Source organism: Myxine glutinosa, chromosome 10, assembly GCF_964187855.1.
Source record: "Myxine glutinosa chromosome 10, kmMyxGlut1.1, whole genome shotgun sequence".
Classification (NCBI taxonomy): domain Eukaryota; kingdom Metazoa; phylum Chordata; class Myxini; order Myxiniformes; family Myxinidae; genus Myxine; species Myxine glutinosa.
The window spans coordinates 116,038,628-116,182,806 of NC_136270.1; positions in this window are offsets into that span (position 1 = coordinate 116,038,628).

The window sequence follows — 144,179 nt, forward strand, 5'->3', positions numbered from 1 at the left end:
AATTAAATATATATTTCATGTTAGAAATGCCAAACTGAACCGCTTCCTTCGGACATCGGTGTGATTTGTTTTTTACTCTGTTTGCCTGTCTTGCAGTCAAACAAAAATGAATATCATTCAAAACAGGAAGCTTACTGTTTTTAGGGATGTTATAAAAGACACAAACAACAGGCACGAATAACTAATGTAATGTGGTAAATAAGGTGGCGTAAAAGACGTTCCATCAACGGTGGGAAATTCCGGAATTTATTTATTTGTACGACTTTTACTATTTATATTTTATTTCAATTAAATAATATACTTCAACACTGGAGAACACAAATCACATTTTTAGTACTTTCAAAAACCTTCCGCTTTGCAGTACTTGACCACGTTAAATAAGACGTTGTATAAGATGCAGCATCAATGGCGGTAAACTTCCGGATTTTTTTCCTATGGCCTATAAAATCATTATTTTATTTCAATTGACTTTTATACTTCAACACTACAACACAAATTGTCTTTTTAACACTTTCAAAACCCTTCCGTTTTGCAGTACTTTTACAAAATATTACTGCATTTACGTCATCCTTGCTGGATCCAAATCCTGCAACATCCTTCCATGTAACATCAAAGGTAGACCATCCTTACAGGCACTGCAGAAGTTTACAGGGAAGATCCACCATCTCAGGGCAACTTGGGATGGGCATTAAATGCTGCCAATAAGTCGCAACACACAAATCCACCGGAAAATTAAAAAAAAATTGCAACTTAAACAAACAATAATCCTTGGAAAGAATGAAGCAACTTTTGATTTTAGACTTTTGAACACGATGACTGCTTTTAACAATCCGGGCGCTGTGTGGCTGCCAGATTTGGTGCCTCCTTTCACTACGACAGCCCACCAGGTTTGCTCCACAGCAGGGATTCAACCTGGACAATCCCAGTAATTATCCAACATGATCAACAAGGTCTACTGCTAGGTAATGTGGGATGTGAAATCACACACACACACACACACACACACACACACACACATGAAGATAGATACATCGAGACCTGGGAGGGCTCCGTTGCACCTTCGGAAACCTGCACTTGGAGATAACAACCAACGACACACAGTTACATAAATACAGGCTGAGTTTGTCATCAATGATCAATTCAATGACATTTGCCTTTGAGATTTTGACCGACAGAACTGCAGTACACCTCCAAATTAGTCAATGTGCCTGCAGCCGCTGATACTACTTGTCTAAGCAAGCTATCAGAATGAAGTAGCTTACTGTTTGTACACTGTTGTACACCGCTCCTTTCCTATGCCATCTCCAGGCATTGCAAATCGTCATTGCCGGGCACCGAAGGGGGCTCGGCAGTGACGCACGCTGAAAGAGAGTACTCAGTTTTCACTCTGGTTGTTTGTTTGTTTGTTTGTTTGTTTTCTTGTTGTACACCGCTCCTTTCCTATGCCACCTCCAGGCATTGCAAATCGTCATTGCCGGGCACCGAAGGGGGCTTGGCAGTGACGCACGCTGAAAGAGAGTACTCAGTTTTCACTCTGGTTTCTTGTTGTACACCGCTCCTTTCCTATGCCATCTCCAGGCATTGCAAATCGTCATTGCTGGGCACCGAAGGGGGCTCGGCAGTGACGCACGCTGAAAGAGAGTACTCAGTTTTCACTCTGGTTTCTTGTTGTACACCGCTCCTTTCCTATGCCATCTCCAGGCATTGCAAATCGTCATTGCCGGGCACCAAAGGGGGCTCGGCAGTGACGCACGCTGAAAGAGAGTACTCAGTTTTCACTCTGGTTTCTTGTTTTCTTTCTTGGTTGTCCGGACGATATCTCAGCCATCCTTTGAGCTAGGAAGCTGAAATTTCGGCACAGTAGTGAGCAAGTCCTTTGTCAAATACGGTATTTTTTGTTTTTTGAATAATCAATTAATTGAGGAGTTATTTAATTATTAGCGTTTAATTAAGTACTTATTTAATTAATTAAATTTCATTTATCTTCTGACCATTATTAACTCAGGCACCTTTTGAGTTAGGAAGCTGATATTTGGACATGCCAATGACCAGGTGATTTGGCTGCAAAGGATATTTTTGATTTATTAATTAATCAATTAATCGATTAATTATTTAATTATTCGATTAATGACAAAAAAAATTTTTTTTTTTTAGTTACAGATTCTGATGAAATAGTGGTAGTTTATGTGTTCTCTGACCAAATTGATTAATAATTTAATTTTTTTATGATTATTATTTATTTATTTTCATTATTAATCATTTATTTATTTTCTTTCTCATTTGGCCAATATCTCAGGCACCTTTTGAGCTGGGAAGCTAATATTTGGACATGAGTGACCAAGTGATGTGGCTATCAAGGATATTTTTGATTTATTGATTAATCATTTCATCTATTAAGTATTTATTGATTAATCGATTAATTATTTATTGAGTAATCAATTAATTATTTAATTTTTTATAAATGACTTATTTAATTAAATTTCTAAAAGATACATCTTCGGATGAAGCACTACTGGTTTAGTTATGCGATTAGCCAATTGATTATGAAAATATTTTGTGATAATCTTTTATTGATTTTAATTATACAATTAATCAATCAATTAGTGTACACCTCTCCCTCCCAATGCAGCCTCAATGAGCTGCACTGCGGTATTGCCGGGCGCCGGAGGCGCCCCGGCAATGCCGCGCTGCAGCATATTTAATTATTTGGCATGGGGCGGTGTACTTTGAATGTATGTGTACTTGTTTGTTTGTTTTCTTGGTTGTTTTCTTGTTTGTTTTCTTTCTTGGTTGTCCGGACGATATCTCAGCCATCCTTTGAGCTAGGAAGCTGAAATTTCGGCACAGTAGTGAGCAAGTCCTTTGTCAAATACGGTATTTTTTGTTTTTTGAATAATCAATTAATTGAGGAGTTATTTAATTATTAGCGTTTAATTAAGTACTTATTTAATTAATTAAATTTCATTTCTCTTCTGACCATTATTAACTCAGGCACCTTTTGAGTTAGGAAGCTGATATTTGGACATGCCAATGACCAGGTGATTTGGCTGCAAAGGATATTTTTGATTTATTAATTAATCAATTAATCGATTAATTATTTAATTATTCGATTAATGACAAAAAAATTTTTTTTTTTAAAGTTACAGATTCTGATGAAATAGTGGTAGTTTATGTGTTCTCTGACCAAATTGATTAATAATTTCATTTTTTTATGATTATTATTTATTTATTTTCATTATTAATCATTTATTTATTTTCTTTCTCATTTGGCCAATATCTCAGGCACCTTTTGAGCTGGGAAGCTAATATTTGGACATGAGTGACCAAGTGATGTGGCTATCAAGGATATTTTTGATTTATTTATTTTCTTTCTCATTTGGCCAATATCTCAGGCACCTTTTGAGCTGGGAAGCTAATATTTGGACATGAGTGACCAAGTGATGTGGCTATCAAGGATATTGTACACCGCTCCTTTCCTATGCCATCTCCAGGCATTGCAAATCGTCATTGCCGGGCACCAAAGGGGGCTCGGCAGTGACGCACGCTGAAAGAGAGTACTCAGTTTTCACTCTGGTTTCTTGTTGTACACCGCTCCTTTCCTATGCCATCTCCAGGCATTGCAAATCGTCATTGCCGGGCACCAAAGGGGGCTCGGCAGTGACGCACGCTGAAAGAGAGTACTCAGTTTTCACTCTGGTTTCTTGTTGTACACCGCACCTTTCCTATGCCATCTCCAGGCATTGCAAATCGTCATTGCTGGGCACCGAAGGGGGCTCGGCAGTGACGCACGCTGAAAGAGAGTACTCAGTTTTCACTCTGGTTGTTTTCTTGTTTTCTTGCTTTCTTTCTTGGTTGTCCGGACGATATCTCAGCCATCCTTTGAGCTAGGAAGCTGAAATTTCGGCACAGTCGTGAGCAAGTCCTTTGTCAAATACGGTATTTTTTGTTTTTTGAATAATCAATTAATTGAGGAGTTATTTAATTATTAGCGTTTAATTAAGTACTTATTTAATTAATTAAATTTCATTTCTCTTCTGACCATTATTAACTCAGGCACCTTTTGAGTTAGGAAGCTGATATTTGGACATGCCAATGACCAGGTGATTTGGCTGCAAAGGATATTTTTGATTTATTAATTAATCAATTAATCGATTAATTATTTAATTATTCGATTAATGACAAAAAAAAATTTTTTTTTTAAGTTACAGATTCTGATGAAATAGTGGTAGTTTATGTGTTCTCTGACCAAATTGATTAATAATTTAATTTTTTTATGATTATTATTTATTTATTTTCATTATTAATCATTTATTTATTTTCTTTCTCATTTGGCCAATATCTCAGGCACCTTTTGAGCTGGGAAGCTAATATTTGGACATGAGTGACCAAGTGATGTGGCTATCAAGGATATTTTTGATTTATTGATTAATCATTTCATCTATTAAGTATTTATTGATTAATCGATTAATTATTTATTGAGTAATCAATTAATTATTTAATTTTTTATAAATGACTTATTTAATTAAATTTCTAAAAGATACATCTTCGGATGAAGCACTAGTGGTTTAGTTATGCGATTAGCCAATTGATTATGAAAATATTTTGTGATAATCTTTTATTGATTTTAATTATACAATTAATCAATCAATTAGTGTACACCTCTCCCTCCCAATGCAGCCTCAATGAGCTGCACTGCGGTATTGCCGGGCGCCGGAGGCGCCCCGGCAATGCCGCGCTGTAGGATATTTAATTATTTGGCATGGCGGCGGTGTACTTTGAATGTATGTGTACTTGTTTTCTTTCTTGGTTGTCCGGACGATATCTCAGCCATCCTTTGAGCTAGGAAGCTGAAATTTCGGCACAGTAGTGAGCAAGTCCTTTGTCAAATACGGTATTTTTTGTTTTTTGAATAATCAATTAATTGAGGAGTTATTTAATTATTAGCGTTTAATTAAGTACTTATTTAATTAATTAAATTTCATTTCTCTTCTGACCATTATTAACTCAGGCACCTTTTGAGTTAGGAAGCTGATATTTGGACATGCCAATGACCAGGTGATTTGGCTGCAAAGGATATTTTTGATTTATTAATTAATCAATTAATCGATTAATTATTTAATTATTCGATTAATGACAAAAAAATTTTTTTTTTTAAAGTTACAGATTCTGATGAAATAGTGGTAGTTTATGTGTTCTCTGACCAAATTGATTAATAATTTAATTTTTTTATGATTATTATTTATTTATTTTCATTATTAATCATTTATTTATTTTCTTTCTCATTTGGCCAATATCTCAGGCACCTTTTGAGCTGGGAAGCTAATATTTGGACATGAGTGACCAAGTGATGTGGCTATCAAGGATATTTTTGATTTATTGATTAATCATTTCATCTATTAAGTATTTATTGATTAATCGATTAATTATTTATTGAGTAATCAATTAATTATTTAATTTTTTATAAATGACTTATTTTTGATTTATTGATTAATCATTTCATCTATTAATTATTTATTGATTAATCGATTAATTATTTATTGAGTAATCAATTAATTATTTAATTTTTTATAAATGACTTATTTAATTAAATTTCTAAAAGATACATCTTCGGATGAAGCACTAGTGGTTTAGTTATGCGATTAGCCAATTGATTATGAAAATATTTTGTGATAATCTTTTATTGATTTTAATTATACAATTAATCAATCAATTAGTGTACACCTCTCCCTCCCAATGCAGCCTTAATGAGCTGCACTGCGGTATTGCCGGGCGCCCGAGGCGCCCCGGCAATGCCGCGCTGCAGCATATTTAATTATTTGGCATGGGGCGGTGTACTTTGAATGTATGTGTACTTGTTGTACACCGCTCCTTTCCTATGCCACCTCCAGGCATTGCAAATCGTCATTGCCGGGCACCGAAGGGGGCTCGGCAGTGACGCACGCTGAAAGAGAGTACTCAGTTGTACACCGCACCTTTCCTATGCCATCTCCAGGCATTGCAAATCGTCATTGCTGGGCACCGAAGGGGGCTCGGCAGTGACGCACGCTGAAAGAGAGTACTCAGTTTTCACTCTGGTTGTTTTCTTGTTTTCTTTCTTTCTTGGTTGTCCGGACGATATCTCAGCCATCCTTTGAGCTAGGAAGCTGAAATTTCGGCACAGTAGTGAGCAAGTCCTTTGTCAAATACGGTATTTTTTGTTTTTTGAATAATCAATTAATTGAGGAGTTATTTAATTATTAGCGTTTAATTAAGTACTTATTTAATTAATTAAATTTCATTTATCTTCTGACCATTATTAACTCAGGCACCTTTTGAGTTAGGAAGCTGATATTTGGACATGCCAATGACCAGGTGATTTGGCTGCAAAGGATATTTTTGATTTATTAATTAATCAATTAATCGATTAATTATTTAATTATTCGATTAATGACAAAAAAAATTTTTTTTTTTAAGTTACAGATTCTGATGAAATAGTGGTAGTTTATGTGTTCTCTGACCAAATTGATTAATAATTTAATTTTTTTATGATTATTATTTATTTATTTTCATTATTAATCATTTATTTATTTTCTTTCTCATTTGGCCAATATCTCAGGCACCTTTTGAGCTGGGAAGCTAATATTTGGACATGAGTGACCAAGTGATGTGGCTATCAAGGATATTTTTGATTTATTGATTAATCATTTCATCTATTAAGTATTTATTGATTAATCGATTAATTATTTATTGAGTAATCAATTAATTATTTAATTTTTTATAAATGACTTATTTAATTAAATTTCTAAAAGATACATCTTCGGATGAAGCACTACTGGTTTAGTTATGCGATTAGCCAATTGATTATGAAAATATTTTGTGATAATCTTTTATTGATTTTAATTATACAATTAATCAATCAATTAGTGTACACCTCTCCCTCCCAATGCAGCCTCAATGAGCTGCACTGCGGTATTGCCGGGCGCCGGAGGCGCCCCGGCAATGCCGCGCTGCAGCATATTTAATTATTTGGCATGGGGCGGTGTACTTTGAATGTATGTGTACTTGTTTTCACTCTGGTTTCTTGTTTGTTTTCTTGGTTGTCCGGACGATATCTCAGCCATCCTTTGAGCTAGGAAGCTGAAATTTCGGCACAGTAGTGAGCAAGTCCTTTGTCAAATACGGTATTTTTTGTTTTTTGAATAATCAATTAATTGAGGAGTTATTTAATTATTAGCGTTTAATTAAGTACTTATTTAATTAATTAAATTTCATTTATCTTCTGACCATTATTAACTCAGGCACCTTTTGAGTTAGGAAGCTGATATTTGGACATGCCAATGACCAGGTGATTTGGCTGCAAAGGATATTTTTGATTTATTAATTAATCAATTAATCGATTAATTATTTAATTATTCGATTAATGACAAAAAAATTTTTTATTTTTTAAGTTACAGATTCTGATGAAATAGTGGTAGTTTATGTGTTCTCTGACCAAATTGATTAATAATTTAATTTTTTTATGATTATTATTTATTTATTTTCATTATTAATCATTTATTTATTTTCTTTCTCATTTGGCCAATATCTCAGGCACCTTTTGAGCTGGGAAGCTAATATTTGGACATGAGTGACCAAGTGATGTGGCTATCAAGGATATTTTTGATTTATTGATTAATCATTTCATCTATTAAGTATTTATTGATTAATCGATTAATTATTTATTGAGTAATCAATTAATTATTTAATTTTTTATAAATGACTTATTTAATTAAATTTCTAAAAGATACATCTTCGGATGAAGCACTACTGGTTTAGTTATGCGATTAGCCAATTGATTATGAAAATATTTTGTGATAATCTTTTATTGATTTTAATTATACAATTAATCAATCAATTAGTGTACACCTCTCCCTCCCAATGCAGCCTCAATGAGCTGCACTGCGGTATTGCCGGGCGCCGGAGGCGCCCCGGCAATGCCGCGCTGCAGCATATTTAATTATTTGGCATGGGGCGGTGTACTTTGAATGTATGTGTACTTGTTTGTTTTCTTGTTTGTTGTACACCGCTCCTTTCCTATGCCATCTCCAGGCATTGCAAATCGTCATTGCCGGGCACCAAAGGGGGCTCGGCAGTGACGCACGCTGAAAGAGAGTACTCAGTTTTCACTCTGGTTTCTTGTTTGTTTGTTGTACACCGCTCCTTTCCTATGCCATCTCCAGGCATTGCAAATCGTCATTGCCGGGCACCAAAGGGGGCTCGGCAGTGACGCACGCTGAAAGAGAGTACTCAGTTTTCACTCTGGTTTCTTGTTTGTTTGTTGTACACCGCTCCTTTCCTATGCCATCTCCAGGCATTGCAAATCGTCATTGCCGGGCACCAAAGGGGGCTCGGCAGTGACGCACGCTGAAAGAGAGTACTCAGTTTTCACTCTGGTTTCTTGTTTGTTTTCTTGTTTTCTTGTTTGTTTGTTTTCTTTCTTGGTTGTCCGGACGATATCTCAGCCATCCTTTGAGCTAGGAAGCTGAAATTTCGGCACAGTAGTGAGCAAGTCCTTTGTCAAATACGGTATTTTTTGTTTTTTGAATAATCAATTAATTGAGGAGTTATTTAATTATTAGCGTTTAATTAAGTACTTATTTAATTAATTAAATTTCATTTCTCTTCTGACCATTATTAACTCAGGCACCTTTTGAGTTAGGAAGCTGATATTTGGACATGCCAATGACCAGGTGATTTGGCTGCAAAGGATATTTTTGATTTATTAATTAATCAATTAATCGATTAATTATTTAATTATTCGATTAATGACAAAAATTTTTTTTTTTTTAAAGTTACAGATTCTGATGAAATAGTGGTAGTTTATGTGTTCTCTGACCAAATTGATTAATAATTTAATTTTTTTATGATTATTATTTATTTATTTTCATTATTAATCATTTATTTATTTTCTTTCTCATTTGGCCAATATCTCAGGCACCTTTTGAGCTGGGAAGCTAATATTTGGACATGAGTGACCAAGTGATGTGGCTATCAAGGATATTTTTGATTTATTGATTAATCATTTCATCTATTAATTATTTATTGATTAATCGATTAATTATTTATTGAGTAATCAATTAATTATTTAATTTTTTATAAATGACTTATTTAATTAAATTTCTAAAAGATACATCTTCGGATGAAGCACTAGTGGTTTAGTTATGCGATTAGCCAATTGATTATGAAAATATTTTGTGATAATCTTTTATTGATTTTAATTATACAATTAATCAATCAATTAGTGTACACCTCTCCCTCCCAATGCAGCCTCAATGAGCTGCACTGCGGTATTGCCGGGCGCCAGAGGCGCCCCGGCAATGCCGCGCTGCAGCATATTTAATTATTTGGCATGGGGCGGTGTACTTTGAATGTATTTGTACTTGTTTTCTTTCTTGTTTGTTTTCTTTCTTGGTTGTCCGGACGATATCTCAGCCATCCTTTGAGCTAGGAAGCTGAAATTTCGGCACAGTCGTGAGCAAGTCCTTTGTCAAATACGGTATTTTTTGTTTTTTGAATAATCAATTAATTGAGGAGTTATTTAATTATTAGCGTTTAATTAAGTACTTATTTAATTAATTAAATTTCATTTCTCTTCTGACCATTATTAACTCAGGCACCTTTTGAGTTAGGAAGCTGATATTTGGACATGCCAATGACCAGGTGATTTGGCTGCAAAGGATATTTTTGATTTATTAATTAATCAATTAATCGATTAATTATTTAATTATTCGATTAATGACCCAAAAAATTTTTTTTTTTAAGTTACAGATTCTGATGAAATAGTGGTAGTTTATGTGTTCTCTGACCAAATTGATTAATAATTTAATTTTTTTATGATTATTATTTATTTATTTTCATTATTAATCATTTATTTATTTTCTTTCTCATTTGGCCAATATCTCAGGCACCTTTTGAGCTGGGAAGCTAATATTTGGACATAAGTGACCAAGTGATGTGGCTATCAAGGATATTTTTGATTTATTGATTAATCATTTCATCTATTAATTATTTATTGATTAATCGATTAATTATTTATTGAGTAATCAATTAATTATTTAATTTTTTATAAATGACTTATTTAATTAAATTTCTAAAAGATACATCTTCGGATGAAGCACTAGTGGTTTAGTTATGCGATTAGCCAATTGATTATGAAAATATTTTGTGATAATCTTTTATTGATTTTAATTATACAATTAATCAATCAATTAGTGTACACCTCTCCCTCCCAATGCAGCCTTAATGAGCTGCACTGCGGTATTGCCGGGCGCCGGAGGCGCCCCGGCAATGCCGCGCTGCAGCATATTTAATTATTTGGCATGGGGCGGTGTACTTTGAATGTATGTGTACTTGTTTGTTTTCTTTCTTGGTTGTCCGGACGATATCTCAGCCATCCTTTGAGCTAGGAAGCTGAAATTTCGGCACAGTAGTGAGCAAGTCCTTTGTCAAATACGGTATTTTTTGTTTTTTGAATAATCAATTAATTGAGGAGTTATTTAATTATTAGCGTTTAATTAAGTACTTATTTGTTTTCTTTCTTGGTTGTCCGGACGATATCTCAGCCATCCTTTGAGCTAGGAAGCTGAAATTTCGGCACAGTCGTGAGCAAGTCCTTTGTCAAATACGGTATTTTTTGTTTTTTGAATAATCAATTAATTGAGGAGTTATTTAATTATTAGCGTTTAATTAAGTACTTATTTAATTAATTAAATTTCATTTCTCTTCTGACCATTATTAACTCAGGCACCTTTTGAGTTAGGAAGCTGATATTTGGACATGCCAATGACCAGGTGATTTGGCTGCAAAGGATATTTTTGATTTATTAATTAATCAATTAATCGATTAATTATTTAATTATTCGATTAATGACCCAAAAAAATTTTTTTTTTAAGTTACAGATTCTGATGAAATAGTGGTAGTTTATGTGTTCTCTGACCAAATTGATTACCAATTTAATTTTTTTATGATTATTATTTATTTATTTTCATTATTAATCATTTATTTATTTTCTTTCTCATTTGGCCAATATCTCAGGCACCTTTTGAGCTGGGAAGCTAATATTTGGACATAAGTGACCAAGTGATGTGGCTATCAAGGATATTTTTGATTTATTGATTAATCATTTCATCTATTAATTATTTATTGATTAATCGATTAATTATTTATTGAGTAATCAATTAATTATTTAATTTTTTATAAATGACTTATTTAATTAAATTTCTAAAAGATACATCTTCGGATGAAGCACTAGTGGTTTAGTTATGCGATTAGCCAATTGATTATGAAAATATTTTGTGATAATCTTTTATTGATTTTAATTATACAATTAATCAATCAATTAGTGTACACCTCTCCCTCCCAATGCAGCCTTAATGAGCTGCACTGCGGTATTGCCGGGCGCCGGAGGCGCCCCGGCAATGCCGCGCTGCAGCATATTTAATTATTTGGCATGGGGCGGTGTACTTTGAATGTATGTGTACTTGTTTTTGATTTATTGATTAATCATTTCATCTATTAATTATTTATTGATTAATCGATTAATTATTTATTGAGTAATCAATTAATTATTTAATTTTTTATAAATGACTTATTTAATTAAATTTCTAAAAGATACATCTTCGGATGAAGCACTAGTGCTTTAGGTATGCTATTAGCCAATTGATTAAGAAAATATTTTGTGATAATCTTTTATTGATTTTAATTATACAATTAATCAATCAATTAGTGTACACCTCTCCCTCCCAATGCAGCCTCAATGAGCTGCACTGCGGTATTGCCGGGCGCCGGAGGCGCCCCGGCAATGCCGCGCTGCAGCATATTTAATTATTTAGCATGGGGCGGTGTACTTTGAATGTATGTGTACTTGTTTGTTTGTTTTCTTGTTTCCTTGGTTGTCCGGACGATATCTCAGCCATCCTTTGAGCTAGGAAGCTGAAATTTCGGCACAATAGTGAGCAAGTCCTTTGTCAAAAACGGTATTTTTTGTTTTTTGATTAATCAATTAATTGAGGAGTTATTTAATTATTAGCGTTTAATTAAGTACTTATTTAATTAATTAAATTTCATTTCTCTTCTGACCATTATTAACTCAGGCACCTTTTGAGTTAGGAAGCTGATATTTGGACATGCCAATGACCAGGTGATTTGGCTGCAAAGGATATTTTTGATTTATTAATTAATCAATTAATCGATTAATTATTTAATTATTCGATTAATGACAAAAAAATTTTTTTTTTTAAAGTTACAGATTCTGATGAAATAGTGGTAGTTTATGTGTTCTCTGACCAAATTGATTAATAATTTAATTTTTTTATGATTATTATTTATTTATTTTCATTATTAATCATTTATTTATTTTCTTTCTCATTTGGCCAATATCTCAGGCACCTTTTGAGCTGGGAAGCTAATATTTGGACATGAGTGACCAAGTGATGTGGCTATCAAGGATATTTTTGATTTATTGATTAATCATTTCATCTATTAAGTATTTATTGATTAATCGATTAATTATTTATTGAGTAATCAATTAATTATTTAATTTTTTATAAATGACTTATTTAATTAAATTTCTAAAAGATACATCTTCGGATGAAGCACTAGTGCTTTAGGTATGCTATTTGTTTTCTTTCTTGGTTGTCCGGACGATATCTCAGCCATCCTTTGAGCTAGGAAGCTGAAATTTCGGCACAGTCGTGAGCAAGTCCTTTGTCAAATACGGTATTTTTTGTTTTTTGAATAATCAATTAATTGAGGAGTTATTTAATTATTAGCGTTTAATTAAGTACTTATTTAATTAATTAAATTTCATTTCTCTTCTGACCATTATTAACTCAGGCACCTTTTGAGTTAGGAAGCTGATATTTGGACATGCCAATGACCAGGTGATTTGGCTGCAAAGAATATTTTTGATTTATTAATTAATCAATTAATCGATTAATTATTTAATTATTCGATTAATGACCCAAAAAAATTTTTTTTTTAAGTTACAGATTCTGATGAAATAGTGGTAGTTTATGTGTTCTCTGACCAAATTGATTACCAATTTAATTTTTTTATGATTATTATTTATTTATTTTCATTATTAATCATTTATTTATTTTCTTTCTCATTTGGCCAATATCTCAGGCACCTTTTGAGCTGGGAAGCTAATATTTGGACATAAGTGACCAAGTGATGTGGCTATCAAGGATATTTTTGATTTATTGATTAATCATTTCATCTATTAATTATTTATTGATTAATCGATTAATTATTTATTGAGTAATCAATTAATTATTTAATTTTTTATAAATGACTTATTTAATTAAATTTCTAAAAGATACATCTTCGGATGAAGCACTAGTGGTTTAGTTATGCGATTAGCCAATTGATTATGAAAATATTTTGTGATAATCTTTTATTGATTTTAATTATACAATTAATCAATCAATTAGTGTACACCTCTCCCTCCCAATGCAGCCTTAATGAGCTGCACTGCGGTATTGCCGGGCGCCGGAGGCGCCCCGGCAATGCCGCGCTGCAGCATATTTAATTATTTGGCATGGGGCGGTGTACTTTGAATGTATGTGTACTTGTTTTTGATTTATTGATTAATCATTTCATCTATTAATTATTTATTGATTAATCGATTAATTATTTATTGAGTAATCAATTAATTATTTAATTTTTTATAAATGACTTATTTAATTAAATTTCTAAAAGATACATCTTCGGATGAAGCACTAGTGCTTTAGGTATGCTATTAGCCAATTGATTAAGAAAATATTTTGTGATAATCTTTTATTGATTTTAATTATACAATTAATCAATCAATTAGTGTACACCTCTCCCTCCCAATGCAGCCTCAATGAGCTGCACTGCGGTATTGCCGGGCGCCGGAGGCGCCCCGGCAATGCCGCGCTGCAGCATATTTAATTATTTAGCATGGGGCGGTGTACTTTGAATGTATGTGTACTTGTTTGTTTGTTTTCTTGTTTCCTTGGTTGTCCGGACGATATCTCAGCCATCCTTTGAGCTAGGAAGCTGAAATTTCGGCACAATAGTGAGCAAGTCCTTTGTCAAAAACGGTATTTTTTGTTTTTTGATTAATCAATTAATTGAGGAGTTATTTAATTATTAGCGTTTAATTAAGTACTTATTTAATTAATTAAATTTCATTTCTCTTCTGACCATTATTAACTCAGGCACCTTTTGAGTTAGGAAGCTGATATTTGGACATGCCAATGACCAGGTGATTTGGCTGCAAAGGATATTTTTGATTTATTAATTAATCAATTAATCGATTAATTATTTAATTATTCGATTAATGACAAAAAAATTTTTTTTTTTAAAGTTACAGATTCTGATGAAATAGTGGTAGTTTATGTGTTCTCTGACCAAATTGATTAATAATTTAATTTTTTTATGATTATTATTTATTTATTTTCATTATTAATCATTTATTTATTTTCTTTCTCATTTGGCCAATATCTCAGGCACCTTTTGAGCTGGGAAGCTAATATTTGGACATGAGTGACCAAGTGATGTGGCTATCAAGGATATTTTTGATTTATTGATTAATCATTTCATCTATTAAGTATTTATTGATTAATCGATTAATTATTTATTGAGTAATCAATTAATTATTTAATTTTTTATAAATGACTTATTTAATTAAATTTCTAAAAGATACATCTTCGGATGAAGCACTAGTGCTTTAGGTATGCTATTTGTTTTCTTTCTTGGTTGTCCGGACGATATCTCAGCCATCCTTTGAGCTAGGAAGCTGAAATTTCGGCACAGTCGTGAGCAAGTCCTTTGTCAAATACGGTATTTTTTGTTTTTTGAATAATCAATTAATTGAGGAGTTATTTAATTATTAGCGTTTAATTAAGTACTTATTTAATTAATTAAATTTCATTTCTCTTCTGACCATTATTAACTCAGGCACCTTTTGAGTTAGGAAGCTGATATTTGGACATGCCAATGACCAGGTGATTTGGCTGCAAAGAATATTTTTGATTTATTAATTAATCAATTAATCGATTAATTATTTAATTATTCGATTAATGACCCAAAAAAATTTTTTTTTTAAGTTACAGATTCTGATGAAATAGTGGTAGTTTATGTGTTCTCTGACCAAATTGATTACCAATTTAATTTTTTTATGATTATTATTTATTTATTTTCATTATTAATCATTTATTTATTTTCTTTCTCATTTGGCCAATATCTCAGGCACCTTTTGAGCTGGGAAGCTAATATTTGGACATAAGTGACCAAGTGATGTGGCTATCAAGGATATTTTTGATTTATTGATTAATCATTTCATCTATTAATTATTTATTGATTAATCGATTAATTATTTATTGAGTAATCAATTAATTATTTAATTTTTTATAAATGACTTATTTAATTAAATTTCTAAAAGATACATCTTCGGATGAAGCACTAGTGGTTTAGTTATGCGATTAGCCAATTGATTATGAAAATATTTTGTGATAATCTTTTATTGATTTTAATTATACAATTAATCAATCAATTAGTGTACACCTCTCCCTCCCAATGCAGCCTCAATGAGCTGCACTGCGGTATTGCCGGGCGCCGGAGGCGCCCCGGCAATGCCGCGCTGCAGCATATTTAATTATTTGGCATGGGGCGGTGTACTTTGAATGTATGTGTACTTGTCTTGTTTTCTTTCTTGTTTGTTTTCTTGTTTTCTTGTTTGTCCGGGCGATATCTCAGCCATCCTTTGAGCTAGGAAGCTGAAATTTCGGCACAATAGTGAGCAAGTCCTTTGTCAAAAACGGTATTATTTTTTTTGATTAATCAATAAATTGAGGAGTTATTTAATTATTAGCGATTAATTAAGTACTTATTTAATTAATCAAATTTCCTTTCTCTTCTGACCATTAACTCAGGCACCTTTTGAGTTAGGAAGCTGATATTTGGACATGCCAATGACCAGGTGATTTGGCTGCAAAGGATATTTTTGCTTTATTAATTAATCAATTAATCGATTAATTACTTAATTATTCGATTAATGACAATTTTTTTTTTTTTTTTTTAAGTTACAGATTCTGATGAAATAGTGGTAGTTTATGTGTTCTCTGACCAAATTGATTAATAATTTAATTTTTTTATGATTATTATTTATTTATTTTCATGATTAATCATTTATTTATTTTCTTTCTCATTTGGCCAATATCTCAGGCACCTTTTGAGCTGGGAAGCTAATATTTGGACATGAGTGACCAAGTGATGTGGCTATCAAGGATATTTTTGATTTATTGATTAATCATTTCATCTATTAATTATTTATTGATTAATCGATTAATTATTTATTGAGTAATCAATTAATTATTTAATTTTTTATAAATGACTTATTTAATTAAATTTCTAAAAGATACATCTTCGGATGAAGCACTAGTGGTTTAGTTATGCTATTAGCCAATTGATTATGAAAATATTTTGTGATAATCTTTTATTGATTTTAATTATACAATTAATCAATCAATTAGTGTACACCTCTCCCTCCCAATGCAGCCTCAATGAGCCGCGCTGTAGGATATTTAATTATTTGGCATGGGGCGGTGTACTTTGAATGTATGTGTACTTGTTTTATTTATTTATTACTTGCAAAATCGAAGATTTTTCAAGTATATATTGACTGGTCTAGTGCGTTATTCTGTCTGTTTGTCTGTCTGTTTGTACGTCAATTGCTTGCAGGTCACAATTTTAAACCGATCTTCACGAAACTTCACCAAATGGTGGGGTTGGTCATAAGGAAACGGCCTATTGATTTTTAGTTCAAAGGTCATCTTGAGGTAGAATTTCTAAACTTTTCATTTTTTTTATCTGATTGACTTGAAAGTTGAACAACATTTGCATATTGAGTCACTACATTTGGAAAGCAACTTTTTTTGAGGTTAACAGGTCAAAGGTCAACTCAAAGTCAAACTTATAAAATCATCAATTTTCATCTGAAAAATCGTCAATTTTCATCCAATTGACTTGAAAATTAAACAGCAATTGCATAGTACATCATGGAATTGGAAAAACCAACTATTTTTGGGGTCAGAAGTCAACTCAAGGTCAAACTTATAAAATCATCAATTTTCATCTGAAAAATAACCAAATTCAATCGGATGAAACCAACCTTTGATTAAAATCGTCAATTTAAATCTTAATGAAATGGACAATTTGATGCACTCATGGCAACCTTTTTTTAGATGGGGGTGGATTTTGCAAGTATCATGCTCTGCACGATGGCTTTCTTGTTAATTAATTTAAATAACTTTTGTTCTAACTATTTTTGCTGTTTCTTCTGCCAATCACCATGCCTTATAATAGTATATTATATGATTTCCCTTTACAAGGAACGTCAATGCTGGAGGAGACTATTCTGTCCATCAAAGCCTACGCTAATAATGCCAACATATGGCAGTATTTCTTCTAAATGCTGAGTGTCAAGCAATGAAGCAGCACATACTATTTTTAAAGACGTTGGTGGCAGAATCACCAGCCTCCCTGTCTTAGAGCAAGCACCACCGAGTCCAGCATAAGATGGGCCCATTATAAAGTCATAATTGACAATTTCCTACTTACAAATGTGCCTTGATTTATGGAATTCGAACCACAAACCCATATAAGGATTCGTTAACCACCCAGCCATTCATTATTAAGGACATACCCAATCCTTTGCCTGGTCTTCTTCCACCACAGCATCCTTGTATCATGAATACCTCTATTTGGATGTATTCTGGATCTGCTGCTGTGGCAAATGCTGCTCTCGTTGTTTCTTTCACTTTTGCTCCAAATCACTCTGTTCTCATGTCTTGTTTCCAGTTTCCTCTGTCTGATTACCTCCTTCACCAAAGGTGGACAGTGGTTAGGTGCTCACTTCTGTTTCTCTGTGAGCAGGATATATTAAAGAGTTATGGACGAACTTAGATGAAACTTGGTGGACATTGAGTTGGGTTGAGTGTGTGACAAGGAAGAATTGATTCGATTTTGATGAAGAGCCGAATCCGTATCCAAATACGAGTGTCTTTTAAATTTTACGTGATTCTTCACCATTGAGAGATGGTGCCAAAAACTATATATGGCATGTTATTTCAAAAACTTGTGAATGAGTGATGTGTATATATATATATTGTCGTGTCCCCGGGGTTAAGATCCCAAGAGGACGAATGGCCAAAACGAGCTTTAACTCCAAGGCGTATCCCCAACTTGGCGATAGTTACATGCGCACGCGGGAAGGTTCGAGGTCTTATCTGATCAGACACACATGCAGGGATTATCCCATCACCACAGACACACAAACGAACCAGGACAATAAAAGTCAAATTCAACAAATAATGATTTAATAAAAATGAATGCAAATAACAATAAAAGGTGAGGTAAAAAGTAAAATTCCTAAATGAGGGACCCTCCACTCAGACTCGTATACAAACACTGGGGAAACGAAAGTAAACATAGGGGCAATACCCCTGGTGCTCACCTGGTAAAATAAACAGTATACTGCACTGAATGAATGAATGATCGTTTTAAGGCCATTTTCCCCGCCAGAGCAGAGGTTAGCCTTGCGGGCCCCAAGACAATCATGGTTCCCTGTTTTGAGGCAATGTTTTTATGGCCGGATGCCCTTCCTGGCATTTTAAACCAGTTTCAATGGTTGCTAGAAAACAGGGCAGCATGTAGAATCATACTAACATAATCATTAGACTTTAAATAAACAAACAAAAAAATACCTATTTTGTGGGACACCCCCCCCCCCCCCCCCATATACCACCTTAGACCCCGATTTTTTTTAAATGCCAGGAACAAACTTTGGTACATCACAGATGGTGAAGGTTGTGGTGAAGTTTCATCTAAATAGTGTGTGTAGTTTCAGAGAAGAAAGCATATATCTATTTTGGGGGGTCAAACCTGGATCCACTTTGACCCCTGGTAGGCCCCCTTAGACCACGATTTTTGTTTTAAATGCCGTGAACAAGCTTTAGTCACAATACAACAAATATAGTTTGTGCCAAATTTGGTCGCAATCCCATCAGCGGTTTCAGAGAAGAAGTTTAATGTGTTTACGGACGGACTGACTGACGGATGGACTAACGGATGGACAACGCGCCATCGCATAAGCTCCCCTGAACTTCATTCCAGGTGAGCTAAAAATAAATGATATTTCGTTTATTGCCAGCCGGCACTTAGCTTTGCGTCCCCAAATGTCTGGTACCAGAGTCGAACCAGAGTACCAGAGTCCAGAGCTGGTCGTCGAACCAGACTACCAGAGTCCAGAGCTGGTCGTCGAACCAGAGTACCAGAGTCCAGAGCTGGTCGTCCAACCAGAGTCATCATGCAGGAAGCGCACATGATGGTGCAGAACCACGCCCGTAGCCAGCCGCCGTTGTGCAGCAAGCAGGCAGGATCCCTCTTTCTTTTGCTCGCGACCCCCTCCTTCTCTGCAGAGCACCACCGTCAACCAACTTCATCAACGTCAACGTCAACAACGTCAATGTCAACGTCCACTTCATCCGATCAAGATGAAATTTATTGAGCATCATCTAGGGATAAATTGGTGGAGAAAAATAATAATGATGACGTCATCAGTCATGTGGTTCGGCCGCCATATTTGTTTTAACACTAAAGCCTTAAAAACAAGTAAAACCACGTCCTGGCGAGGGTCTGCTATCTCTGATTGCTCTTTCTTGTTCAGCTTTTGTAGAAGGACTTTTGCATAAGAACTAAGTACATTCAGACCTCTTATAGCACCGTGGATGTGTTCTAACCTATTAGAGTGCTATAAGAATCAACGCTCTAAGAGGTTATTATAACATGGTTCCGATGGAGATGCGTTCCCAACGTTATCTCTTACCGATGAGCGATATATGAGTGCTTAATTGGGCTCATTGTGATATCGCTAATAGCACTAATAATGACAGTCTATGTGATAAACGTATTAAAGCATTTTATAAATACAGGGAATTATTTTTAATGACAGGTAATGACATAAACAACCAGATGGTATTCATAGAATACTTATCCTGCGCAGACGACTTGGTGCAAGCCAACTCTTCTGTTTTTTTAAGGGTTTTCTTGATCCAATATGGCTGTCCCATGACGTCATAAATTTTTATTTTCCAACATAAGTGTTGCGTAGATCATGCTCAAGAAATTTCAAACTGATTGGACTAAGCATTGTACTTATCGAATTAGGACGTCATAATGAGGGCACCAATGACGCCATCATTAACAACACTTATTCCCCATGTGGAGTGTTCTTTACAATGAGCCATGTTTCAATGTTTTCCATGGAGCGGTTTTGGAGATATAGAGGTGCAACATTTTTAGCTTTTTCCAAGATGGTGCCAATACCACGTTACATATGACTTAATAATTATCACAAAAACAAGTGAATCCTCTTGGATTGCGCTGAGGTTCGGGCATGGAATTTCTAGGAGGAAGTATAATTTGTATGCAATGAAAGTACATGTAATATGGGATCGAGTAAGATCGAGTAAGCTTCACCAGTGCGCGTGCGCGAATTTACGTCACGTCGGCAGCGAGAAGGCGTTCCCCAACACGAACCAATCAGGAACTGCCACGCCCACTTATATGATCTCAGAATTCCTGTGACAGGAATTAGCGTTACACTGGCTGGAAGTCATTCGCTAGAGGCGCTTCCTCAGAGCCAATCACCAGTGCGCGTGCGCGAATTTACGTCACGTCGGCAGCGAGAAGGCGTTCCCCAACACGAACCAATCAGGAACTGCCACGCCCACTTATATGATCTCAGAATTCCTGTGACAGGAATTAGCGTTACACTGGCTGGAAGTCAATCGCTAAAGGCGCTTCCTCAGCGCCAATATACTTGAGTAGATGCATACTAAGGTGAAAATTTCGTGTCAATCGGACCAACAGTTGGCAAGAAAATCAATTTTAAAAATACAGACGTTTAGATACGATGTACGTGTGTGTGACGTACACACGTACTTACACAACCGCTTAACCCCGCTTTTCGCTTCGAGAGCACAGGGTAATAGTCCTGGAGAGTTCATAGAGCACCTTACTTGAGAAAAATGTCTTGTCAAAGAACGTCCGCGAAATCTTGAGAAAAAAAGGACATGGGTGGGGTCTGCGAGCAGCAAATTCGATTGGTTGAGATGATGTAAAATGTCATAATATTTTGTCCAAGTACTGCAAAACGAAAAGGTTTTGAAAGTGCCAAGAAGATGATTATTTTTCTACAGTGTTCACCGATATAATTCAATTCAAACAAAATCCAAATTTACAGGTCGAAGGAATTTTTTTTCCAGAAGTTTATTGCTGTTGATGCACCATCTTTTACACCACCTTATTTAACACATTATATTAGTTATTCATGCTTGTTGTTTATGTCTTTACAGGCATCTATAAAAACAGTAAGATTCCTGTTTGGAATAATTTCCCATTTTCGTTAGCAGCCAGATGGGCAGACAGAGTATAAAAAATTATCTCACTTCTTTGCGCATGCGCGATCGAGACAAATTCAGACCCAAAGTACGGTAAAACTACAGCTTTGTTTTCTGATTTGTGTTCAAAATATTACATTCAATTGAAATCAAGGTGTTCCTCAATCAGAAACTGACTTTTGTGGGCAGACAGACAAAGTGAAACAATTGCTTAACCCCGCTCTTTGCTTCTCATGCGCGGGTCATAAGTTATGGGGGGGGGGGGGGGAGAGGGGGTAGGGAGGGAAGGGGAGCGGAGGAGAAGGGGGGGTAGGGGGAGAGAGAGGAGAGAGGGGGGAAGGTGGAGGGAGAGGGGGGATGGGGGAGGGAGAGGGGGGAGTGGGTTGGGGGAAAGGGGAGGGAGGGGGTGGAAGGGTAATGGAGGGGGGGGGTGGCAGGAGAGGAAGGGGGTTCATTTATATGCTGGTGCATAAATGTGGCATTCATCCCGTTTCTGCGTTAAGTGTGATGCCGAACAGGAAGAAGAAGAAGAAGCAATACTACCAACTTCGTACACTTCCGGAATTGTTTGATTTATTTGTATTCAAATGTCTGGTGATTGTTTTGTATTTATTTATGCGAATGTACACTTGTATATAAGTGTCATTAATTTAAAAAGGCTTAGGCACTATCGAGCGATGAAATTTTTTTTTTCTTACTCCAAAAAAACGATCTTTTTTTTTTTCATAAAAAATCTTTTTGCCCTAAAACACTCCCAGGCACTCACTGATGAACCTCTGAAAGTTTGGCGAAGATCCGTTCAGCCATCTCTGAGAAAAATGGCAACACACAGACAGACACACACACAGACAGACATCTCTCTTATATAGTAGATTAAAACAATCTAGTCTGACATGATGATGAAGAGATAGTGCACTCACCTTTAAGCTTTGATTCCAGACTCTAATACAACCTGTCCGATCGGTGCTTCGCACGCAGGTCGTTGAATCACAAAGTGCGCCGTATCTTGGATGGGCGTTAAGCTGGATGTCCCATATGCTAGCATTAGTTGATGGATGTTAAATATCTCATAATGTCTTTCATGAAGAGTAGACGAGTTGTCATGGGCACTTTGAGCCCAAAGTCAGGCCAGTTCTTGATAGACTCGGGGGAAAAGTTATTGATAGACTTGGGGCAAAAATCTTCCCCTGCTAACCCAACAATAAGTTGGGAAAATGTTTGGTTGTAAAAAGAAGGCGCAGTAGTAGTCTGTCTTATTTAAAGAATCTACATATAATCCGGAGCATTTTCAAGTTATCTGTAGTTAGGCAGCACAGGTGATATTCCTGGAGAAGTTATGGACAATCAGTACCAGCAGATACTGCATCACTGTTTGAAGTTACCAAAAGTCACCCTGCGAAGGACAATTTTTTACGATCTTTTCTTTAGGGTTGGTGCACAATCTAATGCAGTTATCCTGGCTCTGATTATCCAGTGCCAAACCTGTTTCAGCAAAGATTTATGTTCAGCTCTACTGCCAAGGAATTCTCATTCTCTCATGCCTTAAATTACCCCGTTGCCTTCACAAATTCAGCGAAGTATCAGCTATTTGCTGATGTTGTTGCTTCACCGACAGAACATTTCTCCAATCAACATCGGTCTCATGGATGTCATAACTCAGTGTCCGCTCATGTCAGTCAGGAAGTCTGATCCCAAATGTTTGACTAACAATACTATATGACTTTCTTTTGTTGAAAACTTTGAGATAGGCATTATCTTGTTTGTTCTGAACAATAAAGAAAATGCATGTCTGCTCCTTTTATGATTCAGAGTTTATGAAGTTGATTCATTGCAATCTAAGGCCAGCTTTCGAGATTTGAGGATGCAGCACAATTAGGTGAAGGGTCGGCATGGCTTGTTGACTTCTAAGTAAGACCAACCAATTCAAGTGCTATGCCCAACGCTGTCAAACATGTGCGCAAAATGTGTTGGTTTGGCGGTTTGGCTGATTGTCCAATACACCGATGCTGCAAAAAAGGAAATTCCCAATTCTTGTTTCCAGGATGTTTTGAGAGGCGTCTGCAGTGATGCCTTACATACAACAGATTGCTGCCACCTTTCTAGGCCTAGCCAAGTCAGTATTTTGCCTTCTGTTCAAAAACAAAAACAAAATCTTGAAAAAAAAAAAATTAAACTTGTCAACCATGCACAGCTCAGAGGCAATACACCTCTCGGCGGCTTTCCTGCCAGCCCACTAAAAATAATGAAACAGTAATATTCGAAAAAATAAAGACTTCACAGTGTTATAAAATCTTAAAGATGAAGACAGTTGGCCACTGACTGTCACAAATGATCACTAACGTTTTCATTGGCTCCAGCCAAGGATCAAGGATCAAGATGATGCAAGGATCAATAGGATCCTGAGATGTTCCCGGCATGTTTCTTGTTAAATTGCTCTGTCTTAGATCAACTTTCCAGCTCCAGCACAGGTGAATATATTGTTCATGTTCATCTGCATAACAAGGCCTCCATTTTCCATCCTCATCTCTTCTTCTTCTGCGGTAGTTTATCCAACTTAGGTTTTGCAATAAATAACAAGAAAAAGAGCAATCAGAGATTTTAAACCCTCGCCAGGATGTGTTTTCATTGTTTTTTAAGGCTTTTGTGTTAAAACAAATATGGCTGCCAACCACGTGACCGATGACGTCATCTATTTTTTTTTCTAAACAAATTTATTCCTAGATTATGCTCAAGGAATTTCATCTTGATCGGATGAAGTTTTGTACTTGTCGAATTATGATGTCATACTGGAGGCACCTATGACATTATCATTAACATATTTTATTCCCCATGGAGAGTTCTTTACAATGAGCCATGTCTCAATTTTTTCTATTCAGCACTTTAGGAGATATAGAGGTGCAAAGTTTTTCGGTTTTTCCAAGATGGCGGCCGAACCACGTGACCTATGACGTCATAATTATTATAAAAAAATTATACAGGTGGAGTTGCACCTATGGTGAAAATTTCCTGTCAATCGGACCAACGGTTGCAGAGAAAAATATATTTATTCTGTGCGGACAAACAAAGAAACAAACTAGAAATCGGTCAGATACCGAGGACTTGCCGGAATGTACTTTTTTTTCAGGGATGTTGGTTAGAAGGGAATCGGATAATGTTTGACAGTTATTAGTAAAAAAAAACAATTTTTGACCTCAGGTTTGACCATTCAAGGGCACTCAAGGTCAAAGGTCATGGTGCCAAATGAAATGTATGTGACTTCCTATATGTCAGTATAGGAAGCTCAAGTGCGGAGAGTGGTTTTGCAACACCAACACAAGTGAGACAAGTGGTTTTTCAACACTAACACAAGTGCGAAAAGTGGTTTCCTGCACCAACACAAGTGAGACAAGTGGTTTTTCAACACTAACACAAGTGCGAAAAGTGGTTTCCTGCACCAACACAAGTGAGACAAGTGGTTTTTCAACACTAACACAAGTGCGAAAAGTGGTTTCCTCCACCAACACAAGTGCGATAAGTGGTTTTTCAATACCAACACAAGTGTAAAAAGTAGTTTTCCACACTAATACAAGTGCGAAAAGTGGTTTCCTACACCAACACAAGTGCGAAAAGTGGTTTTTGTGGTGGCAAACGTGGCACACGTGGCACAAAAAAGTGGCAAACGAAAAGTTGGCTAACCCCCGCTCTAGCAGGGAAAATGGCCTTTTAAATGCATGTTGTTGTTGTGTTGTTCCTATATGTCAGTAACAGTAAGTGTATGCATATCTCTTGTACTTTTAGAGTTATAGTGTTTTGAAATATATTTTAAATGAAAACTCGACCCCCTGATTTCACGTTTTGGGTGACCTTGAGCTTGACCCTGGGCCTAGAGAGTTAAAAATTGGGCACAGTCTATTCCATGGCAAGGGAAATATGTGTATAAAGTATGGTGATGCTATGTGCAATGATGTAGATGTAGTACTGCACACAAACAACCAGACAGACAGACAAACCAACCAACCAACATACTTGCCGGAATCTATTCTATTCCGGCAAGTAACAAACAAACAGACAGACAAACAAAGACAAGCAAACAGACAGGCAAACAAACAAACAGACAAGCAAACAGACAAACAAACAGACAAACAACCGGACAATCAGACAAAGAGACAAACAATCAGACAAACAAACAGACAGACAAACGGACTCAAATGCAATACCCTCTCCTATGGCGAGGGTGATAATGCAAGCAATTGTACAAAACGAGTATGCTTCACACTATGACTTGTAAAAAGGATTCTGCAAAATGTTTGCTAAATGGGGGGAAAACCCGTAAAAGATTGCACTTGTGCGAAACAAAACTCATCATTTACAAGGCAGCTTATTTCAGACACCGCTTCCAAATTGGCTCTCCGATAAAAAGAGGTACCTCCGGTGGTTTGACCAAAAGACAATACATTAGATCCTTCACATTTCACCACAAAGGATGATCAAACGGTTGTTCTGTACCCCACTTGGGATAAATAAATAAATGAAAACCCTACTTGGGATAATAGGTCGTAAATAGTTTCGCATCTGAAAATGTACCCTGGACAAGTCACTAATTCTTCGCAGGTGCTGTAAAGGATTAGCAACCTCAATCAGGGCAGGAAATAAGAATTTGGTCATGGTATGGGCAAACAATGGCCTACTCTCTTTGAAAGCTCACCTCCATTCATTCCTTCCTCTTTGTTACCCACCTGTGGATCCAACTTCCTCAGTCTCTTCAATTTCATTCTTTCCCTCCAGGTTGTCAAGACAGCTGGTCACCACCATCTCAGATCACCCTCCATCCAAAACCAAGATCATTTCTACCCTCGTTAACCTTCCCCAATCCCATCTCTTTCCAAATTTCCAGTCTTTTCTTCCTGAGAGCATCTGTATCCCTGGGCATCCTCTCATACTCCTCATTCCTCCCCACATCCCTTACTTGTTCTAATGTCCCTCTATTTTGTCCCTCAACCCTGCTATTGGTGTGTTCTCCCCTCTCTGCTGGTCCTTTTGTTCTTTTACGTCCTGATCCATTCTATGTTCCAGCTCCTCCACAAGCCTCGACTTTATATGCAAAAAAGCAACCTTGGGATCGTTACCATCCCTTAAGTGAATACTCGTAGAAGGGACATTCAGTTTGATGTCCCCTCTAAAAGACAGCTTACTCATTAATGAGAATCATACCAGCAAAGCACCAGGACTACAATCTAGCTTGTTTGTACTTCGCACCAAGACGAGACAGCTTAAAGGTGAATGTAACTGCCACGCTTCCTGAGAATGATACAACGAGCAGCCTCAGGCTACATAAGAAACAACATAATAGAGGTTATGTTTGTGGATGGAGGTTATGTTTTCACCCCTATCTGTTTGTCTGTCTGTCTAAAACCACCTTTAGAGGCCATTTTTCCCCGCAAGCGGGGGTTGGCCTTTTTCGGGAACCGTGGTTGTTGTTGTTTTTCGGTCCCCTTTTTGAAGCAATGTTTTACGGCCGGATGCCCTTCCTGACGCCAACCCTTTTTGCCACCTTTAACGACAAACAGGGAATTACCAGTGAACTGGTCCTCAATTAGCCGACCTCGGAAGGATGACAGGCTGAGTCAACCCCCCTGGCGTTAATTCAGCGATCGACCGGGATTCGAACCCAGGATCCTAGGATCCTAAGCTGACACCCTAGCCGCTAGCCCAACACCAGGGTTGTCTGCGGGAAAGATATCTAAAAAAGGTTATGTACGGATTTGGATGAAATTTTGTGGACAAGTTGGGTGTGACAAGAACGAATCGATTCGATTTTGGTGAAGGTCTGGATCCCGATACGAAAAAAAAAATTTTTTTCAAGTGATCCTTCACCATCGAGAGATAGGGCCAAAAACGAGACATAAGACAATATCATGGAGTACAGTAGTACTCCATATGTAGGGATGGCAAGAGAAAAATGGCTGCCTATTCAAGTGTTGACTGTTTTGTGTCATAAGTTTTGAAGTCATCGTCATATTTTGAGTCATAGTCATAAGAGTGAAGTCATAATTTAAAAAGCTATATCATTTATTCTCGAACGTTTTCATAACTAACAAGAATGAAAAAGATGCCAGAATACATCGCTAAAGTTCCAAATCGAGAAATCGCAAAATCGCCGATTTGTTCATTCATTGAGTTTTTCATAAATGTCATCCTGCCTCGCACAATAATGGTTGAAGCAATTACAATGATTCCAATGGAAGGAAGTGGCATTGTCTCCTGGGTATTGCACCCATACTAAACAAAAAAAAATCAGATTAAAAAAATAATACACTACTATAATACATATAAAATAATACAATAATACAAAAATATATATACATACATATAATAAAATATAACTATGTAATAAATATAAAATAAAAGGATATATTTAAACAATGACTCATTAATTATTAGAAGGATTGGAAATGAAATTGGATAAAGCAGATTATTTCATGTAAATAAACTGTGACATCCTTGTAAAGCTCAAGGCAAAGAAACTTCAGGTATAGAATAGAGCAGAACAAGTGGTACTTTCAGATTCAGGATTGTTTGGGATGTTTGGGATTGGCAGGATAGCCTGTATGTACACTATATGTATCGGACGAGCATGTACATCCGTCTCAAAGCTGTCTAACGTGGGTTCAAATCTCAATCCAAATATAAACTTCCATCCTGGTGTTTCACAGACAGAGTTGACGTTAAACTGGATGTCCCATCAGCCAGTATTGGAGGATGTTAAAGATCCATTCAGTCAGAGAGAGTGGTTAATGCATCGGAAGGTCTCACCAGAAAGGTAGTGGCAGTGGACGGGATGTATAAGTTTAAATGGGACTGAGATAAGTACGTATATACCTGGATGTCTTGGAGATAGAGGGGTATGGGGATATTGGCAGTTCTCCGACCCAGTAGCTCATGTGCGGATGAGTGTTGATACTGGGTGTTGGTGCAGTGCAGACATGATGGGTACAGGGACATTGCATCAGCGACACAGCTGCACCCACGGCAAGTGTTGCTGCCCACAGACAGCCATGTGCTGTACTGTATACAAAAGAAGATTCAGCATATGGAGACCATGCAGAAGCAGATTCCACCCTGAAACATGTTAATGAGCCAGATCAGTTATTACTGAGAACCCAAATGAGATGTGGCAATTCTCCTGAGACCAGCTTGATTTTCTGAAGATTAGAATCCAAATCCTTTATACAAATGCATTCAGCTGGATTTGAACCAACACCGTTTTCTCATCAATAGGCCATCCCTCTACCCTTCCTGTTCACATTAATCTTGTTAAATAATTGGTTTTGGGCATCAGTGTGCATGATAATACAGAGCAACTGTAATGAACTTTTGGAAGTGTCTAAACTATCATTCATTCACATCAGAAATGCAATAAAATGTCTCCGGGTTATAAAAGAACTTTCCTTTTGATCAGAGGGTTAGTTGGAATTGGGAATGCTTTAAACCATCGCCCGCCTCCATCCCCCTGATTCCCACTCTATAGTCCAGAAATGTATCATGTGATATCCATCTCTTCAGATCACTCGAGGAGCATCTGGGTGGCATCAAGTTTCAAAGTGATGAGGATATCAAAGCAGATGTCCTGAAATGGCTGTGTACCCGTCCAAGAGATTCATGTCCTTCTGGCTTTCAAGCATCACCACAATGATGGGACAAAAGTGTATGTTGTAGTGGAATACATTGAAAAAATAAGGGTGAAGCTTCATCAACCACACTTTTCCTTCAAATTCGCTTGTATAAAAAGTGAGGATTACCCTTGAACATCCCACATAATGTATGATTCATTCACAACATTATAATAGGAGAAACATCTAGCTGTGATGGAAGAATATTTGATAATGGAAACCTATTCAAAGTCACTCCCATCTTCTGATCACCCACCTCCATTGTGATCCTCTCCGGAACATCCAAACAAACTATTGATTTGGTCAGGGCTTTCCAACATCAATAGTTGGCTCGGAATGGATGACCATTGTTCCAGAAATTTCCTGGAAAAAAACCCAGAAAACTAGAAAGCTTCTGAAAATGCAAAGCCCGTCCGCGTCCATTTGTATCCAGACGTCTTCTTCTACTTCCATATGTTCAAACAACAAAAACAGTTTAAAAAAAATACAAAATGATAATTTATGATTTTATGCAGACTTGACCTTTGACCTTTTAATCTAAAAAAACAACTGGCTTGTAACTTTTGATTGGTGAACAAATTCAGCGACCCAATATGCAAATTCTTTAAATTTCAGGTCAATCGGGTAAAAATTGGACATTTTACACAATCTTGACCTTTTGATCTTAAAAACAATCAGCTTCTAGCTTTTGATTGGTGAACCAATTCAGTGACCTAACATGCAAATTCTTAAAATTTCAGGTCAGTTGGATGATAATGGATGATTTTGTGACATTGACCTTTGACCTTTTGACCAAATTATAAATTTGCCTTCTCCATGTTCTCATGTTAAAGCTTTGGTGAAAATTTGATGACAAAACTCAAATGGTAAAAAAGTTACTGCCTAGACACACACACACACACACACACACACACGCGCGCGCGCGCACACACACACACACACACACACACACACACACACACACACACACACACACACACACACACACACACACACACACACACACACACACACACACACATATGCACATATATACACATATATACATACACACACACACACAAAAAAATTAATACACCCCATGTAAAGTTTTGACTTTTTCAACATATTTCAACATACAGCTATTTCATCTTCATTTCAACAATATTGAAAGATAAAGGTGATATAATATAACAAATATCATGAAACATTTACATTTTGTAGTCCATTGTATAATTTAAATAAACATAAATGCAAATTTCGCATGTGGAAAAAGTAAGTACACCCTTGGCTCTAATCGGTGGTATTGCCCCCTTTGGCAGAAACAGCCTCAAGTAGGCGTTTCTTATAACTGTCTACCAGTCTCTGACATCGACTGGGAGAAATTTTTGCCCACTCTTCCATGCAGAATTCTTTCAGCTATGCGATGTTTGAGGGGTTTCTTGCATGCACAGCTCGTTTCAAATCCCTCCACAACAGCTCGATGGGATTTAGATCCGGGCTTTGACTTGGCCATTCCAGAACCTTCCATTTCTTTCTTTTCAGCCATTCGTTGGTGGATTTACTGGTATGTTTAGGGTCATTGTAATGTTGCAAGGTCCACCTTCAGTTGAGCTTCAACTTTCCGACAGATGGCCTCACATTATCCTCAAGCACCCTCTGGTACAATGAAGAATTCATAGTGGATTATATGATGGTGAGCTGCCCAGGCCCTGATGCAGCAAAGCTGCCACAAACCATAATATTTCCACCATCATGCTTTACAGTTGGTATCAGGTTCTTGTGGTCAAATGCTGTCTTTGGTTTTCTCCAAACATGTCTTCTGGTACTGTGGCCAAATAGCTCTATCTTTGACTCATCTGTCCAGAGCACATTGTTCCAGAAGTGCTGGTCTTTGCCGAGGTGTTCATTGGCAAACTTTAGTCTTGCCCTGATGTTCTTTCTGGACAGCAAAGGTTTCCTCCTGGCACACGTCCCATGTAGATCAAATTTCTGCAGCCTCTTTCTAATGGTAGACTCGTGCACTTTGACATCAACAGTGGCAAGAGCTACCTGTAGGTTCCGGGATGACATTCTGGGGTTCTTAGAGACTTATTTCAGCATCTTGCGGTCTGCTCTCGGGCTGAACTTGCTGGGGCGGCCTGGCCCGAACAAGTTGGCAGTTGTTTGGAATCTTCTCCACTTGTAGATGATCTTCCGGACAGTCAAATGATTGACTTCAATTTGTTTGGATATCTTTTTTAAATCCCTCCCCAGACTCGTCGGCATCTATAACCTTCTTTCTGAAGGCCTCAGAGAGCTATTTTGATCTAGACATGGTGCGCCGCACACTTCAACAACAAAGAGCAAACCAAACGAAATGTCTGAGGTTTAAATAAGACAGGTTCCTCCAAGATCCTCTCTAACGATGTTCTCATCATTTGCACCTGACCTGGTGCACCTGATTCTAATTTTATGTATTTGAAGTAGTGATAAATGTAGGGGTGTACTTACTTTTTCCACAAGCGAAATTTGCATTTATGTTTATTTAAATTATACAATGGACTACAAAATGTAAATGTTTCATGATATTTGTTATATTATATCACCTTTATCAATCAATATTGTTGAAATGAAGATGAAATAGCTGTACGTTGAAATATAATGAAAAAGTCAAAACTTTACATGGGGTGTACTTACTTTATCACGTGACTGTGCGCACGCACACACACACACACACACACACACACACACACACACACACAAATATATATGCACATATACACATATATACATACACACACGCACACATACATATATATATATATATTGTTACGGTTCTCTCGCCGGCCTTCTTCCCCTTATCAAGGGGGGATTAATCCCCTTGTCTTTACTAGCCTGGTGGAACTGAGACTTATTATGTCCTTTCCGGGCGGGCGCAAAATAGGGTTTCGGGACCAAATTCTCGCTCGTACCTAAGTACTCGCGCCGCCACGGAAACGAGGAAACAAGCCTCGCACGAACCACGTGTGATGTTGGTACGCCGAGCGGTTTGCGTACACGTGATCTGCGCAGTTAACTAGTGGAACCCGATTGGAGCGATCTTATTCGTGCCACGCTTAGTCAATTGGAGAAATCACGGGAACGATCGAATTCAGAAGAAAGGAAGAACAGATTGGTTTAATTATTATTACATGTATATACAGCTCAAGGACGAAGAGCCACAGAGCAAGCTTATACAATCTTAACTTATCCCAGGGACAACGGGCCCGTCTCACACACTCACACAGGGGATTGCAGATGGGCAGGTGATCCCCAACGCGTCCAGGGATGGTCCTCGTCCAGCTCTCCATGGCCCACATGCGTCCCGCGAAGGTGGTGATCGGCGAAGACGGGGCTCGTAGCGCGTCTCTCGAACAAAGGCGATATATCAGGCGGAACGGCAAGGGGCGGACTTTTACGGCAAAGGGCGGGCTTTTACACCAAAGGGCGGTTACTCAGCCATGCTCATGCAAGTGCGGCAAGGCGCATCAAGCTCATCCAGCACCGCACGTTCCGGTTGTAAGTTCTCTTGAATCTATTTCTCTCTCCCCGCAAGTCCTTTTATCGCAAGCCCCCCGATGTAAGTCCTTTACAACGCTGCAGTCCTGTCGAGGGCTTTGCGCAGCGGGTTATATCGGCACGCCCCGCGAACCTTCTGGAACTCACCAGACTCTTCTCACCACGCCCTCTGACGCCACCACCTCTGAGCCCTGATTGGCGGCTCATGCTTACCGTCATCGCCTCTGCCACTCCGGCTCGACTCCGCCCCGACCCTCCTCCGCCGCCCTCGTGTTAACTCGCCCAAAATGAACCAACGTTAACAAACTGTATTGAGGTTACGGACGTAGGATGATCGGTGGCAGTAGGGCCTATTTTCCTGGCTTTACACAATGCAGAATTAACACTGGAAGGGGCCTATTCTCACACATACTAAGAAATAACTATACTACAAATGAGGCTTCATGTTGCTTGTGTGACTATCTATGGGGGACAACTTTTAACCTTTATTAGGCTCACTGTACAAATCTCAAAACCGTAGCAATATATATATATATATATATACACATATATACACATATATAGCCTACACACACACACACACACACACACACACACACACACACACACACGATTATAAAACCTGACGGGATAAAAACAATTCGCTCTTATGCAACAAGGTCCTCAACCAACTCAACAAAATGTACTTGTTTTCACACAAGGTAATTCACTTTCAACATCACAAAGTCACAACTAGACATTGTTGAGGATTCCAGCATAAGCAATTAATTGGCTCTCATTGTTAGCGAATACACATTAAATGGACATTAAATTACGAATTTGATCCGTTGGTTGCATCATCGCTTTGCGCCTGATCTCGGGCCTTGTATTTGTAATTTGCCCAGTGTACAGTGCGCAAGCTAGGTCTCAGTGCGGTTCCAGACATCTCATTGACTTTACCAATCAAATGACGTGCCGTAGCCCCGTTGGTCCAAGTTACCTTCTTGTTGTGATTCAATCACGAGGATAGCCGAACGAAAACCTCTGGCAGTTGTCTCCAAATATTTACTTTAGGTAGGCTAGCGCAACCTTCAAGATGGATGCTGGATGCGCTCAAATGAAGCACAGAGATGGAACAACTACAAATATAAATTTATTCATTAAATTACTGCACACATATTTACAATAGTTCTACTAGTACCCGACTGCAAAGCTGCAATGAGCCGGCGAAGCCAAAGCCTCTTGCCACTATTTTACCCATCACGATGGCATCAGTAGGTTAGGTAGTTGGTAGTAGGTAGGTGTAGTAGTTACCGTACCGAGTTCAAAATGTCACCATTTGCATTCTGGATGAGATTAAAATTTATAAAATTTCCTACCTGATTAATTCGGTGAATTCCGTCTCAACTTCGGATATTTCCGGCCGTGAAAAACTATCCCCTACGGCCGCGAGATTTCTAAAAAATAATTCTTCGTCAATTTTAGAATATTTGACGCCGTTTTCAGCGTCCGAAATATGGTTAAAAGCTTATTTGAAATATTTTTTCAAATGCTCGAATCTCATTGGTTCCGGGAATTGGTGACGATTTTCGTTGAAGATAACCAGGGCCCGTGTGGGCCCGGGGAACGAGGTTGGTCTTAAAGTATTTTAATTACAAATTAGAGGTGCATAAGATTTTGAATCAAACAAAGACGGGTGAAACAAACTCCTATTGAACGTTTTCGCAATTTTTTAATGCAAACTTCCGCATCCGGAAGATGGCGGCCTCCATGGAGTGATTTGGTCTTTGAAATATTTTTTCAAATGCTCGAATCTCATTGGTTCCGGTGTTAGGTGACGATTTTCGTTGAAGATAACCAGGCCTGTGTGGGCCGAGGTTGGTCTTAAAGTATTTTAATTACAAATTAGAGGTGCATAAGATTGTGAATCAAAAAAAGACGGGTGAAACAAACTCCTATTGAACTTTTTTCAATTTGTTATGCATACTTCCGCATTCGGAAGATGGTGGCCTCCATTGAGCGATTTGGTGCGTCAAAGCTTCGAAATTCTCAAGGGATCCAGCAAAATCTGGCTTTTCAACATAATACGTACGCGTTCATTCACAACACCGGCTTCGCCGGCTACTAGTACCCGACTGCAAAGCCGCAATGAGCCGGCGAAGCCAAAGCCTCTTGCCACTATTTTACCCATCACTATGGCATCAGTAGGTTAGGTAGTTGGTTGTAGGTAGGTGTAGTAGGTACCGTACCTAGTTCAAAATGACACCATTTGCATTCTGGATGAGATTAAAATATATAAAATTTCCATCTTGATTAATTCAGTGAATTCCGTCTCAACCTGGGATATTTCCGGCCATGAAAAACTATCCCCTACGTCTGCGAGATTTCTAAAAAATAATTCTTCGTCAATTTTAGAATATTTGACGCCGTTTTCAGCGTCCGAAATGTGGTAAAAAGCGTTTTTGAAATATTTTTTCAAATGCTCGAATCTCATTGGTTCCGGTAGTTGGTGACGATTTTCGTTGAAAATAACCAGGGCCCGTGTGGGCCCAGGGAACGAGGTTGGTCTTAAAGTATTTTAATTACAAATTAGAGGTGCATAAGATTGTGAATCAAAAAAAGACGGGTGAAACAAACTCTTATTGAACTTTTTCGCAATTTTTTATGCATACTTCCGCATCCGGAAGATGGCGGCCTCCATTGAGCGATGTGGTGCGCCAAAGCTTCGAAATTCTCAAGGGATCCAGCAAAATCTGGCTTTTCAACATAATACGTACACGTTCATTCACAACACCGGCTTCGCCGGCTACTAGTACCCGACTGCAAAGCCGCAATGAGCCGGCGAAGCCAAAGCCTCTTGCCACTATTTTACCCATCACTATGGCATCAGTAGGTTAGGTAGTTGGTAGTAGGTAGGCGTAGTAGGTACCGTACCTGGTAAGACTTGGTAAAAGAGAAGAGCAGACAGTCCTCCCCAATACCTACATACAATAAATGTCATAAGAAGCTTAAGGAAGTAACTATACGATGTGCTAGCTTAGGGCCTATTTTAAGAAATTTTAACTGGGCTTAATATACGTTTTCACAGTATGTGTGTCGTCTTCTAACTTCAGTCGCTATCAGGACTGGTTCTCTCCGGGCACTGCGGCTTCCTCCACCCGAAGAAGTTAGCTTGCAGTAAGATCAGTGCCGACAGATCAGACGATAGCGCCGTTTCAACGGCAATGTGTGACTGTCGTTAATCAAACCATGTCGATGGCGCTGATTGGCTGACCTAACCTGATCGCTGATTGGTCAGCTCACAAAATTTCGCAAATTCAGACCTAAAATGACACCATTTGCATTCTGGATGAGATTAAAATTGATAAAATTTACTTCTTGATTAATTCGGTGAATTCCGTCTCAACTTCGGATATTTCCGGCCGTGAAAAACTATCCCCTATGACCGCGAGATTTCTAAAAAAACAATTCTTCGTCAATTTTAGAATATTTGATGCCGTTTTCACCATCCGAAACGCGTAATAAGCTTTTTTGAAATATTTTTTCAAATGCTCGAATCTCATTGGTGTTTGGTGACGATTTTCGTTGAAAATAACCAGGCCCGTGTGGGCCGAGGTTGGTCTTAAAGTATTTTAATTACAAATTAGAGGTGCATAAGATTGTGAATCAAACAAAGACGAGTGAAACAAACTCCTATTGAACTTTTTTCAATTTGTTATGCATACTTCCGCATCCGCAAGATGGCGGCCTCTATTGAGCGATTTGGTGCGTCAAAGCTTCGAAATTCTCAAGCCAAGGGATCCAGCAAAATCTGGCTTTTCAATATAATACGTACGCGTTCATTGACAACACTGGCTTCGCCGGCTATAATTATTACAAATCAAATGACAAAAAAGGCAAAGATTATCAAAATCTTTCAACTCAATTAAATTGTTAACATTTCGTCCTTCTTCTTCTTCCTCTTCTCCACCCTTTAGAAGGGGTGTGATGCAATGTTACCAATCCTCTGCCCTGCCTTGATCACGATACTCCGCTACTCCCCTCTGTCCCCAACCAACTCTCTCCATCTCCAACTATCCCACCTTATTGATATTCCTCCTCACACAATCTCCCCATCTCATCCTCGGTCTACCTCTTTTCCTCCTACCTTGCTCCCTCAACCTAGCTGCTCTATTTGCCATTTTCTCTTCCCCCATACGCATCAGGTGACTGGCTCACTTCAGCTGGTTTTTTTTTCTTACCAATCTCCCCATCAAGATAATCGGCACACCAACCTCCTCTTTCAATTCATCCATCCTCCTTCTAGCCACCCTCTTCGCTGCCGCAATCCTCCTGGCCCAATTGTTCACGCAAACCTGCAGCCTCTGTTGTTGTCTCTCTGTCAGTACCACCATCTCCAGACCGACATTACACATGACATCAGAACCTTCCCTTTCAATTTCTGCATAACACAGAAGCTCCAGGTCTAGGTCTGCATGCATCCAGTGCAACAAGCCTGCATCCAGTTGCCCCCTTCTATCAATGATCTTCCCCATCCTCTATCCTTCAAATCAATAAGAATCAAAATGAATATTATGGGATCAGGGGTCACAATCAGTCAACCACCCATAGGATGCACAAAGATGATGAAACCCAAGAGGTGGTGACCACACCCAGATTCTCAGGGCCTGGTGCGGCCAAAATTCTCTGCTGTTGGAGAAAACAGGTCGTTCGACCAAATACGAGTGAAAGAGGACTCGAGCTACAATGATGGCAATGGAAAACCAACTCGTCATCGATAATATAATACCGGTACTTTACCTATATTACCTTAAACCTATCCTTAACTGGATAGCTTAAACCATATTATGTTAAACCCATAAGATAACATATTATTAATTTTTATTATGATCAACGTGACAGCACAGTGAGCAGTAGAGGCAGTTATAAGTAATTGAAAATAAAGCAGTGTATGGTCGACTTGACGACGCAGTGCGCAGCGGTGATTTATTATCGAAACACCCCCCCAAATAAAATGATGAACAATTTGTGTAATTAAGTAAGGTTTTTGTATGTACTTTCAGTTTTCGCCCGAGGTTTTCAAGACTGAATAATGTGAAAATACAAAAGGGCCGCCCGTCATTTTGACAGGCTTTTCTGCAAGTCGAGCATAATTTCTCCAATTGTGGCCCCGGTACCAAACAAAAAATATATATATTTAGAAAAGCACTAAAAGCTAGGACAACTCCCACCCGTCCTCCCAAACATGATTATTAGGAAATATAATCAGTTAAAACTTACCCTTAATAATATAGGTAAATAATATAGGTAATTAAGGTATTATATAGGTGAAGTATTATATTGTTACGGTTTTGAGGTTTGTACAGTGAGTTCAATAAATGTTAAAGGTTTGCCCCCCATAGATAGTCACACAAGCAACATGTAGCCTCATTTGTAGTATAGTTATTTCTTAGTATGTGTGAGAATAGGCCATTTCCTATGTTAGTTCTGCGTTGTGTAAAGACAGGAGAATAGGCCCTACTGCCACCGGTCATCCTACGTCTGTAGCCTCAACCCCTTTTGCGTTAACGTTGGTTCATATTGGGCGAGTTAACACGAGGCAGGCAGAGGAGGATCGGGGCGGAGTCGAGGCGGAGCGGCAGAAGCGATGACGGTAGGCCTGAGCCGCCAATCAGAGCTCAGAGGTGGTGGCGTCAGAGGGCGTGGTGAGAAGAGTCTGGTGAGTTCCAGAAGGTTCGGAGGGCGTAGCTATAAAACCCACTGCGCAAAGCCCTCGACAGGACTCGCAGAGGAGAGAGAAAGATATGGACTTGCACCAGTTACGGGGAAGGACTTGCACCAGTTACGGGAGAAGGACTCGTTGTTGAACTTACAGCCAGAACGCGCGGTGCTTGATGAGCTTGATGAGCGTTGCCACACTTGCATAAGAACGGCTGAGTAACCGCCCTTTGCCGTAAAAGTCCGCCCCTTTGCCGTAAAAGTCCACCCCTTGCCGTTCCGCCCGATATCTCCTTCGTTAGAGAGAAGCGCTACGAGCCCCTGTCTTCGCCTGCCGCCACCTTCGCGGGACGTGCCGGGGGCCGTGGAGAGCTGGACGAGGACCATCCCTGGACGCGTGGGGAACACCTGCCCATCTGCAATACCCTGTGTGAGTGTGAGTGAGACGGGCCCGTTGTCCCAGGGATAAGTTAAGACGGTCTAAGCTTGCTCTGTGTCTCTTCATCCTTGAACTGTATATACGTGTGGGAATCATTAAATCAGTGTTCTTTCTTTCTTCCTGATTCGATCATTCCCGTGATTTCTCCATTTGACTAAGCGTGGCACGAATAGAACCGCTTAAATCGGGGTCCACTAGTTAAGACTGCGCGGATCACGTGCACGCAAACCGCTCGCCGTACTCCAACCTCACGTGGTTCGTGCGAGCCTGCTACCTCGTTTCCGTGGCGGCGCAAGTACTTAGGTACGAGCGAGAATTTGGTCCCAAAACCCTATTTTGCGCTCGCCCGGAAAGGACGTTTCAGGGCTCGGTTCCACCAGGCCAGTAAAGACAAGGGGATTAATCCCCCCTTGATAAGGGGAGAAGGCCGGCGTAGAGAACCGTAACAATATTATCGATGACGAGTTAGTTTGCATAGATATGATCTTCCCTTCAGTGTTAAGAAACAACTAAACCAGATACAGTGTTGATCTTTGGGAAGTCTGCCTGAATGTTGGGAATGACGGCATTGTCTTTCCAATTGCAGACGTCCATTAAATACATCACCAAGCTTGCAATGTTCACGCGAGGTAATCCCGCAACTTTCAAAGTCCACTCACTGGCAGCGATGATCGGAGAGATCGGGGTAAAACACGCCAGGCCTGTGGCCTTGCATGGGCCCTCATGGTCAGGAGTTTTTTTTGCAGTACATGCCACAAGATACACTACATGACCAAAAGTATGTGTACACCCGAACATCGAACATCTCATTCCAAAATCATGGGCATTAATATGGAGTTGGTCCCCCCCCCCCCCCCCCCTTTGCTGCTATAACAGCCTCCAGTCTTCTGGGAAGGCTTTCCACTAGATGTTGGAATATTGCTGCGGGGATTTGCTTCCATTCAGCCACAAGAGCATTAGTGAGGTCGGGCACTGATGTTGGGCGATTAGGCCTGGCTCGCAGTCGGCATTCCAATTCATCCCAAAGGTGTTCGATGAGGCAAGGGCTCTGTGCAGGCCAGTCAAGTTCTTCCACACCGATCTCGAGAAACCATTTCTGTATGGACCCTGCTTTGTGCACGGTGGCATTGTAATGCTGAAACAGGAAAGGGCCTTTCCCAAGCTTTTGCCACAACGTTGGAAGCACACAATCGTCTGGAATGTCATTGTATGCTGTAGCGTTAATATTTCCCTTCACTGGAACTCAGGGGCCCAGACCGAACCATGACAAACAGCCCCAGACCATTATTCCTCTCCCACCAAACTTTACAGTTGGCACTATCGATTTTGGCAGGTAGCATTCTCATGGCATTCGCCAAACGCAGATTCATCCGTCAGACTGCCAAATGCTGAAGCGTGATTCATCACTCCAGAGAACCTGTTTCCACTGCTCCAGAGTCCAATGGTGGCGAGCTATACACCACTCCAGTCGATGCTTGGCATTGCGGATGGTGATCTTAGGCTTGTGTGCGGCTGCTCGGCCATGGAGACCCATTTCATGAAGCTCCCGACGAACAGTTGTTGTGCTGACGTTGCTTTCAGAAGCAGTTTGGAACTTGGCAGTGAGTGTTGCAACCGAGGACAGACAATTTTTATGCGCTATGCGCTTCAGCACTCGGCGGTCCCATTCTGTGAGCTTGTGTGGCCTACCACTTCGCGGCTGAGCTGTTGTTTCTCCTCGACGTTTACACTTCACAATAACAGCACTTACATTTGACTGGGGCAGCTCCAGCATGGCAGAAATTTGACGACCTGACTTGTTGGAAAGGTGGCATCCTATGACAGTGCAATGTTGAAAGTCACTGAGCTCCTCAGTATGGCCCATTCTACTGCCAATGTTTGTCTATGGACATTGCATGGCTGTGTGCTTGATTATATATGCCTGTCAGCAATAGGTGTGGCTGAAACAGATGAATCCACTAATTGGAAGGGGTGTCCGCATACTTTTGGTCATGTAGTGCATCTTGGTCGAGTTGGTCAGAAAGTTGGCACTATATTAGCGTATAGAAAGTTCTCCAACTCTTTCATTGTGCAGAGGCACCGCCCTTTCTATCAGATATTTTTCCAAGTATTTTTGGCTTCTTTTGGAAGCTTTGTGGCCCATTTTACATTACAGTCCTTATCTAGCACACAATATACATTCCTTGACCTGATGGCCGTTCTAGATAAGGGTTTCTGCGCATGCATGCCAAGCATTCTGGAGTGAATGAAGTCATTTTGAAAGTTGCATATTTGCCAAATTCAGAGCCAAAGTACTGCTAAACTGCTGGTTCGTGTTCTGATTCATGTTCTGATTTGTGCTACAGAGTTCAAAATATGAAATTAAATTTAAATGAAGTAGTTCTTCGATCAGGAACTGATGTCTGTAGAAAGACAAAGTAAACCAGATGCTTAACCTCCCTTTGGGCTTCGCACACGGGATAGTTAATTTGTGAAGACACACCATCGACCAACCCCTCCCACTCCCTCTTCCACAACTATCGGGGACGCCTCTGCGTGGTGATTGTACCCCCCAACGCATGCTTGGGGCCAAATCTTTCCCATTTTTCCCCGCTGGCCGGATTCGTCAGGCCAGCGCAGTCATGGTCAGAGTGCTGATCCGTCCCCATGGACCGGCCCTTCCCCTCTTGTTACCTCCGCCACCAAAGGCGGATGGAGGTTATGTTTTCACCCCTGTCTGTCTGTCTGTTTGTTTGTTTGTGAACAAAATATCTCAAAACGTTGTGGACGGATTCGGACGAAATTTCGCAGAGATATAGCATATGTGACTAAATGATTTATATTTTGGGAAAGATCCGGATTCGGATCCGGCTCCTAGAATTATTCAAGTGATTCTTCACCATTGGGAGATAGGGCCAAAACGATACACAGCAGGATATCTCAAAAACATATAGATGGATTTGGACGAAACGTATTAGTTATTGGACAGGTTGTGTGTGACAAGGAAGAATCGATTCAATTTTGCTGAAGATCCGGATCCAGATCCGGCTAGTATATTTTTTAAAGTGATTCTTCACCATTGAGTGATATGGCCAGCCAGGCGGAGGTATGCTCTCTACTGAGTGCCGTTCTCGTCTCTGTCTCTTCTCTTTCTCTCTCGGCCCTAAATTTGTGAAGGCGGTGTTCAACATCCTGGATTTGGGGGATATCTGGGTCGCTCATGGGAGATCAATCAGCTTCCTCCGTGAGGCTAGCTTGTTTGAGAGACCTGTCTGGGACTATACAACAACACCAACAACAACAACTTCTCCTTCTTCCCCTCCCCCACCAGCTCTCAGCTCCAACAGCACACAATTGTGTCGTTTTTGAAAAAGATACCGTGCTATTCTCTATGTTCACTTGCTCAACGGACAGCGTGCTCAGTGGTGCAACCCCCTCCCTGCAAAGCATTAGGATGAACACTGAACAGTTCAGTATTGAATATCGATCTTCCCAACTACAAGCAGTTTGTTGTGAACTTTTCAAAAACATACACTATGAACGTAACAATCCGATTGTAAGTTGATCAGTTTCATGTTAGCAACCTATTTATAAACTTGACTATACTTGACTATTGTATTTGGTGTAGAAAAAGGTTCCAATAAGGCATCATCTATTTATTAAGTATGCAGAAAGGGGGAGATCAGGATTGAGTCGGGTGAGTGCCTGGTGGGTATAGAAAGAAATAAAGGGAAGGGGGAAATCAAAATTCCCGACAAAACTGCATACGTAATAAATAGATAGTTCAAGACCACACAAGGTGAATGCGCAGAATTGGAGTAGAGTAATTAGGTACAGTAAATCTTATTTATAGTGACCCCTCGATTGTGTAACCCACGGTCTGTTGGAAAGGGGTTAAAGGAGTGCCCAAAGCAGGAATTACCTGATTAAGTCTCTCCGGGGATTTACGCGGAAGATCTGAGCTAAGAATGCTGATGGGCGTTCTGAGACCCTTTCAAAGCTGGCAAATTAAGGCAATGGGTAATTACAAGGTGAAATGATCTGTGTAATTACAGATCCTGAGCACATCATCGGGTCACGCCCAGTAAACACCTGCCCAATGGGGACATTCGGTTCATTGCTACAGGACTACTCACAGAGATCTGGACGTGTAGACCGACATCAAAAAACTATCTATCGAATGCTGATTTCACTGGAATTAGATCATGGATTCGGTTCTGCTGGTTGCGTCATGACTGAGGCTCGTCTTGATGGGGAAATAGCTCAGGGTACTGGTAAGCAATGGCACACTCTTGTCTAAGGCACCGTGGGATATTTAACGTCCAACAGCGAAAACATCCCTTTGAAGGATGGCACACACATTGATGCCAACGCCATGCCTACAAAGCAACAGATCAGAGTGGCAGTTTAAATTCGGGTCCAATCTGGAATGAAATTCGGGTCCAACAACCCTAACAATTCGGGCCCAATCTGCTCAAAGGTGAGACCACTACCTATGCACCATTGAGCAGCAGAATAGGTCAAAGTAAGCGTGGTCTCCTCTGGATGCAATTCCCAGTGCAATCATATCCACAGTTTGTTGCAGTGTTAGTTTGACGCATTGCATCACAAAGCATCCCCTCCTTTTGAAAGGGTATTTGAGCTGTTTGTCTGTCTGTCTGTATGTCAGTGTGTTTTTCCGCATTTACATATTTTAGCTTTAAAACGTTTTTCTCTGCAACCGCTTGTCCGATCAATGCAAAACTTTAAACGTACGAGGGAATCCCAATGAAGAATATCTTATTGATAATTCTGACATCATAGGTCACATGGTATGGCAGCCATATTGGATTAAAGGGAAAAAAATTGGACATCTTTTTCTCCGAAACCGCTTAATGAAAAAAATTGAAACTTGGCATATGCCATCAACTACCCAAGGGTGAAGTGAAGTGGTATTCCAGCCATATTTGGTGGAATTGAAATCATTATCCAAAAAACCGGAAACTTCATATATATCTGACCGAAGACCCGATGTGAGTGAATAATTAAATCCATGATGTCATTAGTCATGTGGTGTGACAGCCATAATGGAATGAAAATAAAAATGCAATAAAATCTTCTACAGAATCGAGTTTTTATTGTCGAATCTTTTAGTCGAATCTTTCGAAGTCGAATCTTTTTTGTATACAGAATCGAGGCTCGTGTAAGAGCTAACACGTTGAACATGAAAACATGCACAGACACATAAAACATACAATGAAGGGAGCGGGAGACAAGAGGGGAAGAGAGAGGGAAGCACAAAGCACAACAACAGTAGAGAACAGGGACGTCGGTAGATCTGTGGAAGGGAGAAGATGTCACACTGTATAGGGTTGGCATAGGAGGCTACACTGTATAAAGCAAAGGAACACTTCTATGAATTTCAGGAAAGAAGTTGGAGATTGAAAGAGGCGGATTTGAGGTGTTTTAAGAGGGATAGAAAAGATCAAGATTTTGGATGGGGGAAGAAATGAGATGGTGGTGAATAGCTGTTTTAAAGACCTGGAGGGAGGAGAGGGATTGAATAGAGTGTGGGAGATTGTTCCAGAGGCGGGAGAAAAGATAAATGAAGGAGTGAAGGTGAGAAGAGAGTCTTGATTTTGGCAGTTTCACAAGAAGAGGGTTGCTGGCAGATCTTGCTCGTCCTGCAGGAATATTTGGGGGGGCAGAGCACAGACAGAGCTGGGGGGAGCTAGGCTGCAGAGTAGCCTTTAGAAGACAGAAAGACCACCTCAGAATCTGCTTCATCGTGGGAGATTCCAATGATTCTGAATGTTTTGGTTTCAACTGCGTGAATCCGAGCTAGGTGTGAGGCAGGAATACCAGCCCAAACGGGACAGCAGTATTCCATTGAGCTGCGGATGAAAGCCTTGTATGTGGTGAGGAGTTCAGAAGTGCCCAGAAAGGACTTCGCATGATGGAGGATGCCCATTGCCCATTGCCCAGTCGGCGACTGGCTTTGGAGGCCAGCTTGGAAATGTGGTTTTCCCAGGAAAGATCATGGCAGATAGTGAGACCCAATATCTTGAGTGACAGAACTTCTTTGAGAGGATTGTTGAGAAAGTAGATGGGAGGGTTGTCCAGTCGGTCTTTTTGGAGAGACATAGTAAGACTGTGACATTTGTCAGGAATAAAGGACATGTTCCACTTGTTTGACCAGTTTGTGATGTTATCCAGGTGTGCAGAGAGTGAGGAGGCTGCTGCCTCCCGATTTGAGGGATGAGATATGGAGCGGCAGATAGTGGAGTCATCAGCAAAGAGATGGAGAGGATTTTCCAGAGAGTCGGAGAGATAATTATTAATGAAGACCAAAAAAAGCACAGGGCCCAAAACACTGCCTTGAGGAACTACAGCCTGGACAGGAAGGGGAGATGCGAGAATTCCATTCAGGGCCACACGTTGACTACGACTAGAGAGGAAGTCCGCCAGCCATGCATGTATGTTTCCATGGATACCATAGGAGGAGAGTTTGGTGAGCAGAGCGGGGTGTCAGACCGTATCGATGGCATGAGATATGTCAAGCAAGACCGCTCTGATTTCCTGTTTGGCATTGAGGACCTCCATCCATTGTTGAGACAGCAGAAGCAGCATGTCCAGCGTAGATTGACCTGGTCTGAATCCAAATTGATGATCCGAGATCAAAGCAATTGGAAAAGAGGAAGAATTTCATGTCAGAAGCAATGATGGATTCCATGACCTTGCTGATTAAAGGGAGCAGGCTGATTGGTCTGTAGTTGCAAGGATCTGTTTTTTCACCTTTTTTGTGTAAAGCGGTAATGTTGGCTGATTTCCAAGCTGATGGAAGATGGCAGATGACCTTGAGCAAAAGAGAGGGTGAAAGAACATAGAAAGCAGCAGAGCAGGATTCTAGCAGGAAATGGAGCGGCAGAGCAGGATTTTAGGACTCATGCGGTGATGCCGTCTGGTCCAGTTGCAGAATCAGAGTCGAGGTTAGACAGAAACTTCTCCACCTTGTCAGGAGAGAAGGACACAGAGTCCAAGAGCAGTTGCGTATGACTGGGTAAGGTGGGTACAGCGAGCGATGGGTTTGGAACACAAGATTTTGAGGTGAACACAGGGTTGAGGCATTTGACTTTTTCACATGTGGTGTCGGCTGTGTAGCCGTTTGAGGAAATGGGGGGGGGAGGGGTGGAGGTGGAACATACACCAGAAAGGGATTTGACCAGACGTCACCAGGATTTGGAGGAGGGAGACAGGTTTGAGAGTACAGTCTTGAGAGTGGAGAGAAAGTGTTTCCTGGCTCTCCTGAGGATAGACACACACTTGTTCCGAATTTTGTGAAAAAAAAACTGAGATTGCCTTCAGATGGATTTGCCTTCCATGAGGCGAAGGCAAGTTGTTTCAGGGCAACTGCCTCACCACAAGATTCAGTGTACAATGCGCAGGAGGAAGGGGATGACAACTGAAGATGAGATGCGATAAATCTGTGCATGAGAGAGAGCAGTTTACTTTGGAAGAATTCCCAGGAAGAGTTGATGTCAGAGGCAATAGAGCTGGAAGACCAGTCCAGATGATTGATGGCTGCTTGAAGACCATGCCAGTTGGCCTGAGTGAAATGTCAGACTCGTCGGTGCTGAGGAGGCTCTCTGAGAATTGCCAGAGAGATGTCCACTTTAACGAGCATATAGTCAGATGAGCCGATTGGAGCAGAAGAAGAGCAGCAGACATTTGCAGAGAAGTTTGTCATAACCAAGTCTAAAAGAGGAGATGCTCCATTGACTGATATCCTGGTCGGGAAATTGACAGATTGTGTCAGTCCCAGTGAGTTATAGAAGTCCTTTGCTGCACAGGTGATGGGGGTTGTAGGAGGCAGGGGAAGGGGTGGTAGGAGACAGGGGATGGTGTGGTGGGCGGCAGGGATAGGGGTGGTCGGAGGCAGGGGATGGAGTGGTAGGGGGAAAGGGATCGGGTAGTAGGAGGTAAGGGTGGGGGTGATAGGAGGTAGGGAAGGGGTGGTAGGAGGCAAGGGATGGTGTGGTAGGAGGCAAGGGATGAAGTGGTAGGAGGTAAGGGATGGGTGGTAGGAGGCAGCGGATAGGGTGGTAGGAGGCACGGGAATAGGGTGGTCGGAGGCAAGGGATGGGGTGGTAGGAGGCAAGGAATGGGGTGGTATGAGGCAAGGGAAGGGGTGGTATGAGGCAGCGGATGGGGTGGTAGGAGGCAAGGGATGGGGTGGTAGGAGGCAAGGTATGGGATGGTAGGAGGCAGGGGATGGGGTGGTAGGAGGCAGGGGATGGGGTGGTAGGAGGCAGGGATGGGGTGGTAGGAGGCAGGGGATGGGGTGGTAGGAGGCAAGGGATGGGGTGGTATGAGGCAAGGGAAGGGGTGGTAGGAGGCAAGGGATGGGGTGGTAGGAGGCAAGGGATGGGGTGGTAGGAGGCAAGGTATGGGATGGTAGGAGGCAGGGGATGGGGTGGTAGGAGGCAGGGGATGGGGTGGTAGGAGGCAGGGATGGGGTGGTAGGAGGCAGGGGATGGGGTGGTAGGAGGCAAGGGATGGGGTGGTATGAGGCAAGGGAAGGGGTGGTAGGAGGCAAGGGATGGGGTGGTAGGAGGCAAGGTATAGGGTGGTAGGAGGCAGGGGATGGGGTGGTAGGAGGCAGGGGAAGGGGTGGTAGGAGGCAAGGTATAGGGTGGTAGGAGGCAGGGGAAGGGGTGGTAGGAGGCAAGGGATGGGGTGGTAGGAGGCAGGGGATGGGGTGGTAGGAGGCAGGGGATGGGGTGGTAGGAGGCAGGGGAAGGGGTGGTAGGAGGCAAGGGATGGGGTGGTAGGAGGCAGGGGATGGGGTGATATGAGGCAGGGGAAGGGGTGGTAGGATGCAGGGGAATGCCGGGTGCCTTTGCTTGTAATCAATAAAGCTATGGATAATGGCAAAATGTATGTGACATAATAATGTGCATGGATGATATGGGTATTTTGGCCATAACAACAGTGAATATAAAAGTACCGTGTTCAGTTAATGATGGAATTTTTGTTCCGAATGGACATGTGAGGTGAGGCTATACACTCCACCAGTGCCGTTCTGGGGCCGAGTCGGATTAATTGTCTAACCGTTGCGGTGTATCCCAAAGGGTGGGTATTAAGACAGGAAATCATGTTATTTCAGATTTCCATGTTCAAACCTGGAAAAAACATTTTTCTCTGTTCCAAACCCATTAATCAATGGAAACAGCACAAATAGGGAATGCAATGTTCATGATGCCCAATGATGGAAACTAAATGAGGTTTAAAAAAAGATGTGCTGGACATTGGCCAAAGCAATACCATGTTTTGAACAGCTCACATTTTTTCTTGATCTGTTCTCACTTTGGTTATCATGATGTTTGTTTTCCCTCCATTTTCATATGGAAAGTTTTCCACAACTCCTGCCAGGAGGATGTTTGTGGATTTCACCCACCACCGAGCTCTTCCCAACTCCCTTCCTCCCCCAACCCATATGCCACCCCATCCCCTATACTCCCATATTTTGCATCCAATTGAACCCCAAGCACAATGTCATATAAGCCGGTATATTTTCCCTTCCCTCGCAAAACAGGCTAATATGTCTCAAATTTGAACTCTGAATTTAAAAAGTTAACTTTTTATATCAAAACCGGATGTGACGTCACGCGAGTTGAAGCTGTGTCCTACGGCTAAAGATTTCTCGGGTCTGCTCGCAGCGCCAGAAATCTTAAAACGGGTTAAATAGAGATCACTAGTTTTTTTGCTGTTCGTGCAGGAAATTTAAATAACAAATAAATGACATAATCTGAAAGTGAAAGTGCATTCATGTTTCCCTTTTCACATTTTTTACAATGAACAAGGGTAGTGGAGGCAAGGGATGGCATCCCTTGCAATGTGGTAGGAGGCAAGGGACCCCCTGCCTCCTACCACCCCATCCCCTGCCTCCTACCACCCCATCCCCTGCCTCCTACCACCCCATCCCCTGCCTCCTACCACCCCATCCCCTGCCTCCTACCACCCCATCCCCTGCCTCCTACCACCCCATCCCCTGCCTCCTACCACCCCATCCCCTGCCTCCTACCACCCCTTCCCCTACCTCCTACCACACCATCCCCTGCCTCCTACCACCCCATCCCCTGCCTCCTACCACCCCATCCCCTGCCTCCTACCACCCCATCCCCTGCCTCCTACCACCCCATCCCCTGCCTCCTACCACCCCATCCCTTGCCTCCGACCACCCCATCCCTTGCCTCCTACCAACCCATCCCTTGCCTCCTACCACCCCATCCCCTGCCTCGTACCACCCCATCCCTTGCCTCCTACCAACCCATCCCCTGCCTCCTACCACCCCTTCCCCTACCTCCTACCACACCATCCCTTGCCTCCTACCAACCCATCCCTTGCCTCCTACCACCCCATCCCCTGCCTCCTACCACCCCATCCCCTGCCTCCTACCACCCCATCCCCTGCCTCCTACCACCCCATCCCCTGCCTCCTACCACCCCATCCCCTGCCTCCTACCACCCCATCCCCTGCCTCCTACCACCCCATCCCCTGCCTCCTACCACCCCATCCCTTGCCTCCTACCACCCCATCCCTTGCCTCCTACCACCCCATCCGCTGCCTCTGACCACCCCTTCCCCTGCCTCCTACCACCCCATCCGCTGCCTCCTACCACCCATCCCAACAAATGCTCCCTCCCAGGGGAAGAAGCGTGTACATGTCTAATGGAGGGCAACGCCACTGTATACCTATCCATGAAAGACAAACACAATACCTGCACCTGGAATCAGAATACTCGGATGGGGCCAACAAACAGATCCAAATACAGTACTGTATGTAGGCCTATGCTCCACAACACTATATTTGTTGACAGTTTATTTAAATACCATACTTTCCCAAATTATCCTCGATATTTCTGATGACTTCTTATCTTGGTATGAATTCACAATTAAGTGTACACTGGACTTCAATGAAATGCTCAATGAGAAATCCGAAAAAAAGGTGACAGAGAAGCTCACAGGTGAAGTTGGTATAGTGATTGCAGCAGAGTAGCAGGGTATACAGGTAAAGATCAAGCCACTATCCTCGCAGTTTAGCCAATATCGTTCAACTTCGATTGTGATATGAAGATCACTCTTTATGCCATGTCTCCGCATAGTTCATTCCACGGCAATCGTGCCTGGAGAAATAGTTCAGGGACAGCAATTGATCCGATACTGCTGGAAGAACTGCTGCATGTGCCTGTCAGTTAGGGCCTGGTCATTATCTCACTGGAGCAAATTAGTGGGGCGGCTTAGCCCAAATATTCAAAAGAATTGTGCATTTTGTGATACAAGCACCAAATTTGGCACAAATGTACATTAATATGTTGCGAACATTTTCAGATATTGGGCCACTTGAAATTCCGTAATTTTTTTTTTCAAATTTTTTCAAATTTCGTAATTTCAAATTTTTCGGGTGACACCGTCACAATTTCGGTCTTCGAGGCCGGCCGATAGGCAAAGTGTGACCGGAAGGGACGAGGTTCTCCTGACCACGTGGCCCTCGATCTGGGAAGCGAGAGGCGTTCCATTAGTGGACGCGCCCCTCACGCCCGACTTTTGGGCGGCCCCGGCAGGCCGTTTGTTTTGACGTTCCGTGACAGGCCCCGCACCCCCACCTCCGGGCCGACCGGAAGCTTGTGCTGAGTACATCATACCTGAACAACTCAGTGAGGCAGAACACAGCAGTGCACACCAGGGTGACCCCTTCAGTGCATAAACCAATTAACCTGTCCACTGCAGGGCATATAGAAATGAAGTTATTTTCTGCATATAATAATAATATAAGTTCAGTTCTATATAACAATTTCTGTTATCACCACTACCACTACAACTACCACTACTACAAGCTTTGTCTGGAATTTTGTGGACTAACAGACAAACAGACATACAGACAAGCTGGGATCAAAACATTACCTCCTTCCACCATTGAGTGTAGAGGTAAACATCATGGAAATTATATCATGCCCTAGATTTAATTCATGCTTACCCGTGTATTTGCTTCACTGGTTCACAAGGTCTTTTGCATACATGTAATTCAGACTCTCGTCTTCATTGCTGACCACACAATGTTCGCAACATATTAATGTACATTTGTGCCAAATTTGGTGCTTGTATCACAAAATGCACAATTCTTTTGAATATTTGGGCTAAGCCGCCCCACTATATCGGCCGGCCTCGAAGACCGAAATTGTGACGGTGTCACCCGAAAAATTTGAAATTACGAAATTTGAAAAAAATTTAAAAAAAAAATTACGGAATTTCAAGTGGCCCAATATCTGAAAATGTTCGCAACATATTAATGTACATTTGTGCCAAATTTGGTGCTTGTATCACAAAATGCACAACAGGTTTGCTATGCTGCTACACTAAATGTAAAATTCTGAAACCCCTAAATTACCTCCCCCGACCTCAACTCTCATCACCACCCACCTTGCAGTACATTAAGGCTGCTATCGGTTTGTGCAACAATTCGAATAAGAATCCCCCCACCAGAGACAGAAACTTTCTGCTGTTCCCAAAACTAACCTCCATTTGCACACAAAGGTGGTACGTGAGTGGCATGGCGAGGACTGAGTTATGCAAAGCCGCCACAAATTAGGGATAGGTCAGGACCACAGAACGCTCGATTCACTTCTTGTGTGGGCTTGTGAATCTACACCCAGGACAGGTTTCTTGGTGCTAATAGCAAAGGTTTCCATATACGTATTAGCAAAGGTTTCTGGGTTTCGCTCTCCAGGTCCACCTATTTCCGGGTTTCCAGTTTTTCCATCCACTTCTGTGATTGAGTCTGCTGCTGTATATCCATCTTGTTCACCTTCACCTTGTCCTCATTCTTTACCAGATCCCTTATTTTTCCAAGTCTCCCTCTATTTTGTCCCTCAATCATACAAGCAAGGGAGGGTGGGTTTGGTTGTGGAGCAGGCATGCACAACCTTATGAAAAAAGCATATATTTCTTTTTGTTAAAACGTGCACGAGATGGAAATGTCATTCATCTGAGCTCCAGCCTCAGTGGGACTGACTCATCTGTGCGGAATATTGTTGGGCTTGCACTGTAATGCAAGGCTTATGAGCTAACATCAGGCCATTTGCTCCACGGATACTATAGCGTTCGTTCAACGGACATATACGAGGAGTATATACGACTACTCCTTCATGGGACAACTTGTCAGGTCATCCGCTCTGATCTGATGATGGCCATGGAACCAGAAATGCATCCGTGGATTGATTCCTTTTCACAGGACTAGTGATTTTACCAAAAAAATGGCTTCTAAAGCTAAGTAGGGCGACTGATATTGCAGTCAGCCGTGTGGCAGCTGACACTGCATGAAGCAGTGGGCACTTTTGGGTTTTTCAGAAACACACACACACACACACACACACACACACACACACACACACACACACAAACGGTGCCAAGATACCAGGAGAGGATGCGGGAGAGGCAGGAATGCGGTAGGAGAATGGCTTGAGGAGGTGGATGATGGGGGTGCAGGGGCGGATCCAGGAACTTCAAGACGGGGGGGGGGGGGGGGTGCATGAAACTAAACTAGAGTCCCTGTATAAAGAGAGTTGCGCCATGCGCTGACCCGAGATTTCTGGTCACGTGATTTCGTGGCGCCATTTTGTGTCTAACTTCACCGTGCGTGAACGTCAGCTTGGTACGGGAATGTTGTTTATTGCCAAACAAAATGACTGGTTGTTCTGCTTTTGGTTGTTCAAACCAATCTGGGAAATATAAGATGTATAGATTTCCAAGTGATAAAGTCAGAAGACAAATTTGGGAAGCGAAAGTCAGACGAAAGAGCTGGAAAGCGATCGACTCCTCGAGACTCTGCCAGGTAGGCCCATGCCGCTTGATGATCGATGTTCAAAAGCAATTCTATCTGCTCGGTTTTTTTTTGGTTGTCTGTCCGTTGAAAACCCTTTTAAAGGGAAGTGATTTGTGTTTGTTTATAATCTTCAAGGAGCTGACCAAAAATGCATTTCCGTGGGAAGAACCCTGCTCAATTTTTTTCGGGTAGTCCTAGCGGACCGCTTGTGATTCTTGTGACTTGTGACTTGTCACTTGTGAGGAGTGAACGGAGTAGTGATGGTGTCTCACTTGTGAGGAGTGAACAGAGTAGTGATGAGTCTCACTTGTGAGGAGTGAACGGAGTGGTGATGAGTCTCACTTGTGAGGAGTGAACGGAGTAGTGATGAGTCTCACTTGTGAGGAGTGAACGTAGTGGGATGAAGTGTTGGTCTGGTCAGAGTGTTGTATTACGGGCAGAGTTTTCTTACGGTCTGAATGTATGAATCATGTTCTGTACTGAATGTATGAACCAAGTTTTGTACTGAATGTTTACTGTGTTGGCCTCATCGTGTTCCTGGTGAAATTAAACAAGTTATGGTGAATACGACGTCTTATCTGTGCTTTTCCATATCTGTTCGACTAGACGAACCGTGCACACTGCAGGTATTTTTAAAAGTTTTTTCTCTGTTTAATTACGGCTTGGCGCAGTCGAAAATTTAGTGTTAATTAAGTCGCCAGCTATGAAACATATTAATCGATCAGGCAATATCCATCAGAGTTCTGGGCAAGGGTGTAGTAATAAATGAACGTTTCAATCTTACTAGATGCCGATGACGTTTTCCTTATGTCAGAGACAGAAGCTGACTTGCAGCTTGTTAAATCATTACAATGGAAATTGAATATAAATGTCGATAAAACTAAAGTTGTACACTATAGAAATATGGCAATACCACGTACAGAATTTGTTTTAAGTGTGTTAGACTATATGTCGGCTGGAAGTCCTACACCGGAATTGCTCTCGGCACCCTTTAAAAAATATTGGATATGCCCACACTCCTTTCTAAAAGTTATTAAAATTCAGAGAACGACAGCATTGGTTTGTCTTACTTATAATGTTAGCTCTTATATGCAGTGTTGGCTTGTAATATGCATTGTCATACCACTTTTAATATCACCACACAGCTCTTTTTCACGGCAATAGCTGAGTTTTTGACAAAACAAATATCACCTGTATGTAATAATAAGACTAAATATGTGCAGTAAAATTTTTTTTAGCAGGTTTAGAATATATTGTTGCGGATATGGGATTTGGCCTCCATCCATATCCGCTTGTAAATATTTCCCTATTTCCCCAATACTCCCCAACTATCCCCAATCCCCCATTCCCTAGTCCCATTGTCTGTAAACAACACTCTGTAGAACCGACCTTCCCCTTTTCCCCCCATTAAATGTCGTGCCCAGGTTCACCGCATCTCACGTAGACAACTATAGGACATCTTGCTAGTTATTCTTAGTCTATGTCAGTTAAGGACTCGTTTCCATTAATTCTGACTCTTCGTTGCACCAGAATGTGATTGTATGGCACCAGTAGTGAGTTTAGGACCTCCCCATACCTCCTCCCATCTTCCTCATGAAACAACAACAACAACAACTACAACAACAGTGCGCGGGGAGTGTGCGTCCTCACTCCGGCTTGGTTAGCCGCCATTGCCCATGTGCGCCGACTGGGTTACCACGAAGGGGCTGACTGTCGGCCCCTCGTCAAGGGCGGAGCCCGGTAACCCCCCGCACCCAATAAGAAGCAACGGGCCGATTCCATCTGGGGCGGAGCTAACGAGCCGAGGGCGTGTCACTCCCCGCTGGATATACGCAGCCACTTACCGGACGTGACGTCAGATGCGCCCCCAGCTTGGAAAAGAGAAGTCGCCACCTCCGAGCGCTGAGAGACCTCCCGCATCTCTGGACCGGACCGGGTCGATTCTGCCCCTGAGCCAAGGTGCACCTTGAGCCTCGACTACCTGCCCTTCCTTGCCATCAATCCCTGTGTGAGTCAGTTTTGTCCTGTTTATCTGTGGTCTGTCAGAGCTACTATAAGACCGTAATTAAGTGCCCACCTTCCTATGCTGTCCCTCTTGTCCTTGTAATCTAAACGTTCCGCATATCCCATATTATAACCTCCTCCGGAGGTCTTGAGAACTGTACCCCTGGTGTCGTGTCATCTAACCCAGCCGTTGTGTCCTTTCCTTCATTGATTTAGCGTAGCGCGACTCGGCCAACGTTCGAGTATAATCGGGTAAACTGTGCAGACGCGGTCATACCAAACCGCTCGGTAAACTAACATCCAAAACCGCGTGTGTAACATTTGGTGTCGAGGAGTTGGATTCGGACCTGGGACTAAATTTGTTAGGCCCAAATTTTGGAACACCAATTGTACCATTAGGGTAACATTTGGTTTTGGACGCGGTTTTGCCGCGTTGGTAACGATTCGATCCGGAGCGCGTTTCACGCGCTCAAAATTATAACGGCGAAATTTGATTTTGTTTTACGAAAATAAAAACCCGAATTTTGAAAGTCGCGCTATGGCAGACCAAGACGGCTGGGTTCCGGTAGAAGAGAGTGAGGCAGGGTCGATCCAGGACCAAAATGAGGGACATAAGGAGAGCGAAGCAGTGAGGGTGGCAGGGTCGCAAAATAGCGTCGTCGCGCACGAGATGGCCACGGCGTCCACGCCCGCGACCGTAGTAGCGCCGCCGATGGATTTGAACCTTTTTTTTATACAAATGAAGGCCCATATGGACAAGAATAATGAAGAAATGGAAAACAGAATGAGGAGGGCAATGTCAATGAGGGATGAAGCGAGGGCTCGGAGTGAGCAATTGGGGGTAATGGGAAACCAAATGGGGGTAATGAGGGACGAAGCGAGGGGTACCGGTGAGGGGTTAGACAAGAAATTTGGGAAGTTAGACAATAATTTTGAGGAGTTAGACAAGAAATTTGGGAAGTTAGACAATAATTTTGAGGAGTTAGACAAGAAATTTGGGAAGTTAGACAAAAATTTTGAGGGGTTAGACAACAGGATAAAAGAGGTGAAACATGGGTTAATGGGGGTGGAAAATAGAATGGCTGCCCAGGAGAATCAGATAGAGGGAGTGAAAAATGGGTTAGAGGGGTTAGAAAACAGTATGGAAGGCAAATTGAGGGACATGAGGGACCAAGCGGAAAGGGAAGTTAAACAAATGGGGCAGCAGATAGAGGGGGTCAGAATGGGGGTAGAAACCAAACTGGATGCTCACAGGGAGGAAATGGAGCAGATGAGGGTGGCATCTGGGCAGGAGATGCAAGTGATGGGAGAAGAGATTAGAAGAGGTGTGAGTGAGGAGGTCGGAGGAGTGCGCGAGGAGGTGAGGCACTGTAAGGAGCACATGGAGAAGGAGGTGAGAAAGGGGACTGTAAAGTTACAAGGGGGCATAGAGGACCTGACGCAGGAGGTGGAGCAGCTGACGGTGGGACAGACGGAGTTCGTGGAGCAGGTACAAAGGAACACTGCGGTAATAGGAGGGTTAAAAGCGACACAAAATGACCTAAAAAATGACTTGGTAGCGACGAAGAGGGAATGTCAGATGGTACGTGAGGGATTGACAACGAGGTTGGACGAGGTGATAGAGGTAATGGAGACGAAGGACCGGCAGGTGAGGACGCACATGGAAACGGTCAAGGTAGCCTTAGAGGACGAGCTTGAGGAGACGTACCGGGGAATAAAAGAGGTGAAGCAGAAATTAGAAGAAGTGGAAGAAGGGGTGAGCGAAATTAAGAAGCGACGGAGAGGGGATAAGAAAGAGATAAAAGAGGAGATAAAAGAATTGGTCCAAAGTCTGTGTTTGGATCGTGATGATGTGCTCATTAACCGGATGAGGGATTCGCAGGTGATGGAGGAGAAGCGAAGAGGAAGAGGACCCGGTGGAAGTGGTGACCAATATGGTCGTGCGTATGATGCGCCAGGGGATTTAAGAAGCTTGGGGGTCGAGATGGACCCGGGTGTTCGTGAGAGGCCGTTGGTGAAGTGTGCGACAGGTCTGGTGTGCGAAAAAGGAGGTGTGCGAGGAAGTCCGACTCTGGGGTGTGTGAGGAAAAAGTGCGTGCCAAGGAGTGAAGGTGCTGGCGAGAGTGAGTCGGTCGTAGCGCGTGTGCGAGGGAGCACATGGAAGCGCGGTGTGGTAAGTGTTACAGAGGGTGTGACGGGAGAGTGTGCGCAAGAGTATGCGCGAGAAAGGTGTGTGACGGACAGGTGCATGGGGAAAGAGTGCGCTGTCAAAGGCAAGGAAGAGTGTACACCTGTGGTGAGTGTTACAGAGGGTGTAACGGGAGAATGTGCGCGAGAAAGGTGTGTAACGGACAGGTGCATGGGGAAAGAGTGCGCTGTCAAGAGTAAGGGTGAGTGCGTTGTCAAGAGTGGTGGTGAGAGTAGTGAGAGTGACAAGGAGTGTGAGTTGGTTGCGACAGGTGAGAAAGGAAGCACACCTGGAATGGTAGAGCGTGAGTGGGAATGCACGCTGGAATTGGTAGTGAGGCACGTGGTTGGGTGTGCGAGTGAGGGCACACCTGTGATTGTCACAGAGGAGGTGACCGAGGAGGGGGCGCGAAGAGGTGTGTTGGTGAGGTGTGCGAGCGACGAATGTGTGCCAAGGTGTTCGGTGGTCAGGTGTGTGACCAAGTCGGTAAGTGGAATGAGAGTACCTGGGTGTGTAAGGAAAGGTACGAGGAGCATGGGAACAGCTGGATGTATGAGCACGAAAGGGGTAGCGTATGCTTGTAAGCATCCAGGTGAGGCATCGACAATAACCGGGTTAGAGGTTAGGTCGACTTTTAGCCGAAGCGGGCCCTCGGTGCGTGCCGGGCCTCGCTTTGAACGGCCGCGTCCGTGCTCCACTAGGCGGAGCTGGCAGCCCGATAGGAAGGGTCGTCATGGCGACCACTTTTTGTTGGGGCATTCCGGCAGGTCGAGATCGGGCCATGGGATGGCTCCGTGCCGAGATGGTGTGTGGGATCTCGGCCCGGGTAAACCTCCTTCCCTGCACCGAATGCCGGACGCATCCAGCCGCTGGCACAGAACAACCCGCATTCATGGCTTGGCTTTACGAAGCCGGGCTTTGGACAGGAATTGGCGCACCGAGAGGCATTAGTAAGTAGACTGTAATGACGAGGATAGTGTTTTGGCCCCAAAATTAGAAAGAAACAAAATTTGATGATTGGCAAAGGATTGGCAGTAATGATTGGCAGATGATGGGTAGTGATTGGCAAATTTTTGATTTGTTGAAATTTGATGTGCAAAATTGGTAGTGAGCGATGGGCCCGGTGGGTAAGGGTGGCATCCCTGCCACCCTTCCCATGTGGGGCAAATGCGCTATAGCTTATGGGGTGTATGGCAGTGAAAACTAGCCCGGGTGGGTTAGGATATTGATAGGGATCTAGCGAAGATGACATAAGGTAACGTTAAGGTTTAGATAGTGACTGATACCTGTAGTGGGGACGCAGGTAGATTAGTGTGGATGATAATGACGTGGGAGCGCAATAGTTTAAAGAGACGACTGGGAAGCGCAAGTTTCAGAGGGGAGTAGTTAGATGAGATGATGCTGTGTGAGAGCTGGACAGGTGTGTGGAGCAGTGTGGAGCAGGGTATGAGTAGTGAGTGTGTGGATCAGCGCGAATGCGCTTGGGGAGAGAAGGGTGCAGGTGGCACCAGGTGTGAGAGCACAGGTGTGCAAGTACAGGTGTGTGGAATACATGGAGCAGAGAATGAGTGGTGTGGAGAGAGTTGGAGTAAGTGGTACGGAGTGGTGTGCATGGTGCGAAGGTGTGGATGGGGGAAGAGTGGACCCCTTTCACGAGTACCCGGGGCGGGTAGTGTAAGTGTTAGGTAGAGGGTATAGGTAAATTGTGGTTGGATATTGGCATTTGTGGTGCGGTTGCAGAATGGTATTGTGGATGGGTGCATTAGTGTTGTGGAAATGGCTGGGCGTGTAGCCTGTTAGTGTGTGTAGTTGGTTGGGCACTCCACCACTGTGAGGATGTCGGCCAGGTGAGGCCGCAGGTGGGCTCTGGGAGCCGTTAGTGTCAGTGGGGCCCGAGGATCCGGAGGACGGACCCGGGTAGCCCAGTGCCAGAGAGGGCACTGAGTGGGGAGAGCGCCAGAGGGCCTTCCCCAGGTAGTTAGGTTAGGGTAAGGAGCAGGTAAGCTCGGAGGCAACTGCAGTGGTGGAGGTGTGCAGGTGGGTAGACCCGCTGGGAGAGGTACACGCCACAGCCCAGAAATTGTGCGAGGGCACCGGGAGATGAATCGGGTGAGTGAGACCCCAAATTGAAAAGCACCACAGTTGGTCAATGGGAATTGGTTTTTAGAACCCATAGTGTAAGAGGGCCAATGGTTTGGCAGGAGAAAGACCCCGGGTAATGTAAAGTTGTTAAAGTCATTTAGGAAATAGTTAGGATTGATGAACCTGTCGCACCATACGCAGCCACTTACCTGAGGTGATGATGATGACTCCACACCTGTGTTTTCTTTGTTCTGTGTGCAGGAAATGAGAATTTCTGTGAGGATTTGTGAGACGCATCACGATGTGGATGAGACATTGGGGTGATTCCATCTCTCCCTCCTTAGGAGGGACTGATGATGAATTGGTAATGGCAAATTATGATGTTGAGTTGGAGATGGCAAATTTTGATGAGAGTTGAAAATGGCAAATTTGATTGGTTAGGAGGGAGAGAAGACGAATTTGGTTTATGGGAGGAACGGGGAAGACAGTAGGGACGTTTGTTGATTTGTAAAGTAGATGTTTATGGGTAGTGTTGTGTTTTGTGGATACAGTAAGGGGTAAGGGAGGGGCAATGTAGGTTACCTGGTGGGGAGGGGGGGGCGTACGGTAGGAACGTACCTGTCTCACCTGGTTCCCATGTGCCCCTAGTGTGCATTACCTAATGTTGCGTGCACTTTTGCGCCCTTACCACCTTACTCACTTGTCCTCTTCTTTTGTCTCCCACCTCCGAGGATCTGGCTTTGGGGCAGAGAGAGAGGAGAGAGAGGTGCTGGCTCCGCAGTTGTGGGCCTGCACTTTCGCTGCTTGCTGCCGGGATCGATACACCATATGGACCGCAATGTTTGTGGCCACCCACCATGGACCGCAGTCTTTTGCGGGCAAGCACCACCCGTTGATGGACCTATGGGTCAACGTGGCACCTATGCCATACAGGTGAACCACTTTTAGTTGGCCCCCTGACGGCCACAATACAGAAATGGACGCGGTTGGCGCCTTTCTTTATTTTTGAAAGAAGCAAGAAGGCCAAGTGCACCACATAAAGGCAAGACCAGCGGCAGAACATCGGCCGGCTGCGACACCACCGGTGATTTATAAACGCTTTATTGGTGCACCGGACGGTGCTGACTGTGTAATGGGGTGGTGCTTTTGGTGCTTGGATGGGGTGCTCTGCACATTATTACAGGCCGTAAGGCCACAGAGCACTCGTGGGTTGGTGTATCGATGCTGGCATGCGTGCTCTCTCTATGCATAACATCTGCATGTGTTCCTCCAAAAAAACAGGTCCTGGATCGTAGTGTAAATATCAGCGTAGTCTCTTGTAAATAATGCTCTCTACCGGCTGTATGTTTAGTTTGAGAATTCTTTCCGCGATTCGGTTATCCTGTGGGTGTGTTTCTGTGAGGAGAAGGGTGCAACGTCGCAGGGGGACATATTTACTCATTTGTGAACATCTGTAAAACTGTCGCACTCAGGGTAGAGTTAATAGTAGAGGGAACTACATCTGAGTGCCACACTAACGTAGGTAAAAATTTATCGGGTCGGGACGCCCCGAGGGTAGAGAAGGGTGCAATGTTGCGGATATGGGATTTGGCCTCCATCCATATCCGCTTGTAAATATTTCCCTATTTCCCCAATACTCCCCAACTATCCCCAATCCCCCATTCCCTAGTCCCATTGTCTGTAAACAACACTCTGTAGAACCGACCCCTCCCCTTTTTCCCCCATTAAATGTCGTGCCCAGGTTCACCGCATCTCACGTAGACAACTATAGGACATCTTGCTAGTTATTCTTAGTCTATGTCAGTTAAGGACTCGTTTCCATTAATTCTGACTCTTCGTTGCACCAGAATGTGATTGTATGGCACCAGTAGTGAGTTTAGGACCTCCCCATACCTCCTCCCATCTTCCTCATGAAACAACAACAACAACAACTACAACAACAGCGCGCGGGGAGTGTGCGTCCTCACTCCGGCTTGGTTAGCCGCCATTGCCCATGTGCGCCGACGGGGTTACCACGAAGGGGCTGACTGTCGGCCCCTCGTCAAGGGCGGAGCCCGGTAACCCCCCGCACCCAATAAGAAGCAACGGGCCGATTCCATCTGGGGCGGAGCTAACGAGCCGAGGGCGTGTCACTCCCCGCTGGATATACGCAGCCACTTACCGGACGTGACGTCAGATGCGCCCACAGCTTGGAAAAGAGAAGTCGCCACCTCCGAGCGCTGAGAGACCTCCCGCATCTCTGGACCGGACCGGGTCGATTCTGCCCCTGAGCCAAGGTGCACCTTGAGCCTCGACTACCTGCCCTTCCTTGCCATCAATCCCTGTGTGAGTCAGTTTTGTCCTGTTTATCTGTGGTCTGTCGGGGCTACTATAAGACCGTAATTAAGTGCCCACCTTCCTATGCTGTCCCTCTTGTCCTTGTAATCTAAACGTTCCGCATATCCCATATTATAACCTCCTCCGGAGGTCTTGAGAACTGTACCCCTGGTGTCGTGTCATCTAACCCAGCCGTTGTGTCCTTTCCTTCATTGATTTAGCGTAGCGCGACTCGGCCAACGTTCGAGTATAATCGGGTAAACTGTGCAGACGCGGTCATACCAAACCGCTCGGTAAACTAACATCCAAAACCGCGTCTGTAACAATATCACCCCATATCGCGAATGTACATGTATATCTAATCCGACACACTTAGACACAAAATGGCGTCCAAATTTGAGTTGACACAACTCTCTATATACAGGGACGCTACATGAAACGATAGCGCTTGGGGGGGGGCGAGATAAAGCGGGGGTCTGGGGGTCGTCCCTCAGGAAATTTAAAAAAAAATTGATCGTCAGAAACGGCATTTCGTGCGTTCTTGGAAGTTTCTGCAGTTCCTTGTGTTCTTCCCTGGTCCAACAGTTCAGCAGATTCGCACCGCCTGCACCCTCATCCTGGATCGAAGGGGGGGGTGCGCACCCCCTGCACCCACCCACCCCCCCCCCCCCCCTGGATCCGCCCCTGGGGTGGTGGTTGGACAATGGGAGGAGAAGAATGTTTAGAAAATAAAAGAACATAAACACGAAATATTGCAACACACACTCCATACAGAGCTTCTGTCTGTGTCTATGAAGTTGCGAATCTGAGGAGACAGGAAATAGGAAGAAGAGGAAAATAAAATAGCCTGCACATCCTCTTGTGAAGAGGAAGATTGTCTCACACAGAGACAGGAAGCTGCACAGAGTCAGAAGACTGATGCGGTGCTATCTGTTTTTGGCAAAAAAAACAAAAAACATCAGGTGCCACAGAAAAATATATAAAGAAGGAAAATTGCAGTAAAGAGGAGAAAGAAATCTTCCTTCAATGCCAGGTCTATTCAGTCGGGAAAAACGATTCATGGATTAGCTGGGAAAAACAAAACTGGCAACTAGACGAGAGTCGGTCCCATTGTATAAATTTGCTAGGATTGCATGAACAGCGTAGAGTTCACGAGAGAGAAAACTAATAAAAGAGATAACAGACAAAGCCAGAGAAAAAGTGGTAGAAGATTTGAAGAGAATGGAAGTCGAGTTGTCGAGTTGGTGGACAAAGGGAGAATGAGGAGGTGACCGTGAGTGCACTGGGAGAGACAAGGTGGTAAAACCAGGGATTGGAACATAGCGTGGCATCGAACACCCAGCGGTGGGGATTATAAGTGATGGAGAGAGGGGATACAGACCCATTGCAGGCAAAGGAACAGACCCGACCCATTGACATGAACCGGGAGGCACTTGCACCAACAGGGGGGGGATAAGGATGGGAGGGATTGATAGTGATGGGCAGGAAAAGGAGGGAGAATGACAGAAGGAAGGAAACAAAGAAGAGAAGGAAAAATGTAGGGCAGCATGAAATAGAGGAAGAGCTGGCCAACAAAATAGAGGAGATGAGATTTATACCACTCAGAGAAAGACAACAACTCTACAAAATAGAAAATTAGAAAAGGACAAAAATACTGAATGGTGAGGAAAACCAACACAGCACTCAGAAAAATCATACCAAGGTCAACTGGATCAAGGGAAATCAACAACGTGAGCTTTGCAGCAGCATTGCTCATTCAAGAAAAAGTGACAGGCAAACATTGCTACAAAAAAAATAAACAAACCAGGCCCAACAGACAAAGACCAAGAACCATCATGGAAACAGAGACAAATGAAACAGAGAGAACAACCGGGAAAGGAAACGGGACAAATGCAGAAGTTTATACAAGGAAACAGAAGCCCAAAGCTTATAAAGAGAATCCAAAAAATGTCATCCGTGTCTGAAGAAAGCTGGTTCAGTTTGGAATTTTTAATATGAAATAGGGAAAGCCGAGAAATGAACAAAACCCATCAGAATCACCCTTTGGAACACACTAGAATTACCCATTAGAACACTTTAGAATTACCCTTTAGACCCTTTAGAATTACCCTTTAGAACCCATTAGAATTACCCTTTAGAACCCACTAGAATTACCCTTTAGAACCCACTAGAATTACCCTTTAGAACCCACTAGAATTGCCCTATAGAACCCATTAGAATTACCCTTCAGAACCCATTAGAATTACCCTTTATAAAACCCTTCAGTATTACTCTTTGTAATCCATTAGGATTAGCCTCTCGAACCCTTTAGAATTAAACATAGTGGGTTAGAAAGATTCCTCTTCATTTTTGACAGACAGACGGACATCGCCAAATATTGAAGTGGCTTCACCCCTTAAAAATATATTAAGCCGAGAACAAAGACCAAAGGTTAATGGTTGCTGAAAAAAAAACTTTAAAAAAAGGAATTATAGCAAAGAAGATTAAAAAGAAAGTATGACGAAGTTAACAATGGGAGGAAACAAAACCAGTTGTTTGAAAACAATCCGAGAAGATTCTACTGTGAGCTATGGAAGCAAAAGCAAGATATACCAAGTCCCGCTGAGAAGAATAGACTTGAAAACATCTGGAAAGGAATCTATGAAGACCCAAAATAACATAATAAGGAGGCAGAATGGATCCAAAACTTGGAAAAGGAAAAGCAACATCTAGAGGAAATGCTCCCAGTGATAATTGATGAAGGAAAAATAAAAAAACAACTTGCAAAAATGCCAAACTTTAAAAGCCCATGCCCAGATGGAATTTAAATTTTTCTGGCTAAAGCAACGAGATGCTCTCCACAATCATTACGCTCGAGCATTCGTCAAAAAATTCCAAGACGAGGAGGTGATGGAGGAGGTGCTCGCAGAGGTTAAAACCCTTCCTTATCCCAAAATCTGAAGAAACGTAACTACCTCACATGTATAAACCAATAACCAGTCTATTAACAACATACAAACTTATGATGGGAATCATCACAGAAATGATATACCATTACCGAAAACAAGGAGTCCCAGAGGCAGAACAGAAGAGATGTAAGAGAGGATGCAGTGGAACAATAGACCACCTACGACTAAACAAGGCCATCCACAAAAACTGTAAAACCAGAATAACCAAATTGTCCACAGCATGGATAGACTATAAAAAAATGTTTTTGACAGTGTCCCACATTCATGGATGATAAAATACATGCAATTGTACAAGATAAATCCTCAAATAATCAAGCTGATTGAGAAAGCCATGGATCTATGGAATACCACACTAATCCTGCAGCACGAAGAAGGAAAGATTGAAATACCAAGAATGAAGATACATCGTGGGATCTTAAGATGGTGATAACCTTTCACCCCTCCTGTTTTGCCTGGCCGAAGACTCACAGAGAAACCCCATTAATGAGAAAGGACACGGATACACCCCAACGTCCAACAAGAGCCGTCCAAAGAGACGAAAGGTGACACATATACTGTACATGGACGATTTAAAACTCTTTTCACCAATCGATGACAAATTGGTAGAACAACTGAAAGTAGTAAAATGGTACTCCAACAACATTAATAAATAGCACCGCAAAGCGGCGTAATCCCTCAGCCCATACTTGGTGGAAACCAATTTCAAGATCGCTGCCGTGGCGGCAATATTGAAAATCGCAGCGCACCCATTTTCGAAAGGAACCATCCTCTACTCAACAACAACATACACAGCAAAAATGGATTTAATCGGACAAGCCGTTCTGCTTGAAATTGACGGAAACCAATTTTAAGATGGCTGCCATGGCGGCCATATTGAAAATCGCAGCATGCCCATGAACCTTCCTCTACTCAACCCCAACACACACTGAAAAAATGGATTTAATCGGACAAGCCGTTCTGCTCGAAATTGACGGAAACCAATTTCAAGATGGCTGCCGTGGCGGCCATATTGAAAATCGCAGCGCGCCCATTTCCGAAAGGCACCTTCCTCTACTCAACCCCAAACACACACTGCAAACATGGATTTAATCGGACAAGCCGTTCTGCTGGAAATTGACGGAAACCAATTTCAAGATGGCTGCCGTGGCGGCCATATTGAAAATCGCAGCGCGCCAATTTTCGAAAGGCACCTTCCTCTACTCAACCCCAACACACACTGCAAAAATGGATTTAATCGGACAAGCCATTCTGCTCGAAATTGACGGAAACCAATTTCAAGATGGCTGCCGTGGCGGCCATATTGAAAATCGCAGCGCGCCCATTTTCGAAAATGAACTTTCCTCTACTCAACCCCAAAACACACTGCAAAAATGGATTTAATTGGACAAGCCGTTCTGCTCGAAATTGACGGAAACCAAAAGTTGACGGACGCCCGGATGGCTGCCGTGGCGGCCATATTGAAAATCGCAGCGCGTCCATTTTCGAAAGGAGCCTTCCTCTACTCAACCCCAACACACACTGCAAAAATGGATTTAATCTGACAAGCCGTTCTCCTTGAAGTTGACGGAAACCAAAAGTTGATGGACGCCCGGATGCCCGGACGCCCGGACGACGCCCGTGACGACAATACCCCGAACCCCAATTTGGGCTGAGGGGTGAAAAGCAATTTGGCCTGGATAAGTGTGCTAAGTGCACATTTGTACAAGGTAAACCAACAAAAACGGACAACATAAAAATCGACATAGATACAACAATACAGTAGCTCGACAATAAAGCATCTTACAAATACCTCAGAGTAGAAGAGAGCCACCAAATATGTCACAAACAAATGCTCAAACAATTACCAAACGAATACCTGCATAGAACAAGGCTGATCCTGAAAACATATCTCACCCCGAGACACAAAATCAAAGCAATCAACCAGCTAGCAGTACCAGTATTCCAGTACAGTTGTGGGATAATAAACTGGCCAAAAACGGAAATCAACAAACTTATTGAAAATCAAAACAAGGAAACATCTCACCATCCACAAAATATTCGAAAAATATTTCAATGCAACCCTAGAATGTACCCGCCGAGACATGAAAGAGGAGGTAGCGGTGTGATGGAGCTCAAACAAGTACACAGAATGACAACTGTAGGATTGGCAGAATAAGTGAAAAGCTCAACAGACTATAGAATCCAATTAGTATGCAAACATGAAGACAGCAAGCCAGAGAAGCTATCCCCAACCCACCTAGCAAAACATTTCCAAAGTCAGGTGCCAATGGAAGATATCACACATGAAACCATATCAGCAATGCATACAGCCCCAACAATTGCAAAAAAGACGAAATACAAATATAAAGGGAAATACCAACAGATTTACACCGAAAACTTGGAGTACGACAAAAGAGCAGGAGGATATAAAAAGAGTTGGGCAGAATTGGCATAGACAAAGAAGGCTCATTGGAATGGCTAAGAAGAGGTGAGCTCAACTAGGATGGAGACCAAACCAATAATTGCCCAAGACCAAGGACACTATATGGATGGCTTTAAGAAAATGCAGGACTGAGTCAATCAGCCAAGTGTAGATTTTGCAAGGTAGAAACAGAAATCATGAGACACCTCCTATAGGAACCACCTTTAGAGGCCATTTTTCCCTGCAGGGTGGGGGTTGGCCTTTTTCGGGCACCTTGGTCCCCTTTTTGAAGCAATGTTTTATGGCCGGATGCTCTTCCTGCCGCCAACCCTGTTAGTCGCCTCTTGCGACACACGGGGAATTACCAGTGAACTGGTACTCAATTTTCCGACCTTGGAAGGATGACAGGCTGAGTCAACCCCCCCTGGCGTTAATTCAGCGATCGACCGGGATTCAAACCCAGGATCCTAGGATCCCAAGCTGGCACCCTAACCACTAAGCTAACACCAGGTGTATTGGGTGGGATTGTATTGGGATTTTACACCTCCTATAGGGATGTAAAAAGAAAAAAAGTCATGTCAGTGCAGCTGTACACCAAAAAACACAACAAGGTATGTAGAGTAATCCACTGGCACATCGGCAAAAGATGCAATATCCCAGTTCCAGAAAACCCATGGAAACATGAACCAAAAACAATTATTGAAAACAAAAACATAATGCTCACATATGACTTGATGATCCAATCGAGCCTGCACTGAACAAAGCACTGTGACTGGACATAGCACTCGAGAACAAAAAGGAAATAAGCCGGCATTGTTAATTGAGGTTTCAGTACTCAGTGATTCTGTTCAAAATAAATGACCAAGAGATTCTGAAAAGAGCTCTTGGAACAAAATACATAATATTATACCAATATACGCATTTTGTGTCTGCCTGTCTGTCTGTCTTTTTGACTGTGTTGCATTTAGTCGTTACTGATCCAATCTCAACCAAACTTGACAGGTGGGAAAAGGGTCACACGATGGAGGCTGAAGCAACTTCACTTGTCTCCCTCCCCAAAGGGGTTTTCCACCCTGGGGCAAAATCTGTGTTAAGGTGTATACATAGCTTATTGTGGCGTTTCACCAAGTCTGCTTCTAAGTAATAAAGTCAACACTAATGATAATAGCAAAATATTAATGTTATTACATAACGATATTAATACTGTACTAATAATATCACCTCTCTCCAAGGGGATTTTCCTCCTTGAACAAACGATGTGTTAACATATAAATAGCTTGTCATGGCTTTTTGTGGGTCACCCCAAACAGAAAGTAAGAACTATTATAACCACAAACGCGTATGATTACATTTATAAACAGTCACTAGTGCTGTTTAACATGTAACTGAAATGGAGGAAGCCTGATGTTCTTAAGGCATTATATGTTTATCTCTTCCCCCACAGACTAACAGACCTGAGCCAAGATCTACTACAATCTAAATACCTCACAAAGGATAATAATGTGACCCTCCATGTTGTTCCTGTTGGGGGTAGGTATACTAGTATCGTAAATACAGGTTGATGGGTTAGCTGGACCAAACACAGCTGAGATTTCGAAATTGTACAAAATAATAAAGCAGAATATCTTTAACCTACAAATTTAAATAAGAAGTTTGTTGTTGTTGTAAATCACTCAAGATTCCTTGACTTACATATAGGATTGGAAGAACAGTCCAAACTAGAATGGCACTCGGTAGAGTACATTCCTCCTCCAGGATGAACAGTTTACGTTTTGTATCCCAAATGAAAGGCCGGATCTACATCCGGACCTGAACCAAAATCTAATCAGCTTGTTCTTGTCACCTAACCACGCCATTAAATACGTTTTATTATAATCCATCAACAACCTTTTGAAATATCATGTTCTATATAATTTTGGCCCTATCTCTCATTGGTGAAGAATCACTTGAAAATTTCAAATAATTTTCTTATCCGGATCCAGATCTTCAACAACATCTAATCAATTCGTTCTTGTCTAAACCCAACCTGCCCACCAAATTTTGTCTCAATCCGTCCATAACCTTGAGATATCCTGCTCACAGACAGAAACACAAGCAGGGATGAAAACACAAGTCCACCTCCAGATGCAGAGGTAACTGTCCAAACAAGCAAACAAAAACTGCATTCAGCAATTTATTCCTAATATCTGTGATCAACAGAGTTGGACAATCATGAATTGTATTCCTCCAGTAGTTTATGGAAATATAGACGGGTCTTTGATAATTTAAGATTTGATTCCCCCAGCAGAATGCAAACTACACTGCTCAAAGATTTTGACAAGCTCCACGTGGTTTCATTTCAAATCAAACTTATCCATAACCCCTGCCTCTTAGGATTGGTTGGTTACAGATAGAAATGTAATTAAGGAGCCGTATTTGGTGTAACACTTTTGTCCGTTTTTAAAGATAAAATATTGGCATCACCTGGTCACCTGGTATTATAAACAACGTCTGGAAGAAAATATGGTGGACCTAACCCTGGCTGGAAACACTGCATGACATCAATAAAGGTTAGGTCCGTTGGCAAATGCAGTTCAATCTTGGGAAATCTTATCTTCACCACTTATCTTCACTTGGGAAATCACCATCTCTTATCTTCCCCCATCCAAAACCTTGATCTTTTCTACCCCCGCTAATTTCACCCCAGATCCACTTTTTTGAAATACCAACTTTTTTCCTGGAAGTCCTTGCAGTATCCTTGTGTTTTATACTTCTCAAACCGCCCCCCACCCCCACCCCTTCCCACGCCTTCTCCCCCCAAGCCCTCTGCCTCCCACAGATCTCCCGATGTCCCTACTCTCAAATGTTGTGTTTGTGTGCTTCCCCTCTCTCCCCATCTTGTCTACCGCTCCCCTTATTATAAACTTTATGTGTCTGTTTTGATTTTTTGCGTGATAAATGTTTGTTCTTCACGAGCCTCGATCCTGTATACCAAAATAAAAAATAAATTTTTTTTTTTTTAAATGTAGGGGTGTAGGGAATGGGCAGGGATGATAGAAATGGGGATATCATGCAAGGAGCAGTTTTGGAGCATGTTGCTTCAGAGAATGATCCGGGGATAGTTGAGGATATGGGGTTACGCAGTCAGCGGTGCCAGGGAGGAATAGGAAATCTGATTTTAGGTAGTTTGTCACAGAGGTAAAGCAAAGATGAAAGGAAGTGCTATTTACATTATACAGGAATTTAACGAGACTTCACCTCAATTATGGACTTATTGTGTACACTTTTCGTTATTACCTTCGCAAAAGCGGAAGGTTATGTTTTGATCGCTGTGTATTTATTTGTATGTCTGTGTGTGTGTGTGTATGTTATTCGCATAACTCAAAAAGTATTCAACCGAATTGCATGAAATTTGGTGGGATGATTGGTTATTATACGGGACACATTTGATTAGATTTTGGGAGCAATCGGGTCAAAGGTCAAGGTCAAGGTCACGAAAAGGTCAAAATCGTATTTTTACCATAGCTGCGGCGAAGGTATGCGCTCTACCGAGTGCCCGTTCTAGTTGTAATTGAGTAAAGACGTATTGCAAAATAAGGTTCCGCAGCATAGAGCTTAACAGCAATATTGATTCCAGGGTTAAACAAGAGCGGCTCAGGTTAACTGGGCTTTGTATATTCAATGGGCGATGATCGAATTATGAGGGGATATCAGATAAATGTTTCGAATAATGAAAAGTATAGATAAAGTAGATGCAGATAAGTTGTTTTTTTTATACTTGGATTGACAGTGAGGGTAACAGGAGACACACCGTGAAATGGGGGTGAATATGGACAGCAAGGTGAATAGGGACACAAACTGAAAAAAAGTTCGGAAACCTTTTTCGCTGAAAATTGATAACCATACTGATTTGTTGATATTTGGGTTGAAAGTGTTCTCTTGTTTTTTTAAAAAGCAACTTATAGTCCCTACTAACCCCATATATGGGTTAAATAGGAATAAATAGGATTTTTATGGCTGTCCCTATTCACCCCGTTTTATGGGTGAATAGGGACAGTCACTAATACAAAAAAATAATAATCAAGAAATAGGGACAGTTTGGAGAAACTTTTTATCCCATATTTTTTTCATTGGCACCGTGGTTTATATTATGGGTGCATATGATGTGCATCCATCTGAGCTATCAATTTAGCAATAAGTTGGAAACTCAGGATTGTTTCTTGATTATTATTATTTTTTTGTATTAGTGACGGTCCCTATTCACCCGTAAAACGGGGTGAATAGGGACAGCCATAAAAATCCTATTTATTCCTATTTAACCCATATATGGGGTTAGTAGGGACTATAAGTTGCTTTTTAAAAAAACAATAGAACACTTTCAACCAAAATATCAACAAATCAGTATGGTTATCAGTTTTCAGCGAAAAAGGTTTCCGAACTTTTTTTCAGTTTGTGTCCCTATTCACCTTGCTGTCCCTATTCCCCCCATTTCACGGTACCTGTAGCTTGAAAGTTAAAAAGTTGGGATGGAAGTAAAGTAATTATTGGGAACCCTACTAAATTACGAGTAAATAAGGCAATTCTCTATGTATGTACATATGAAAATCATCGAAAAAAACAAGACTGGGCCGCGCTCTTCACAAAATTTCACATACATGTTGGTAGAACCTAGGGTCAGGTCATGGGCACAAAAAAATCCCCCCCTGCCCCTGCAAGATGGCCTACCAGTGCTCCCGAAGGGAGCGGCTGTTTTTAGTGTCACAAATAAAGCAAGTTGTTAATATAGGGAAATGCTTTCTGGAAAGGTGGGAGTTATAGGGACAGTAAATATGTTGAAAATAGAATTGGATTGGTCCCACCCGAGAAGCAATATCGAGTACAGTAAAAGTACAAATGTGCAGAAATGTTAGAGATTCTGGATTTGATGGGTGTGATCTGTATGTGTTGTGTGCATCTTGTGCTGTGTGTATATTTTGCAGTGTTGTCATTCTCATAGGTGTGTGTCTTGTCCAACATGAACGCATCTGTGTTAATTTTACCAACATCGCCCACCAAAAAGCCCTCGTCTCCTCTATGTTGTGAAGGGTGCCATCTTCTCTGTTATGTAGCTCTGCAACCTTCCCCTCCTGACGCTTTTGCATTTCCATTTTCTCATTCCCACACACTTCTCTCTCCCTCCACACCTCCTTCCTTCTTCTTGTCTGCACTCCCCACCTCCCTCCCACCACATAGCACACCCATGTCAGAGAGCAGCGCTTGAGTATCAAGTGTGCTGGGAGTGCAACTTGGCAGAGCCACAGCCGATACGACTTTTCTTGGACCTGATTGACATTGTGACAAAAACAAAAATATAGGACTGAAGTGAGCATTTCATAGGTTATTCATCAAAGTCTAAGCACAACATTTGAATAAACCACTGAACCATGGAATTCAAAGGAGAAAGGTGAAAATAAACTTGGTATCGTAATTTTTTAAACTATTAATGGCTCCTGTGATCTAAGGCTGCTGTATGTGTAGGACAAATAGATGGTTAAATAATAGAAACAAAAATCAACAGAGGAGATGAAATTCGAATGTGGTATCCTAATCTTATGAGTGATGGCCTCAAATAGAAATGCCAAACAAGGCCGCTCACAACATTGTGAACTAGTATCCGGATGTGGATCTGGACTTTCCTCAAAATCTAATGATTTCGGCCTCGTCTCACACCCAACCTCTCCACCAAATTTCGTTCAAACCGGTCCACACTTTTTGAAATATCCTGCTCACAGACAGACAGACAGACAGACAAACAAACAGACAGACAGACAGGTGTGAAAAACATAAACTGATGATCTATAAATTATAGCATTCTTTATTGCAGTTCACATAGCATAAGTTGTCATGTTAATCAATGGTCATGCAAAAGTTTGAAGAAAAGATGTCTAACAGTATGTGGATGCGACAGTGCAATTACTCAAAAGAAGATTGAAAGGAAAACCATCATAATGAGGGCAATGCAGCTGCTGACGGCTCAGCACAACGCCGTGTTGAAAGGCAAGTGTGTGGAAATGGTGTGGTTTTGTAATTGCACAAATATGTGTAACACCTGGTTAAGAACTCTCACACTGACAATGAGTGTCACTTTCAAAGATTAATTTTATTGTGTGGTGAAAGAACTAAGAAAAGCTGACTTACATTTTTGGGGTTTTTTTTCCACCATCTTCGTACTCGTCTGTGAGAAGCAAACTCTTGCACCTCAACTGCACGATTTCCACAGCTGGTTTGCAGAGCAGGCCTGTTCCAAAGGCCAAAGGTCCAAGACAATATGTGACAGCTAGCTATGACTTCTCTGGAGGAAAAGCAGGCCGGTAACAGAAATGAGGCCCCAGGATGAAGAAACGCATGCTGGGTTTGATTTCCGAGGAAGCTGGAGTCACTTGGAGCCTGTATTTTTTTCTATCCCTCTCTTCACAACAACATCTACGTTGGCAACTCTACTTATCCTTACACCCCAAGAATGAAAGCACATGAAACTGGACGCTACATAATAAAGCTTTCAATGGAGTCGTGCAGTAAACGGTGCTTAAAAAATAACTGCCTATCACATGTGCTACGCAGGATGGTCGACATGTGTGTTACTTGCTTGGCAAGTAATGTTGATGTTATGTTTTGTCTCCTGTCAGTTGTTATATTCACGAGGTTGTCTCGTATTGTGAATGAAAATAGTAATACAACTATATATACCAATACAAACAAACATATACAGTATATATTTATATACGAATTATTACATATATATACTTACGGGCATGACGTATAATTTATGCGCATGACGTCAGCGTCATGTCATAGGGTCAGTGCACTTATTTGGCTCAATTTAATATTCCTGCCTGCAAACCTAACTGGCGATGAGCAAGTTAGATACAATGTGTATGCGTGGCAGGTGACACTTGTTGCTAACAGGTTGTGCAGCAATTGCTGGGGTGAGACTCAATCTGTGCCTTGCTTCCCAGTCAAGTTAGGGGGTTAAATCTGTATGTGTGTGTGTGTGTGTATATATATATATATATATATATATATATATATATATATATATATATATATATATCTATATAATTATAAAATTGAAATCTTGCGTGTTTGTATGTAACATTCGATCGGTCCGGGGGCGTGGCTTACCCCTTTGAGAGAGTAGTAATATCCACCATTTTATTAACTCGCATAGCTTTGAGGCCTGTTTTGTAGGCCCGTGGTGTGTTGCTCTCTCTCTCAGTTTTATTTCAAATCAAATTCGATATATCATTTCATTTTTCACAGTCGCTAACATCGTTTTAGACTCGGTTGAAAAAAAACGGGAAGAAAATCCGATGAAAGTTTCCGTTTATAGAACGAAATGAATTCTGAAAGGCCTGTAACTTCAAGGCCATTGAGTCTGTTTCACACCTTTATCTTCAATCTAAGTCGCCATCTGATTTCATTTTTATCGATGGTTTTAGACTCGGTAAAAGAAATAATTGAGAACATTCACGCACACACGGGAAATTGCAGAGATATATTTTAAAAATCGCGCCACGTTGATATACGAAAATACACCGCCTAAAATAACAGGCATACAGTATATATCTTCGTCATTTCATTCAACATTATTACCCGGAAGTAAAATATGTTTCAGGAAATTACCGAGAGATATTTCTTCGATTTTTATTATTATTTATATGCGCATACACTTTAAATAGGTTTATTTGAAATCTTTAATTTTCACAATGTAATTTATTTGTCATTTGATGATCGGCAAAACGATAGCACAAACACAATACTATTTGCAGGAAGAATGTCGTATCAACCCTCCGACGGCGCTACGGACGCGGACAACGAATCACACCTCACGTCTATGGACGCGAATAGCAACATCCGCACGAATCAGTCATCAATGATTTTCATTGACGCGCCTGGAGGCACAGGGAAGACGTTTCTTATTAACCTGATTCTCTCTAAAGTGAGAGCGAGTGGAGAAGTTGCCCCCTGCGGTGGCCTCATCTGGCATAGCTGCTACCCTCATGCCTGGTGGAAGAACAGCGCACTCAAGGTTCCAAATCCCTCTGACACCGAGGGAAGATGGCGTATGCAACATCGATAAAAATTCCACTATCGCAGACCTCTTTCGAAGTACAAAACTCATCGTGTGGGATGAGTGTCCTCTGATCAGGAGAGAGAGTTTCGAGGCTGTGGATCGCACGTTGCGTGATGTATGTGACAAAGACGAGCCTTTTGGAGGGATCCAGACGATATGCTGTGGTGATTTCCGTCAACGTGATCGGAGATAAGGGCCGAAATCACGTGTCACAGGTAAGTGATTTAGAACGCTGGAGAGGTGAGCCTTATGGCTTGCTGGCCCAAATAATCTCCCTGATGATGTCCAGCGTTCGCTTTAGTTCTATTCTCATATCTATTCAAACTGACATTGACCCAACGGGTCATGGGTCATCTAGGGGTAGCATCATCATCATCATTGGCTGAGGGGTGGCATCATTGGCTGAGGGGTAGCATCATTGGCTGAGGGGCGGCATCATTGGCTGAGGGGTGACATCATTGGCTGAGGGGCGACATCATTGGCTGAGGGGCGACATCATTGGCTGAGGGGCGACATCATTGGCTGAGGGGCGACACCATTGGCTGAGGGGCGACACCATTGGCTGAGGGGCGACATCATTGGCTGAGGGGCGACATCATTGGCTGAGGGGCGACATCATTGGCTGAGGGGCGACATCATTGGCTGAGGGGCGACATCATTGGCTGAGGGGCGACATCATTGGCTGAGGGGCGACATCATTGGCTGAGGGGCGACATCATTGGCTGAGGGGCGACATCATTGGCTGAGGGGCGGCATCATTGGCTGAGGGGCGACATCATTGGCTGAGGTGTAGCATCATTGGCTGAGGTGTAGCATCATTGGCTGAGGACATCATTGGCTGAGGTGTAGCATCATTGGCTGAGGGGCGACATCATTGGCTGAGGGGCGACATCATTGGCTGAGGTGTAGCATCATTGGCTGAGGGGCGACATCATTGGCTGAGGGGCAGCATCATTGGCTGAGGGGCGACATCATTGGCTGAGGTGCAGCATCATTGGCTGAGGGGCAGCATTATTGGCTGAGGGGCGACATCATTGGCTGAGGGGTAGCATCATTGGCTGAGGGGTAGCATCATTGGCTGAGGGGCGACATCATTGGCTGAGGGGCGACATCATTGGCTGAGGGGCGACATCATTGGCTGAGGGGTAGCATCATTGGCTGAGGGGTAGCATCATTGGCTGAGGGGTAGCATCATTGGCTGAGGGGTAGCATCATTGGCTGAGGGGCGGCATCATTGGCTGAGGGGTAGCATCATTGGCTGAGGGGTAGCATCATTGGCTGAGGGGTAGCATCATTGGCTGAGGGGTAGCATCATTGGCTGAGGGGTAGCATCATTGGCTGAGGGGTCACATTATTGGCTGAGGGGTGGCATCATTGGCTGAGGGGTAGCATCATTGGCTGAGGGGTAGCATCATTGGCTGAGGGTAGCATCATTGGCTGAGGGGCGACATCATTGGCTGAGGGGTAGCATCATTGGCTGAGGGGCGACATCATTGGCTGAGGGGCAGCATCATTGGCTGAGGGGCGACATCATTGGCTGAGGGGCGACATCATTGGCTGAGGGGCAGCATCATTGGCTGAGGGGCGACATCATTGGCTGAGGGGTAGCATCATTGGCTGAGGGGTAGCATCATTGGGTGAGGGGTGACATCATTGGCTGAGGGGTGACATCATTGGCTGAGGGGTCACATTATTGGCTGAGGGGTGGCATCATTGGCTGAGGGGTCACATCATTGGCTGAGGGGTCACATCATTGGCTGAGGGGTGACATCATTGGCTGAGGGGTAGCATCATTGGCTGAGGGGTCACATTATTGGCTGAGGGGTGGCATCATTGGCTGAGGGGTGGCATCATTGGCTGAGGGGAGCATCATTGGCTGAGGGGTAGCATCATTGGCTGAGGGGTAGCATCATTGGCTGAGGGGCGACATCATTGGCTGAGGGGTAGCATCATTGGCTGAGGGGCGACATCATTGGCTGAGGGGCGACATCATTGGCTGAGGGGCAGCATAATTGGCTGAGGGGTAGCATCATTGGCTGAGGGGCGACATCATTGGCTGAGGGGTGACATCAGTGGCTGAGGGGCGACATCATTGGCTGAGGGGTAGCATCATTGGCTGAGGGGCGACATCATTGGCTGAGGGGCGACATCATTGGCTGAGGGGCGACATCATTGGCTGAGGGGCGACATCATTGGCTGAGGGGCGACATCATTGGCTGAGGGGCGACATCATTGGCTGAGGGGCAGCATCATTGGCTGAGGGGCGACATCATTGGCTGAGGGGCGACATCATTGGCTGAGGGGCGACATCATTGGCTGAGGGGCGACATCATTGGCTGAGGGGAGACATCATTGGCTGAGGGGCGACATCATTGGCTGAGGGGCGACATCATTGGCTGAGGGGCGACATCATTGGCTGAGGGGCGACATCATTGGCTGAGGGGCGACATCATTGGCTGAGGGGCGACATCATTGGCTGAGGGGCGACATCATTGGCTGAGGGGCGACATCATTGGCTGAGGGGCGGCATCATTGGCTGAGGGGCGGCATCATTGGCTGAGGGGCGGCATCATTGGCTGAGGGGCGGCATCATTGGCTGAGGGGCGACATCATTGGCTGAGGGGCGACATCATTGGCTGAGGGGCGACATCATTGGCTGAGGGGCGACATCATTGGCTGAGGGGCGACATCATTGGCTGAGGGGCGACATCATTGGCTGAGGGGCGGCATCATTGGCTGAGGGGCGGCATCATTGGCTGAGGGGCGGCATCATTGGCTGAGGGGCGGCATCATTGGCTGAGGGGCGGCATCATTGGCTGAGGGGCGGCATCATTGGCTGAGGGGCGGCATCATTGGCTGAGGGGCGGCATCATTGGCTGAGGGGCGGCATCATTGGCTGAGGGGCGACATCATTGGCTGAGGGGCGGCATCATTGGCTGAGGGGCGACATCATTGGCTGAGGGGCGGCATCATTGGCTGAGGTGCGGCATCATTGGCTGAGGTGTAGCATCATTGGCTGAGGGGTAGCATCATTGGCTGAGGGGTCACATCATTGGCTGCGGGGTGGCATCATTGGCTGAGTGGTCTTCTCCTCACTGCTCATTACTAAAAACTGCTCTTCTATGTGAGGATTGATAAATAAAAGCAATTAGAACCAGTAAATTTAGTTTTATATGGCATTTTGCCTCTCTATTAGAAAGTGTGAGAAAATTATATATCTTCGCCATAGGTTGACCTTTGACCCCCACTGTAACCATGGTAACCCCTTAATTATATATAATAACATTGACCCAACGGGTCATGGGTCGTCTAGTATATATATATATATATATATATATATATATATATATATATATATATATATATATATAAATATATATATATATATATATATATATATATATATATATATAAATATATATATATATATATATATATATATATTGTTGCGGATATGGGATTTGGCCTCCATATCCGCTTGTAAATATTCCCCTATTTCCCCAATACTCCCCAACTATCCCCAATCCCCCATTCCCTAGTCCCATTGTCTGTAAACAACACTCTGTAGAACCGACCTTCCCCTTTTTCCCCCATTAAATGTCGTGCCCAGGTTCACCGCATCTCACGTAGACAACTATAGGACATCTTGCTAGTTATTCTTAGTCTGTCAGTTAAGGACTCGTTTCCATTAATTCTGACTCTTCGTTGCACCAGAATGTGATTGTATGGCACCAGTAGTGAGTTTAGGACCTCCCCATACCTCCTCCCATCTTCCTCATGAAACAACAACAACAACAACAACTACAACAACAGCGCGCGGGGAGTGTGCGTCCTCACTCCGGCTTGGTTAGCCGCCATTGCCCATGTGCGCCGACGGGGTTACCACGAAGGGGCTAACTGTCGGCCCCTCGTCAAGGGCGGAGCCCGGTAACCCCCCGCACCCAATAAGAAGCAACGGGCCGATTCCATCTGGGGCGGAGCTAACGAGCCGAGGGCGTGTCACTCCCCGCTGGATATACGCAGCCACTTACCGGACGTGACGTCAGATGCGCCCCCAGCTTGGAAAGAGAAGTCGCCACCTCCGAGCGCTGAGAGACCTCCCGCATCTCTGGACCGGACCGGGTCGATTCTGCCCCTGAGCCAAGGTGCACCTTGAGCCTCGACTACCTGCCCTTCCTTGCCATCAATCCCGGTGTGAGTCAGTCTTGTCCTGTTTATCTGTGGTCTGTCGGGGTTACTATAAGACCGTGATTAAGTGCCTACCTTCCTATGCTGTCCCTCTTGTCCTTGTAATCTCAACGTTCCGAAATATTATAACCTCCTCCGGAGGTCTTGAGAACTGTACCCCTGGTGTCGTGTCATTTAACCCAGCCGTTGTGTCCTTTCCTCAATTGATTTAGCGTAGCGCGACTCGGCCAACGTTCGAGTATAATCGGGTAAACTGTGCAGACGCGGTCATACCAAACCGCTCGGTAAACCAACATCCACAACCGCGTCTGTAACATTTGGTGTCGGGAAGTGGGATTCGATCCGGAGCGCGTTTCACGCGCTCAAAATTATAACAGCGAAATTTAATTGTGTTTTACAAAAAAAATAAAAACCCGAATTTTGAAAGTCGCGCTATGGCAGACCAAGACGGCTGGGTTCCGGTAGAAGAGAGTGAGGCAGGGTCGATCCAGGACCAAATTGAGGGACAAGAGGAGAGCGAAGCAGTGAGGGTAGCAGATTCGCAAAATAGCGTCGTCGCGCACGAGGTATCAGACGCGCGAAATAGCGCCTCGCACATGGCCACGGCGCCCACGCCCGCGACCGTAGTAGCGCCGCTGGTAAATTTGGACCTTTTTTTCATACAAATGAAGGCCCTTATGGCCCAGGATAGCGAGAAAATGAGGGAGGAAATGAGGGCTCAGAGTGAGCGATTGGAGGGCCAATTGGGGGTAATGGGAAACCAAATGGGGGTAATGAGGGACGAAGCGAGGGGTACCGGTGAGGGGTTAGACAAGAAATTTGGGAAGTTAGACAATAATTTTGAGGAGTTAGACAAGAAATTTGGGAAGTTAGACAATAATTTTGAGGAGTTAGACAAGAAATTTGGGAAGTTAGACAATAATTTTGAGGGGTTAGACAACGGGATAAAAGAGGTGAGAAATGGGTTAATGGGGGTAGAAAACAGAATGGCCGCTCAAGAGAATCAAATGGAAGGGATGCAAAAGGGGTTAGAGGGGTTAGAAAACAGGATGGAAGGCAAATTGAGGGACATGAGGGACCAAGCGGAAAGGGAAGTTAAACAAATGGGGCAGCAGATAGAGGGGGTCAGAATGGGGGTAGAGACCAAACTGGATGCTCACAGGGAGGAAATGGAGCAGATAAGGGTGGCATCTGGGCAGGAGATGCAAGTGATGGGAGAGGAGATCAGAAGAGGTGTGAGTGAGGAGGTCGGAGGAGTGCGCGAGGAGGTGAGGCACTGTAAGGAGCACATGGAGAAGGAGGTGAGAAAGGGGACTGTAAAGTTACAAGGGGGCATAGAGGACCTGACGCAGGAGGTGGAACAGCTGACGGAGGGACAAAAAGGACTAACGGAGCAGGTTCAAAGGAACACTGCGGTATTAGGAGGGTTGAAAGCGACACAGAAAGAACTAAAAGACGACTTGATAGCGACGAAGAGGGAATGTCAGATGGTACGTGAGGGACTGACAACGAGGTTGGACGAGGTGATAGAGGTAATGGAGACGAAGGACCGGCAGGTGAGGATGCACATGGAAACGGTCAAGGTAGCCTTGGAGGACGAGCTTGAGGAGACGTACCTGGGAATAAAAGAGGTGAAGCAGAAATTAGAAGAAGTGGAAGAAGGGGTGAGCGAAATTAAGAAGCGACGGAGAGGGGATAAGAAAGAGATAAAAGAGGAGATAAAAGAATTGGTCCAAAGTCTGTGTTTGGATCGTGATGATGTGCTCATTAACCGGATGAGGGATTCGCAGGTGATGGAGGAGAAGCGAAGAGGAAGAGGACCCGGTGTAAGTGGTGACCAATATGGTCGTGCGTATGATGCGCCAGGGGATTTAAGAAGCTTGGGGGTCGAGATGGACCCGGGTGTTCGTGAGAGGCCGTTGGTGAAGTGTGCGACAGGTCTGGTGTGCGAAAAAGGAGGTGTGTGAGAAATTCCGACTCTGGGGTGTGTGAGGAAAAAGTGCGTGCCAAGGAGTGAGGGTGCTGGCGAGAGTGAGTCGGTCGTAGCGCGTGTGCGAGGGAGCACATGGAAGCGCGGTGTGGTGAGTGTTACAGAGGGTGTGACGGGAGAGTGTGCGCAAGAGTGTGCGCGAGAAAGGTGTGTGATGGACAGGTGCATGGGGAAAGAGTGCGCTGTCAAAGGCAAGGAAGAATGCACGCCTGTGGTGAGTGTTACAGAGGGTGTGACGGGAGAGTGTGCGCAAGAGTGTGCGCGAGAAAGGTGTGTAACGGACAGGTGCATGAGGAAAGAGTGCGCTGTCGGGAGTAAGGGTGAGTGCGTTGTCAAGAGTGGAGGTGAGAGTAGTAAGAGTGACACGGAGCGTGAGTTGGTTGTGACAGGTGAGGAAGGAAGCACACCTGGAATGGTAGAGCGTGAGTGGGAATGCACGCTGGAATTGGTAGTGAGGAACGTGGTTGGGTGTGCGAATGAGAGCACACCTGTGATTGTCACAGAGGAGGTGACCGAGGAGGGGGCGCGAAGAGGTGTGTTGGTGAGGTGTGCGACCAACGAATGTGTGCCAAAGTGTTCGGTGGTCAGGTGTGTGACCAAGGCTGTGAGTGGAATGAGGGTACCTGGGTGTGTAAGGAAAGGTACGAGGAGCATGGGAACGGCTGGATGTGTGAGCAAGGAACGGGCTGCGGGGTGTCAGCATGCAGGTGAAGCATCGACGTTAAACGGAGCAGCGGTTAGGTCGACTTTTAGCCGAATCGGGCCCTCGGTGCGTGCTGGGCCTCGCTTTGAACGGCCGCGTCCGTGCTCCACTAGGCGGAGCGGGCGGCTGGATAGGAAGGGTCGTCATGGCGACCACTTTTTGTTGAGGCATTCCGGCAGGTCGAGATCGAGCCATGGGATGGCTCCACGCCGAGGTGGTGCGTGGGATCTCGGCCCGGGTAAGCCCCCGTCCCTGCACCGAGTGCCGGACGCGTCCAGCCGCTGGCACAACACAACCCGCATTCATGGCTTGGCTTTACGAAGCCGGGCTTTGGACAGGAATTGGCGCACCGAGAGGCAGTAGTGAGTAGACCGTGTGATGAGGATAGTGTTTTGGCCCCAAAATTAGAGAAAAACAAAATTTGATGATTGGCAAAGGAGTGGCAGTAATGATTGGCAGATGATGGGCAGTGATTGGCAAATTTTTGATTTGTTGAAATTTGATGTGCAAAATTGGTAGTGAGCGATGGGCCCGGTGGGTAAGGGTGGCATCCCTGCCACCCTTCCCATGGTGGGGCAAATGCGCTATAGCTTATGGGGTGTATGGCAGTGAAAACTAGCCCGGGTGGGTTAGGATATTGATAGGGACCTAGAAGATGACATTAGGTAACGTTAAGGTTAGTTAGTGACTGATACCTGTAGTGGGGACGCAGGTAGATTAGTATGGATGATAATGACGTGGGAGCGCAATAGTTTAAAGGGACGACTGGGAAGCGCAAGTTTCAGAGGGGGGTAGTTAGCTGAGATGATGCCGTGTGTGTGAGGATTGAACAGGTGAGGATTGAACAGGTGAGGATTGAACAGGTGTGATCGAACAGGTGTGATTGCACAGGTGTGCAACTGGACAGGTGTGTGGAGCAATGGATGAGTAGTGAGTGTGGTGGATCAGCGCGAAGGCGCTTGGGGAGAGAAGGGTGCAGGTGGCACCAGGTGTGAGAGCACAGGTGTGCAAGCGCAGGTGTGTGGAATATATGGAGCAGAGAATGAGTGGTGTGGAGAGAGTTGGAGTAAGTGGTACGGAGTGGTGTGCATGGTGCGTAGGTGTGGATGGGGGAAGAGTGGACCCCTTTCACGAGTACCCGGGGCGGGTAGTGTAAGTGTTAGGTAGAGGGTATAGGTAAATTGTGGTTGGATATTGGCATTTGTGGTGCGGTTGCAGAATGGTATTGTGGATGGGTGCATTAGTGTTGTGGAAATGGCTGGGCGTGTAGCCTGTTAGTGTGTGTAGTTGGTTGGGCACTCCGCCACTGTGAGGATGTCGGCCAGGTGAGGCCGCAGGTGGGCTCTGGGAGCCGGTAGAGTTGTGGATGGGGCCCGAGGATCCGGAGGACGGACCCGGGTAGCCCAGTGCCAGAGAGGGCACCGAGTGGGGAGAGCGCCAGGGGGCCTGCCCCAGTTAGATAGGTTAGGGTGAGGAGCTAGGTAAGCTCGGGTGGCAACTACAGTGGTGGAGGTGTGCAGGTGGGTAGACCTGCTGGGAGAGGTACACGTCGCAGCCCAGAAATTGTGCTAGAGCACCGGGAGATGAATCGGGGGAGTGAGACCCCAAATGGAGAAGCACCACAGTTTGGTCAATGGGAATTGGTTATTAGAACCCATAGTGTAAGTTGGCCAATGGATTGGCAGGGAGAGACCCCGGGTAGTGTAAAGTGTGTTAAAGTCATTTAGAGGATAGTTAGGATGAAGGATCTCCTCGCACCATCTGCATCCACTCACCTGAGGTAACAGGTACTCCACACCATGCCATGTTTTGATTATTTTTTATGATGCAAATGTTAGGATTTGTGAGACGCATCACGACGTGGATGAGACATTGGGGTGATTCCATCTCTCCCTCCTTAGGAGGGACTGATGATGAATTGGTGATGGCAAATTTTGATGTTGAGTTGGAGATGGCAAATTGTGATGAGAGTTGGAAATGGCAAATTTGATTGGTTAGGAGGGAGAGAAGACGAATTTGGTTTATGGGAGGAACGGGGAAGACAGTAGGGACGTTTGTTGATTTGTAAAGTAGATGTTTATGGGTAGTGTTGTGTTTTGTGGATACAGTAAGGGGTAAGGGAGGGGCAATGTAGGTTACCTGGTGGGGGGGGGGGGGGCGTACGGTAGGAACGTACCTGTCTCACCTGGTTCCCATGTGCCCCTAGTGTGCATTACCTAATGTTGCGTGCACTTTTGCGCCCTTACCACCTTACTCACTTGTCTTCTTCTTTTGTCTCCAACCTCCGAGGATCTGGCTTTGGGGCAGAGAGAGAGGAGAGAGAGGTGCTGGCTACGCAGTTGTGGGCCTGCACTTTCGCTGCTTGCTGCCGGGATCGATACACCATATGGACCGCAAAGTTTGTGGCCGCCCACCATGGACCGCAGTTCTTTTGCGGGCAAGCACCACCCGTTGATGGACCTATGGGTCAACGTGGCACCTATGCCATACAGGTGAACCACTTTTAGTTGGCCCCCTGACGGCCACAATACAGAAATGGACGCGGTTGGCGCCTTTCTTTATTTTTGAAAGAAGCAAGAAGGCCAAGTGCACCACACGAAGAGCAAGAGACACCTGCAGGGTTAGGGGTTGTTGTTTTTATTTTAATGAACAATGGTGACTGCACCGATTGGTGCTTGGGGTGGTGCTTTTGGTGCTTGAAAGGGGTGCTCTGCACATTATTAAAGGCCGTAAGGCCACAGAGCACTCGTGGGTTGGTGTATCGATGCTGGCATGCGTGCTCTCTCTATGCATAACATCTGCATGTGTTCCTCCAAAAACAGGTCCTGGATCGTAGTGTAAATATCAGTGTAGTCATTGTAAATAATGCTCCCCACCGTAAATGTATAGTTTGAGAATTCTTTCCGCGATTCGGTTATCCTGTGGGTGTGTTTCTGTGAGGAGAAGGGTGCAACGTCGCAGGGGGACATATTTACTCATTTGTGAACATCTGTAAAACTGTCGCACTCAGGGTAGAGTTAATAGTAGAGGGAACTACATCTGAGTGCCACACTAAAGTAGGTAAAAATTTATCGGGTCGGGACGCCCCGAGGGTAGAGAAGGGTGCAATGTTGCGGATATGGGATTTGGCCTCCATATCCGCTTGTAAATATTCCCCTATTTCCCCAATACTCCCCAACTATCCCCAATCCCCCATTCCCTAGTCCCATTGTCTGTAAACAACACTCTGTAGAACCGACCTTCCCCTTTTTCCCCCATTAAATGTCGTGCCCAGGTTCACCGCATCTCACGTAGACAACTATAGGACATCTTGCTAGTTATTCTTAGTCTATGTCAGTTAAGGACTCGTTTCCATTAATTCTGACTCTTCGTTGCACCAGAATGTGATTGTATGGCACCAGTAGTGAGTTTAGGACCTCCCCATACCTCCTCCCATCTTCCTCATGAAACAACAACAACAACAACAACTACAACAACAGCGCGCGGGGAGTGTGCGTCCTCACTCCGGCTTGGTTAGCCGCCATTGCCCATGTGCGCCCCTTCGGGGTTACCACGAAGGGGCTGACTGTCGGCCCCTCGTCAAGGGCGGAGCCCGGTAACCCCCCGCACCCAATAAGAAGCAACGGGCCGATTCCATCTGGGGCGGAGCTAACGAGCCGAGGGCGTGTCACTCCCCGCTGGATATACGCAGCCACTTACCGGACGTGACGTCAGATGCGCCCCCAGCTTGGAAAGAGAAGTCGCCACCTCCGAGCGCTGAGAGACCTCCCGCATCTCTGGACCGGACCGGGTCGATTCTGCCCCTGAGCCAAGGTGCACCTTGAGCCTCGACTACCTGCCCTTCCTTGCCATCAATCCCGGTGTGAGTCAGTCTTGTCCTGTTTATCTGTGGTCTGTCGGGGTTACTATAAGACCGTGATTAAGTGCCTACCTTCCTATGCTGTCCCTCTTGTCCTTGTAATCTCAACGTTCCGAAATATTATAACCTCCTCCGGAGGTCTTGAGAACTGTACCCCTGGTGTCGTGTCATTTAACCCAGCCGTTGTGTCCTTTCCTCAATTGATTTAGCGTAGCGCGACTCGGCCAACGTTCGAGTATAATCGGGTAAACTGTGCAGACGCGGTCATACCAAACCGCTCGGTAAACCAACATCCACAACCGCGTCTGTAACAATATATATATACATACATATAGATATATATTGTTACGGTCCGCGGCTGAGATGTTACTTTTACCGAGCGGAGGTAACCACGGCCGAACAGTTTTTTCTCGACTCACCCGATTCACCCAGACGTTGGCCGTATCGCGCCACAGCTACTCAATGTGGGAAAACTCTAAAGCGACCGAATGCAAAGAGGAAGAAGAAGACGTACAGAAGAGTAACGGGGTTTATTGTTTACACGCACATAAGCAGAAAGAGCAGTCACGATTATTTACAGGGGACATGAGACGCAGGTGACAGTGCAAATGACTAGCTTACCTAACAGGCTTAATTAATACCCAGGACAGAACAAACGAAGACACAGACTCACGCGGGGAATTGCAGAGTGGATTGGCTGGAAGGAGGAATGTTCAGCTCGGACCACAAGCTGGAAGGCTTGGCAGGGCGCACAGCAAGCCGGGCCTCGTCAGGCTGGGAGCGAGCAGGGCGACGGCGGCACGCGTATCTCGCTGCACGCGGCCGGGGCTGGTTGTCGCTACACGTCTCGGGCTCTTTTGGGTCTTCCCCTTCTTTCTCCCAAATCGTCTGACGCGTCCTTCTCTCCTTGCGCACTTGTCTCTCTGAAGGTCGTCTCTTTTCAGACTCAGAACTCATCTGCTTGGGGAACGTCCCGCAGCGGGTTATATATGCCCCGCCCCTCAACCTTTGCGAACCTCCTTGATCTTTCTTGCCACACCCTCTCGAAGTCCAACCCCTTGTTTGTGGTTGGTTGAGTGGGGCTTGCTCACTCCTCCCCTCTCTGATGAGGTGGGGACCCGCCTTTCTTCCCCAACCCTGCCTCGTGGCCAATGGCGGCTTTGGAGGGGATGTAATTGCCAATCGAGGCTTGGCAATGACGAAAGGGGGAAATGGAGGTTTTTGGGAATGGGAATGAAGGGAATCTATCTCTTTCACTTGGTGCAATGGAGTGTCATTTTAATGGAAGACAAGGCCTTACTCTAAAACACATAATAAGATATAAGCTACTGAACAAGGGTTTTATCGTGTCCTGCAATGTGGTGTTTATGGATTTAACTACCGAGACGCCCTTTTTATCTTTACACAACTCTGGAGGCAGGAGGGGCCATATCCAACAATGTTACACAACAATTTCCAATACAATACAATAAAAAAAATGCCATCCTCATATCCGCAACACTGCACCCTCCTCCTCTTAGGCACTGCCCGGGCCTACAACTTTTTTTTAGTGTGACACGTAGATGTAGTTCCCTCGACTTTTAACCTGACCCTGAGTGCGACAGTTTTAAAACATAGATAAATATGTCCCGCTGCTCCATTGCACCCTGCCTAACAGACTCACGCCCACAGCTAACCAAATTGCGGAATGGTCTTCAAACTATACATTGACGGTGGGGAGCATTATTTACAATTGACACTACTTTTATTTACAAGACTAACCCAGGACCTGTAATTGTTCTTTCTGGGGGGGGGGGGGGGGAAGACAGTCTGCTCTGCATCGATGCACCATGAAAGCACCCAAAAACGCACCAATACACCCCCAAGCACCAATCGGTGCAGTCACCATTGTTCAATGAAAATAAAAACAACAACCCCTAACCCTGCAGGTGATCTCTTGCTCTTCGGCTCCCTCTGCTGGCTATTATTATTTCTTACAGTTGTTGTCATTTTCTTTGCTGGCGGCCTATTTGCAATAAAACTTGCCCAAATGTGTCCATTTTATTTATTTTATTTATGGCCCACAGGGCTGACTAGTGTGGTTCACCTGTGGGGCATCGGTGCCCTGTGGCCAAGGTCCGCCAGCAAGATTTCGGGCCCTCATGGCCGGTTCCAGCAGAGGGGCCATGCCCCAACCCATCGGGTCCATAAGTGGTGCTCGGCCACAGACATGTGGTCCATAATGTGGTGCATCGATGCAGACAGCTGGTTCTGGGAGTTCCGGGCGCACAATGGCCGCCTCACGCACGCTCCCCTTGGCGCCCAATGGCGCACAGGTCATGTGGGAGACAAAAGGGGGAAGACAGATGAGCGAGGGGTAAGGTCACAAGGGTACACATCAATAAGGCAATCCAAGGTGAAATGCGTACGGAGGGCGAAGTGAGAAAGCTCGTCCCTACCGTACGTCACCCCCCTGTCACCTACACTACCCTTGCCCTTACCCCATATGTACAAAATCTACACATTTACAAATTCGTCGCTACTGTCACGTCTTCCCCATATTTCCCCTATACCAAATTCGTCTTCACAATCCCTCTACTTCAAAATTTGCCATCATCAATTCATCATCAATCCTCATAAGGAGGGAGAGATGGAACACAAAGTACAATGTCACACCCACGTCATGATGCGTCTCACAATCCAAAACATTTGCACATAAAAATAATTAAACATGGCATGGTGTGGAGGTACGTCATCTCAGGTGAGTGGATGCAGATGGTGCGAGGAGACTTCAATCCTAACTATCCTCTTAATGACTTTAACACACTTTACACTACCCGGGGTTTCTCCCTGCCAATCCCTTGGCCAACTTACCCTATGGGTTCTAAAAACCAATTCCCATTGACCAAACTGTGGTGCTTCTCAATTTGGGGTCTCACTCCCCCGATTCATCTCCCGGTGCCCTTGCACAATTTCTGGGCTGTGACGTGTAGCTCTCCCAGCAGGTCTACCCACCTGCACACCTCCACCACTGTAGTTGCCACCCGAGCTTACCTAGCTCCTCACCCTAACCTAACTAACTGGGGAAGGCCCCTCCTGGCTCTGTCACCCCACTCGGTGCCCTCTGGCACTGGGCTACCCGGGTCCGTCCTCCGGATCCTCGGGCCCCATCCACAACTACCGGCTCCCAGAGCCCACCTGCGGCCTCACCTGGCCGACATCCTCACAGTGGTGGAGTGCCCAAACCAACTACACACACTAACAGGCTACACGCCCAGCCATTTCCACAACACTAATGCAGCCATCCAAACATCATTTTTCCACCCGCACCACAGATGCCAATATCCAACTACAATTTACCTATACCCTCTACCTAACACTTACACTACCCGCCCCGGGTATTCGTGATGGGGGTCCACTCTTCCCCCATTCACACCTTCGCACCATCCACTCCACTCCACGATTTCCACCATACTCACTCCACGACCATCCATTCCAATACTCCAGATATTCCACACTACCATCTATTCCATACAACCATTCTCCATACACCTGTTGGTGCACACCTGTGCACTCACACCTGGTGCCACCTGCACCCTCCTTCCTTCCTGGACCATTTGGTCAACACCACACGCAATCACCATTACTCCCTCATACACTGCTCCATACACCTGTTCAGTTGCACACCTGTGCAATCACACCTGGTGCCACCTGCACCCTCCTCCTCTCCTGGACCATTTGGTCAACACAACGCACAATCACCTTCTCTCACTCAAACACTGCTCCATACACCTGTTCAGTTGCACACCTGTGCAATCACACCTGTTCTTCACACACTTTTCACAATACACTTCTGAATTCACCTCCAACACTCACACGGCATCATCTAAACTACCTGTTGCCCTGCTAACTTAGTGCTCCCCATCTTCCCTTTAAACTAAGCACATACCACGTCATTATCATCCACACTAATCTACCTGCGTCCCCACTACAGGTATCCTTGTCACTAACTAACCTTACGGTTACCTAAGGTCATTTCTCTAGATCCCTACACACGATATATCCTAACCCACCCGGGCTAGTTTTCACTGCCATAAACCCCATAATCTAGTGCTCCTTTGCCCCCCTCTGTGAGGGATGACAGAGTTGCCATCCCACCACATCGGGGACGTTCCACTACCAATTTTGCTCACCAAATTTCAGCCAATCAAAAATTTGCCAATCATCTGCCAATCACTGTACCATTACCAATCATCACTCTGCCAATCCTTTTGCCAATCATCAAATTTTGTTTTTTTCTAATTTCGGGTCCAGACCACTATCCTCATCATCACAGTCTACTTACTAGTGCCTCTCGGTGCGCCAATTCACTTCTACAGCCCGGCTTCGTAAAGCCGAGCAATGAATGCAGGTTGTTTGGTGCCGGCGGCTGGATACGTCCGACATTCGGTGCAGGGAAGGAGGTTTACCCGGGCCGAGATCCCACGCACCACCTCGGCACGGAGCCATCCCATGGCCCGATCTCGACCTGCCGGAATGCCTCAACAAAAAGGGGTCGCCATGACGACCCTTCCTATTGGGCTGCCCGCTCCGCCTAGTGGAGCACGGACGCGGCCGTTCAAAGCGATGCCCAGCGTGGATCGCGTACGGCGGTCCTTTCGAACCCGCCATGGTTCGGATCCCCGCTGGTCCTCGCGGCACGCGAAGCTTCCCGACGCGCACCGAGGGCCCGATTCGGCTATGTCGTTCTAACCTCTAACCCGGTTACCGTCGATGCCTCACCTGCATGCTTACACCCCGCAGCCCGTTCCTTGCTCATACATCCAGCTGTTCCCATGCTCCTCGTCATTGCACCTTCTCTAACACACCCAGGTACACTCATTCCGCTCACAGACTTGGTCACACACCTGACCACCGAACACCTTGGCACACATTCGTCGTTCGCACACCTCACCAACACACCTCTTCGCGCCCCCTCCTCGGTCACCTCCTCTGTGACAACCACAGGTGTGCTCTCACTCGCACACCCAACCACGTGCCTCACTACCAACTCAAGTGTGCATTCCCACACACGCTCTACCAATACCATTCCAGGTGTGCTTCCTTCCATTCCAGGTGTACATCCTCTCTCACCTGTCACAACTAACTCACGCTCCGTGTCACTCTTACTACTCTCACCTCCACTTTCGGTCACGCACTCACCCTTACTCTCGCCAGCGCAGTCTTTCCTCATGCACCCGTCCGTTACACACCTTTCTCACGCACACTCTTGCGCACACTCTCCCGTTACACCCTCTGTAACACTCACCACAGGCGTGCATTCTCCCTCACTCTTGACAGCGCACTCTTTCCCCATGCACCTGTCCGTTACACACCTTTCTCGCGCACTCTCTTGCGCACACTTTCCCGTTACTTATGCCGTAACACTCACCACAGGTGTACACTCTCTCGTTACATCCTCTGTAACACTCACCACACCGCGCTTCCATGTGCCCCCTCGCACACGCGCCACGACCGACTCACTCTCGACAGCACCCTCACTCCTCGGCGCGCACTTTTTCCTCACACACCCCAGCGTCGGACATTCTCGCACCCCTCCTCTTTCGCACACCAGACCTGTCGCACACTTCACCAACGGCCTCTCACGAACACCCGGATCCAAATCAACCCCCAAGCCGACTGAAGCTTTCCTCACATCATATACATTGCCGAATATATCGCCACTCACCTTGGCACCTCGTCTCCGCACCTCCTTCACCACCTGCAAACTCTTTATTTGGTTAGTGAGCACATAATCATGATTTGAACACAGACCTTGCACATATTCCATCACCTCCTCCTGTATTTCTCTCTTAGTTTCTGTCCGTCTCTTCTTAATTTCACTCACCTCTTCTTCCACCTCCTCTAATTTTTCCTTTACCTCCTTCGTTTCCCGGTGCGTCTCCTCTATCTCGTCCTCTAAGGCTACCTTGACCGTCTCTATGTGCGTCCTCACCTCTCGGTCCTTTGTCTCCATTATCTCTGTCACCTCGTCCAACCTCATTGTCAGTCCCTCACGTACCATCTGACATTGCCTCTGGGTCGCTATTAAGTCGTCCTTGATGTCTCTTTGTGTCGCTTTTAACCCTCCTAGTGTCAAGTCGTAGATTCGTTATTGCTAAGAATTCTGTATAAGACGTCTTGAATAATATGTTATGATTTTAATGTTGCTTATATGCTATTTTCATAAAGTTAATAAAAAGGTTTTTGCTTCGTTTTAGTTTAAAATGAGGAAAGGCTCGCTTGGGTCGTGCTGGACAATTGTATACGTGTGCTTTTTCGAGGCTCGATAAGGCCGGTCGTAAAATCACGCTCACATGCGCGTGATTTTGTGTAACGCTAGTAGAATGATTAGATTGCAGACATAAACCTATCGTTAAAACCATATATATTTTGTATTAATCACAGCGACGCTTGACTCTGTATAAACATGCTTTGAATTACTCATTTGAACAAACCCATATATTTTATGGTCTTATCTGGCCAAGCATGCACTCTTCTCTCTGTGAGTTACATTTTTCGTCACCTCGGAGCTTTGAAACTATATCTGGTCCGAATGATAAGGAAGGGCTGACTCCCCCGAATGACAGAGCGGATGACGGTGGGGGCTAGGATGACGGCGAGGGACTCTCGCCAGTCGCTTTGTTCTCTCGGAGATTTTCTGATAAACTTGTCAAGTATTTATACGGACTGCGAATCAATGTGCTTCAGGAAGGCTAGACGTGGCATGAAGCTGGTTCTTGCTGTAGATGTCTGTCTCCTCCGGATCTGTATAAGTTGGTTTTTAATAAAAGCTGCGTCATTTTCAAACTGTTTGTGGACTTCTTTTGCAAACGAAGAGCCGCTTCTTCACAGATGGTACCAGGAGTGGGGTGCAGCACCGGACGACGGGAAACGGAGCCCGAGGGACAGGAGGAAGGCTGCCTGAGGCCGGCGCCGGCACGCTGATTTGATTAAAGGTGGGAGTTGTTTTATATCAGAGGGCTATTATTCCAAATTCGTATCTTCCTCCCTCGAGCGGATCTAGTCTCCCTGTCTCCGCGCTGCCTGCACTCGAACAGAAATTGTAAGTAAAGGCTCATTTTAGGCCTCAGAATGACGTGGCTTTGTTAAAGCCAGGATAAACAATTAAGGATACCAGTAAGGACTTAACAGTAAGCTTAAAGTTACAGTTAGCACCAGGAGGGGAAAATGAGGTCGGACAGCCATATAGGTTGAAGCCAGGTGGCCAAGATTTTTCCAGGAAGGAACAGCCCAGAGACAAGATGGGGTATGCCATTGCATGCCAGGGAACGAAGGGCTGTGGCTAACTTAAGAGGGCCATAAGAACATGGCCAGTAAAAGGATTTGCGCAGGATATCGGTAAAGATAACGTTCGATAAGGGTAACGTTATAAGTTAACAAGGGAAAGGGGAAAATGAGGTCGGACAGCCATATAGGTTGAAGCCAGGTGGCCAAGATTTTTCCAGGAAGGAACAGCCCAGAGACAAGATGGGGTATGCCATTGCATGCCAGGGAACGAAGGGCTGTGGCTAACTTAGAGGGCCATAGGAACATGGCCAGGAAAAGGAAAACGCGCAGTAGGTAGGCTTGACAAGTAAGTAAGCAGTTAAGCAAGTAAATCAGCGATTGATGCCGCTGGACCAGATGCCAGACCAAGACCCCCCAACCCCCCCAAGACCTGAGCTCAGTTCCGGGGCTCTAGGCAACACCCCCCACCCCCCCAAGACCTGAGCTCAGTCCCGGGGCTCTAGGCAACACCCCAACACCCCGCCCTGCCTTCCCTTTTTCACCTCAACCCACCCCGTCCAACCCGTCCCAAAAATCCTTTTCCTTGAATGAGAGACGTAACATGAATGAGGAATGAATGTATATTGGGATGTTAATTGACGTGTGTATCTGGCCAATGTATTTGTCTGTATGACATATGCAAAGCAGAGGGTTTCGGTGTGAAGCTTTGTAAGTGGTCTACTTGACATTCCCTAGCGACTATCCGAGGGAACAGGTGAGGTCCTGAACTGAGTCCGGATTTTCATCTGTTTGGGAGTGTTGGGATTCGTGTGGAGGCACGAGGGTGCGCGCCAGGACGGAGGGCGGCGTGGCGTCGTCGCGTTGAGATGGTTGTGCCAGGTCGATCGGCGATCTCTGAATTTAAATCGGATTCTTGTCGTGTGTGTTGTGAAATTAACGTCTATCCGAGAATCCTGGCGATGTTCGTTTAATTAAAGTGTGGTACAAACCTGTGTTTCCGCCGTGCGGCTCCGTGGAAGTTTGGGTAGAGTTATTGTGCGTTCGGGCAGGAGCCGAGCGAGCCGCGAGTCACGGGTGTGCTGTATGAGGTTGCTCGGAGGATGTGTGCCCAAATGCATTGTGGGTCATTGCGACTTTGATGGATGTCGGACGTTCATGTCAGACGAGCCATGTCAGAATAGTGAGCACCTGCGACATACATGCCAGGCAATGTCACAGGACGAATACGTTATTTAAGATGGATTTATAGGATGGATGGATTTATTTAAGATGGCTAAAATAAACGATTTCAAGACAGAGTAATTAATTTCCGGTGCCAAGTTCCAACAGGAAGTCTTGTTCATACAGTAAGTGAGGTACAGTGCGGAGTGGCGGCTGGAAGATGCATCGATGCATTTGTGTTGATCGATGCGCCGGACAAAGGGTTTGCTGGCGAGCGATGCTGGTAAGGTTAAGTTATTAAAATTCAATAATTTGAGCAGAAATGTCACGTTTTCAACAAAACGCTTATCCGAGGAAGGAGGACGATCGAGGTTTCAACTGTCGGTATGTGGTGTGGCTTGTGCCAAGGTGTGCGGTGGTCAGGTGTGTAACGAAGCCATTTGTCCAGTGTCAGGAGTGGGATGGGAGCGGAATGAGTGTACTTGGGAGGATATTGTTCCAGGTACAAGACAAGATGCTCTTGCAATGACGGGGGGCAAGGAGACACCTAGATGTGTGAATAAGGTACGTCGAATGGTTGTCGGAGGTTGTGGTTTCATTGCTGTCTGTTCTGTGGAGTTATATTTCTGAGGCATGGATTTCAAGGAGGAGGTGTGTGCCCCGAGAAGATTGTGGGTCGCAGATTGGGCACTCTGGGTGGACACGGGGGTTGCAGTTGTGTGGGCGCGAGGAGGTTTGTTGATGAAGCGTTGTGCGAACGAGGAGGGATGTGCGAAAGGTGCACCAGGTAGCAAGGGTGCTGCATTGTAAAGCACGCCTCGTACGGACGTTCCTGGGCGGATTGTGACGGTTGTTGGATTCGTAGAAGTTAGCATTATGCTATGTAGAGCCACATTAATGGTCATTTGTCCATTGTCACCGGACTTGCATTACTTGTGGGATAATAAAGCGCTGGTTACCCCAATTTGAAGTTTGACCCTTCGAAGTTTATTTGACCTTTGTTCGAGATTTGTAAGGGAAAGAGGTCGGAGATAATTCACTAACCTTGGAAGAACGACAGGCTGTCAGTCTACTGGAGGTTGATTTAACGGCAGGATATATAGGACTTAAATCTGGAGAATATCGGGACATTATATTGTGGGTTAAAACTGAAATCACGTACGTAATTAGTGAACAGAGAATATCGGGACATTATATTGTGGGTAAAACTGAAATCATGTACGTAATTAGCGAACAGAGAATATCGAGTTCTGTTTGTCGTTGTAATTGTCGTTGATGTCCCGATTCAGGGGTCTCAAGAAATAAACAGACTTCCGGTGCCGACCGGAAGCGTCAGGTACAGTACGCTTGAGTTTAATTTAACCGGGCCGAGCACAGTGACGTGTGTGACCGAGCAATGGGGATAGTCATGGTAAATGGAGGACAATTGGGAAGATGCAAAGAGATGCAAGTAACATGAATTAAGTTGTGGTATCAAGAGGTGGGTGCTGTATATTGGTATATTGGTACACCAAGTAAGTATATTGTGGTTATTATAACTCGCTGATTATAGGGGGCGCCGGGCGCACCAAGTACAGATCGGGTTGCATGGTGGAGCAGGCGCAGGGTGGAACACCCCGTGTGGTTGGAGGTTGAAATGCAGTGAACATGCCCGATTTTGGCTTTGCGAGGCTCCGGATAGAAATTGGCATTTCGATACTGTGGATTATATTGTGCCTGCCCGGAAAGGTGATGTCCTGTGCTGGGGCTGGCGACATGCCTCTGTTATTTGTCTGTCTGTCGGTCTGATTGTAAGTCTTTGGTACTGGGAGGGCTAATTGAGTGCTCAGGCGTCATTGTTCCATGGAGGCAGGTACTGTGAGTCACAAAATGTAAATGTAACACAGAGAGATGGACAGGACAACAATGGAGTTTATATGGACGGGTTTGGGGCAGTTTCAATCTGACGATTACAGAGTGCTTTGTTCTGTTCACGAAACATGTAAAATTCATGGAGTTGAAGTGGTTTGCAAGAAGGCAGCAGAGTCAGTACTGGGATGCAACCTCGTCCAGGGGTTTTGGTCCAGCCTGCAAGGAGTCCAGGGGCTTGTTTCAGGGCTGGGTCGCCAAAAATGGGATGCTGTGCCCATCTGGATGTAAAATTATCCATCAAGGACGGGGAATGATGTGCAGTGTGATTGGGTAAGAGGTAAAGGCCATAAAACACCAACCCCATGAGGAACGAAATAAATGGAGACGTCGACAATGGTGTCAGAAGCGGTGGTTGGGATCACATGATGGTTGGGATTGAAGAACAACCTACTGGGATTTCATGATGGGCAACAGTGTATGAGTGAGTAATTGTGATCTGTTTAAGTGTAAGAGGCGGTGGAGAAGAAAGGGGTGATGAAAAGTTATTTGTTTTAGTGTGAAGTAGGTTGGTTGCTTATTTGTCACAGTAAGATGAGAGTTGTGTTTTTAAGCTTGGTCTTTGAATGAATTGTTGCTTGGAATGTGTTGATTGGAAAAGTGATTTCTGATCGCTGATCCGATCTGGTTTTGAATTGTTTGATTTAATTTTGAGTTGATCTGGAAACAAAGACAGATGGGATTAATGTGTATATCAGGAACATTTTGGAAAAGAAATATGGATATATGACATTACTAAAATATAACCAAGCAATTGAGAGTTCTTGGGTTAATGGGATATAAATAAATGCATCTACAAGTTGATGGTTTATAAAATTTTAGTTCTGGATGATACTTAAACGATGAACAATGTTGGCAATATACAAAGAATGTGACTTGTTTTTTGGGGGGAAAACATGTGGTTTAAAAATGGTTGGCTAAGTTTTAAAGATGGAGATGTTTCGCAGAACTCTTATGATTATTTATATGAGTGGTGGACTATTCCATGGCGAAGCATTTTTCAGTTTATTGAAAGTTGGATTTTGTAAAATAATGGTTTAATATAACCACAGTAGAAAATAATATACAGATTTGGGACATTTTGTAAACTTTCGAATAATGAGAAGATTCATAAAATTCATAAAAGGTGGATACTGGGAAACCATCGATGTTGGGGGCAAAGTTATGGGTGGATTTGGTGAGTGGTTTTGGGCAAACGAAGATTAATTTAGATTTATCATAGTTAAGTTCGAGGAAGTTGATTTGAAGCCAGAATTTTATTTGGATGCCAGAAAGGAGAAAGGAGATGCTGAAAGCCAGAAAGGAGATGCTGTTGTCTACTCTGAATGACAGGTGGTGGTATCCAGGGCGCTGAGGAGTTTGTTCACGTTGTAAAGTTTGTTTATTTATTTGTTTATTTAGTTTGTTTATTGTAGAGAAGAGTGCTTTTGGGATTCCGGAGCCAGAGTGGATAATTTGAGAGTAGTAGGTGGAGTAGAGGACATCTTTGCAGTGCTGTAGGTGGTCCTTGTAGGCTTGGGAGTGAACTGATTTGGGTTTAATAGGCACAAGCTGGTCTAAACAGGGTGAGGAGGATGGTGTGATTGATGATGTCAAAGGAGGCGTTGAGGTGAGGAGGATGAAAATGTTGAGGTTGCCGGCGTCAGAGGAGAGAGAAGGTCGCTGGTGATTTTGAGGAGAGCAGTTTCAGTACTGTGGCTGGAGCAGAATCCGGATTGGGATGTTTCATACAGGTTATTGGCAGAGTGGTGATGTTTGAGTTGAGTGGCCACAGCACGTTCCAAAACTTTTGACAGAAAGGGTAGGTTGGAGATGGGTCTGAAGTTATTTAGGGTGTCAGGGTTTAGTCCAGGGTTTTTCCAGAATGGGGGTGAAGTTTCACGAGTTTTTGGGGAAATCGGTATGTGAAGCTGGATTAAGTTGGAACTGCTTGATGAGCCATGGAGATGGATTGGGTTTTGTTGTTGGTTGTCTGGGAGTTCGGTTGTTGCATTGCCAAAGGTTTCTGTGTGGTGGACACACTCGTTGGCTGTTGTCTTGTGTGACGTGGATGGAGATGTATGTGGCTGTGTGTGGCTGCCTGGAGTCGGGAAGGCGGCTACAGTGGTTGATATTGGTTGTGGATTGTCCGGGGTGCTTCGATTTGCATAGGGGGTGAAGATTGGGATATTACATTATTTTAAGTAAGTATTGGCATGAGTAATTACATAAGTAATTATGAGTTATTATGAGTATTAGTTATGAGTAAGTGATTATTACCTTCGCAAAAGCGGAAGGTTATGTTTTGATCGCTGTGTATTTATTTGTATGTCTGTGTGTGTGTGTGTGTGTATGTGTATGTTATTCGCATAACTCAAAAAGTATTCAACCGATTCGCATGAAATTTGGTGGGATGATAGGTTATTATCCGGGAACCATTTGATTAGATTTTGGAATCGATCGGGTCAAAGGTCAAGGTCAAGGTCATGAAAAGGTCATGGATGTGATTACAATATCAAACTTTTGGCGGGATAGAATGGTTTAATTTGAAACAAATCTTCCCGCATGACAACGTAGGTGTGGCTTTGCTACACAGATCTTGTAGTCTTTTATTTTGGCAACAAAAGTAGCTGCGGCGAAGGTATGCGCTCTACCGAGTGCCCGTTCTAGTTTTAGTAAAGTTACATGTGTCGCTGTGTTGTGGATCTGGGGACAAGCTAGTTTGATGGGTACCCTGGGGTCTTCGGCGTGTCTATGTGTTTGGCTGTCTGTTACACCGGACTCTTGAATGGGTTTTCATGAGACGAATTTCAGACATAACAGTGAGAATCTATTTTGAGCGAATCACAGTGGGTGAGGAAAACATTGTGTGTGACCAGACACCAGAACTGACCAGAATTGAAATTGGAAGTAGACCAGGTTATTTCTATTATTTGTTTATTTGTGAAAATAAATAAATAATAGGGGGAGGTTAATGGAGGTTAATGGTGGTTTGTTTGTGTTAATGGAGGTTAATGGTGGTTTGTTTGTGTTAATGGAGGTTAATGGTGGTTTGTTTGTGTTAATTCTAGTTGAAACTCTAGCTGAAGTAATTTTCGTTTATTTTTATTATTTTATTGATTTTTATGATTTTGATTGATTTTTTGATTTGATTTGAGATTTGAGATGATTGATTTTTATTAATTTTATAATTTTATTTTTATTGATGTTGGAAACAGGTAATGGGATGCTGAGAGAAGGATTGAATTTAATTTGAATTGGACTGGATTAAATGGGATTGAATTTAAAAATTGAATATTGGATAAAATTGGATCCACTTGAAAAAAGTGGATTAGGAAATTGGGAAAAGGTGTTTGGTTTCTTCTTCCCAGGAGCGGGCACAGTCATGGATAGTTTCCGGATAGATAAATTGGCTTTGGCCCTAGAAAAGGTGGCAAACGACACCGCTACGGCTCATGACATACTATTGGATACGGTGATTCACATGCGTACAATGGTGATGCAGAATCGGGTGGCTTTGGACATGCTCTTGGCAGAGAAAGGAGGGGTATGCGGATTTATAGAGGGAAAATGTTGCACTTACATACCCGATCCATCTGAAGGAGTGTCAGCCGCAATAGTGAGACTAAGGGAAACTAGCCACGCCCTGACGATCGATCGGATCGCGCGCGAAAATTCTTATACATTTAGCTGGCTCACTGACTGGTTCCGGGGATGGACGGGCACCATAGTGAAGTGGTTATTGACCGCACTGGCTGTGATAATCGGGGTAGTAATTTGGGGGGCACTAATGAAATCTCTAGTCCTCCTCTGTATAAGAAAGTATTTTACAGGATGGAAAGTGAAGAAGCCGCCGACAACGACTATGGCTCTGACCACAGAGGCCGTCGACCTGAACGGGTCCTTCAACAAGGCAGTTGCGACCAACGCTCCAGAAAATTGTATTGAATTTTGTGACGACTGTGATACTTGTGTGGATCCCATGTGGGAACTGGCTGCTGCCTGTATGGATGTTTGTGATGACTGTGATACTTGTGCTGAAAACCCCTTGCGTGTACTGGCTAACGCCTCTTATGTATTACAAGCTGACAGCTGCACGCCCCCTTCCGACCCAACTATGGATCTGATTGCGACGCTGGGTCTGGCGGTCGAGGGACCCGACGTGGATATCTTAGACCCGCAAGCCGACCAGGCGCCCATGGGAGACTTTGACATAAAGGAAGTCCCTCTCTTTTCTCCAAATGTTTTAAGTTCAAATGCTTCAAGTGAATCGGATTTTTACGCTCTGTACCCTGATCAGGAAATTGAGACACAAGATACTGACGACATTTTGTATTCCCCAGAACAGCAGCACGTGAGGGACCTCATGGGCATGACCGTTGATTAACTTCGAAGATCTGCAAGGACTGCGTCTGCAAAGGGTGGGGGGAGCAAGTTCCGCAGGGGAGGTTGTGGGCCCTCTGGCGGGGCAGAACCTCATCTGGACCAGACGTCTTCGTTGTGGATCCGAAACGTTAATGGAATTTCATGTTCTGAGCCCTCAGGTTCAAAGCACGCACCACACGACACGTTCCCCAAATGCACGGGCGAGGCGCTATGGGCGCACGGTATGCCCTCGGGAGATACCCGCATTACACGATTGTCTTTCAATAAAGCCCGATGTGGCACGTTGTCTCTTAAGATACTTTGTCTCGACGAGACAAGAGGAAGGAATGTCAAGTCGTAGATTCGTTATTGCTAAGAATTCTGTATAAGACGTCTTGAATAATATGTTATGATTTTAATGTTGCTTATATACTATTTTCATAAAGTTAATAAAAAGGTTTTTGCTTCGTTTTAGTTTAAAATGAGGAAAGGCTCGCTTGGGTCGTGCTGGACAATTGTATACGTGTGCTTTTTCGAGGCTAGATAAGGCCGGTCGTAAAATCACGCTCACATGCGCGTGATTTTGTGTAACGCTAGTAGAATGATTAGATTGCAGACATAAACCTATCGTTAAAACCATATATATTTTGTATTAATCACAGCGACGCTTGACTCTGTATAAACATGCTTTGAATTACTCATTTGAACAAACCCATATATTTTATGGTCTTATCTGGCCAAGCATGCACTCTTCTCTCTGTGAGTTACATTTTTCGTCACCTCGGAGCTTTGAAACTATATCTGGTCCGAATGATAAGGAAGGGCTGACTCCCCCGAATGACAGAGCGGATGACGGTGGGGGCTAGGATGACGGCGAGGGACTCTCGCCAGTCGCTTTGTTCTCTCGGAGATTTTCTGATAAACTTGTCAAGTATTTATACGGACTGCGAATCAATGTGCTTCAGGAAGGCTAGACGTGGCATGAAGCTGGTTCTTGCTGTAGATGTCTGTCTCCTCCGGATCTGTATAAGTTGGTTTTTAATAAAAGCTGCGTCATTTTCAAACTGTTTGTGGACTTCTTTTGCAAACGAAGAGCCGCTTCTTCACACTAGTACCGCAGTGTTCCTTTGAACCTGCTCCACTAACTCTTTTTGTCCCTCCGTCAGCTGTTCCACCTCCTCTGTCAGGTCCTCTATTCCCCCCTGTAACCTAGCCGTTCCATTTCTCACTTCCTTCTCCATAGGCTTTTCACCTCGCTTTACCTCCTCGCGTACCCCCGAGACCTCCTCACTTACACCTCGTCGTATCTCCTCTTTCATCTCCTCCATCTCTTTTGTAGATGCCACCCTCATCTGTCCCAATTAATCCCTCTGAGCATCCAATTTACTTTCTAACCCGATTTTCACCTCCTCTATCTGCTCTCCCATTTGTTTAATTTCTCGGGCGGATTGCTCCCCAATCTCCCGCAATTTGCCTTCCATCCTATTTTCTAACCCCATTAACCCATTTTTCACCCCCTCTATCTGATTCTCCTGGGCAGCCATTCTATTTTCCACCCCCGTTAACCCATTCTTTACCTCTTTTATCCCGTTGTCTAACCCCTCAAATTGTTTGTCTAACCCCTCAACGGTACCCCTCGCTTCGTCCCTCATTGCTCCCATCATTCTGCTTTCCATTTTCTCACTATCAGCCCTCCTTCTGTCTTCCATTTGTTCCATACTGTCGTTTTTTTTCTGCATTTCCACCATGAATTGGGCCATGAAGGCTTGCATTTGGACCGCGCTCATTGGTTCCGCGGCCGTGGCCCCCTCAACCACGTGCGCGAGAGCGCCATTTTGTGCGCCTGATACCCCCTCAACCACACCTTCTTTACTCTCCTCCACCCTTTCCTCCACATACATTTCCCCGAGGTCCTGGGTCGATTCTACCCCGTCTATCTGTATCTCTCCCACCGGCATCCCGTCGCCTTGACCAGCCATGGCGCGATTTCAAAATTCGGGTTTTGCTTTACAACACAAATTTCCAGCAGCTCGTAATTTTGAGCGCGTTAAGCGCGCTTCGGGTCCGTATCTCACTCCCCGACACCAATTTGTTACGGTCCGCGGATTAGATGTTACTTTTACCGAGCGGAGGTAACCGCGGCCGAACAGTTTTTTCCCGACTCACCCGATTCACCCAGACGTTGGCCGTATCGCGCCACAGCTACTCAATGTGGGAAAACTCTAAAGCGACCGAATGCAAAGAGGAAGAAGAAGACGTACAGAAGAGTAACGGGGTTTATTGTTTACACGCACATAAGCAAAAAGAGCTGTCACGATTATTTACAGGGGACATGAGACGCAGGTGACACAGTGCAAATGACTAGCTTACCTAACAGGCTTAATTAATACCCAGGACAGAACAAACGAAGACACAGACTCACGCGGGGAATTGCAGAGTGGATTGGCTGGAAGGAGGAATGTTCAGCTCGGACCACAAGCTGGAAGGCTTGGCAGGGCGCACAGCAAGCCGGGCCTCGTCAGGCTGGGAGCGAGCAGGGCGACGGCGGCACGCGTATCTCACTGCACGCGGCCGGGGCTGGTTGTCGCTCCACGTCTCGGGCTCTTTTGGGTCCTCCCCTTCTTTCTCCCAAATCGTCTGACGCGTCCTTCTCTCCTTGCGCACTTGTCTCTCTGAAGGTCGTCTCTTTTCAGACTCAGAACTCATCTGCTTGGGGAACGTCCCGCAGCGGGTTATATATGCCCCGCCCCTCAACCTTTGCGAACCTCCTTGATCTTTCTTGCCACACCCTCTCGAAGTCCAACCCCTTGTTTGTGGTTGGTTGAGTGGGGCTTGCTCACTCCTCCCCTCTCTGACGAGGTGGGGACCCGCCTTTCTTCCCCAACCCTGCCTCGTGGCCAATGGCGGCTTTGGAGGGGATGTAATTGCCAATCGAGGCTTGGCAATGACGAAAGGGGGAAATGGAGGTTTTTGGGAATGGGAATGAAGGGAATCTATCTCTTTCACTTGGTGCAATGGAGTGTCATTTTAATGGAAGACAAGGCCTTACTCTAAAACACATAATAAGATATAAGCTACTGAACAAGGGTTTTATCGTGTCCTGCAATGTGGTGTTTATGGATTTAACTACCGAGACGCCCTTTTTATCTTTACACAACTCTGGAGGCAGGAGGGGCCATATCCAACAATGTTACACAACAATTTCCAATACAATACAATAAAAAAAATGCCATCCTCATATCCGCAACACTGCACCCTCCTCCTCTTAGGCACTGCCCGGGCCTACAACTTTTTTTTAGTGTGACACGTAGATGTAGTTCCCTCGACTTTTAACCTGACCCTGAGTGCGACAGTTTTAAAACATAGATAAATATGTCCCGCTGCTCCATTGCACCCTGCCTAACAGACTCACGCCCACAGCTAACCGAATTGCGGAATGGTCTTCAAACTATACATTGACGGTGGGGAGCATTATTTACAATTGACACTACTTTTATTTACAAGACTAACCCAGGACCTGTAATTGTTCTTTCTGGGGGAGGGGGGGGGGGGGGAAGACAGTCTGCTCTGCATCGACGCACCATGAAAGCACCCAAAAACGCACCAATACACCCCCAAGCACCAATCGGTGCAGTCACCATTGTTCAATGAAAATAAAAACAACAACCCCTAACCCTGCAGGTGATCTCTTGCTCTTCGGCTCCCTCTGCTGGCTATTATTATTTCTTACATTTGTTGTCATTTTCTTTGCTGGCGGCCTATTTGCAATAAAACTTGCCCAAATGTGTCCATTTTATTTATTTTATTTATGGCCCACAGGGCTGACTAGTGTGGTTCACCTGTGGGGCATCGGTGCCCTGTGGCCAAGGTCCGCCAGCAAGATTTCGGGCCCTCATGGCCGGTTCCAGCAGAGGGGCCATGCCCCAACCCATGGGGTCCATAAGTGGTGCTCGGCCACAGACATGTGGTCCATAATGTGGTGCATCGATGCAGACAGCTGGTTCTGGAAGTTCCGGGCGCACAATGGCCGACTCACGCACGCTCCCCTTGGCGCCCAATGGCGCACAGGTCATGTGGGAGACAAAAGGGGGAAGACAGATGAGCGAGGGGTAAGGTCACAAGGGTACACATCAATAAGGCAATCCAAGGTGAAATGCGTACGGAGGGCGAAGTGAGAAAGCTCGTCCCTACCGTACGTCACCCCCCTGTCACCTACACTACCCTTGCCCTTACCCCATATGTACAAAATCTACACATTTACAAATTCGTCGCTACTGTCACGTCTTCCCCATATTTCCCCTATACCAAATTCGTCTTCACAATCCCTCTACTTCAAAATTTGCCATCATCAATTCATCATCAATCCTCATAAGGAGGGAGAGATGGAACACAAAGTACAATGTCACACCCACGTCATGATGCGTCTCACAATCCAAAACATTTGCACATAAAAATAATTAAACATGGCATGGTGTGGAGGTACGTCATCTCAGGTGAGTGGATGCAGATGGTGCGAGGAGACTTCAATCCTAACTATCCTCTAAATGACTTAAACACACTTTACACTACCCGGGGTCTCTCCCTGCCAATCCATTGGCCAACTTACCCTATGGGTTCTAAAAACCAATTCCCATTGACCAAACTGTGGTGCTTCTCAATTTGGGGTCTCACTCCCCCGATTCATCTCCCGGTGCCCTTGCACAATTTCTGGGCTGTGACGTGTAGCTCTCCCAGCAGGTCTACCCACCTGCACACCTCCACCACTGTAGTTGCCACCCGAGCTTACCTAGCTCCTCACCCTAACCTAACTAACTGGGGAAGGCCCCTCCTGGCTCTGTCACCCCACTCGGTGCCCTCTGGCACTGGGCTACCCGGGTCCGTCCTCCGGATCCTCGGGCCCCATCCTCAACTACCGGCTCCCAGAGCCCACCTGCGGCCTCACCTGGCCGACATCCTCACAGTGGTGGAGTGCCCAAACCAACTACACACACTAACAGGCTACACGCCCAACCATTTCCACAACACTAATGCACCCATCCAAACATCATTTTTCCACCCGCACCACAGATGCCAATATCCAACTACAATTTACCTATACCCTCTACCTAACACTTACACTACCCGCCCCGGGTATTCGTGATGGGGGTCCACTCTTCCCCCATTCACACCTTCGCACCATCCACTCCACTCCACGATTTCCACCATACTCACTCCACGACCATCCATTCCAATACTCCAGATATTCCACACTACCATCTATTCCATACAACCATTCTCCATACACCTGTTGGTGCACACCTGTGCACTCACACCTGGTGCCACCTGCACCCTCCTTCCTTCCTGGACCATTTGGTCAACACCACACGCAATCACCATTACTCCCTCATACACTGCTCCATACACCTGTTCAGTTGCACACCTGTGCAATCACACCTGGTGCCACCTGCACCCTCCTCCTCTCCTGGACCATTTGGTCAACACAACGCACAATCACCTTCTCTCACTCAAACACTGCTCCATACACCTGTTCAGTTGCACACCTGTGCAATCACACCTGTTCTTCACACACTTTTCACAATACACTTCTGAATTCACCTCCAACACTCACACGGCATCATCTAAACTACCTGTTGCCCTGCTAACTTAGTGCTCCCCATCTTCCCTTTAAACTAAGCACATACCACGTCATTATCATCCACACTAATCTACCTGCGTCCCCACTACAGGTATCCTTGTCACTAACTAACCTTACGGTTACCTAAGGTCATTTCTCTAGATCCCTACACACGATATATCCTAACCCACCCGGGCTAGTTTTCACTGCCATAAACCCCATAATCTAGTGCTCCTTTGCCCCCCTCTGTGAGGGATGACAGAGTTGCCATCCCACCACATCGGGGACGTTCCACTACCAATTTTGCTCACCAAATTTCAGCCAATCAAAAATTTGCCAATCATCTGCCAATCACTGTACCATTACCAATCATCACTCTGCCAATCCTTTTGCCAATCATCAAATTTTGTTTTTTTCTAATTTCGGGTCCAGACCACTATCCTCATCATCACAGTCTACTTACTAGTGCCTCTCGGTGCGCCAATTCACTTCTACAGCCCGGCTTCGTAAAGCCGAGCAATGAATGCAGGTTGTTTGGTGCCGGCGGCTGGATACGTCCGACATTCGGTGCAGGGAAGGAGGTTTACCCGGGCCGAGATCCCACGCACCACCTCGGCACGGAGCCATCCCATGGCCCGATCTCGACCTGCCGGAATGCCTCAACAAAAAGGGGTCGCCATGACGACCCTTCCTATTGGGCTGCCCGCTCCGCCTAGTGGAGCACGGACGCGGCCGTTCAAAGCGATGCCCAGCGTGGATCGCGTACGGCGGTCCTTTTGAACCCGCCATGGTTCGGATCCCCGCTGGTCCTCACGGCACGCGAAGCTTCCCGACGCGCACCGAGGGCCCGATTAGGCTATGTCATTCTAACCTCTAACCCGGTTACCGTCGATGCCTCACCTGCATGCTTACACCCCGCAGCCCGTTCCTTGCTCATACATCCAGCTGTTCCCATGCTCCTCGTCATTGCACCTTCTCTAACACACCCAGGTACACTCATTCCGCTCACAGACTTGGTCACACACCTGACCACCGAACACCTTGGCACACATTCGTCGTTCGCACACCTCACCAAAACACCTCTTCGCGCCCCCTCCTCGGTCACCTCCTCTGTGACAACCACAGGTGTGCTCTCACTCGCACACCCAACCACGTGCCTCACTACCAACTCAAGTGTGCATTCCCACACACGCTCTACCAATACCATTCCAGGTGTGCTTCCTTCCATTCCAGGTGTACATCCTCTCTCACCTGTCACAACTAACTCACGCTCCGTGTCACTCTTACTACTCTCACCTCCACTTTCGGTCACGCACTCACCCTTACTCTCGCCAGCGCACTCTTTCCTCATGCACCCGTCCGTTACACACCTTTCTCACGCACACTCTTGCGCACACTCTCCCGTTACACCCTCTGTAACACTCACCACAGGCGTGCATTCTCCCTCACTCTTGACAGCGCACTCTTTCCCCATGCACCTGTCCGTTACACACCTTTCTCGCGCACTCTCTTGCGCACACTTTCCCGTTACTTATGCCGTAACACTCACCACAGGTGTACACTCTCTCGTTACATCCTCTGTAACACTCACCACACCGCGCTTCCATGTGCCCCCTCGCACACGCGCCACGACCGACTCACTCTCGACAGCACCCTCACTCCTCGGCGCGCACTTTTTCCTCACACACCCCAGCGTCGGACATTCTCGCACCCCTCCTCTTTCGCACACCAGACCTGTCGCACACTTCACCAACGGCCTCTCACGAACACCCGGATCCAAATCAACCCCCAAGCCGACTGAAGCTTTCCTCACATCATATACATTGCCGAATATATCGCCACTCACCTTGGCACCTCGTCTCCGCACCTCCTTCACCACCTGCAAACTCTTTATTTGGTTAGTGAGCACATAATCATGATTTGAACACAGACCTTGCACATATTCCATCACCTCCTCCTGTATTTCTCTCTTAGTTTCTGTCCGTCTCTTCTTAATTTCACTCACCTCTTCTTCCACCTCCTCTAATTTTTCCTTTACCTCCTTCGTTTCCCGGTGCGTCTCCTCTATCTCGTCCTCTAAGGCTACCTTGACCGTCTCTATGTGCATCCTCACCTCTCGGTCCTTTGTCTCCATTATCTCTGTCACCTCGTCCAACCTCATTGTCAGTCCCTCACGTACCATCTGACATTGCCTCTGGGTCGCTATTAAGTCGTCCTTGATGTCTCTTTGTGTCGCTTTTAACCCTCCTAGTACCGCAGTGTTCCTTTGAACCTGCTCCACTAACTCTTTTTGTCCCTCCGTCAGCTGTTCCACCTCCTCTGTCAGGTCCTCTATTCCCCCCTGTAACCTAGCCGTTCCATTTCTCACTTCCTTCTCCATAGGCTTTTCACCTCGCTTTACCTCCTCGCGTACCCCCGAGACCTCCTCACTTACACCTCGTCGTATCTCCTCTTTCATCTCCTCCATCTCTTTTGTAGATGCCACCCTCATCTGTCCCAATTAATCCCTCTGAGCATCCAATTTACTTTCTAACCCGATTTTCACCTCCTCTATCTGCTCTCCCATTTGTTTAATTTCTCGGGCGGATTGCTCCCCAATCTCCCGCAATTTGCCTTCCATCCTATTTTCTAACCCCATTAACCCATTTTTCACCCCCTCTATCTGATTCTCCTGGGCAGCCATTCTATTTTCCACCCCCGTTAACCCATTCTTTACCTATTTTATCCCGTTGTCTAACCCCTCAAATTGTTTGTCTAACCCCTCAACGGTACCCCTCGCTTCGTCCCTCATTGCTCCCATCATTCTGCTTTCCATTTTCTCACTATCAGCCCTCCTTCTGTCTTCCATTTGTTCCATACTGTCGTTTTTTTCCTGCATTTCCACCATGAATTGGGCCATGAAGGCTTGCATTTGGACCGCGCTCATTGGTTCCGCGGCCGTGGCCCCCTCAACCACGTGCGCGAGAGCGCCATTTTGTGCGCCTGATACCCCCTCAACCACACCTTCTTTACTCTCCTCCACCCTTTCCTCCACATACATTTCCCCGAGGTCCTGGGTCGATTCTACCCCGTCTATCTGTATCTCTCCCACCGGCATCCCGTCGCCTTGACCAGCCATGGCGCGATTTCAAAATTCGGGTTTTGCTTTACAACACAAATTTCCAGCAGCTCGTAATTTTGAGCGCGTTAAGCGCGCTTCGGGTCCGTACCTCACTCCCCGACACCAATTTGTTACGGTCCGCGGATTAGATGTTACTTTTACCGAGCGGAGGTAACCGCGGCCGAACAGTTTTTTCCCGACTCACCCGATTCACCCAGACGTTGGCCGTATCGCGCCACAGCTACTCAATGTGGGAAAACTCTAAAGCGACCGAATGCAAAGAGGAAGAAGAAGACGTACAGAAGAGTAACGGGGTTTATTGTTTACACGCACATAAGCAAAAAGCGCTGTCACGATTATTTACAGGGGACATGAGACGCAGGTGACACAGTGCAAATGACTAGCTTACCTAACAGGCTTAATTAATACCCAGGACAGAACAAACGAAGACACAGACTCACGCGGGGAATTGCAGAGTGGATTGGCTGGAAGGAGGAATGTTCAGCTCGGACCACAAGCTGGAAGGCTTGGCAGGGCGCACAGCAAGCCGGGCCTCGTCAGGCTGGGAGCGAGCAGGGCGACGGCGGCACGCGTAGCTCGCTGCACGCGGCCGGGGCTGGTTGTCGCTCCACGTCTCGGGCTCTTTTGGGTCCTCCCCTTCTTTCTCCGAAATCGTCTGACGCGTCCTTCTCTCCTTGCGCACTTGTCTCTCTGAAGGTCGTCTCTTTTCAGACTCAGAACTCATCTGCTTGGGGAACGTCCCGCAGCGGGTTATATATGCCCCGCCCCTCAACCTTTGCGAACCTCCTTGATCTTTCTTGCCACACCCTCTCGAAGTCCAACCCCTTGTTTGTGGTTGGTTGAGTGGGGCTTGCTCACTCCTCCCCTCTCTGACGAGGTGGGGACCCGCCTTTCTTCCCCAACCCTGCCTCGTGGCCAATGGCGGCTTTGGAGGGGATGTAATTGCCAATCGAGGCTTGGCAATGACGAAAGGGGGAAATGGAGGTTTTTGGGAATGGGAATGAAGGGAATCTATCTCTTTCACTTGGTGCAATGGAGTGTCATTTTAATGGAAGACAAGGCCTTACTCTAAAACACATAATAAGATATAAGCTACTGAACAAGGGTTTTATCGTGTCCTGCAATGTGGTGTTTATGGAATTAACTACCGAGACGCCCTTTTTATCTTTACACAACTCTGGAGGCAGGAGGGGCCATATCCAACAATGTTACACAACAATTTCCAATACAATACAATTTAAAAAATGCCATCCTCATATCCGCAACAATATATATATATATATATATATATTTATATATATATATACATATATATATATATACATATATATATACATATATATATATATATATACATATATATACATATATATATATATATACATATATATATATATACATATATATATATATATATACATATATATATATATATATATATATATATATATATATATATATATATATGTATATATATATATATATATATATATATATATATATATATATATATATATATATATATATATATATATATATATATGTGTGTGTGTGTGTGTGTGTGTGTGTTGTATGAATGTGCTTCCTTCACCTCTCCACTGACAGTTTAGCCCAATCTTCTTGTGCAAACTGCTCCAGTTATCCCAGATTTAAGCGGTGCCTTCTCCCAACTGCTGTTTTCAGATCTCCCCACAAGTGTTTTCTCCCCACAATAATATTGTGGGGATCTCCCCACAATATCCATCTCCCGACAGGATCTCCAAACAATAATATTGTCCGGGCCATTTTAGGGTTTCTGTGTGGAATAAGCAAAGATTTAGTAATTTTATTCACCTTTTTTTGCTTTGTTCCACGGCAAACCAAAGAAATATATCTGTCAATACCAAAATATATTTTTAATTTCAACAATTTTCTGGAAGAAATGGTGCATAACTTGAAAAAAGCGCAAGAGTGCCAATATCTTTGGCCACGACTGTATATCTATCCATATATATATATACAGACTTGGCATTTAATATGGAGTATTTTTTTTGTGGGGGTGAACTTACTTTTCAAGTTGACTTAGAACCAAAAGTTCATTGGAATTATGTTGAAATTATTCTAGATTTTGTTAATGTGACCTTTAAAAGAAAGAAAAACCACATTTGACATTTCGAAGCAAATAAATTTATCTTTGAAAGTGATGCAAACTGATATTGAACTCAATTGACGGACGGTACTGTGTTAAACTTCTGTACGTTTTCCAGAAGTATCTCTTTATTTTGCACATTAGCCAAAAAAAAATTCAACAAAAACAAAAGCTAAATTATGACTGGGATTACGGACAGTAAAATTACAGTTCAGTACTTCGTGTAACCCCCACGAGCATTCAGGAGAGCACGTACACATCGAGGCATGCTGTTCACGAGATTTGTCAAGGTTTGGACAGGAATCGCTTGCCATGCAGTGACAATAGTCTGCTGCAATTCACGCACAGAGGTAGGCTGCTGGTCCAAGTTGTCGATTTGACGCATTAATTCGGCCCACAAGTTCTCTATCGGATTCATATCCGGGGACATGGCAGGCCACTCCATATGCACTACACCATGGTCAGCAAGAAAGTGTTGGATCATGCGAGCACGATGAGGCCGTGCATTGTCATCTTGGAAGACAAAGTTTCCTCGAAAGGCTGCACGAGCAAATGGAAACAATGTTTCTTCCAGAATGACCCTGTACTTGAACTGGTTCAGGTTTCCATTCAGAACAACCAGGTCAGTTTTGCCCCCTGCATGAATAGCAGCCCAAACGGTCACCCCACCACCTCCAGCTTGGACTCTTGGCACTATACAATCTTCGTTGTGGGCTTCATGCACTTGTCTGTGCACTCGGACGCGGCCATCTTGACGATAGACCAGAAATCTAGACTCGTCACTGAAGGTCACGTGATTCCAGTGTCCTGGCTGCCATTGACGGTGCTCTCTGGCCCACTGCAATTGGCGCTGGCCGTGTTGTCTTGTCAGGCGTGGCTTTCTCAGGAGACGCCTGGCACGATAGCCTGCTTGAACCAGTCGTTGGTTGACTAGCCTTCTGGATGCAGGCACATTTGTCAGTTGCTACCACTCAGGCCTAAGCCGATTATCTGACTTGGTACGGCCATTGCAGACTAACCGGTGCAGCTGGTGATCATCTCTCCTTGTGGTTCTACGTGGACGTCCTGGCCTCGGTATTGGAGTAGGGACACCCCTCTGAGCATTTCGTTTCACGATCTTTGACACCTGACCTTGAGTGATGCCATACTGCCGAGCAATAGCACGCTGTTTCATGCCAGAATTTCGTAAAGCCACCACTCCATGACAAACAGCATTGTCAAGTTGACGGACCATCTCCAGAGGAAGCGGCAATAACTTTTGTAGACGTGCAGCAGTTGTTTTCCACTAATACAGAACGCAACAACCCTTATATACCCGATTGTGAAGCCAATCGTCAAATGTACCTGTCCTTACATTTTGTCACGCCACCTGTGATATAATCCTGTTATTGACTTCTTGCTGCGAAAGACAATCAGTGACATGGTTCTTTCAACAAAGAAATCACCGAAGGGGAAAAGAAACTCACCAGATTGACATACTGAGTTCAGAAAGTAAACCCAAGTCAAGAAAAAAAAAAATTCCATATTAAATGCCAAGTCTGTATATATATTGTTACGGAACCCAACGTCGGCCTATGGTTCCCCTTTGAGGGGGGATTAGTCCCCTCGTCTGTTACTGACCGACGTGGTCCCGGGGGTATGACGCCACGCCCGGTCAGCGCTGGGTAGGGTTTTAGGCCCACAAGTCCTATGACCTAAATACCAGCGCTTCCCGGTACGCGAAGGAAAACCCCCCGCTCACGGCCGCAGCGTAATGGATGTTGCGCCGAGCGAAGCGAACTGCGGCGTGAGCCGTTTACCAAGACTAGACCCGATTCCTTAAACGTTGGCCAAATCGTGCCACCGGTATTCAATTGGGAAATCACCAAAACGACAAGGATGTGAAGAAGAAGAAGACAAAAAGGGTTTGAAATACGACTATAATTTATTACTACTATTTACAAGACCAAAGAAACCAAGACCAAATTCCCCATCTGAAACCAAGAAAGAAGGAGAAGGAAGGATACGAAAATAAAGACAGAAAGAGGGACGGACCAGAAGGACACAGTGAAACTGAGCTTACCTATGCAGTCTTAATTAATACCCAGGACAGAACAAACAAAGACGGACTCACACGAATGGGGAATGGAGGCAGGAACGATTGGAAGGAGGAATGGGAAGGTTCAGCTGGGGCAGATGGTTCGGGCTTGATCCCGCACGGGACGTCGGGCTGGACCTCGACGGCCACCGATGCCACCGCAATCTGGCTCCCGCGGGGTAACCGGTCGAAGCTGCCTGGTGGAGCCCATGCTGCCTGGTGGAGTCAACGCTGCTTGTGGAGCCAAAGCTGCTGGTGGAGCCAAAACTGCTGGTGGGGCCAAAACTACTGGTGGAGCCAAAACTGCTGGTGGAGCCAAAACTACGGGTGGAGCCAAAACTGCTGGTGAAGCCAAAACTACTGGTGGAGCCAAAACTGCTGGTGGAGCCAAAACTGCTGGTGGAGCCAAAGCTGCTTCTCTGGCTCACCTCAGGACGCGTCTCCCTTCTCTCTCCGAGGGCTCGTCTCGACTCATCTGCCGTCTCTAGCGCAACTCTTAGAACTCAGAACTCATCTGCCGTCTCTGGCGCAACTCTTTCTTGGAACTTATCTCAAAGGCTTCCGCGCGCGCTTATATAACACCTCGGGCGATCAAGCCGCCGGCCTCCAGGACACGCCCATTGGTGAGCTCGCCTCGGCCCTGATTGGTGGGCACGGGCTCTCTGGCTCCACCCTTGATGACGATGGGCGGGCACGCCCTTCTTCTCCGAGTTGGAGCACATGGGCAATGGCGGCGAATGCAGTTGGCAATAGAGGCTTTGGGAATGGGGATGAAAGGGGATCTATCTATTTGAATTCGGTGCAATGGAGTGTCAATTAATGGAAGACACAGCCTTAACCTACACAGAATAAGGAAATAAACTACCAACAAGGAGGAAATCTATGATTGGCTAACGTGATTGTTTATGACCTAATTACGGGACGCACTTTGACCTTTATACACAACTGGAGGAAGGAGGGTGATATTTTACAATGTACTACACAATAAAAAAACACAATTCTCATATCCACAACAATATATATATATATATAACTGTGCAGTGTCTGTCTTGTCACTGAACTACTCCCTCAAACTTTTGTGAAATCGCACCAAACTTGTGGTATGCACCTATCTCTCCCGTGTGTATGTCTTCAGCGTATTGTGTTTTCAAAAAATGTTATTAAAAAAATTGTTTTTTTTTGAAAAAAAATAAAATAATTCAACTTCAATTTTTTATAAAATATAATATCACGTATATTACAAATACATTTGTGCAAAATAATTGCTTGTATTATGATTGGTGTAAACCATGACAATACAGCAACTCAGGTATCTATCTAATTATCTACATATCTGGGCAGTGTCTGTGTTGTACTACTGAACTACTCCCTCAAACGTTTCTTTCCGTGGTGGTGAAGTGTTTTTAATAACGCAGCTGTGAGGTGTTTTAAATTACGTGGTGGTGAGGTGTTTTGAATTACATGGTGGTGAGGTGTTTTGAATTACATGGTGGTGAGGTGTTTTGAATTTCGTGGTGGTGAGGTGTTTTTAATTGCATGGTGGTGAGGTGTAATCGTTCCAAACTTCCAGTCTGCACCTGCAGTGCATTCAAAAAGTATTCAGACCCCTTCACTTTTTTCACATTTTGTTATGTTGCAGCCTTTTGCTGAAATCGTTTAAATTCATTTTTTCCCTCATCAATCCACACTCAATACCCCATAATGACAAAGAGAAAACAGGATTTTAGAAAGTTTTGCAAATTTATTAAAAAGAAAAAAACTGAAATATCACATTTACATAAGTATTCAGACCCTTTGCTATGACACTTGAAATTTAGATCAGGTGCCTGCCATTTCTCTTGATCATCTTTGAGATGTTTCTGCACCTTGATTGGAGTCCACCTGTGGTAAATTCAATTGATTGGACATGATTTGAAAAGGCACACACCTGTCTATGTAAGGTCTCTCAGCTGACAATGCATATCAGAGCAAAAACCAAGCCATGAGGTCGAAGGAACTGCCTGCAGAGCTCAGAGACAGGATTGTGTCGAGGCACAGATCTGGGGAAGCCAACAAAAAAAATTTCTGCTGCATTGAAGGTTCCCAAGAGCACAGTGGCCTCCATAATTCTTAAATGGAAAAAGTTTGAAACAACCAGGACTCATCCGAGAGCTGGCCACCCGGCCAAACTGAGCAATCGGGGGGGAAATACAAAAAAAAAAACGGGGGGGGGGGGGGGGGGAATACAAAGAAATACAAAAATACAAAAAAAAACAAAAAACTGAGCAATCGGGGGGGGGGGGGGGGAGCCTTGGTAAGAGAGGTGACCAAAAACCCGATGGTCACTCTGGCTGAGCTCCAGAGATCCTGTGTGGAGAGGGGAGAAACTTCCAGAAGGACAACCATCACTGCAACACTCCACCGATCTGGACATTATGGCTGCTTTATGGCTGTAGGTGAGGCTGTTGCCCAGAAACAACTTGCCTTCGCCTTCTGGAAAGCAAATCCAACGGAAGGAAATCTTATATCCTTTCACAAAGCCAGAAACAAGTGTGTGTCCACCCTCAGGAGAGCCAGGAAACAATATCTCTCCATTCTCAAGACCGAGTGTGTACCCTGGTCAGAATAGGTACACTGTATCCCTGCGTGTCGTAAGAGACGACTAAGAGGGTTGGCGTCAGGATGGGCATCCGGCCATAAAAACATTGCCTCAAAAAGAGAACCATGACAATTACAAGTACATATGGGCAGGGTGCAGCCCGAAGTGGAGATCGGTTTCTGAGGTTTGGGACATGGAATGTAGGGACAATGACAGGGAGATCAGGAGAAGTGGTGGAAGTATTGGTCAGAAGAAGAGTGGACATATGTTGTGTGCAGGAGACGAGCTGGAAGGGAAGTGGTGTGAGAATGGTGAAGGGTAGGCAGGGACAGAAATACAAGTTTGTGTGGCAAGGGTGCCTGGAGGGCGTGAATGGTGTTGGTGTCCTGTTTTCTGAGGAGTTTGTAGACAGTGTGGTGAGTGTGACGAGTGAGTGATAGGTTGATGATGGTGAAAATGATGATTGGAAAGCTCTTGGTGAACGTCATCTCGGGATATGCTCCGCAGGTTGGTCGAAGCGATGAAGAGAAGGACAAGTTCTGGTGTGCGATAGAGAAGCTGATGGAAAACGTGAAAGATGAGGAAGTTGTTGTGGTGGGAGGAGACCTGAATGGACATGTGGGAAGGAGTATGGATGGTTTTGAGGGAGTTCATGGGGGTTACGGATATGGTGTGAGAAATGGAGAAGGTGAAAGGATTTTGGAGTTTGCTGATGGAGATGATTTGTTGATTTGTAATACTCAGTTCCAGAAAGAGGATAATAAGCTTGTTACATACACGTCAGGTGGGTTGACGACAACCGTTGACTACCTGATGGTGCGTAGGCGAGATAAGGGGCACCTCTGGGACACAAAGGTGATCCCGGGGGAGGAGGCTGTTTCACAGCACCACTTGGTTGTCTGCGACATAAGGGTGAAAGGTGTGAGGAGAGCTCGGCGGGTGAAGTACCAACCGAGAATGAAGGTGTGGAGGTTGAAAGAGGTGACAGTAAGGGAGGCATTAAAAGAGAGGCTGAGTAGGGTAGAGGCTGATGTGGTTGAGCTTGAAAGTGGTTGGATCTCAATGAAAGCTAGTCTGTTGGGAGCCGTTGGTGAGGTATGTGGATGGACAAAAGGACCACCGAGGCACTCGGAAACATGGTGGTGGGATGATGAAGTTGGAAAGAGGATTGACGAGAAGAGGAAGAAGTTCAAGGAGTGGCAGAAGGCGAAGGGTACGGGAACAGAAACAGCAGAGCATGAAAGTTATAAGGCAGCCAGGAAGGCTGCAAAGAAAGAGGTAGCAAAGGCGCAGGAGGCATGGAGGAAAATGTTCGGAGGACGCTTGGATTCGAAAGAGGGTCAGAAAGCAGTATTCAGGATTGCAAAGCAGATAGCGAAAGAGAGGTGTGATGTGATGGGGGTGAGTTGCTTGAAGGATGAAGTGGGACAAATTGTTGTCGACCCAGATGGAATTAAAGGAAGATGGAAAAGATATATGGAAATGCTGTTGAATACAGAGAATGAATGGGATGGCAACATCGAGAGTAACCCAGTTTTAGGACCGGCAGAGAAGATAACTAAGAAGGAAGTTGAGGAAGCGATAAAAGCAATGAAGAGTGGAAAAGCCGGAGGGCCAACGGGAGTTGTGGGAGATATGTTGAAGGCAGCAGGAAGTTGGGGTGTGAAGAGAATGACAGAGATCTGTAATCTGGTGGTGAAAGGAGGCTGCATTCCAGTGGATTGGGAACTGAGTACCCTCGTCCCTCTATACAAAGGGAAAGGTGACCCTCTGGAGTGTGGCTCGTACCGAGCGATAAAGTTATTGGAGCATAGAATGAAGGTATTGGAAAGGGTGTTGGAGAGGAGGATAAGGAAGAAAGTGAGATCGACGAAATGCAGTTTGGATTTATGCCAGGAAGAGGAACGACAGACACGCTTTTCATTGTGAGGCAGTTGCAGGAGAAGTACATGGAGAAGCGGAAGAAGTTGTTTTTTTGGATTTGTTGATCTGGAGAAAGCATTCGATAGTGTTCCACGCAAAGTATTGACATGGGCATTGAGGAAGTTAGGAGTAGAGGAATGGTTGATCAGAGTAGTGATGGCAATGTACAAAAGAGCGTGCACAGCTGTAAGGACGAAGGACGGGAACAGTGGTGAGTTTGAGGTGAAGGTGGGAGTGCATCAGGGGTCCGTACTAAGTCCACTACTATTTGTAGCTGTGATGGAGGTGCTGGCTCAGAACGTAAAGGAGGGTTTACCATGGGAGTTGTATGCATATGATCTGGTGTTGATTGCGGAAAGTATGGATGGACTGAAGCAAAAGATGAACAAGTGGAAGGAATGTATGGAGACAAAAGGTCTGAAGGTGAATATCGGAAAGACGAAGGTGGTGGCAAGTGGTAAAGCATGTGTTGAGGTGGTAAGAACTGGGAAGTGGCCATGTGCTGTGTGCAGGAAGGGTGTCGGAGTGGACTCCATTCAATGTACAATGTGCGCTGAGTGGGTTCATCAAAAATGTAGTGGTCTGAGAGGGTCATTTACCAGTGTGGCAGCTACATTCAAATGTAAGGTGTGCACAGAGGGAGCTGCAGATGGAGGAAATGTTGAGTTGGATCTTGGAGACGGCGTGAAGCTGGAAGGTGTGAAAACATTTTGCTACCTCGGAGACATGCTGAATGGAGAAGGTGGATCAGACTCGGCAACGGTTGCTCGAGTGAGATGTGCATGGAAGAAGTTTCGGGAACTGAGTGGCGTGCTGATGAGGAGGGGAGTGTCGCTGAAGCTGAAGGGAAAGGTGTATGCTGCATGTGTGAGAAGTGTTATGATTTATGGGAGCGAGACATGGGTAATGAATGTAGAGCAGCAACGAAGGCTGGAAAGGGTGGAAATGCGAATGGTTCGATGGATGTGCGGAGTATCGTTGAGAGAGAGGAAGACAAATGACGAATTGCGAAAGATGATGGGAATATTGCCTGTGATTGATGCTGTGAAGAGGAACAGGTTGAGATGGTTTGGTAATTTGTTGAGGAAGGATGAAAGTGACTGGTTGAGAAGAGTGATGGAAATTAATGTAGAAGGAAGTAGAGGACGGGGAAGACCGAGAAAGACTTGGCTAAAGATGGTGGAAGAAGAAATGCGGGCAAGGGGGTTAACAAGGAGAGATGCAGAAAATAGGGCAAAATGGAGAAGATTGTCATGGGGACGGCAAGGCTAACCCCTGCTCTAGCAGGGAAAATGGCCTTAAAATGCATGTTGTTGTTGTTTTTGTCTCAAGACCGACCTCTCAAATCTGTCTCCCTCTCCCAAATCCTGGTGGCACCTGGTCAAATCTGTTTCTGGTGTTTGTTCCCTCTCCATCCCCACCCTTACCTCAAACGGCTACACAGCTGACTCCGCACGTGAAAAAGCTGAATGCCTCAACTCTGTGTTTGCCTCTAAATCTTGTGTCCCAAACCCATCCCTCTCTGTACCCACCGTACCCAGTCATACCCAGCTGCTCGTGGACTCTGTGTCCTTTCCTCCTGACAAGGTGGAAAAGTTTCTGTCAACCCTCGACTCTGATTCTGCAACTGGACCTGACGGCATCAGCCCACGGGTCCTAAAATCCTGTTCTGAAACTCTTTCACTCCCTCTCTCTGTACTCTTCACCCTCTCTTTTGCTCAAGGTCATCTGCCATCAGCTTGGAAATCAGCCAACATCACCGCTTTACACAACAAAGGTGCAAAAACAGATCACTGCAATGACAGACCAATCAGCCTTCTCCAAATTATCAGCAAAGTCATGGAATCCATCATTGCTTTGGATATGAAATCTTTCCTCTTCTCCAATGGCTTGATCTCTGATCATCAATTTGGTTTCAGACCAGGTCACTCCACTCTGGACATGCTGCTTCTGCTGTCTCAACAATGGATGGAGGTCCTCAATGCCAAAAAGGAAATTAGAGCCGTCTCCCTTGACATATCACGTGCCTTCGATATGGTCTGGCGCCCCACTCTGCTCACCAAACTCTCCTCCTATGATATCCATGGAAATCTCCACGCATGGCTGGCGGACCTCCTCTCTAGCCGTCGTCAACGTGTGGCCCTGAATGGGTTTCTCTCATCTCCCCTTCCTGTTCAGGCTGGAGTTCCTCAAGGCAGTGTTCTGGGCCCTATGCTTTTTCTGGTCTTCATCAATGATCTCTCTGACTCTCTTGAAAATCCTCTCTATCTCCTTGCTGATGACTCCACTCTCTGCCGCTCCATTCCTCATCCCTCAGATCGGCAGTCTGCAGCCTCCTCACTCTCTGCAGACCTAGACAAAATCACAGACTGGTCAAACAAGTGGAACATGTCTTTCAATCCTGACAAATCTCACACTCTTACTATGTCTCCCCGAAAAGACCGACTGGACAACCCTCCCATCCACCTTCTGAATAATCCTCTCCAGGAAGTTCTGTCACTCAAGCTTTTGGGTCTCACGATCTGCCATGATCTTTCCTGGGAAAACCACATTTCAAATCTGGCCTCCAAAGCCAGTCGCCGACTGGGCATCCTCCGTCGTGCGAAGTCCTTCCTTGGCACACCTGAGCTCCTCACCACATACAAGGCTTTCATCCGCAGCTCAATGAAATACTGCTCTCCCTTCTGGAATGGTGCGCCTGCCTCACACCAAGATCGGCTTCACGCTGTTGAAACCAAAGCTTTCAGAATCATTGGAATCTCCCGCGATGAAGCTAACTCCGAGGCCCTTTCACTTATTCACCGCAGGCAGGTTGGTGGTCTTTCTGTCTTCTACCGACTCCTCTCCGGCCTTGCTCCCCCAGCTCTCTCTGGGCTCTGTCCCCCAAATATTCCTACAGGTCGCACAAGATCTGCCCTCAACCCTCTTATGGTTAAACTGCCAAAATCAAGACTCTCTGCTCACCTTCACTCCTCTTTTCTCCCGCCTCTGGAACAAACTCCCTCACTCTTCAATCCCACTCCTTCCTCCAGGTCTTTAAAACAGCTGTTCACCACCATCTCTTATCTTCCCCCATCGAAAACCTTGATCTTTTCTACCCCCGCTAATTCACCCCAGATCCACTTTTTTTAAATACCAACTTCTTTCCTGGAAGTCCTTGCAGTATCCTTGTGTTTTATACTTCTCCCACCGCCCCCCCCCCCCACGCCTCCTCCCCCCAAGCCCTCTCCCTCCCACAGATCTCCCGATGTCCCTGCTCTGAAATGTTGTGTTTGTGTTTGCTTCCTCTTCTCGCCCCATCTTGTCTACCGCTCCCCTTATTATATACTTTGCGTGTCTGTTTGATTTTTTTTGTGTGATAAATGTTAGCTCTTTCACGAGCCTCGATTCTGTACACACACACACAAAAAAATGTGTTGATGCTAATGTTCCAAATGTCACAAAACATTGCCAGCAGCCCAAATGAAGGGATGCACATGAAGTCGGTAGACTCACTCATCCAAAATAGTCCGACCTCCATGGGGCCTTGATTTAATCACCGTCTGCTTCACCACCTTTAAGCTCTTAGCGTCCCCATGTGTAGATGGTGCACAAAGCACCATGGCTTGGGGCCGCTTCCGCCAGCCACCCTTTGGTCACCCCACCCGTAAAAGTCACATATCCCAAGTGATTTACAGGTGTTTCCCGGTGGTCGTTCCTTCATCTGGTTTTTCACTCTGCAGCGCTGTCTTTAAACCATGGGTACCTCCTGGAGGCCTGTTTTTGCAAAGATGTCCTTTGAATGGCTGCCTCAGAATTCTAGCACAAAGTTTCATTCAGGTCCTGCCACTCCTCATGAAATAAAAATGGAACTTTCCTATAGCCTTCTCCTGATGTGCCTTATAAGTACAGGTACTATGCATTTGCTCTCCTAATAAGCGTTTGTACACCCTTTAACCGGTGCCAAGAATTTCAAAACACAACAAACTTTGAAATTTATTACTTTTCCTCGACATTTAATAGTTCATTCGCAAGAACTCAAAGTTCTCAATCTGCATTATATTTTGTTCAGAAACAAAAGTGGGAAGCGTTCGTTACACAATACTGAGCATGCTCGTCGAGCTAAAGACTAGAAAAAGTTTCAGGCCAAAAATACTTTTGCTCAGATGCAAAAGGACAAAAAAAGAAAAACATTTGCAAACAACTAATAATTTAGAAATTTTGAAACAAAGCAATAAAGAAAATAAATAAATGTAGCTCTCAAATGATCGTTATGTTGTTACATGATCCTCCAACATGTGACACATTCCTAACTCTGACTTTGATTTCAGATTCCACTATGGAATTTGCTCTTAAAGCAATTTCCCTTCTTTATTGCCTAGAGCACCTTTCTAATCAAAGCATAGCCTCCATTTCAGGGTCAAAATCAAAGACCACGCACAAAAGACATCAACGCTCGGGTCATTGTACCAAAAAAATTCAAAAAAGGCTCAACCGTTCGTTTCCATAATGGGAAGCAGATGGATGGATGGATGCATCACATTTATGGATTTCTGAAGCACACTTGTTACACTTTTCAGAAACACTAAAATAAAATGTTCATGCTCGGCTGTGGGTTTAGTCGGGAGAGTACGACTGCATTGACCTTGCAAGCTCGAGCTGCCACATCTCTCTAGCACAAGCGCCGATAGCACAGCACAGTGCGCACCCTGAAATTCCAACAAAGGTCAGGATCTGTCCACTGGTGCATGTCTGTGTCACGTGCTTAGTCTTGCAGTGACTTCAGACCCTCAAGTCTTGTTTCGGTGATAGAAACCGGCACACAACTTGAAGAGCTTTTCTCACTGCGGGTTCAAAAAGCTCCTCTTGAATCTTCACTGTTGACTGTGGAGTTTCTTGAAGTTTTTTACAGTTATAATTTTAAAAAGTCTTTAGAATTTTGTTTTCAGTGATCCGAAACTCATGAAGGATCTCGTACATACATCGCAAACGAGAATTTACAAACCAACAGCATTATAGGATTTGACAATGGATGTAATTGCTCGAAGTATGCTCACCGCTGTGGGAAGCAAGGAGAAGCTGGCATTTTGGTTTTGGCTTCATCGGAGCAAATGAGCGACACACTGGCCTTCACTATTAAGACTAGTTCTCCATCCTTTATAGTTTTAGGACTTGAACTTGAGATCCTCATCTTACTATAATTCACCAAATGTCCGTCCGTCTGTCTGTCCGTCCGTTCGAAGGTACCGCAAAAACGGCTGAACCGATCACAACGATATTTTGGGTGGGTAATCCTTGGACCCCTGGGAGTAAAATATGCTATATTGGTTTTACAATGTTTCCAATTTTCCAAACACGATGGAATAATATTGTAACGGTTTTGAGAAGTGGGTAACGAATTTGAGAAGTGTAACGGTTTTTAAGAAGTGTAACAATTTTGGAGGAAGTGTAACGAATGTAAAAAAGTATGGTTTTGTTATGTGTAAACACCCTCGTAATGTAAATAATGGTCGCAGCCGTCCTCCTAGTTAATTCCATGAAACTTACACGCAGGTCACGATATATCTTTTTAAATAGTGTATTTCCTTATTCCATGTAGGCTAAATATGTGTTTCCCACTAGATTGACTTTGCATTGTATCAAACAAAATAAGCGTAGGCCCTTGCAATTTCCCCAAACATCTCCGCTCTCCAAAGTTCCTTTCAAAAGGGTGCGAGTTGTGTTCAATCCCGCAAGCCGCCATTGCCCATGTGCTAATCTCGGAGAAGAAAGGCGTGTCTCCACCTCGTCATAGAGGGGAGGAGTGAGCCAACCCCACATGGCCAATCAGCACCGCGGTGAGCGACCCGGTAGGCGTGCCCTCGCAGCCGGCGGCTTGATTCCGCCCCGAGTTATAAAAGCGACTGTAAGGGACTGCTTCACCAGATGACTTGAGAGATGACCTGGGAGATGAGCGAAGAGGCGGGACCAAGAGGAGCGGTGAGATGCGAAACGCTCCAAGCCAAAGAGGAGAGGTACTCGGAAAGGGAACCAGCTTTGGAGAGACGCGCTGAAAGGAGGGAGACGGCTCCACCAGAAGGAGAGGAGCAGGTGTGCCGAGCCAGCGCGTGACGTCTACAGCAGCGGATACGCGACGGAGGGTTTTCCCGCCAGAACCGCGAGGAATTGAGAGCTGCTGCCTCCGACCTTGCCTCCCTCTCCAGCAATCCACCTCAAGCCCTACCTGCCTGCAATATCCCCCGAGTAAGTGTGAACGTCGTCTGTCCTACTCGTTGTCTTGGGGTTAAGTAAAATGAATAGTGTAAGTTAACGATTCGCTGTGTGACTGCTTCTTCCATCCATTGCTTGTGTGTGTATAATAAATCTGTTCTTCCTCCGTACTCTGTCTTCTTCTCTTTTTCCTTCTCTTTCGGTCGCTTTAGAGGTTTCCCGATTGAATATCTGCGGTGCGATCTGGTCAACGTCGGGTGGAATCGGGTTCTAATCGGGGAGTAACTGTTCGGACGCGGTAATACACCACCGCTCGGTCAATATAACATCTTAATCCGCGATCCGTAACAATATTTACCGATATGAACAGTGATGTGGCTTTTGTTGAAATTCTACGTACCAGGAGAGAGTAGATCGACTCCTGACGAACTCTTCCGATATAAACGTGCGGCTCCGAAGTAACACGGCAGCGTGTGCAAAGCGACTGAGAAACAGGTGTAGCGGCCGCTTCCGTGTTACAGATTCGGCACGCACACTTCACACATAAACGTGCGACTGAGAAAGACGCTTCTGTTTTGCAGAATTCAATCTTTTTTCAAAATGGGCATCATGTACTGTTTAGATTTTGATGATTTGCGTGTGATATGATTCAACGGATGTTCATATGAATCGTTTAAAATAAAAAAGCCTTCAATTTCTGATATTTTGCCTTTTCATTTGGGCCTCCCAATTGTAGCCCCGCCCATAGGGCGGGTACCATTGCTAGTATGATTAAATGTGTTCAGATGGGAACAGCAAATCATTGGCCTTCATTTGATTTGCACCTGGATATCCACCATCTTATTAAAATAAACACTTTTACCTCTGAAAGGGAATTTTCGAGGAAGAATGCAGCTCTGAAAAATGTAAAAATTGTTGGATCAAAAACATCCCTTCTTGACTATTTCAATAAGATGATGATGTTGGCGTTCATATATTTATGAGAATGCATATAACCTTTATAATAGGACTAACATAATCGTGCCAAAAATGAGGCAGGTTTGGCCCAGCAAAAAAAAAAAAAAAACCTTTCTTCAGCCCATTTGAGGATGAAGGCATCGGCCATAGGGGCAAGAAACCCAAATCCTCAACCTCCCCCACCCCAAACCGCAAGTTTTTTTAACACACACTCCCCAAGTCCTCAACACTCTGTCCCTTCCAAATCTCTGTCCCTTCTCTGCCCCCCCCCCCCAGTCCAACTCTCTGTTCTCCACTCCCCCTTCTTCTTCAAGCCCTCGACTCCACCCACACCTCCCCAAACCACATCTCTGCAACCCCCATCCCACCCAAAATCCTCAACCACCCTCCCCAAAACCTCAACCCTCCTCTGCCAACTCTCTGTCCCCTCTCCACCCAAACGATCTGTCCTCCCCTCTTCTTGAAGTCCTAAACTCCTCCCTTCACCCACACCTGAAGGGAATGGTGTTAAGATCAGGGTTGGAGCATCGAGGTGGAAGGAAGACAGGGAGGGGAAGGGTTTGAAGACTTGGCATTGGGGGTTGGGGTCCTGCCAATATCCCCATCATACACCTTCATCTAAAATGCATCCAGCTATCTAATTCCCATTTAAAGTATCTTCCCCTCCACTTCCATTACTTTTCCATGGGAACACCATTCCATGCATTAACCACTCCGACTGAAAGACCACTGCCTTAAGACTGTCCTCTCATCTTCTTTACCCTCAAGCTATGCCCTCTGGTCCTATCGATGTCTATTCTGTGGGAAAACTCCACTGCACCTATTTTATCATTCCACATCCTTCCTTATCTTAACTGGAACGATCCTCGGTAGAACGCATACCTCTGCCAGACAGAGCGTTCTTCATTTTGTATTCCACTGATAGGCTGGATCTGAACGAAACTCAAATCGGCTTGGTCTTGTCACCTACACAATTCATCCACCTAGTTTTGTCATAACCCATCCACAACTTTTTAAAATATTATGCCATATATCGTTTTTGGCCCTATCTGAACTCAATGGTGAAAAATCACTTGAAAAGACCTGTTGCATTTGCTTCCAGAACGCTGTCTCCAGCAGAGAATAACTATTCAACTTGTCAAGGAAGGATTGGGAATAGTTTTCTGCATCAGCAAATTTCGTCAATACCTTCTCGGATATCTTCTCGGATATCAGTTCGGATATCTTCTCGGATCGCAAGCCACTGAACAGTCTGTTTGGTCCTACTAAGGCGACGTCTGACACTCCACCACCCAGGATAATCCGTTGGTCCCTGTTGCTTGCTGCTTATGACTACACCATATATTATAAGCCAGGCTTGTTTATCGCAAATGCAGATGCCATGAGTCGGTTACCTCTTCCTGAATTGGTTGTCAATTTGCCTACGCCAGGATCATCTGGAAGATTGTCATGTCCATGTTGGCCAGATTCCACATGCATAATTAATTAATCGACGAGACCCTGTTCTGTCCAGAGTTGTCCAGTTCGTGCAGCATGAATGGCATTTGCTACCTGAAGTTGAACCAGCTTTTCCGTCACATAAAAATGAATTTAGTGTGGAAATGGTTGTCTACTCTGGGGCTGCCATGTCATGTTCTCCAGGGTCATGGATGAAATCCATGATTGTCACTCCGGGATTATGAAGATGAAGTCACTCGCTAGAAGCTATGTGCGGTGGACAAATATTGATGTTGACATCGAACATCATGTTCAACATTATTACCCCTGCCAGAGCACATGGAATACACCTGCGAAAGCACCACTGCATCCCTGGGAATGTCCCAGTGAGCTGTGTCATCGTATTCATGTCGATTATGCAGGGCCTGTTAATGGCAGCATGATTCTGATCATCACAGGCACGCACACCAAATGGGTTGATGCCTACGTTATGCAGGATACTACATCAGCCATCGTCATCCAAAGGCTTAGATGCTGTTTTGCCACTCATGGTTTGCCCAGGATGATCGTGGATTCATGAGTGACCCTCGTATATCTTTTTCCAGCTCCAAGTTCACACGTCGGAACAGCATCAAACATAAGTTCGTCAGCCGACATCACCAGGCTTCAAATAACTTGGCCGAACGTTCAGTGGAAATCATCAAATCCGGATTGCAGAAACATCGGGAGAGAAACTTAGAGACAAAGTTGTCTCGTCTCCTGTTCAAATACCGCATCACGCCACAATCAACAATAGGTGCTGTTCCATCCGAGTTGTTGATGAAATGGCACCTGAGAATGGCGCTTGACAATCTCAAACCAGACGTGTCATCAAACGTCTATCAGAGGCAGCTTCATACTGAAATATGCAATTTGGTGTCTGTCTGACGATTTTTGACCATGATACATTCGGTCGTTACTTATCCAATCCAATTTGACCAATTTCCAGTTTGACCAATTTTTCACTCTCTCTCCCCATCTTGTCTCCCACTCCCCTTATTGTATGTTTTGTGTGTCTCTTTTTTTTTTTTTTTTTTTTTGTGATTAATGTTAGCTCTTACACGAGCCTCGATCTTGTACACTAAAAGAAAAAAATCGCAACCAAACTTGACAGGGGGACAAAGGGTTACACGATGGAGGTTGTAGTGATTTAACTACCCCCCTCTACACCTATGGGGTTTTCTCCGCCAATGCGGTTGCATGTAGGGGTGTATATTCTTGTTGAGATAGCTAGCTTTATTGTAGCGTTTTTTCAAAGCCGCTTCTAATAACAAAAGTAACAAGAACATTACATATAATAGCATATTATTAATGTTATTACTAAACAATATTAATACAGTAATAATAATAACCTGTCTCCCCTTGGGGTTTTTCCTCCTTGAAAAAATTTGCGGTGTTAACGTGTATAAAGAGCTTATCGTGCCGTTTTGGTGGGAGCACTCCCTACAAGAGGTAAAACTATTATAAACCACAAACACATTTAATTACCTTTTGAAACAGTCGCTACTGCTGTTTAACACGAAACTAAAAGGGAGGAGACCCGGGGTGTGTTCAGTTACCAAGCAGCTTGCTAAGCCTGCCGTTTCTTATCTACGATTTTAAATGGGGTGCTTGCTCGAATGATTTAGCCACTTGGCAAGCACTCGATGAGAAACTTGGTAAGTTATACAATGAACACACTCCCGATGTTTTTGAGGCTCAACCCTAGATCTACTGTAATCTATATACCCCCAAGAGGAATGACACTTCCTGCAGCTCCAGTAGGGAACGGGTGAACTAGTAATCAAAAGTTGGTGCATGAAAATTCGTACAACAGTCGCTCTATCAACATCGCAGATCCAGTGTTTGCCCGCAACTTCGGCGTGGGGACGACGACGAATTCGCAATCACCTCCTTTCCCATGTAAAAAGTCCTGTCTCCTTCAGCCGTTCCGCATAGCTTAATCTAGCTATCCCTGGAATCAATCTAGTCATTCGATGTTGTACCTTCTCTATGGCAGCGAAATCCCTCCTCAGGTATGGAGACAAAAACTGAAGACAATAATCCAGATGAGGCTTCACTACATTCCTATATAAGGTTAACTGTTTTGATTTATAATTTACCCCACGACGGATACAACCTAAAATCTTCTTTGCTTTACCTAGAGCTGCCCAGCACTGTGCGGTCTGTTTACCTCCTCCCGCACTCCCACATATATGACCACCCCGAGATGTGTGGAATTCACCTATGTCACCTGCTCCAACACTGCCCCTGCATCATGTAATCTCTAATTTCATTTCATAATATGGTAACATGGTTTTCAGATGCAGATCCGGCAGGGAGGTCTTGACGCAGTCGACTGCTGCCGTTACTTTGAAACAGTCCTCTGGATTCAAACTAGGAAATCAGAATGACCGGCGGCTGTTACAATATTTAATCATAAAATAATGATCGATTTCTACTGAAAGTCCCACTTCATGAGAATAAAATCCATCTTTCTTATCCATCCTCTAAACACTAGTACACTCTATTCCATGGAGAGACAGTTGCAATCAATCAACTTGCTTTCTCAACATGGAAAGCTAACCTGGGTAACTGTAGGTCACCCTGTAAGCCTCGCGACAAGTGTGCGTCCATCCTGAAGCAAAACCAGAAAACGTCATCTTGCAAATCTCAAGGCTGAACTTTCCAACCAGTCTCCTTCCTCAAAGTCATGGTGACACCTTGTCAAGTCCGTGTCTCATGTGTCCTGTTGTTCTCCTTTCACCACAATCTCTATAAATCAGCAGAAATCACTCCAATATACACAAAAATGATGCAAAAAAAAACCACATCCTCTCAAATATGGACCAGAAAGGTTGCTTATAATTATAAGCAAAGTAATACATTCCATCATTGCTACTGATGGCAATCGAGTGTTTCTTGTTTTCTCGATCTCTGGCCATCAATTTGGATTCAATCCCAGCCAATTAATGCTGGACATCCTGCTGCTCTTTTCTCAGCAATAGTTGGAGGCTCTAAATCTCAAACGAAAGGTCAGGACCATTTCCCTGGACATATGTCAGGAATTTGACACTGTCTGGAATCTTGCTTTGCTTGCGAAGCCCTCTGTCCGTGGCATGGAACGCTGCATTCATGCCTGGATTTTTGACTTCCATCACTCACACAGTCAAGGCATTGCTATCAATGGAATCCTCTCCTCCCCTCTTCCACTGAAGGATAGAGTGCACCAAGGCAGTGTGTTTGCCCATTCTTGTTTCTCATCCAGATAAATGACCTCTCCGATACTATGAAAACAATATTCTTCCTTTTTGTGGATGACCCCACATAGTTCAGTGGGTAAGCTCCAAAATGTGGAAAAGTTGTTCAAACTTAAAATAAAATACCAAAATTGATGTAAATATTGTTATATACTCATATATATAGTATGTAGAAAGCCCCACCTCAGATCCCAAACCTTAAGTGCTTTAATTGGTATTTGAAATAATTGAACACTTAACTGTAAAGTAAAATATACTTGTCATGTAAAAATGATTCGGCTATTTCTTATATTCATAAATGTGATTTTTATGCTTTGAATGTGATGGATGCAACACAGTTCCTTATGCCTGGGCAAACACCAGTCATCTCAATGGATCAACCATTGTTTGAAATTGGCAGAAAATTCAATGGAACAAGCCAGATATGTTTGGTGAAGATCAAATCATAGTTATGATGGGAGGTCTGCATAGATAGCTGCACTCAGGCTTCTCAGGAACTGTCTGGAAAACATTGGATGGACAAGTGCATCGGTCCAAACTAACATCACTACAGGAAGAGCAGATGCAATATTGAAAGTCTCACATGTAACCCACTGCCGGGATGCACACCAAGTCACTGTTGCTGCACTGCAGTACATCCTACACTAAAGTGATGATAATGATGGGATATGTGAGGTCACTTAGAGAAGGAAACTTTTCTCTCTATGTCCAAGTACTTATCGTCAGCTCTTACCCTGGATGTTTTCCATAGATCAGCTTCACTATGCCAAGTGGTTAGCAGTGTACCTTTGTGGCCTTGCCCGAGAAATGTCATGAGGTTTACAAGGCATTCAAAGATGGCGAGCTTGTTGTTCAGATACCTGGCCGTATGTTTTCACTGATAGCACTAGAGTACAACCACGGACCAAAAAACGTTGTCATCAAAGGTGATAGAGATGCGGAGAACTCATGGACACTCCTTCAGCTCCAAAGAGCTGGATGGCGGCAGAACTTGCGGAGGTGGCAAGAGCAGTGAAAGAATTTCAGGTGACTTTCTTGAACACCGAAAATAGTGGCATATGCCACCATGAACAGACACCTATAGTTCAAAGGGCATTAGCAAAGGATGTCAAGGCCGTTGTGTCAGCTGTAGAGTAGATGGGCAACTCCATCACTGAAGAGACAATGGGCCTCCATAATCTAGATACAAAGGATGTTATGCCTGCATCTGATGTGGAATCACATAACCAAGCTCAATACCTAGGCCAAGGGCAATCAAAGTATGAGACATTTGTAGAGGAGAGATTCGATCAATGCTCAAAGGCAATCAATGAAATCATAAATAAATAAAAAATCTGCCAATGTTTGTAACCTCCCAGAAAACAGACCAAGTCCCAATCCAAGATCACTGCTCTCTAGAGTGACTGTAATCTATTTCGCAAATTATGCAATGCCTGCCAAGTCACAGACGGCAATCTGGAGGAGTTCTTCAAGCAAGAGAGCCAGGCTTATCCTTCTTCTTTGTCTTCCATGGGACAACTCAGCATTGGACAGACGCCAGGAAGTCTCCCCTGTCTTGTCAAAGACACACAACTAGAAGCACCAGATGTTAAGGTAAATATATTGGATGGTGCTGCATTTTTGAGACATACGTACTTGGACAAGCATGGAGTGTCAAACGGCTTAAGATTCATTATATGGGACAGATATATAGATGGCAGCTTGAAACACCAGAGAGGCGAGAGGTCAGGCCATTAGGAGACGAGTAACCCCCAGCACAGCAATACCATCAAACTGGCAGACATCCGTGCGCAATGATGAAAACAAACGGAGCTGTTCGCCTTTTTAGCAACACAAATTGAGACCATGGAAGGCACAGGACGGCACAGATACCCTCAGCACGTACACTGAGAATGTTGTCAGCTCATCTGAGGTGGATAAACTGGTTGTTGCATCATGCAACCACGAAGAGGAAGACACCAGATTCATCCTTGATACTGCTCATGCAGCAGGAAATGGCTATAATAATGCAGCAGGAAATCCTATAATAATGATAATAACTTTTGACACTGATGTGATGATCCTTGCACTTTACGTGAGCTGTGGATTGTGTTTTTTTCATCGTAGTCATTGTAGTTATCCGAGAAGGCTATTGGAAATGAGATGGCAAGATGGAAGCCCAAATGAATGACCGGCGGCTGTTACAATATTTAATCATAAAATAATGATTGATTTCTACTGAAAATCCCACTTCATGAGAATCAAATCCATCGGCAAAATTTATAAGGCAAGCAAATATGTTAAATATAGGTGATATGATCCGTGCAAGAACAATTAATATGGTTAGGCCATGTCGTCAGGACGTCTGATGATCGGCTACCAAATAAATGTTTTCATGAGGAACTGTGCTCTGGCAAATGATTATGTGATGAACAATGGAATAGATACAAGGACCATTTTGGAACAACTCTAGAGCAATGCAGTATTATTATTAACTCTAGAGCAATGCAGTATTGATATTCAAAGATGGGAACAAGTCCATGATCACAAGACATGACACAAAGTAATCCATAATGGATAACTAGCTATGGGAGCAAATGCACAAGTCCATCCACTCAGTCCATCCACTCGGTCCATCCACTCGGTCCATCCACTCGGTCCATCCACTCGGTCCATCCACTCGGTCCATCCACTCGGTCCATCCACTCGGTCCATCCACTCGGTCCATCCACTCGGTCCATCCACTCGGTCCATCCACTCGGTCCATCCACTCGGTCCATCCACTCAGTCCATCCATTCAGTATGCAATTGCTGGCTGCAGACAAAAATTGGTGTTCCTGCCACCTGAGAATCTGTCGCTATATGGACCTTATCCACCATGACATGGAAAGTGGTTTACTTTGACCACAAGAAGAACAACAATATTTCTGCCTTGGAGCTTTTCCTCGAATACCTGTTGACCGTCACACAAAGAGCAATACGTCGTTACAAAATGTCAACTTTTAAATACAAATCAGACAACGCACCTAGTTTATTTTGCAAGTGACCATACTGCTGGAATCATGAAAACCTTGCGACAAAGAAATGCAGTACTCCTTCATGCGGATTGCGCTGGTGCCAGAAAAAAGCCTCCACAATTGTAGGTATTGTCGGAAAATTTAATTATTATTATTGATGTATTTTCAATAAGAGTTCAGATTTATATGCATTTACTTAAATAGAAAAACCCCTTCAAATCATCTGCAAATGCCATGTAGCACCTCTGTGACACAACCTCCCTCCCTCTAACCCAACCATACCCCCCTCCGCATCCCCGCTCCCCGATTCTCAGCTTACCCCTTCGCTCCCCCTCCCCACACTGCCTCACTGATCAAATTATCTCAGGGAAACAACGTGCTACATAAAACCTGCTTCATCTTACCACTGGATGTGCATAAGAATGAAGTGGTAAAAATAGTGAAGGCAATATAAACTTTGACTTCATAATAATATAGAGAAGGTAAGCTTCTACATTGGAATAAGGTAGATCTCCACTGGAATGCAGACAATTATATTTCAGCTTGTTCTCCAAAACATTCATCATTTTAACAAATATAGACACACAATATTCGTTTCTATTTCATTTTTAGAACAATCCACTTTGAAAACAACTTTGCAGTCCGAGGCAAAACACTCAAGCCAAATATTGATGTGATTAACGAAAGGAAATTGGTGAAAACAGACCTTCAAAATTTGCCATAAACTACCTTATTCCAGTGTAAAAGCTTACTTTGTTTGTATATTATGAATTCAAAGTTTATATTACCTTCACTATATGTTATAGTCAAAGTCTATGCTTATTGCACATGTTACAACTTCAAAATTGAAACAGCCTTTTTGAAAAACCTAATTAAATGCCTCAATAAAACAAAACATAATTCATAAAAAGGATATTCGTAAGAATTCATGAAAACCTCCATCTTGTATTCCAATGAATGAAATCAAAAAATAAAAATAAAAATTGATAGTCACTAAAATTGTGGGATCAAACAATAAACCTGAAAGAACATTAAAATACATCATAAATATGTTCTAGTTCAAGATCAGCTCAACATACATGATTTACTCTTTATACATTCTAGTATTGTGAAGTGCTCAATACCAAAGTCTGAAATTTCCTCAAAAACACCAAGAAAAGGTCCCAATATATATATATAGAAGACAGGTTGCCATGGTAGCAATGATGTGGACAGCCTCTTCTCTGCTGGCCAATCAAATTGAGCCTCTGAGGCTTAACTGCATGCAAGGCAGAGCCAATAGCATATGATGCAGCAAACAACATAGGATATACATGTACAATGGATACTGCTATGGCGAAGAACTGGAAAAGACGGCGAAAACGAGAATTTGGGTGACAAGATGAAGTGGGTCAAATCAGAAGAAGGTGATCAAAGAAAACTCCCCAATGGTAAGTCATTCCTACCAGCCATGATCTCATTGTTTAGCACGTCGGCTTCCGTAATCCAATTTTCCTCTGCTCATATAACAGCCGGGTTAGCTGTAATGGTAGTAATCATGTGACAGAATTCCACAATGTACCTACTTTACCGAACTGGATTATTTTAAAGACTTCAAGTTGATGGCATCGGAGAAAAAAAATCGCCTTGCCGATGGACTTAAGATGGCGGCAAGTGGGCTCGCTGCGAAATGCGTCACTGCGACAAAGAAGATTCTTTCCGTATTTTTTTTCCAACTAAAGCAAGTAAATCTAATTATATGGAATTGTGCCAAGTAAATCCTAAGGTTTAACTGCACAAAAAAATTCCTGCTTTGATTTTGAAAACCTTTGAAAAAAAAATAATGGGAATTAAAGAAAGGGCCTTTATAGCCGATTATGATGTTTTGAAATGCACCACAAATGGCCTTTCAAATACACATAGAGCTAAGAAAGAAACAGTATTCATGCGGATCCTGGGATTCAGCTTTGCTGAAGACCTTGAACGGCCGTCTCCTGCTGTGCTCTCACAAAGTACGTAGCGATAATCCAGTAAGCATAAGCAGAAAGCCCAAATGTGTCGCACATCATCTCAAAAGAGCACAGCTGCCATTTGGGCCTTTTGCCTATGCTAGTTTTGGGTTTTCCTTACCCAGATAACTTAGATCTTTCATTTGTTCAGGCCTTGATTATTCACAATCTGCTTTCGATTATTTGCCTCTGCTCAAAGACCGATGCAAAAGAGGCATCGTGGTAGGGAATCATCAAATGCTCACAATGAAAAGAACGTATTCCTTCGATCCTTTGTTTTGCATTATCACATCTACGATGGACTTTCATGCACACATATGTAAGTTTGCATTTGTGTGGTTAAAAGTAAAAAATACTAATCGGTTTTACATTTGAAATTGCCAAATGAGTTAATATTGCACATTCTGGTAGTAAGAACAAAAAAGCAAGCTCAATATGAATTCACATACTAAATAGTCTCTGCCTCAGAATGACCAAAATCCAAAATGTCAGATAATGCAAGCAACTATTACAATAAGCCAAGGAATACACAGTACCAACATTACAGAAGGAAATGTTTCTGGACTAAAGAGGCAAAAGGAAGAACAAGTATCTCTGCTCTATAATACTTCCCAATACAGGCCCACACACTGAAATGTTCATTAGAAACAACGACTCAAGGGATTTTTAAAAAAACAAAACAAGATTGTTATTATAATTCTGAATGGTGTTCTAACCATACAATGACCCAGAGATGTACGAATGGAAATCCAACGAGAGCGAAGTCGATAGTGCACCATCGCAAATCCCCATTCTTCCCACCAAAAACAAGGTTGAAAGATGGCAAAAAGTTCCACTGGGAATTATGATCTAATATCAAATTTTGAGTTTCAATTTTTTTCCGGTTTTAACCCCTCAGACCCCGTTCCCAAACTACCTGGGGTTTAAATCCAAAAATCGCTACATATTTCATGCACCCCCCAATGCTTATTGTTTATTATTGTATACAAACTTATTGTATATTGTATACTTATTATTTATACTTATTATTATATTTATACTTATTTATACTTATATTTATATTTATACTTATATTTATATTTATACTTATTATTATATTTATACTTATTTATACTTATTTATATTTATACTTATTATTTATACTTATTATCCTTATTATATTATTATTATTATTATGTATACTTATTAACTTATTGTATATTGTATACAAACTTATTGTATACAAAGTTTATTTTAAAAATGTTTTAAAATGTGCTCACAATTGCATTTTTCGGTATATGAGCTTTTGAGGGAGGGGCCAAAAATGATGCTACCAATGATGATGTCTGTTGTTAAAACTGAACTGCATTTTTCATTGGTTGATGGTCCAACCACAACAGATGACATGAGCACTTTGTAAAGAAAGCCTGTTTATCAAGAGTGTGAAATGTTGTCAAAATTATTGTTATTCAATCTTGAACCATCAGGTGGCCAAACGTTGATCCAAACAGCACAAAATGTAAAGATATTTGCGTGATATCAAATGTATGGGCTCAATGAACTGAAGAAAAATCCATATTAGTATTCCCCCACAAATGGGAAGGATGCGATGCTTGATCCGGGGCAAACATAATTGAAAACAACTGTTAGGAGGATTTGAATGTAACACAAGTGGCGTGCACATGGTTTCCAAGTTATCCTGGTGTTTGAACCAAGCAAAAAAAAACATCTTCCACTTTTTACCTCATTTTATAAATGATCTTAGTAACAAATTCTCATTTCCATTTGTTAATCACATTCATTTTATGAGCTCACCATGGTATTGCAAAAATTGTTTGGTGATCTTCCCCTTCCAAACCTAAGTTTCAAACATACTGTGTTAATCCAAGTTCATAGTTTTGTCGATAACTTTGTAGATCTGAATGGTAAATAATGATCTGAATGAGATAATGAAGGAGTAAATTTGGATAACTTAAAAACTAGAACGGCACTCTTCACCATTGCGACATCGACTGATATGCCTCTGTCCACATTATTACATCATTATACATACTGGTGCAAAGTTTGATTTAAATCCGTTCAGCTGTTCTCAAGTATCACATTTTTACCTGATATAACCTCTGACCTTTGATGCTGTAATATAGGCAGTTCATCTTTGCATCATAATATATACCTCTACCAAGTTTAATTAAAATCCCATCACTGGTTCACAAGTTAGCTCAGTAACATAATTTTTACTGAACGGGACCTCTGCCCTTTGACCTCTTGCCTCCATAATCTCATCAGTTAATCTTTGTGTCATTATACATACTTCTACCAAGTTTGACTTTGTTCCCTTCAGCCGTTCTTAAGTTATCGCGGAAATGAAAACCTATTGCAGACTCTGACCTTTGACTTATTGACCCCACCAACAAATCAGTTCATCTTTGCATCCTAGTACATACGTGTACCAACTTTGGTCAAAATCCCATCACTGGTTCACAAGTTATCAAGGGAACAGGATTTTTACCTAACATGACCTCTGACCTTTGACCTCGTGGCCCCAAAATCGAATCCGTTCATCTTTACCTCATTATGCATGACTGCACCACGTTCGACTTAGATCCCTTAAGCCGTTCTCAAGTTATCGCGGAAATAAAAACCTATCGCAGACGGATGGAAGGACAGACAGTTTGACGGCCAACCCAAAACATAATGACTCCGCGAACTTTGCCAGCAGAGGAATAGCTTTTTATATTTACATACATGATCTAAGGCTCGTAATAGTGGACCTGCCACACACACACACGAACATATGCAACACAATACAAGACTGTTAGAGGAGACAAGCACAGCCACTGAGCTTGGAGGAAGTGTCGCCACTTCCCGGGGTACTCTGGGTACCAGCGACATCACAACAATGGCGCAACTTTTCTCACCACACTCATATAGTTTCCTCCCCCATATATCCCAACCTATAGAGATATCATTTCGAAATCAAGCTCTTCCACAGTACTTTTGGAGTTCTGAGTACAACAAATGGAAAAGTTTTTGAGAATGGAGGTTCCCTCATTTTTGACAAGATGGTGTTGTCTTAAGTAAATTCCATGAAACACATTTTTATCAGAAAAAACAGTGGCAATCCCATGGTGCTGCAACTATGCTTACCTTGCCATTTTTCCTCCATACTCCATATGGAAATATTTCTTTCACAACTTCTTAACTCATTCATGGTTTTTGAAAAATGTACTTCCACATACGTTTTGTGTTAGGCATTTTGCACAAACAGGAAGCCTGACAAAGGCAATTACCATTCGACCTTCACGTCCTCTTTTAATAGGAAAACACCAAGGAAAGAAGTCATCACATTATTTGTTTAAAACAGTTAATCATGCAACTTCATTCTTGTAATGCTTCATACACTCATTATATTTTTCATTAATCACACAAGCAAAAGATGCACAGATCACAGAATAATTAAATGTGTTTGAACTCAAAATTGTAATATGACTTATCATAATTTATAGTTGTTTTATAGAGAATATAGTTGTACATTGAACTGGGAGCATTTGAAGCTTAAGCCTGTGCTGAAACAGCTGTTACTGTGCAAGGACGGAAAGCGAGGCAGAGGGAGTGCCAGAACAAAGCATTTCTCAACTCAACGCAAATACGTATGTCAAGCCAACCCCTGCCCCCCACACCCCCATCCTGGCTCCCCCACCCCCCTGGCCTGCTCACCGCTGAGGCCGCAAACACCTGCTGCGTGTTTGCTGTGTACTGCGCAATCCTGAAACACTTTCATCACTGCCTCTGATCATAAACAGCCCTGAGCCCTTTCCCTGGTGGTCCACACCACTTTTTTTTCCTCCTCTCATATACTAACAATAACCTAGAGCACTACCCAGCTCCCATCATTACATCTTCTTGCTCTTCCTTCTACCCTAATCTGTTTCTCCATCCCTCGACTCATCTTGCTCATGATTTCCCAACACTGAGTTAATCAGGTCCCTAATTAACATGCTCTGAAACGTCATAAGCGATGGTAAGAAAGACATTTTTTTTCTGGTTATGACTGCAACAACAATTCAGGGTTAATCTCTACTACGTACTGCATATATATTTTTTCATGACAGTGACTAATATATAGTTGAGTAGATCAAGCAGTAGAAATAATTGCAAATTCATGCAAAGAAATAGCAGTCTGTGTTGGTGGCACAACAGAATAAATACACAGGAATAAAACTAGAATGGCACCTGGCCGAGCGCATACCTCCGCCAGGCTGAACAGTTTGTTTCGTATCCCACTGATAGACCGGATCTGGATTCGAACCTGAACCAAAATCTGATTGCCTTGTTCTTGTCACCTAACCAACTCATCCACCAGTCTTGTCCTATCTACAACCTTGAGAGATATCCTGCTCAGAGATAGACAGACAGACAAACAAACAGGGGTGAATACATAACCTCCATTCACCTTTGCTGGTGGAGGTAATTAAATTATCCACCATTTAAAAAAAATTAAAAGGCGTTGAGGTTTTGGGCCTTGCACTTCATCGTTCCGACTAAGGCCAAGGCCCAAAACATCAATGCTTTGTGATCATTTCGAGTGAATAACTTCAATTATTTTATACTAGGGCATGCCCGTACTATATATAAGCTAGGACGTGCCCGTACGTGGGTGCCCGTTCCTTGCCAAAAAAAAAAAAAAAAAAAATTTTGTGTAGGGGTGTGTGTGTGTAAACATCCTAGGGCGTGCCCGTACACGTGGGTGCAAAAAAACATGCGTGCAAACAACAACAAAAAAAAACTTTGAAACCACGTGGCAGTAACGACCACAGAACCCCCCCCCCCTCTATTTACATGAATGGTTTGGTCCATTCGCAACGACCACAGAACCCCCCCCCCCCCTCTATTTACATGCAATGGTTTGGTCCATTCGCAACGCCAAAGCGAACGGCGAACGGCTAAATCGCCATAGCTCGGTAAGTACTTGTCCGATTAATTTCAAACCTTGAAAAGGCACATCCTCGGGTCCCCAGCAATATACCTGGCAAGTTTCAAGTATATCGGACCGGTAGTTGTCGAGAAATCGTTGTCGCATACACACACACACATACACACACACATACACACAGAGATTAATGGAATTATAGATAGATGAAGTCGATCAGGGAACAATATTTCATCCTGAAAATCTTTCTTCAGGAAAATTGCCAGGACAGTACAGGAAATGAAAGACATAACTAAGTTATCTTTAAAGACAAAAAAGTACACCGTTTCAACAATATAGTCATGTCTGCGCTGCACCAACATCAGAATACATCACCAGTCAACCCCAAAAAAGCTACCACCAAGTCCGGCCAATATCCTTGTATCTCTCTGTCTCTTGCTCTCTAATCCATCTAGGTACATATATCTAATTCCAATTTAAACCTATCTACTCCTTTTGAATCTCGACAAAAAGGGTTGGCGGCAGGAAGGGCATCCAGCCGTAAAACATTGCTTCAAAAAGGAGACCGAAAAACAACAACAACCACGGTCCCCGAAAAAGGCCAACCCCCGCTTGCGGGGAAAAATGGCCTCTAAAGGTGGTTTTTTACTCCTTTTGAATCTGCATGGAAGGTCAAGTTTGCAAAATAATAAAATAAACCAAATTCATTATTGTACATTTATTTACACTTGGGCTCAAACAAGATTTTTCTTTCAATGGTTAAGCACAGTAAAAATGTAATTGATTTGCATATGGCGGCGGGAAACAATATTTGCATATGGCGGCTCGAGATTTTTTTTGATTTGATGTACCATATCCATTACAGAACATCGGTGCTGCCGAAGCAGTTTCCTGGCAAGGGTTGTACTGGGTGGATTGCCATTGCCTTCCGAGCATTGGCCATCCATGCTCTATCCTTTTAAACGCTGAGCGTTAAGCAAGGAAGCAGCACGTACCATTTTAAAACTTTTTTTTATATAGTCAGACCCCGCTATTCGCGGAATGTATCCCCCGTGAATAGTGGGGTCCGAGGATACATGGTCTAGGCTCGTGAAAGAGCGAAGACACAGAACATACACTACCGGTCAAAAGTTTTAGATCACCTCATTTTTTCCAGTTTTATTGAAATTTACGCCGTTTAATGTCTCAATGTACCCTGAAATTAAGCATAGACCAAATAAACAATTGGAGATAAAAAAAGAAATCGTAGAATCATTTTGTTTAACAAAATTTAATTTAAATTTTTGACTCAGCAAAGTAGCCACCTTTTGCAGATATAACTGCCGAACACACTCGTGGTATTCTTTTTACAAGGGAAATCAAATATTGTTCGGGAAGTTCTTCCCAACACTGTTGCAGAAGTTCCCACAAATGTGTTGCACTTGTAGGTTGCTTTGCTTTCACCCTTCTGTCCAGTTCATCCCAAACCAGCTCGATGGGGTTTAAGTCGGGAGACTGTGCTGGGGGTCCATGATTTGAAGCCTACCGTCTTGTTCTTTTCCTCGAAGGTAGTTTTGGCATAGCCTGGAGGTGTGTTTAGGGTCATAATCTTGCTGTAGGATGAACCCCTGACCATGATGAACCCCTGGTGCTGAAAAATGCTGTGGTAGCTCTTTTGGTTCAGGGTGCCAGTCACTCTGTGCAAGTCGCCGACTCTGGATCCAGCAAAAGAGCCCCAGAGTCCAGACCATCACGCTTCCTCCTCCATGATTGACAGTTGGTGTCACACACTGAGGAACTATCCTTTCGCCTACTCGACGGTGTACGAAAACCCTGTGTGATGAACCAAAGATTTCAAATTTTGATTCATCGGTCCATAAGACCTTCTTCCGGTCTTCAGTAGTCTACTGGCGGTGCTTCATGGCCCAAGCAAGCCTCTTTTTCTCATTTTGCCATCTTAGCAATGGCTTTCTTACTGCCACTCGACCTGTCAAACCTGCAGTTCAAAGTCTTCTCTTCACAGTTGAAACTGAGACTTGCTTATTTCGACCAGTGTTAAGGTGTGCTTGAAGCTGTTGTCCTGTGAGCCGCCTATCACGCAAGCTGTTAACTCTCAGAAACATGTCTTCTGATTCTGTTGTGGCTTTGGGTCTGCCAGATCTCTTTCTGTCAGAGTTTCCTCCAGTTTCCAAGTGCTTTTTGATGGTGTAGGAAAGAGTACTCACTGACACCTTGGCTTTCTTTGCAATTTCTCTGAAAGAAAGACCTACACTTTTAAGGGTTATAATGGTCTGTCTGTCTTCCTTTGTTAATTGCCTTTTTCTCGCCAATATGATAGCAATATACTACTTCCTGCAGTGCAATATTGTCCAAATAATGCTTCAGAGGGTGTAATAACAGTCTGTTCCAATACTGCTTTTATACAGACAGGGGGTTTGTAATCAAGTAATCAGCAGAGGTTGGGACACCTGGAGGAATTGTTTGCATCAACTTTCAAGGCTTAATTTACTTACATTGCTGCAGAACAGCTGTAAGTTGTTAACCCAATACTTGTTCCCTGAAGAAGGCCTTGTTTTTACAATACAACTGTGCAATTTACAATACTTTCCCGTTTTTGCGAACCTAAACTTTTTTTTAAAACCTCGAGCAGTTTACTGCTTACCTTTGTATCATTTCAGGTTATTCACTGGACTTGAATTGCTTAAATTTCAATAAAAACTGGAAAAATTGAGGTGTTCTAAAACTTTGACAGGTCGTGTATGACAGAACATAAAAATAAAACAGCAGGAGAAAAGGGAAACGCGGTAGATGGAGATGGACAAACAAGAAATGCAGGTAATGATAAGGGGTAGAGTAGAACGCAAGTAGTGAACAAGATGGATACATCGTCAAAATTTTGAGAGGGGTGTGGATGGTTTAACGGGTGTAGAAAAGATCATGGTTTTGGATAGCGGATGCATTTGCGAATGGATGAGCGAGGTTGGGATGTAACTGGTGATGAAAAAGAACAAATACAACAGAAAGTGGGCGGTTCCCAGACCAGCCAATGAAAAATAGATCACATCAAATAGTATGACTAAAGTTTTGTACAACTTGCGATATTTTTTTTTTACTAATCTACTGGTAAATCATAGCGACATAAAAGGTGGTGGCCTCTAGCTACATTGCCCTCAGAGCAAATCCTAGCGATGTTAACTGATATTTTAATACAACAAACTTTCGCGACAAAACTTGAGCAGCAGAAGTCTCTATCTCACAACGATGGAAGGGAAACGAGTTTTGAAAACAAGAATCACCGCAGGCAGATCTCCACAGAGAATCACCACAGGTCACCACCACAAAGGGGCAGTGTGCAATGGTCAAATGGATTTTCACATAACCCTTAAACCCAATGGTAACTGTGAAGGCAAGCGTGTTATATAACAACCGTACCAAAACATGAAGACCCACTGGCAAAGACAGAAACAAGCAACGGTATAAAAAAAATGTAGGGATTGAAAAAAATAAGGGAGAAAGCAAATAAAGATGGGTTATATATAGGAATTTATTTAAAGCCGAGAAAAGAAAGGCCGGAAACTAAAAACGTGTTTGCAGCCACAGCAGCTTATTAAACCACTCACCTCTATTTGCTATATGGTATTGCTCCACCTGCTATCAGAAGGGCAGACTCCTCAAATATAAAGAACCAAGCAGGAACATGACTCTCACCACCCACTTTTCCAACACGAGCCAGCATCCCAGGAATAGTTTCCTTCATGCTGTTCGGCCCCTGGATAATAACCCCCACAGCTGCAGGATAGATGCTCGGTCAACACACCTGCAATCAAGACCTCACAAGCTGTCACTTGACCCAGAGGAGTCCGTGAGACATGGCCAACCTGGCTGTATCTCAATAGCCTCAGGACTTGGGTTGGACGCTGCAGAGCCCTTATGCAGAAGTAGGGGTATAATCAAAATGGCCGAACTGAACCGAGCATCTCCTAGATTGTCCTCTCTTACCAAAGCCTCGTGGACCAGACGATCTGAAGGTCTTCAACTGCTGTGCTAGAACCTGTGTTTTTCAGTGGCTGGGAAAAAGTGTAGCGACGTAAAAAAAGAAGACGACCACTCATGTGGAACGACAAGGTTGAATGGGAGAGAAACTTCAATCAAAGTTTCAATCTACAACAGGGCATCACCATCGCGTTTTAATTTGGATGCACGTTTAGGAATTATATTTCACTGAAACACGAATTAATAATTTACCAAAATAAATTGTTTCATATGTTCTCAAACAGATTTTTCGCAGCAAGACGTCAACGATCAGCTGTCTCCAAAACCAGGTGTCATGGAGGTGATTAATTTAATGATTCATCCTTTAGAACTTCACTACTTCGGGGGGAGAGGGGATGGAGGGAGTGGAAGGGGTTTCATCACCTTTTCGTTGAACATATGCTGGTGAATGTGGCGTTCATCACGTTTCTGAGTTAAGTGTGATGCCGATCAGGAAGAAGAAGAAGCCGTACTAACAACTTCGTAAACTTCCGGAATTGTTTGATTTATTTGTATTCAAATGTCTGGTGATTCTTTTGGATTTATTTATGCGAATGTGTACTTGTATATAACTGTCATTAATTTTAAAAAGCTTCGGCATAATCGAGCGATTGTTTTTTGTTTGTTTTTTTTTAACTCCAAAAAAACGAACTTTCTTTTTAAATTTTTTTTTTTTTTTTTGCCTAAAACACTCCCAGGCACTCACTGATGAACCTCTGAAAGTTTGATGAAGATCCGTTCAGCCATCTCTGAATAAAACGCGAACACACACACAGACAACACGCATTTTATATATACTAGGGCATGCCCGTACTATATATATATCTAAAATTATATCCCCCCCCTCTATTTACATGAAATGGTTTGGTCCAAAGCGAACGGCTTGCGAGTACGGTGACAATCCCCCCCCTCTATTTACATGAAATGGTTT